Source organism: Triticum urartu, chromosome 2A, assembly GCF_056163025.1.
Source record: "Triticum urartu cultivar PI428250 chromosome 2A, HENAU_Tu73, whole genome shotgun sequence".
Lineage (NCBI taxonomy): Eukaryota > Viridiplantae > Streptophyta > Magnoliopsida > Poales > Poaceae > Triticum > Triticum urartu.
Genome location: NC_141874.1, coordinates 620,636,315 through 620,780,493, shown reverse-complemented (window position 1 = coordinate 620,780,493; position 144,179 = coordinate 620,636,315).

The window sequence follows — 144,179 nt, the reverse complement described above, 5'->3', positions numbered from 1 at the left end:
CCTCGAACTTTGGGGCCGTCGTCCTCATCGGCGGGGACTCCTCGACGAAGGCGGAGATCGTCATCTCCTCCGACGATGAGGAGGACCACCCGCAGCAGCACCAACAACAGTTCGCGTCGGCGGTGGTGGGCCAGGTGTACGCCGCCACCGACGCGGAGTACGAGGAGCAGATGGAGCTGATGCTCCGTCACTCCATGCTCCACCTCAATGGCCCGGCTCCGCCACCGGGGATGCTCCTTCCCATGAAGCCAGAGCCAGCATCCCCTCCGCGCTCTGCAGTGTATGAAGGAAGAGCATCTCCTGCCGCCGCCAATGCGCGTCAAGGAGGATCTGCTCTCTCCACCGCCCCGGCGCGTCAAGGAGGAGCGGCTCTCTCCGCCACCCCGACGCGTCAAGGCCGAGCACCGCTCGCCGCCGCCCGTGCCCAATGCGATCGCGAAAGCACGTGGTCGCCTTCGCCACTACCTCGGTGGCGGCGGTAGCAGCGGCAGCTCTTTGCCGTCCGGAGCGCCCTAAGGGTACAACAGTACGCCGAAAGGGAGCGGGGCCGGCGAGACAGCTGCAACGCGGTGCGCCGGTCGGAGTTTGCTGATTCCGATGTCCTGCCACCACACATCGCGGCGGACCGGAGCTGGCTTGCGCCTGGGCTCTAGACCGCTCTGTGACGACGGCGGAGGCGAGCAAGAGTCGCTCTGCCGCCTCGACGTGAAGATGGCCAAGTATGGCGAGGAGTGGTCTCTCAGCGAGATCGCAGCCTCCTCCATGCCCGCCACCCTCTCCCCCGCCTATGTCATCGGTGGACGTGGCCGCACTGCTCCCGGCGCAGGAGGAAACAGAGAGGATCATCTGAAAGCGTGGGCGGGTGCCAGGAAGTCCCGCCGCGATGTCGTCACCTTCCGCCGCCCGAAGCCCGACGCCAGATCGGGGGACGATGACGGAGGAGGAGTTGCCGGCCAGCCCGGCATGGCCTACGAGGTCACCTCAGGTATAGGATAGTTCAGCGTTTTATTTTAAGGTTTTTAGTTCATCGGACGAAATATCGTCCGGTTTTATGTACAAAATATTCTATTCCAAATGAAATCCGCCGTGCTTATATCAAAATTTGCCCGGTTTGCACAAATTTTGTCCGATTGGTTCGAACTGTTGTCAAAATGTATGCGGCTACGGTTGAATAACGACCTTCCACAATCGTGTCCGAGAACTGGGAGGAAATTTGGGATTTGCCGTTGGAGATGCCCTAACTGCTCTTATACTCTTTTTGGGCGTTTTTGCACTACTTTGCATGTCCACAAGCGTTATCTCCCTTCCAACATGAGCATAAATGTCTTCCGCACAAAAAAAAACATGAGCGTAAGTGTGGCAATTGCATGTCAGACACGCTGCCAGAGCCCGGAGCATTGCATTGCTAGTGCGTGCTCGTAGTCTATGTGGAGTATTATTAACTCATGGTCTCCTCGCCGCCTCGGTGTCCACTGTGGGTAAGCGCACACTTAATCCTGTCAATGAAGCAAAAAGGATGTTGCTACTTATGGAATGTGTTGGGATTTTCTTGAAGAGAAAGAGTAAGACTAGCCACAATGGATAGTAACATACACTAGTACATACACATATCCCTAGACTATGTTACTACCTTCATAGTGGGTAGTAACTTAAGTGTGGTAACATGCAAAGATTCATTTATTAGGTTATAGACTCATATTGCATTGGGACACGTGATGTTACAGTAACTAGCTAAGTTACTACAATTACCTCTTTCTTCATTAACTCATTGCCACATAAGCAAATCTGCTGAGTTGGACTCGATGTTACCGCTGAAGTTACTCCCACTATCGCTAGTCTAAAGTAGTATACTAGCGAAAAGTATTCCCCTCAGTAAAGAACCAAGGTTTATCGAACCAGTAGAAGAATTATCCAAACCACCTTTAACAGTACCTACACACACAAAAGCAAATACTTGCACCCAACGCGAGCAAGAGGGTTGTCAATCCCTTTGTGCTCGTTAATTGCAAGGATCAAACTTGATACTAGGAGATATATAAATTGCAAAGTAAAATAAAAATAAATAAATTGCAGCAAGGTATTTAGGGTTTTAGGAATATGATTTAAATAGATCCGAGGGGCATAATTTTCACTAAAGACATCTTTCACATAACCATAACGATATGGTGGGTGAACAAATTACTGTTGGGCAATTGATACGGTGGGTGGACAAATTACCCGAAGGCCTCCAGAAGAGGTCGCAGAAGAACAGAGACTTGCGGCGCCGGAATAATTGTTTCGGGGTCTCCTCTAGTGGTTTCTGAAATTTATGGAGTTGGAATTAGGTCAATTGGAGTTACAAGGGGCCCACAAGCTCAGGTGGAACCCCCGTGAGAGCTTATGGCCCGCTCGTACATCTTCTGGCCTCCTCCCAAAGTTTCTAGGGTCCCTTCTGGTTCAGAAAAAATCACCGTAAAGTGTCATCGTGTTTGGACTTTGTTTGGTATTGTTTATCTGCAAAACAATAAAATAGGCAAAAACAGAAACTGACACTGAGCACTAGGTTAATAGGTTAGTTTCCAAAAATAATATAAAATTGCATATAAAGCATACAAGATTGATAATATAATAGCATAAAATAATAAAAAAAATTATATATACGTTGAAGACGTATCAGCATCCCCAAGCTTAATTACTGCTCGTCCTCGAGTTGGTAAATGATAAAAATAGGTTTTCTGATGTTGAAGGCTACCTAGCGTGTCTTATCATGTAATGCTTTCATCGTATGAATATTGAGAAATGATGAAGTAATTGATATCAACATAATAATATCCATGAATACTAGAACATAATCGTTACTTTTCAAAATATACGATGCTTAACGAATGTTATCCCTACTCACTGAATTATGTAAGCATGGCATGACTCTATCTTCCTAACACAAGTACAAATCATGAGCACCCAAGTGTTAGACCAAGCAATTGTATCATACTTTTTCTCGCTTCAACATTTTCAACTTCACTCAATATATGAGCGCGAGTCTTGGACTTAGCACTACGGGTGGAATAGAATATGTTGGTAGAGGTATATAAGGGAATACAAAAGTGGGGAAAGTCTCGCATCAACTCGACGGGTCGTTAGGGACTAGAGAAGCCTTTCAATCGATATTGAGGCGAGGAGTAGGGACTGCCATGCAACGGATGCACTAGAGCTATAAGTGTATGAAAGCTCACTCCTGAAACTAAGTGGGTGTGCATCCAACTTGCTTTCTCATGAAGACCTCAGACATTTGGGAGGCCCATCATCGTAATATACAAGCCAAGTTTTATAATGTAAAATTTCCCACTAGTATATGAAAATGACAAATCATGGAGACTCCGAACATGGTGCTACTTTGAAGAACAAGTGTGGTAAGAAGATAGTAGCATTGTCCCTTCTCTCTTTTTCTCTCAATTTTAGAACAACATCATGAACCCCATCCCCACTTTTTGGACGACTCATCAGTTTCCATCATTCTTTAGCAAACTAGGACAATGCTCTAATAATGATGACCATCACACTTCTTTTTACTTACAATTCGATAAACTAAAACAATACTCTATATGAATGCCTCTGGCAGTGTACCAAGATGTGCAACGATCTAGCATAACATGTAATACAATGATGAACGGTGGCTTTGCCAGAAATATCATGTCAGCTCAATACGATCATGCTAAGCAATATGATGATGAACACACATGTCATGTGGATAGTAACCGTGGAAGTTGCATGGCAATATTTCTCGGAATGGCTATGGAAATGCCATGGTAGGTATGTATGGTGGATGTTTTGAGGAAGGATGTAATAAGATTTATGTGTGATACAGCATATCATATCACAGGGTTTGGATGCACCTACAAAGTTCACACCAATTCTTGAGGTGAAAATGGGCAATGCACGGTACCAAAGAGGCTAGCAATATATGGATAGGTGGGAGTGTTGTATTAGTCCATGAAATCACATTAGTCATAAAGAACTCATATACTTATTGTGAAAGTTTTATTAGCCCTCGAAGCAAAGTACTACTCGCATGCCCCTAAGGAGGAGGTTGGTAGGAGTTAACCATCGCGCGCCCCCAATTCGAACAACACAAAGGATTTCAATAAGGAATAAAAATGCTCCAACATCCTCATCATGCCATGACAGACACTTAAATGAGTAATACATACCAAGCTTTAATATTGACATCTTTACTAAATAGTAACCATGAACCAATACCCTTTCATATCACTACATCAATATAATGAAATCCTGATAACCCACAAGTATAGGGGATCGCAAAAGTTTTCGAGGATAGGGTATTCAACCCAAATTTATAGATTCAACACAAGGGGAGACAAAGAATATTTGAAGGTATTAGCAGCTGAGTTGTCAATTCAACCACACCTGGAGATTAATTATCTGCAGCAAAGTGATCAGTAGCAAAGTAGTTTGATAGTTTTGATAGTAATGACAGCAGCAATAGTGACAGTAACAATGATAGCAGTAATTTTGTAGCAAGTGTAACAGTGATGATAGCAGTAGTAACTTAGCAGAAACAATAATGAAAAGTTCGTAGGCATTGGATCGGTGACTTGTTGGATGATATTCATCATGAGACAGTTATAACCTAGGGCGATACGGCACTAGATCCAGTTCGTCGGTATAATGTAGGCATGTATTTCGTAAATAGCCATACATGCTTTATTAAAAGAACTTGCATGACATCTTTTGTCCTACCCTTCCGTGGCAGCGGGGTCCATATTGGAAACTAAGGGATATTAAGGCCTCCTTTTAATAGAGAGCCGGAAGAAAGCATTAACACATAGTGAATACATGAACTCCTCAAACTACAGTCATCACCGGGAGTGGGCCCGGTTGTTGTCACTCCAGGGTTGCCGGATCATAACACGTAGTAGGTGACTATAACTTGCAAGATCGGATATAGAACATGGATATAATGATGAATTCATAAACAGTTCAGATCTGAAATCATGGCACCCGGGCCCAAAAGTGGCAAGCATTAAGCATAGCAAAGTCATAGCAACATCAATCTAAGAACATAGTGGATACTAGGGACCAGACCCTAATAAAACTAACTCGATTACATGATGAATCTCATCCAACTCCTCATCGACTAGCGAGCCTACAAAGGAATTACTCACTCCCGGTGGGGAGCATCATGGAATTGGCGATGGAGAAGCGTTGGTGATGACGAAGAACAAATATCCCCCTCTCCGGAGCCCCAAACGGACTCCAGATCTGCCCTCCCGAGGAAGAACATGGCTTGGCGGCTGCTCCGTCTCGTGGATCGCGATAATTCTTTCTCCCTGATTTTTTTTCTAGAAATATGTGATTTTATAGTATCAGGGGGTCGTCTACGGGGCCACCAGGTGGGTGCAACCCACCTGGGCGCGCTCTGGTGGGTTGTTGTAAGTGCATCTAGTGCCACCCCTAGTTGGTTTTGGAGTATTGATGACAAACCTAGTTGAGGGACTAATGTATTTGTGAGAATTGCAGGATAACACATGTAGAAGTCCCTCATTGATTCGGTTTCACTACCAGAGATGACCCCTAAAAATGTACGAAGACATTGAAGACAATGGTGGTTTATGAAGATATTCATATTGAAGACAATGACATTGAAGACTCCCTATGAAGCTTATGGAACTCGAAGACTTAGATCCTTCGTAGTTTTATTTCATTTATGTTGTGTCATAGGAACCACCGTACTGTTAAGTGGGGTCTAGGAGAACCAGTTAGAATGACTGAAGTGATGCCTAAATCAAAAACCTATGTCTTTGAGTGAAGACAATGAGAGCGAATCTTGTCCAGAGCAGGACAAGTCAGCTTTGCTTGTAGCCCAAGTAAAGTTGCCATGAGAGTTCGAAATCTGACCGTTGAGACACATGTCAGTTCCTTAGTGACCCAGGGTCATTTCGGACAAATCAGGTCGGGTTGCCAAGTGGCTATAAATAGCCCACCCCCACAACCATAAACGGTTGGCTGCTCAGATTTCAGTGCACGGATTTTGTCGTTTGAGAGCAACCCACCTCGAAGCCTTTGAGAGAAAAATCCTAGTGAGGAGAAAAGCCCTAACCACCCAGTGCCAGAGTAAATTGGGCATCACTTAAGTCTTCGTGTCTGAGTGATCTGAAGACTTATTACACTTGAGGACTGTGCATCCTCCAGACGGTTAGGCGTCGCGTTCTGAGCATCCAAGAGAAATTGTGGATTGCCGGTGAACGAAGTCTGTGAAGGTTTGGGAGTCTACCTTGAAGACTTACCAGAGTGATTGGGCGAGGTCTGTGTGACCTTAGCTCAAGGAGAAAACGGTGAGGACTGGGTGTCCTGAGCTGCGTGTTCAGGACTGGGTGTCCGGGACTGTGTGTCCTTTGGTTTAAATACCTAGCCGCTCCAACCAGACGTACAGTTGTCACAGCAACTGGAACTGGTCCAACAAATCATTGTCTTCAACGTGTCACTGGTTTCATCTTCACTTCCTTTGACTTACTGTTATTCATTGTGAAGCCATTGCATGCTTGCTCTATCTTTTGTCTTCACAACATAACTGTATGAGTTGTTCGGCTTCATAACTTCTTCCTACCTGATCCTTATTACACTGAAGCTGTTTGTCACTGTACTTTCACTATATTGAATACTTGACCATGGCTTGCCTCGTGTAATCTAACTTCCGCTGCATAGTAATAGGCATAATCTTCACTGTTTGTCTTCATAACTCCCAAGTTTTGAAGACTTTCATAAAAATCGCCTATTCACCCCCCCTCTAGTCGATATAACGCACTTTCAATTGGTATCAGAGCAAGGTGCTCCCTTGTTCTGTGTGATTCGGTTTAACCACCTGGAGTTTTAGCTATGTCGACTGCAGGGATAATCAAAGTCTCCGCTGCTTGCCCCGTCTTCGATGGAACTGAATATCCCTACTGGAAGAATAAGATGCGCATGCATCTTGAAGCCATTGATGTCGACCTATGGTAAGTCGTCGAGAACGGCGTTCCCAAGGCTGGAGAAGGTGTCACTGCTGCTGATGTCAGGAAATTTGTTCAACTGGACTCTACTGCCAAGAATATCATCTGTGGTCATCTGACCAAAGGACAGTATGGCCGTGTGAGTGCCTTGAAGACATCCAAACTGGTCTGGGACTGGCTCTCCAAAGTTAATGAAGGCATCTCAACCCAGAGAGATCAAAGAATCAGTGTCCTTCGCAATCTCTTCAACCGCTTCAAGCGAAATGACAATGAAAATGTCCAGCACACATTTGACAGACTCACTGACATCACAAACGAGCTTCAAGCCCTCGGCGCCACTGAGATCACCAAACATGAAATCGTCAAGACGCTGCTGAGATCACTTGATAGTTCGTTTGACATCCTGGCCCTGATGATTCAAGAACGTCCTGATTTCAAGACACTCGATCCGTCTGACATACTTGAGAGGCTCAACACACATGAGTTTCAGCTTTCTGAGAAAAGAGATATCTACGGTCCAAACTATGGGCGAACTCGCGCCTTGAAGGCAAAAGCTGTCTCCTCATCTGAAGAAGAATCTGACTGCAGTTCTGATGATCCTGAAGACATTGGAAGAGAACTTGCAATGCTAGTGAAGAAGTTCCAAAAATTCACCAAGAAGAAAGGCTTCAGAAAATCTTCACGATCAAGCTCAAGGAATGATGAAGCTTCTGCTCATGACTACAAGAAGAAAACATGTCACAAGTGCAAGAAAACTGGACACTTCATCTCTGAGTGTCCATAGTGGGACAATGAGAATAGAAGGAAGAAGAAGAGCAAGGAATATGATTCTGACGACAAGAAGAAGAAGAAATACTCAAAGTCTTCTTCCAAGTCTTCATCAAAGTCTTCATCACACAAGAAGAGCTCATCTGGCAAGGCACGTGCGTTTGTTGGAAAGGAGATGGATTCAGAGGAGGAGTCCGCATCTGAGGAGGCAGAGGTGGAGTCTGAGGAGGAGTCTGATTCTGGCATTGCGAGTCTGGCTACAGCATACGTCTCCAAGTCCATCTTCAACACTGAAGACAATGACTGCATCACCGACACCGACGCAAATGACAAGAACGACTCCACTCCTACCTACTGCTTCATGGCACGCGGTGCCAAGGTAAACACACGCACTACTCGCTATGAAACATCTAGTGACGATGACTCTGAATGTGATTCAAAACCTAGCTACAAAACACTTGCTAAAATTGCAACTGAACAACAGAAAGCTATGGAACATATTCAAAAACTGTTAGACAGAAGCGATGATCTGTTGGGTGCTGAAATGACTCGTTCTGAATCCTTAATTGAAGACATAAAAAATCTTCACGTTAAGTATCAGGAACTTGAAGATCGTCTTGAGACTCTCTCAACTACTCATGAAAAGCTTTCCTATGATTATCGTCAAAAGAAGCAAGATCTTGAGAAGTTGAGAGCGGATCATGAAGATCTTCAAAAGGAAAATGAGTCACTTCGAGCCGAACAGATCAGTTCCGCTCAGGAAGGATTTGAACCACCATGCCTTAAATGCATTGAGCGTGATAATGCTACTTCTGTTGCTGAATGTTCCACTGCTACTGCTGGTGCAATATCTTCAACTGTTGAAATGGTAACTAACCCCTCTGCTGAGGATACCACTGCTATTGCTGATGAGAATGCTAGGTTGAAGACATTGCTTGAAACAGGGATGTACAAAAGTCTGAAAGGGCATCAGACACTATGTGATGTCCTTAAGAAGCAGATTCTAAACCGAAACCCTAGGAAAGAGGGTGTTGGGTTCATGAGGAAAATTAATGCAGATGGCTCTTACTGGAAACCTGAGCAGTACCCCAAAACCACATGGGTTGCTGCAAAGGAATCCTCAGCAGATCCATCCAATCTATCTGGCTTCACTTGTGCTAACCCCATTATCATTGATGAATCCTTTGATGCAAACTACAAACTGTTTAAGAGTCAGAATGGTGAAGTATTTGCCAGGTACATTGGTACTAACTGCAAGAATGGACCACCTTTGAAGAAGATCTGGGTTCCGAAAACATGTCTGGAAAATCTTCCTGTGAATGTCTTCTTGACACCTCACTTGAAGAAGACAAACCTCAGACCAAAGGCTTCATATGGTCCATAGGCTTCATACAGACAGAGGACTCACTAGAGTCGCACTAACGCAAATGTTTTGCAGGGAAACCATAATCAGGCATATGAAAATGAGAACGGTTCATCAAACCGCCATGTTCATATGAATAAGAACTATTCTGCCTATTCTTGTGATTACTATTGTCCCCCTGCTAGACTGTTTGCTAGGGCTCCAAAGCCAAAGTTCTCGGATGCTGCACTTAGACTTATTGCTTCTAAGCCACCCTTGAAGATGTGGGTGGTTAAGAAAGCTTAACTCTCTTTTGCAGGGAAAGGTCTCCAGCAGAAAAACAAAATCTTCTGACGCTATTGCTGGGGACCTTAAAAATCTTGTAGGGCGCAAGATAAAATGCCCGAATGGCATCATTATGTACTTTGCTCCTGAATCGCATGCTACTCTCCCTATTAGTCCTAATATGGATCTAAGTTTTCATAACCCACTGGTTCGTCAAATGTTTATGCTTCACAATTCTCTTCGTGAAGCCTATCCCCCTAACTGCACTGTAGGGTACGACACCAGCGACTTCAAAGTCTTCAGAATGGATTATTGACAGTGGGTGTACAAATCACATGACTGGCAGAAGAAGCCTTCTTATGGACTCAACTTTACGACCATCCGACAAAAGCCACATCACATTTGCTGACACTGGTAAAAGTAAGGTATTGGGTCTAGGTAGAGTTGCAATCTCAAAGGATCAACACATGGATAAAGTCATGCTTGTTGAATCCCTTGGCTTCAACTTAATGTCTGTCTCAATGCTTTGCGATTTGAATATGATTGTAATGTTTGGAAAATATCGTTGCCTGGTGCTAATGGAATCTGACAAATCTCTAGTGTTTGAAGGGTATCGGAAAGGTGATTTGTACGTGGTAGATTTCTCAGCAGGACCACAACTTGCAGTATGTCTTCTTGCAAAAGCTTCAGAATGCTGGCTTTGGCATCGAAGGCTTGGGCATGCTGGCATGAGGAACCTCCACACCCTTGCGAAGAAAAAGCACGTCATAGGCATCGAGGGCGTCAAGTTCAAGAAAGATCATTTATGCGGTGCCTGTGAAGCAGGGAAGATGACAAGGGCAAAACATCCTTCGAAGACAATCATGACTACTACACAACCCTTCGAACTGCTCCACATGGATCTTTTCGGTCCCACTCACTACTCAACCTTTTCAACTACTGCTTGCCTCTATGGCTTCGTAATCGTTGATGATTATTCTAGATATACTTGGGTGCACATAATCCTTTTCAAGACTGAAGTGCAGGATGTCTTCAGACGCTTCGCAAATCGAGCTATGAACAATTTTGGCGCCAAGATAAAGCACATCAGAAGTGACAATGGCACTGAATTCAAGAACACTGGCCTTGATACATATCTGGATACCTTGGGCATCACACATGAATTCTCAGCTCCATACACGCCACAGCAGAATGGCGTCGTCGAACGCAAGAACGGAACACTCATTGAGATGGACAGAACAATGCTAGATGAATACAAGACTCCAAGAAAATTCTGGACTGAAGCCATTGATACTGCATGCCATACAATCAATCGTGTTTATCTTCACAAGCTTCTGAACAAGACATCTTATGAACTCCTAACTGGCAAGAAGCCAAATGTCAGTTACTTCAGAGTATTTGGTGCAAGATGCTGGATCAAGGACCCACACCACACCTCAAAGTTTGCACCAAAAGCACATGAGGGATTCATGCTTGGATATGGAAAGGATTCACACTCATACAAAGTCTTCAATCTCTTCCACTACAAAGTGGTCGAAACAGTGGATGTACGGTTTGATGAAACAAATGGTTCACAAAGAGAGCAACTGCCAAATATGCTAGATGAAGTCCCAGCTAGTGAATCAATCAAGCTTATGGGATCTGGAGAGATTATGCCTTCTGAAGCTCATCCTGAAGAAGAACTCATCATCTCAGCACCTGATCAACATGAAGACAATGCTCAACATGAAGACATTCCTCCAAACAACAACGCAGATCAGCAAGAGCAAAGTCTTCGCCCTATACATCCTCGTGTTGCAAATGAAGTACAGATTGACAGAATACTTGACAACATCAATGCACCTGGTCCACTCACTCGTTCAAGGGCAACTCAGCTAGCAAACTTCTGTGGGCATTTTGCATTCGTCTCAATATCAGAACCCAAGAAAGTTGAAGAAGCCTTCATGGAACCTGAATGGATTCAAGCTATGCAAGAAGAGCTTCAACTGTTTGAGCTGAATAATGTATGGGAACTGGTTAAGCGTCCTGATCCACGGAAGCACAACATAATAGGCACCAAATGGATATACCGCAACAAGCAAGATGAGCATGGTCAAGTTGTCAGAAACAAAGCTCGTCTCGTTGCTCAAGGATATACTCAAGTGGAGGGCATTGACTTTGATGAAACATTTGCTCCTGTGGCTAGGCTTGAAGCCATACGCATACTGCTGGCCTATGCAAATCATCATAACATACTTCTATATCAAATGGATGTGAAAAGTGCCTTTCTCAATGGCAAGATTGAAGAAGAAGTGTATGTTGCACAACCACCTGGCTTTGAAAATCCAAAACATCCTGATATGGTATACAAGCTCAACAAGGCACTGTATGGCCTCAAACAAGCCCCTGGGGCCTGGTATGATACACTCAAGTACTTTCTGAAGAGCAAAGGCTTCATACCTGGTTCCCTGGATCCCACTCTTTTCACAAAAACATACGATGGCGAACTGTTTGTGTGCCAAATATATGTGGATGACATTATCTTCGGCTGCACCAATCAGAAGTATAGTGAAGAGTTTGGCTATATGATGCAAGAGCAATATCAGATGTCCATGATGGGGGAGCTGAAGTTCTTCCTCGGTCTTCAAATACGGCAACAACGCAACGGCATTTTCATATCTCAAGAGAAATATCTTAAAGAGTGCCTGAAGAAGTTCGGTATGCAAGACTGCAAAGGCTTCACAACACCAATGCCAGCCAAACATCATCTAGGTCCTGACGACAATGGTAAAGAGTTTGATCAAAAGGTATACCGCTCCATGATTGGGTCTTTGCTTTATTTATGTGCATCTAGGCCAGATATCATGCTTAGTGTTTGCATGTGTGCTCGATTTCAAGCGACACCAAAGGAGTCGCATCACTTAGCTGTGAAGCGAATTCTTCGATATTTGGCTCACACCCCAACTCTAGGATTATGGTATCCAAAGGGCTCAGAGTTTGATTTGGTTGGATTTTCGGATGCTGATTATGCTGGTGACAAAGTTGATCGCAAGTCTACATCAGGCACATGTCATCTTCTGGGACGATCACTTGTATGTTGGTCTTCAAAGAAGCAGAACTGTGTATCTCTCTCCACTGCTGAATCTGAATACATTGCTGCTGGATCTTGCTGCGCTCAGCTTCTGTGGATGAAGCAAACACTCAAGGATTATGGCATTCATCTGAAGCAAGTGCCACTTTACTGCGACAACGAAAGCGCCATCAAGATTGCCAACAACCCAGTTCAGCACTCGAAGACAAAGCACATCGAAATTCGTCATCACTTTCTCAGAGATCATGTTGTGAAGGAAGACATTGATATCATACACGTCAACACTGAAGAGCAATTGGCAGATATCTTCACCAAGACCTTGGATGAGAAGAGGTTTTGCAAGTTACGGTGTGAGCTAAATATCTTGGAATCCTCAAATGTCCTGTGATCAGGCACACATCCTAACACTTATGCATATTGATGATTTAGATGTGCAACACACGAAGTAACGTATATCTTCAATCAATGAAGACATACATTCTAAGTGTGAATACATTAATGTGGAATTTGACTTTGGAGCGCCACGATAATTGTGCGCCGTGTCTGGGTCTAATACTTCCTATACGGTGGGTAACGCCACCACCAAACGTTCTATTTTGAAGTGTTTCACTCATGGCGTTACCTCGCAATGTCTTCACATTTGGTTTGGCTTCAATCTCAATATGTCTTCATGATTATCTTCACTGCGTTAATTATATATATATATATATATATATATATATATGTACTGGTGTTCTGTCCTCTACAGCATTCACTTATAGCTATGTCTTCTTGTTTGAATCTTTTGAACTAAGTGAATGTGATCGGACCCTAACCTCTCCATGCTTTCTACCTCAAACTCTATCTCTCCAAGTCGTATGCATTCTATTGAAACTGTCAAATGTCTTCTCTGCATCCTTGTCAGCAGAAGACACAGAGACAAACTTTAAAACCATTTTCAATGCTCATTCATCCACAAGAAATCCGGAGAAGTAGGAACGACATCCGACAATCAAGGCGTGCGTGGGATGTGGAACTGCCCCCAAAATACCGCATGATGGCCACGTGCTGTTCAGATGTGAATCGCCAGGGGCACCTGAGTAATAGCGCAGTGCCGCCTCTATCCCTATAAATACACGATTCACTGCGGTCATTATCTCTTCTTCCACCCTCGCACGAACCCTAGCGCCACCGCTAGCACTCGACGACGCCGGCGACGAAGCGCTTCACTGCCGCAACCTCTCCGACGCCGTTTTCACGCCGACAGCGGACATCGCTCTCTCCGCCGTCGCCGTAGGTGTCTTCCGTCGCCAAGTTAGGGCACGGAGGATCGAACTGCTCGGCATCAACTTCCTTCTGTCTAGCAGTTCCAGTGTGGTAAATAAAACTTCTTTTTACAGCCTCTTTTGATCTCTTGGTTCTATCACTTTCAACCATAAGAAGTTTCTCTTCACACCAGTTAGATCTCTCGCTGCATCTCATAACATGCCTAGTATATTCACTTGTGCTTCATAAAGTAGTTAGATTCCTCACTTGTACTGATCTATGGGTTCGTACAAATCTGGAACCAACTTCTTATCTATAAGTGAATGTCTTCGCACAATGAGGTCAATGTCTTCTAAACTGATTTATCTTCAAAATCTTCTGAGAATGCATATGACCTCTTCCCCTTCCCTCGCACCTTAATGCTGTCACAGGTACATGTCCGTGGGAGAATCCTTTGGTTCTCATAGTCTGCATTCATTTGCAGAGTACTTGCAGCATCACATCAACTCTCCTGAAGCCAGTTCTTGTTGGTCAAGCAAAAGGAAGCCTTTGAAGACGTTGAACATCTTGAAGCCTTCCAAGTTAAGATTCATGGCTTCAGAAACAGCAGCAAGGAAGGGAGGCAGACAGAGACGTGGTGAAACGTCCAAAGATCTGCCTGATGAATTGGCAGAGATGTACAAAACTGATCCTGAAAAAAGCTATGGTCAGTGCAAGACACGAATCCAATGGATTCGAAGATATTGGGCAGAGCAATGGTTTCAATACCGCTTCGTCACTCAGGAGTATGCCGAAAAATGCGCCATCAAGAGACCGTGGGGAGACGTATTATACAAAAATCTCGTACCCAGGTCCAGAGACGAAGCCATTGCTCAAGGCTTCTATCCATGCATGGTGAGAGGACCACAGCCAGCTGAAGCACATCCGTCATCACTTCTCTGGTGTCGCGATGACAATCTGTTCAAGCGCAACTTACAATTTGCTCAGAACTCTGCAAAGCAAAACAAGAAGAAGCTGGGATTAGACTTCAACCCTGGTCCCTCTGAACCAAGGGCAGATGGCACACGCGACGTCGATCCCAATATCATCGGGCCGTATGCCAATCTTGCAGGCCTCATCACCCGCATCCTAGTCCAAGGGACTGCCGTGAATGACCCTCCAGCAGATACTGAGTCTGATGACGCCCCTGCTGCGCCGAAGCCAAAGCAGAAGAAGCCAAAAGCTTCAAAGCCAAAAGCGAAGCCATTGGCAACTGCACCTCCTGAAGCCAGTGTGCAGTCTGAAGACTTATCACGAGTCTCCAAGCCCCAAGAAGCCAAGAAGCCTCAGCCACACACAGGCAAAGAGCTCACAGCTGCTGCCATTCTGCGCTGCGAAACCATTGATCTATCAAGCGATGAAGATCTTGGAGATGACGCTCTTGAGCAGCTCATCAAGAGCAAGGAGGAGGCTGAAATCTTCAACAATCTGCCTCTGTTTGATGTCGCCATCATCCACAACTTCATCGATGAATGGTTTGCCTCACCGGACATCAGCTTCAACGATCTGCAGCTGCCCATAGGCCTCAGTGTTGCCTTTCAAGGCGCAATTGCTTCAGAACTTGCAATAGCCCAGCGCATTGTTGAACTGAAGCAGAAAATTGATTTTGAAAAGGCTCAGTTCAAGAAGCACGTGGCCAAGCTCAGCGTGCAGGAAGTGAAAAACTTTAAGATCATGTTGCACGAGATGAAACAGAACTTTCTGAAGACGCGTGCCGAAGCTCAAGGCTCGCGAGAGCGCATGAAGACTCTGGCTGATCGCTGCGTGCAGGCCTACAATGAGGCCGAGAAGTGCAAGGCACTTGGGCGTCCCGGCATTGACCCCAGGGTGGCCGCAAAGAAGAAAAAGAAGCCTACTGTGCCTGAACCAGAGGCGCCAAGGTCAGAAACTGCTCCGATTGTCTTCCCCACTGCAACGACTGGCTCGAAGCCAAAGAGTCGATCAACCGCCTCAGAGCTCAAGAAGACACGGACTGCAGAGGCTGAAGCTAGGAAGAGGAAGCACTCTGAAGCCTCTCCTTCTGACCCCACCATCAAGAAACGCAAGACCAAGAAATCTCGGGCTGCTCCCACAGAGCCCTTGATAGTTGAACCCCTCTCCGTCCGCTATCCTGACGCAGATCGTCAGTTAACAGTGCATGAGCCTGCTTTCATAGAGGCTCCGCACGCTGAAGACATTCCAGCAGCCGACCCCAATGCTGCTGAAGACATTGGTCTTCAAGACAATGTCCAAGGTGATGCAGCCCTTCCTCAGCTTGAGACAAGCGAACTGATCAGCATTGGTCGTCCATTGACGCCAATCACACAAGATGCATCGTGGGCAGATCGCCCACAGGAGGAAGATAATGAGCCCCAGCCCACTGCAACTCCACCGGCGTCGCCTACATTCCGTAGGCTTCGCAAAGGGCCAAGGGCTCAGGCTGCTGACGACATTCCGGCTGCATCAGCCGAAGAGCATGCAGAAATACCACAAGCTCCAACTCCCCAGCACCAACAAGAAGCAGTTCTCCAGGAGAACGTGCCTGAGTTCGTCCCTCCCACTACACGTGTGGAGGCTGCAAATGTTGAGGCTGCCACAAACAACGCCGAAGCAAATGTGGAGCCCTCCCCAACAACAGCTTCAAAAGACACTGAAGCTACTGCTCCTGAACCTTCTGTGCCTGAGTCTGCTGCCGGTCCCCAATTCAACTATCATGTTGCGCACAGGCCCCAGGTCCAGAAGCCGATCCCACGACTGCCAAGGTTCCCAGGTCCTGCATCAGCTCCTGGCTCCTTCAACATCAACAGCTTCATGGCAGACAACATGTTTTTCAACAGCTCCAAGAACCCTTATTCAAGGGAACGGATTGTATCAGATAGGTTCTGGAGCTATCAACAGCGCAACTATTATTCATGCATCCTATACAACCAAGGCCGCATCTTTCCTCACAAGCGCCTTGAGGTTGAAGCTGTTGCTGGCCTGCCTAGCCTGGAAGACGCACTGGATTGCTTCAAGCAAGTGGGTCTGCTGCCGTTTATCACCAATGAAGAGCACTGGAATGAAGAGCTTCTGCTCCAGTTCTATGCTACCCTGCATATCAAAGGCTACAACAGAGATCCGAAGACTTGGGTCCTGGAGTGGATGACCGGCAATGTCCATCATGAAGCCAATGCTTTCGATATCATTGAGCTTACCGGCCTTCCCACTCCTGGCGAATTCTTCGAAGAAGGCTGCCAACCCCATGCTGAAGCAGTTGAGAGCATATTTCAGTGTCCTGAACCCAATATGAGTCAGATGCTCTCAATGATGAAGCCATTGCCTCAAGATGCACCCTATCCAACTGAGTTCTTCGTTGAAGACCTAGAGTACCTGCCCAAGACCATATATCATATTATCCGGCGGACTCTCTGGCCCATTAAGGGACACTCTCCACATGCCAAGATTGAGGGTGCAATGAAGACTCTCATATTTTATATCATGCATGGCAAATGCTTCAATGCACAGGATCTTTTTATACGACAACTTGCTGCGTCAGGCTCGGACTTATTTGGTCTAAAAATCTATGCCCCTTGGGTGATGAGGCTGATCAAACTGCACTCTACAATTTCGTATCAGCCCTCAGCCCGAAACCATCGCATCTTCCTGCCAGATGTGGATATCTCTGCTGAAGCAATATACCCTGAGCCTGCCAAGCAACCAATAAGTCTTCAGAATGCCGAACACCAGAGCTTCACGCAGAATGTTGAAGGTGTTGAAGCCATGTCCAGGGTCTATCCAATGGCTGGCACTACACGTGCACCAGCATCAACTGAAGCCACAGATAGCACAAACGCTCCAAGACCCAAGAAGCGTGCTCGTGTCCTCACTGACCGAGAGCTTCTTGTGGCCCTTCACCAAAAGCAAGATAGGCATCACGACTGGCTGAAACGTCAGATGAAGAGCCTCTTGGTGGATGTCAATCGTCTTCGAAACCTGGCCACCAAGAATGCCTTCGTTACACATGAGACTTGCCGTCGTACGTGGAAAGGGCTCTCAATGATCTGCACTGAAGCTGAACTTGAAGAGGATGGCTTCACAGAGCGCTTCAAATTTGACACCACACCTCCTAGGAGGGCTGTGATGCGCAACACACCATCACTTGAAGACTCTGAGTATTCCTCATCTGCTGCCACCGTCACTGAGAGGATCATTGATGAAGATGATGATGCTACTTCACCACCACCTGCCTCAGCACCTCAAAGCTCAGCACCGCCAAACAACTCCACCGACCCTGCTGCGCCTGGGAACGCGTAGAAAACTCTATGTCTTCAAACCTTTTTGTTCATTCCTGACAAAAGGGGGAGAAGCATATGATGTTTATAGTCTTCAAGCGGGTCAACATGGGCGGGTGCCTTGTTTTGTTATACTTTGCTTCGTGTTTACAACTCTTGTTTTTGCTTCATTTGGTTCTTTTGAGTTGTAAACACTAAAACTTGATGGTCGTCTGCTACTTGTTTACCACTCTATTTGCGACGATAAATTCCGCACTCATCTCATTCTGCAGACGTCCATTTTCCATTATGCATGCCATTATCTTCATATACTTTCACATGCATAGTGGATTGTCATCATAAGCTGAAGCTGATCTCCACAAGTACAACCTGCCATGTGCATTTGCATTCCAAAAGCAAATTAACTTATATGCACATCTTCAGGGGGAGCTCTTGCAACTTATGAAGACAATTCCTTTACAAATTTCACAAATTATATTCCTCGTTGAAAACTTCAACTAGTTTGTCATCAATCACCAAAAAGGGGGAGATTGTAAGTGCATCTAGTGCCACCCCTAGTTGGTTTTGGAGTATTGACGACAAACCTAGTTGAGGGACTAATGTATTTGTGAGAATTGCAGGATAACACATGTAGAAGTCCCTCATTGATTCGGTTTCACTACCAGAGATGACCCCTAAAAATGTACGAAGACATTGAAGACAATGGTGGTTTATGAAGATATTCATATTGAAGACAATGACATTGAAGACTCCCTATGAAGCTTATGGAACTCGAAGACTTAGATCCTTCGTAGTTTTATTTCATTTATGTTGTGTCATAGGAACCACCGTACTGTTAAGTGGGGTCCAGGAGAACCAGTCAGAATGACTGAAGTGATGCCTAAATCAAAAACCTATGTCTTCGAGTGAAGACAATGAGAGCGAATCTTGTCCAGAGCAGGACAAGTCAGCTTTGCTTGTAGCCCAAGTAAAGTTGCCATGAGAGTTCGAAATCTGACCGTTGAGACACGTGTTAGTTCCTTAGTGACCCAGGGTCATTTCAGACAAATCAGGTCGGGTTGCCAAGTGGCTATAAATAGCCCACCCCCACAACCATAAACGGTTGGCTGCTCAGATTTCAGTGCACGGCTTTTGTCGTTTGAGAGCAACCCACCTCGAAGCCTTTGAGAGAAAAATCCTAGTGAGGAGAAAAGCCCTAACCACCCAGTGCCAGAGTAAATTGGGCATCACTTAAGTCTTCGTGTCTGAGTGATCTGAAGACTTATTACACTTGAGGACTGTGCATCCTCCAGACGGTTAGGCGTCGCGTTCTGAGCATCCAAGAGAAATTGTGGATTGCCGGTGAACGAAGTCTGTGAAGGTTTGGGAGTCTACCTTGAAGACTTACCAGAGTGATTGGGCGAGGTCTGTGTGACCTTAGCTCAAGGAGAAAACGGTGAGGACTGGGTGTCCTGAGCTGCGTGTTCAGGACTGGGTGTCCGGGACTGTGTGTCCTTTGGTTTAAATACCTAGCCGCTCCAACCAGACGTACAGTTGTCACAGCAACTGGAACTGGTCCAACAAATCATTGTCTTCAACGTGTCACTGGTTTCATCTTCACTTCCTTTGACTTACTGTTATTCATTGTGAAGCCATTGCATGCTTGCTCTATCTTTTGTCTTCACAACGTAACTGTATGAGTTGTTCGGCTTCATAACTTCTTCCTACCTGATCCTTATTACACTGAAGCTGTTTGTCACTGTACTTTCACTATATTGAATACTTGACCATGGCTTGCCTTGTGTAATCTAACTTCCGCTGCATAGTAATAGGCATAATCTTCACTGTTTGTCTTCATAACTCCCAAGTTTTGAAGACTTTCATAAAAATCGCCTATTCACCCCCCTCTAGTCGATATAACACACTTTCAGTTGTGCCCACCCAGGGGCCCTCTCTGGTGGGTTTTGACTCCAGAAATTCTTATTATTGATATAAAAAATCCTCGCAAAGTTTTGTTCCATTCCGAGAACTTTTATTTCTGCACAAAAACAACACCATGGTAGTTCTGCTGAAAACAGCGTCAGTCTGGGTTAGTTTCATTCAAATCATGCAAATTAGAGTCCAAAACAAGAGGAAAAGCATGAGAAAAAGTAGATACGTTGGAGACGTTCAACTCCCCCAAGCTTAAACCTTTGCTTGTCCTCAAGCAATTCAGTTGATAAACTGAAAGTGAGAAAGAAAAACTTTTAGGAACTCTTTTGCTCTTGTTTGCATAAATAAGCTTATACAACACCCAGGTTTTAAGCCAACATTATAACTAACCATGTCAACAATAATATTTAAAGATTATAATGGTTCATATCAATGACATAATTAGCTAGCGAGCAATAATAAGATATCTTAAACGGTAACACGTTGTCAAAACAACCATGATATAATATGACAATAGTGGTATCTCGCTAGCCCTTTCTGAGACCACAAAACATAAATGTAGAGCACCTCCAAAGTTCAAGCAGCGACTAAACATTGTAATTCATGGTAGAAAAGATCCAGTCATGATGCACCCAACATTAGCTACACACAATGCATAAATCATGACAGCTGTGCTCTACTCAGTTTCTGGCGCTTGTTTTTCAGAAGGTGATGACACAACATAAAAGTAAATAGATAGTCCCTTCGCAGAGGGAAGTAGTGATTTGCAGAGGTGCCAGAGCTCAGTTTTTTAAAAAAGAGATAAATGATATTTTGAGACATGCACCCTTCTTATTCACTTCATGACCATTAGTTATCAACATCTTCCATGCTAAGCACGCTAGTGGCGGTTCCCAAGCGGTAAAAGTAAAGGTTTTGACTCCATTGGGAGTTTTTTTAATTATTCCAGAGATGAACTCTTTTTCATGTTTGCAGTTTGGGACTGGGCATCCCTATTACCGCCCATTTTATCGTGCGATGGCGAATGAATAAACACTCGACCTGAGAATAACCCACTTAGCATGGAAGATATCGACCACCTCCTGTCGTTCCATGAACGATCCAGGCACACAAAACAGATAATTTTTTAGAAGTTTTTAGAGGTGGCACATGCAAATTTACTTAGGATGGCAGGGTAATACCGTATATAGATAGGTATGGTGGACTCATTTGGAATAACTTTGGGTTCAAGGTTTTTGATGTACAAGCAGAATCCCCACTTAGTACAGGCGAAGGCTAGCAATTTAGATTGAGAAGCGGCCAGCTAGAGAGCAACAACGATCATAACCATGCATTATGTGTAAGTAACATTGGACACTAGCATGAGTAGGATATGAACACCATGAACATAAACATTATAGAGGCTATGTTGGTTTTGATTCAACTACATGCATGAACATGTACCAAGTCAAGCCACTTGAACATTCAGAGGAGGATACCATATCATCATACTACATCACAATCATTTTAACGCTATGTTGATATTCAAGCTAAATCATTATTAACGCCCAGCTACTTATGCATGGCATGAGAAACTATAATCTCTAATTGTCATTGCAAACATGTTTAATCATAACGGGCTGAATCATGGACGCTAGGTTAAACATATTTACATAGACAAGACAAGTCGAGTTCATACCAGTTTCTCTTTGCCACAGCTAGTTCATCGAATGTCGTCATTATTGTCTTTCACTTGCACGATCGAATGATATGAAAATAATAATAGTGCAAGAGTGCCATGGACCAAGCTAGAATCTGCAAACATTTTGTTCAACAGGAGAAGACAAGGTAAAATGGGCTCTTTATTAGTTCAGCAATTATTCATATGAGAGCCACTCAACATTTTCATTGTGGTCTTCTCGTCGGTACAACTCGAATAAAAAGGAAAAGAAATTCAGAGAAACACACTGAAATATTTTTGGAGTTTTTGGTTTTCTTAAGCAAGCAAATAAGGGAAAAGCAAAAATGAGAGAAACTATTTACACGGGAAAGCTCCCAACAAGCAAAGGAAGAACAAGGAAATCTTTTTGGATTTTCTTTTTAGTACTACTACTAAGCATGCATAGAAAGTAAACTAACTACAACTAGTTTTTTTGGTTTTTCTAAAGTTTTTCAAACACACAAGAAGAAAGCAAGAAAATAAATCTAAGCATGGATGATACAATGAAAAAGTGTGAACACCGACAAATGGAATAAATAGACATGAATGTAAAGTCGGTGGAAACACGTACTCCCCCAAGCTTAGGCTTTTGGCCTAACTTGGTAGTGAATCAGTAGCCTGGAGGGTAGTGGGGATCCTGAGGAGCGGGCATCCACTCATCCCACTGCGGAGGTGCCTGGTGTGCTGCCTCAGCAGCAGCCTGAGCGTTCCGGCAGACGATGATGTGTGTAGGCATAATCCTATATCCGCCCCTGGCAACAAAATCAAACAAGGCAGGAGCAAGCAATGGAATAACATCACGAGTCCTCACACTAAAAACCAGGTTATCCAGAAGGGGATTCGATATCAGTAAAATGGTGGTGATCCATGGCTGCATGGTCTAGGTAAACTGTGGTAAGAGGGAAATCATGAGGGCGTATCTCAGCCTCGAAGTGAGCCGCCAAAACAAGTAGCATAAATCCCACCATGTATTTTTCCCTAAGATTTATTAAGATGGAGGCGACGAGCCATAATAGCTCCCAAGCTATAAGTGTTGTCGCCCTCTAATGCACGACGTAAAACAGCAAGGTCTGGTGAACTAAGTGCACCCACCTTCTCCCTAGCAAGCAAGGATTTGGCAATAAAAAGTGCAAAGTAACGAACAACGGGAAAACGTAAGCCAGCGGCAGTGATGGCTGACACTCCTCTCTCATCACCCACCATCAAAGTGCGATAAAAGCCCTCAAACTCGGCCGGCCTAGGCTCAGCCAAGCTCCCATCAGACGGGATCATGCATATGTCACAAAACTCAGTAAGTGGTATCTGATGGTTTTCAGCATATAAATCAAAGCTCACTTTAGGAGGATTATTTCTAGGCAAGAAAGTAAAGCTCTGAACAAAGATGTTTGTGAGGATGTGGTGCTGGTCACACTCATCTGCGATAAAGTCAGTAAGGCCGGCATTAGCAATATATTGCGTGAACTCCTCAAGAATTCCAGCCTCTTGCAGGAATGGGGTGTGCGGCCATTCGCATGCCCGTACCTCCGCCAACCTCCGAGGGTGAAGATCAGTGCCAGAAGACTACCCAATAACACCCTTGGAGTTCTTCTTAGAGCCAAACTTCCTGAAGATATTCATGTCCGCGTACAATTTTCTCTACCACCTTAGGCAATGGTGGTGTATTGAGCCCATGTATTTCTTCAATAGGAGGTAAATTTTTAATATCCTCAGCTTTAATACATTTTTCCTTCTTTCTTTGCCTCTTGCATATCTTCGGGACTGAGATATAATATACCCCTATTCTTTGGAGTGGGTTTAGGCGGTAGTTCAGGAATAGTCCAGTCATCATAATTTTTCAATATGTTATTCAATAATTCTTTAGCTTGTCCAACAGTTCATTCCCTGAAAACACAACCAGCATAACTATCTAGGAAGTCCCTAGAAGCATCAGTTAGTCCATTGTAGAAGATATCAAGTATTTCATTTTTCTTAAGAGGATGATCAAGCAAAGCATTAAGTAACTGGCAAAGCCTCCCCCAAGCTTGTGGAAGACTCTCTTCTTTAGTTTGCATAAAGTTAAATATTTCCTGTAAGGCAGCTTGTTTCATATGAGCAGGAAAATATTTTCCAGAGAAGTAATAATTCATATCCTGAGGACTACGCACACAACTAGGAGCAAGAGTATTGTACCAAGCTTTAGCATCACCCTTTAATGAGAAAGGAAATAATTTGAGAATAAAGTAATAGCGAGTTTTCTCATCATGAGTAAAAAGGGTGGCTATATCATTCAACTTAGTAAGGTGTGCCCCAACAGTTTCAGTTTCATAACCATGGAAAGGATCAGATTTAACCAAAGTAATTAACTCTGGGTCGATAGAGAATTCATAATACTTATCATCAATAAAAATAGGTGAAGTAGCAAACTTAGGATCACACTTCATTCTAGCATTTAGAGATTTTTCTTTATACTTGTGTAATAATTTCTCTAGACCACCTCTATCTTTCCAAGCAAGAATATATCTAGTTGCTTCTTCACTCATAACATAACCTTCTGGTACCTTAGGCAATTCATATCTAGGAAGGCTAGTTCTAGCAGGTGTTTCAGGAGATTCAGTTTCAAGCTCATCATCAGATTCAACAACATCTGTTGTATAACTCTAACAATTTGTTTATCAAGAAATTCACCAAGTGGCACATCATCATTATCAAGCAAGGTACTAGCATCATCATAAGAATCATTCATAGTAGAAGTAGCATCATCAATAACTTGCGACATATCAAAACTAATAGCATGTGGTGGTGTTGCAAGTTTATTCATAACAAAAGGTGAATCTAAAGAAGAACTGGATGGCAGTTCCTTACCTCCCCTCATCCTTATAATAATCCCAATTGACTCAAAAAATATAGCTATGCTCCCGGCAACGGCGCCAAAAAAAGGTCTTGATAACCCACAAGTATAGGGGATTGCAACCATTTTCGAGGGTAGAGTATTCAACCCAAATTTATAGATTCGGCACAAGGGGATCCAAACAATATTTGAAGGTATTAGCAGCTGAGTTGTCAATTCAACCACACCTAGAGATTAATTATCTGCAGCAAAGTGATCAGTAGCAAAGTAGTTTGATAGTTTTGATAGTAATGACAACAACAATAGTGACAGTAACAGTGATAGCAGTAATTTTGTAGCAAGTGTAACAATGATGATAGCAGCAGTAACTTAGCAGAAACAATAATGAAAAGTTCGTAGGCATTGGATCAGAGACTTGTTGGATGATATTCATCATGAGATAGTTATAACATAGGGCGATATGGCACTAGCTCTAGTTCATCGGTATAATGTAGGCATGTATTCCGTAAATAGTCATACGTGCTTTATTAAAAGAACTTGCATGACATCTTTTGTCCTACCCTCCCGTGGCAGCGGGGTCCATATTGGAAACTAAGGGATATTAAGGCCTCCTTTTAATAGAGAGCCGGAAGAAAGCATTAACAAATAGTGAATACATGAACTCCTCAAACTACGGTCATCACGGGGAGTGGGCCCGGTTGTTGTCACTCCGGGGTTGCCGGATCATAACACGTAGTAGGTGACTATAACGTGCAATGTCGGATCTAGAACATGGATATAATGATGAATTCATAAACACTTCAGATCTGAAATCATGGCACCCGGGCCCAAAGTGGCAAGCATTAAGCATAGCAAAGTCATAGCAACATCAATCTAAGAACATAGTTGATACTAGGGATCAAGCCCTAACAAAACTAACTCGATTACGTGATGAATCTCATCCAACTCCTCACCGACCAGCGAGCCTATGAAGGAATTACTCACTCCCGGTGGGGAGCATCATGGAATTGGCGATGGAGAAGGGTTGGTGATGACGAAGAACAAAGACCCCCCTCTCCGGAGCCCCAAACGGACTCCAGATCTGCCCTCCCGAGGAAGAACAGGGCTTGGCAGTGGCTCCCTCTCGTGGATCACGATAATTCTTTCTTCCTGATATTTTTTTTCTGGAAATATGTGATTTTATAGTATGAGGGGGTCGTCTGCGGGGCCACCAGGTGGGTACAACCCACCTGGGCGCGCCAGGAGAGGGGGGCGTGCCCTGGTGGGTTATGCCCACCCAGGGCCCCCTCCCTGGTGGGTCTTGGCTTCAGAAATTCTTATTATTGATATAAAAAATCCTCGCAAAGTTTCGTTCCATTCTGAGAACTTTTATTTTTGCACAAAAACAACAGCATGGTAGTTCTGCTGAAAACAGTCAGTCCGGGGTTAGTTTCATTCAAATCATGCAAATTAGAGTCCAAAACAAGAGGAAAAGTGTGAGAAAAAGCAGATATGTTGGAGACGTATCAAATCCCATGTTTCATATGGAGTGATGTACATGAAAGTTTTTATTATATCAATCTTGTTTACCTATCATTCTTGAACTAGTCTCATAACTAGTGCACCACTTCCTATTAATAGACTCTCAAAAAGGTTTAAGTGAAGCATGAGAGTGCAAGTCATTTCTATAAAATATGACCACCATCGTGCTCTAAGATATAAGTGAAGCACATGAGCAACTGCATAGCTCAAAATATATAACCAAAGCACATAGAGCGTTCTACCAAATCATGATGAATGTGTGTCTCTCTCAAAAGGTGTGTCCAGCAAACAATGATTGTGGCAAACTAACAAACAAAATAAAACTATAGCACAAGACGCTCCAAGTAAATCCATATCATGTGATGAATAAAAAATATAGCTCTGAGTAATATACCGATGAATTGTGGACGAAAGAGGGGATGTCATCTGATATGTCTCCAACGTATCTACAATTTATGAAGTATTCGTGCCATGTTTACAAAAAATTTATATGGTTTTGGTATGATTTGCATGGAACTAACCCGGACTGATGATGTTTTCAGCAGAACTACCGTGGTATTGTTTTTTTGTGCAGAAATAAAAGTTCTCCAAATGAGCTAAAACTTTTTGACAATTTTTTTTGGAAAAAGAGAGACCCCCGAAGCTTTGTGGAAGGACCAGAAGGTGAAGGAGTAGGGCACAAGACACCATGGTGCGCCAGGGGGCCCAGGCGCATCCCGGTGGGTTGTGCCTACCTCGGTGGCCTCCCGCGCCGCCTCTTCGCCCTATAAATGGCCAAATATTCCAAAAACCCTTGAGGTAACCCTAGATCAGAAGTTCAGCCACTGCAAGCCTCTGTAGCCATGAAAAATCAATCTAAACCCCGTTCCGGCACCTTGCCGGAGGGGGAAATCATCACCGATGGCCATCTTCATCATCCCGGCATGAGGAGGGAGTAGTCCACCCCCGGGGCTGAGGGTTTGTACCAGTAGCTATGTGTTTAATATCTCTCTCTCTCTCGTGTTCTTGAGATGGCACGATCTTGATGTATCACATGCTTTGTTAATATAGTTGGATCATATGGTGTTTTCCCCTCTCAATCTTGTTGTGATGAATTGAGTTTCCCTTTGAGATTTCGTTGTATCGGATTGAATACTTTTATGGATTTGAGAGCACTTGATATATGTCTCGCATATGAATACTCGTGGTGACATTGGTGTATTGTATTGAGTCACTTGGTATTGTATTGAGGTGACATTGGGGTAATCTATGCATAGGGGTTGATACACATTCTCGTCTTTTGTTTCTCCGGTAGAAATCTTGGGGCACTCTTTGAGGTTCTTTGTGTTGGAGTGAGTATTATGAATCTGAATTTTCTTTGGTGATATTTGATACGTCCATTTTGCATCATGTTTTCCTATTGTTATTTATATTTTTTATCCATAATAATGCTTTTTGGAGTAATTCTAATGCCTCTTTCTCTCATAATATGCAAGGTATACACAAAGAGGGAGAATTTTCATAGTTGGAAATCTGAACCTGGAAAGCTACGTCAGGCCACCTATTCTCCACAATTTCAAACAAGCTGAAACTTCACGGAGATCTTTTATCAAATATGTGATGAATATTGGAGCAAATAAGTACTAGAGGGGGCCACCAGGTGGGCACAACCCACCTGGGTGCGACAGGGAGCCCAGGCGCGCCCTGGTGGGTTGTGCTCACCCAGGACCACCTCTGGTGCCCATCTTCTGGTATATAAGTCATTTTGACCTAGAAAATTAGGGAGAGTACTTTTGGGATGGAGCGCCACCATCTTGAGGCAGAACTTGGGCAGGAGCACTTTTGCCCTCCAGCGGAGCGATTCCGTCGGGGGAACTTCCCTCCCGGAGGGGGAAATCATCATCATCATCACCAACAACTCTCCCATCTTGGGGAGGGCAATCTCCATCAACATCTTCAACAACACCATCTCATCTCAAACCCTAGTTCATCTCTTGTGTTCAATCTTGTTACCAGAACTATAGATTGGAGCTTGTGGGTGACTAGTAGTGTTGATTAGATCTTGTAGTTGATTACTATATGGTTTATTTGGTGGAAGATTATATGTTCAAATCCAATATGCTATTTAATACCCCTCTAATCTTGAGCATGATTATCATTTGTGAGTAGTTACTTTTGTTCTTGAGGTCACGGGATAAATCATGTTGCAAGTAATCATGTGAACTTGATATGTGTTCGATATTTTGATAGTATGTATGTTCTGATTCCCTTAGTGGTGTCATGTGAACTTCGACTACATGACACTTCACCATATTTGGGCCTAAGGGAATGCATTATGGAGTAGCAATTAGATGATGGGTTGCGAGAGTGATAGAAGCTTAAACCCCAGTTTATGCGCTATTCCGTAAGGGACTGATTGGATCCAAAAGTTTAATGCTATGGTTAGAATTTATTATTAATACTTTTCTCGTAGTTGCGGATGCTTGTGGGAGGGTTAATCATAAGTAGAAGGTTTGTTCAAGTAAGAACAACACCTAAGCACCGGTCCACCCACATATCAAATTATCAAAGTAGCAAACACAAATTAAACCAACATGATGAAAGTGACTAGATGAAAATCCCGTGTACCCTCAAGAACGCTTTGCTTATCATAAGAGACCGTTTTGGCCTATCCTTTGCCTCAAAAGGATTGGGCTATCTTGCTGCACTTTTGTTACTACTATCGTCACTTGCCCGTTATAAATTATCTTGCTATTCAAAGTACTCAGTTACTTACAATTTCAGCACTTGCAGACATTACCTTATTGAAAACTACGTGTCAGTTCCTTTTGCTCCTCGTTGGGTTCAACACTCTTATGGAAAAGAGCTACAATTGACCCCCTATACTTGTGGGTCATCAAGGCTATTTTTTGGCGCTGTTTCCGGGGAGTGAAGCGCCTTTGGTATGTGGAATTTGGTAAGGAAACATTTATATAGTGTGCTGAAATTTATTGTCAGTTGTTACTATGGAAAACAATCCTCTGAGGGGTTTGTTCAGGGTATCTTCACCTCGGCCGGAACCACAATTAGCTACCCGTCAACCTACTGCACCTACTGAAAATATTGAATTTTAAATTCCTTCGGGTATGATAGAACAATTGCTAACTAATCCTTATGCAGGAGATGGAACCAAACATCCTGATATGCACTTGATATATGTAGAACAAATTTGTGGATTGTTCAAGCTTGCAGGTTTACCCGGGGATGAAGTTATGAAAAAGGTTTTCCCTTTATCTTTGAAGGGAAAAAGCATTGGCATGGTATAGGCTATGCGATGATGTTGGATCTTGGAATTGGAATCGTTTGAAATTGGAGTTCCACCAAAAAAATTATCCTATGCATCTACTTCATCGTGATCGTAATTATATATATAATTTTTGGCCTCGTGGAGGAGAAACTATCGCTCTAGCTTGGGGGAGGCTTAAGTTAATGTTATATTCATGCCCCAATCATGAGCTCTCAAAAGAAATTATTATCCAGAACTTTTATGCTCGGCTTTCTCGTAATGATCAAACCATGCTCGATACTTCTTGTGCTGGTTCTTTTATGAAGAAGACTATTGAATTCCGGTGGGATCTCTTGGAAAGAATTAAATTCAACTCTGAATATTGGGAACTCAACGAAGGTAAAGAGTCAGGTATTAAGCTTAAGTATGATTGTGTCAAATCTTTTATGAATACCGATGATTTTCAAAAGTTTAGCACTAAATATGGACTTGACTCTGAGATAGTAGCTTCCTTGTGTGAATCATTTGCTACTCATGTTGATCTCCCTAAAGAGAAGTGGTTTAAATATCACCCACCTATTAAAGAAGAAATTAAAGCACCAGTACCAATTAAATAAGAAACCATAGTTTATAATGTTGATCCAGTTGTTCCTTCTGCTTATATTGAGAAACTACCTTTCCCTGTTAGGATAAAGGAACATGCTAAGTTTCAACTGTGGTCAACGAGAGTTACATTAGAACACCTAAATATGATGAACAAATTAAAGTGGAACCTAGTATTGCTATGGTTAAAGATCTCTTGTAAGAAAATGTAGATGGGCATGTTATTTACTTCTGTGAAGAAGCTGCTAGAATTGCCAAACCTGATAAAAAGGATAAACAAAGACCTATTATTGGCATGCCCGTTGTCTCAGTTAAAATAGGAGATCACTGTTATCATGGTTTATGTGACATAGGTGCTAGTGCGAGTGCTATTCCTTATTCCTTATATCAAGAAATTATAAACGACATAGCACCCGCAGAGATAGAAGACATAGATGTTACTATTAAACTTGCTAATAGAGACACTATTTCACCAATTGGGATTGTTAGAGATGTTAAAGTCTTGTGTGGGAAAATAAAATACCCTACTGATTTTCTTGTTCTTGGTTCCCCACAAGATGACTTTTGTCCCATTATCTTTGGTAGACCTTTCTTGAACATCGTTAATGCTACAATAGACTGTGAGAAATAAACTGTCGGTGTTAGTTTTGGTGATAAGTCTCATGAGTTTAATTTTCCAAGTTCAGTAGAAAACTTGATGAAAAATAATTGCCTAGTAAAGATGAATTAATTGGTCTTGCTTGTATTGTTGTGGCTCCTACTGATCCACTAGAACAATATTTGCTAGACCATGAAAATGATTTACATATGCATGAAAGAAATGAAATAGATAAGATTTCTTTGATCAACGTCCTCTGCTTAAACACAACTTGCCTATTGAAACTCTAGGAGGTCCTCCTCCACCTAAATATGATCATGTGTTTGAATTAAAACAATTGCCAGACACTTTGAAATATGCTTATCTTGATGAATAGAAGATATATCCTATTATTATTAGTGCTAACCTTTCAAAACATGAAGAAGAAAGATTATTGAAAGTTCTAAGGAAGCACCGAGCTGATATTGGATATACTCTTGATGATTTAAAGGGCATTAGTCCCACTGTATGTTAGCACAAAATTAATATGAAACCTGATGCTAAACCCGTTGTTGATCACCAACGTTGGTTAAATCCGAAGATGAAAGAAGTGGTAAGAACGGAAATATTAAAACTTCTGGAAGTAGGTATAATCTATCCTATAGCTGATAGTAGATGGGTAAGTCCTGTTCATTGTGTCCCTAAGAAAGGAGGTATAACTGTTGTTCCTAATGATAAGAATGAACTTATTCCACAAAGAATTGTTACAGGCTAGAGAATGGTAATTGATTTTAGAAAATTAAACAAAGCAACTAGAAAAGATCATTACCCTCTGCCTTTTATTGATCAAATGCTTGAAAGATTATCTAAGCACACACATTTTTTCTTCCTTGATGGATATTCTAGTTTTTCACAAATACCTGTTTCTCAACATGATCAAGAAAAGGCCACTTTTACTTGTCCCTTTGGAACCTATGCTTATGGATGTATGCCTTTCGGTTTATGTAATGCACCTGCTACCTTTCAAACATGTATGACTGATGTATTCTCTGACTTCTGTGAAAAGATTGTTGAGGTTTTCATGGACGACTTCTCTGTTTATGGGAAGTCTTTTGATGATTGTTTAAGCAATCTTGATCGAGTTTTACAGAGATGTGAACAAACAAATCTTGTCTTGAATTGGGAGAAGTGCCACTTTATGGTTAATGACAGCATTGTCTTGGGTCATAAAATTTCTGAAAGAGGTATTGAAGTGGACAAAGCCAAGGTTGATGCAATTGAGAAAATGCCATGTCCTAAAGATATAAAAGGTATTCGTAGTTTCTTAGGTCATGCTGGTTTCTATAGGAGATTTATCGAAGACTTTTCTAAAATTTCTAGGCCTCTTACGAATCTATTGCAAAAGGATATTCCTTTTGTTTTTGATGATGATTGTTTAGAAGCCTTTGAAACACTCAAGAAAGCCTTAATTTCCGCACCTATATTTCAACCACCTGATTGGAACTTGCCTTTTGAAATCATGTGTGATGCTAGTGATGTTGTCGGTGTTGTTCTAGGACAAAGTTGATAAGAAATTGAATGTTATTCATTATGCTAGTAAAACTCTAGACAGTGCTCAACGAAACTATGCTACTATTGAAAAAGAATTCTTAGCAGTGGTGTTTGCTTGTGACAAATTTAGACCTTATATTGTTGATTCCAAAGTAACTGTTCACACTAACCATGCTGCTATTCAATATCTTATGGAAAAGAAAGATGCTAAACCTAGACTTATTCGATGGGTTCTCTTGCTACAAGAATTTGATTTACATATCATTGGTAGAAAAGGAGCTGAGAACCCCGTAGCTGATAATCTGTCTAGGCTTGAAAATGTGCCTGATGACCCACTACCTATTGATGATAGTTTTCCTAATGAGCAGTTAGCTGCAATAAATGTTGCTCATAGTACTCCTTGGTATGCTGACTATGCTAATTACATTGTTGCTAAATATTTACCACCTAGCTTTACATACCAACAAAATAAAAAATTCTTCTATGATTTAAGACATTACTTTTGGGATGACCCACATCTTTATAAAGAAGGAGTAGATGGTATTATTAGACGTTGTGTACCTGAGCATGAACAGGGACAAATCCTACAGAAATTTCACTCCGAAGCTTATGGAGGGCATCATGCTGGAGATAGAACTGCTCACAAGGTATTGCAATCTGGATTTTATTGGCTTACTCTCTTCCAGGACGCCCGTAAGTTTCTCTTATCCTATGATGAATGCCAAAGAATAGGTAATATCGGTAAGCGTCAAGAAATGCCTATGAATTATTCACTTGCTGTTGAACCATTTGATGTTTGGGGATTTGATTACATTGGACCTTTTCCTTCCTCTAATGGGTATACACATATTTTGGTTGTTGTCGATTATGTTACTAAATGGGTAGAAGCTATTCCAACTAGTAGTGCTGATCACAACACCTTTATTAAAATGCTGAAGGAAGTTATTTTCCAAGGTTTGGAGTCCCTAGATATTTAATGAGTGATGGTGGTTCACACTTTATTCATGGTGCTTTCCGTAAAATGCTTGCCAAGTATGATGTTAACCATAGAATTGCATCACCTTATCATCCTCGGTCTAGTGGTCAAGTTGAAATTAGCAATAGAGAAATAAAGTTAATTTTGCAAAAGACTGTCAATAGGTCCCGAAAGAATTGGTCTAAGAAATTAGATGATGCACTTTGGGCTTATAGAACGGCATATAAAAATCCTATGGGTATGTCTCCTTATAAAATGGTTTATGGAAAAGCTTTTCATTTGCCTCTTGAGTTAGAACATAAAGCATATTGGGCAATCAAAGAACTCAATTATGATTTAAAAATTGCTGGGGAAAAGAGATTATTTGATATTAGCTTTTTAGATGAATGGATAACCCAAGCTTATGAAATGCTAAGTTGTTTAAAGAAAAAGTTAAAAGATGGCACAATAAAAGAATCCAAAAACGTGAGTTTAAAGTCACAGAATTTGCTCTTTTGTACAACTCTCGTTTCAGATTCTTTGCAGGAAAACTCCTCTCAAAATGGAAGGACCCTATGTTATCGAGGAGGTTTATCGGTCTGGAGCCATCAAAATAAATAATGCCAAAGGTACTAACCCGAAGGTTGTTAACGGGCAACGAATAAAACATTATATCTCAGGTGCGCCCATTAATGTTGAAAGTAATATTATCCAAACTTTGACACCGGAAGAACACATAAAAGAGTCCTTCCGGAACACTCCAGAATCGTGAAAATACAGAGGTACGTGATACGGTAAGTAAACGGACTCCGAAAAATCCAAAAAATATTTTTTTTTCAATTTTGGAATATTTAGAAAAATAGGAAAATAAGAAACTTCCACAAAGCGTACCCTGGCGGGCACAAGACACTAGGGCGCGCCAGGCAAGCCTGGCGCGCCCAGGTGGGTTGTGCCCACCTGGGACACCTTCCGGACTCCGTTTTTCCTGTAGTTTGCTTGTTCCCCAAGATAAAAAATCTTTATATACTTGTCGGTGTCAAAACCGGCGGATCTCGGGTAGGGGGTCCCGAACTATGCATCTAAGGCGGATGGTAACAGGAGGCAGGGGACACGATGTTTACCCAGGTTCGCGCCCTCTTGATGGAGGTAATACCCTACGTCGTGCTTGATTGTTCTTGATGATATGAGTATTAAAGAGTTGATCTACCATGAGAGCGTAGAGGCTAAACCCTAGAAGCTAGCCTATGGTATGATTGTATGTTGTCCTATGGACTAAACCCTCCGGTTTATATAGACACCGGAGGGGGCTAGGGTTACACAGAGTCGGTTACAAGGGAGGAGATCTACATATCCGTATTGCCGAGCTTGCCTTCTACGCCAAGGAAAGTCCCATCCGGACACGGGACGAATTCTTCAATCTTGCATCTTCATAGTCCAACAGTCCGGCCAAAGGATATAGTCCGGCTGTCCGGAGACCCCCTAATCCAGGACTCCCTCAGTATTCCCTGAACCAGGCTTCAATGACGATGAGTCCGGCGCGCAGTATTGTCTTCGGCATTGCAAGGCGGGTTCCTCCTCCGAATACGCCATAGAAGATTCTGAACACAAGGATAGTGTCCGGCTCTGCAAAACAAGTTCCACATACCACCGTAGAGAGTATAATATTTCCACAAATCCAATCTGCTGACACGTTTGACAGCATGACATCATGTCATGGCCCGGTCATTATTCGAACCATTTTTCTCAACCAGCACCGCATATATCGCGGGCGGTTTCCTTGACACGTCTTGTCAAAGTAGAGATCATGCCCCCCTTATTACGGGATTCTCATCAATACGGACGTGGGTAACCCAAGCGCGCCATCAATTATGGCGCCTGGGAAATAAGCGATTTTACCAGGCAAGTGGGGAGGCGCATCGCCTCTTCCGCCCTTATAAAGGGACAATGATTCACCCCTTTTACACATGCCTTCTACCTCCTTGCTTATCCATTCCCACGCACTCGAGCTCTAGCGCCCAAGTACGCGTTCTTCTTCTCAAACCACTCCAAGCATGTCCGGAGCAGGAGGCAAGTGGATGGTCTCCTCCGTCACAAAGGAGCACATCGCAAAGTTACGGGTAGCCGGATATCTGGCCGCGGATATCGCGCATCGGCTGCCAGATGCGGGGCAGATCATCCCTACGCCCGAACCAGTTTTTCTTACCCATTTCATCCGCAGACTGGGATTTCCCCTCCACCCGTTTGTCTGCGAGCTCATGTTCTACTACGGGCCGGATTTTCATGATCTGGCCCCCAACTTCATCCTCAACATCTCGGCATTTATCGTCGTGTGCGAGGCCTTCCTCCGCATTAGGCCCCACTTCGGCCTATGGCTGAAAACCTTCAATGTTAAACCAAAGGTGGTGGTCGGCCAGCAAGCAGAGTGCGGAGGCGCCATGGTGGGCAAAATGCCTAACATCACCTAGCTCGAGGGCACCTATGTGGATACCATAAAGGGGTGGCAATCGGGGTGGTTCTACATCACCGAGCCGCGCGACACCAACTGGGTGGCGGCCCCCAAATTTCGATCCGGAATCCCCACGCGGCTCACCTCCTGGAAAGAGAAGGGCCTGTCCTGGGGTTCTTCGGTAGAGCTGAACGGACTCCAGACCTACATCAGGAACATGATGAGCAAGAAAATCAAGCTCGTCAATGTGGTCCAGGACATGCTCTTCTGCCGGATCCTCCCGTGCCAACGACGGGCATTCAATTTGTGGGAGTTCGACCCGGCCAAGCACCAGACGCTGCGAGAGCTCTACGACACGACGCACGAGGACATCTGGAGGGTGCTGTTCAAGGACGCTGAGGTACCTTCTTCCCTCACCAAGGACCGCGGACTCAGCGCAAAGCGCCGTGCCAATCCGGTAAGTTTTTAAATCTCACAGGGTATTTATTTGCCCCAGTTAAATCATGTGCGGGATCTAAGCTTCCATGTCATTAACAGGACTGGATAAAGACAGCGGAGCAGCTCGATTGCCCAGCCCCCCTGCCTGAAGATCCTGCAGATGCTCTCCTGACGGAGATGCTGGCTCCGACACCTTACGAGGTGCCGGTGAAGAAGACCAAGAAGAAGGCCACGGGGACCCGAAAGGGTCTCCGACGCAAGGTTGTATCGGACTCATTGTCCGATGACTCCGACATGTACTTCTCCCATGAAAACGAGGAGGAGGAGGAAAGTTCTCCCCCCAGCCGGGGGAGACAAGAAAAGGAAGGCCGACCCAACCGGGGAGGCTGAAGGGTCCAAGAAGGGAAGGACCCTCCATCCGGACTGCTCCACGACGGCCGCCCACAGCGACGACGAGTGGTTCCCCAGGGACAAGCCCCTGGTGAAGTCGTAAGTATCCGGATACCATAGTAATTCATGGTATGTTTTATTGCACTGCTTCTCCTTACGCTGAATATGATTATGCAGCCCGTCCCGAGCCCGTATCGACGTGTCTTCATCGTACGGTTCTTTGGACTCGTCGGATATGAACAACGATTCACTTCCGACCGCCTCCACCCCTTGCCCTACGGACAATGTCGGGGTGTTGTCTCAAAAGGCACCGAGCCAAGGGGAGGTTGTCCTGGGGGCATCTCGAGGCGACCTTCCGGACCCTGGGTGCAAAGGGAGAAATATTCCCACGGGCTCCAAGTTCGGCCCCCCAGCCGAACGCTGCCCTGGAACCTTCGATGGTTCCGGACTCTAGCAGGCGACCCCCCGTTAAGAGGGGCAAGCCGCCCGTGCTGGTGGCCTCTGTCCATCCAGAGGCACCAGACAACTTGCTGGAAGCGCTTCGCGGTGCTTTCATCGACAAAGAGCACCGCACTATCATGAGTGCGGATCGAGAAAGTTTAGTCCGCCAAAAACGGACTGACCGAAGCTTGTGCCAGCCTCCTAACAGGCTTTGAGGTAAGCAATGAAAATATAGGAAAAATATTACCGCATAGACAGTAGCCCCTGATGCTCTGTTTGGCGTTCGCGAAGAAAGGCCGAATAGAGGATCAAATGATAACTCAAGAGTCTAATCAGAATATGTCTATGTGTACGTGCAGGCTTCACTGCTGGCCGCTGCCGCACGAACTGCGAAAGTCTCTGCACTAAAGCAGGACCTGGAGCGGTCCGAGGACGAGCTTGGCCTTACCAAGAGGCAGCTCGAGGAGAGCAAAGGTAAGCAATACCTTGTCTATTTATTAAAAAGAAGTTCAGGTGTAAAGTAATAGGATCATCATGAATTTGCCAGGGGCCATGACCGAAGTGGCGACCCTGAAGAAGGCGCCGTCTAAGGCCAAAGACAAAGCGGCCAAGGAGCGCATTGAGCGGGAAAAGCAAGAAGCCCGAGTAGGCGAGGTGCAGCAAGAGCTCGAGGCTCTCGCCAAAAAACATGAGTCCTTGGAGCTTGAATCTAATACACGAGAGTCCGAGCTTGCTAAGGCACTTGAAAGCGCCCGGAGCGCCAAGGCTGAAGCCCACAAGGCCCTCCTGGAGATTTATGTGGTGAAGAAGATAGCACCGGGTAAGGCATTCATTATGCAAAGCAAGCATGTGAAGGAAACTTTCCTTTTACTTACCCAAGTTCTGAGCTCTCCAGGAGCGTTCGCAGATCTTCCGTGCAGTGTACTGGATGCCGCGGAGTTTTACCGAGCTGAGGAGGGGAGCTCGACGAAAAAGTTGTTTTGGTCTCAGTATACTGGGACCGAACACCCAATGCCCTTGAGCGACCAGCTGAAGCAATTGGTCGAGCTTCACAAGGCGGCCGAACAGGCCATGAAGGGCCTTATAGTCTGGATGTGGCCTGGTGAGCCCCTGCCCGGCAGCTACTTCGGTCTGGTGAGGCGGCTTGTGGATGCCTACCCACGGCTTGAAGTCATAAAGCGGTCCGTCTGTATCGAGGGTGCGCGCAGGGCTTTTGCCCGGGCGAAGGTGCACTGAGCGAAGCTGGACGCAGTGAAGCTGGTGAGGGAGGGGCCGCCGGAGGGCAAGGAGCATCGCTACCCCGAAATGTATTATGAGAGTGTCCTGAAGGGTTCCCGCCTTGTGGCAGATGAATGTGCCAGGGATGTAATTTTTGAATGAACATGCTCATGTGATCCTGTAAAGTGAAACGAGTTCATTTGCACTATGCAACACTTTATTAATTTAAAATATTACCTTCTGTGCGGCCGTTTATAAAATCTGAGAGTTGGCCAGTCGTTGGCTTCTGCCCCCATGTACGTAGTACTAGGGTGTTTAGGATAAACCTGAGCACTCTTTACCCCAATTTTGGGTCCTTCAAGGGAGGTGTTCAGCGCAACGAACCAGGCAATCGGACTATAAGGCTTTATCACTCTCACTTAGCCATAGAAGTCTACAATTTTAAATTTTGGCGAAGCCCCTAGTATTCGGAGGGCCGAATTTGGGGCGCTATACACGCCTAAGTCGGGCAAGGCCGACTCCTCGCCCGAAGCGGAAAAAGTCTTTAAGGACTTGAGACCTCTCGAACAGCGACCAGCTCTCGCCTTATCATGAGAGTCAGTTTTCGGCTTTCTCTACTGAGGTGCTCGTCTGGAAGAACCGGGAAACAATCGCAGTAGTTCTCCCACCACTACCTTAGCCGATATAGCGGAACGTAAGGTACCAAAGCATGGGAGCCGGGAAAACCCAACTATTGACCCAAGACATGATTCGGAGCTGATGCATATAAGGCTATAAGTTTGGGGTGTCGCACTGTCGAAAGTGTTCGAACTTCTCACGCCGTATTATGGGGTAAGCGAAAGCCCCTGGCGTACTAGTCGTACCCGAATGTACGGGTGCGGATTGTCGTAAATGAACATATAAGAAAAAGGGGATGAATAATGCAATAGTAGACTAATGCTATGCATTGTTATTTAAATAGTACGTCGAAGCATACTGATACAAGTAGTGTAATGAGCAGAAAGTAGGACTATTTGACATGTCCTATCCAAGGGCAAGCTGCGTATGGATAGTAGAAAGCGGGTATATTGATTATTATTAGAGACCACCTGAGGGTTCCCGTGTACATCTTAGCTTCTTGCCTCCTTGGTTGTTACTTCCCGTAATGTGTCCGACAATCGTACTGCCAGAAAGGGCTTCCAGAGAGTTAGGTCCTGAAAGAGAAAAATGATGAAGGTATACAACCCCTAGGGCGGTTAAGCCGCATTGCGGGACGTGCCCTGATCGCGCCCCCACCAACCTCCATGGTATTTTCAGTGCGTAATTATGTACGCGTGGTACGGATTTCGTCGCTTGACTGGGACTGGGACGGGGGCCGAATTGCTAGGCGATCTCTGAACATGCCAGGCGATCCTGTTGCAGTTTACTCCGGACTCGCTTGAAGGTGTCCGAGGGCTGTATCGCCGAATTAGTGGTTTGCCTTAAAAGGCTGCTTTGTGCTTCTGCTGCGAGGGCCACAGTGTGCTCTTCCGTGCGGAGCGAGCATTCTGTGTTTCCATTCACTGTTATGACCCCCCTAGGTCCTGGCATCTTGAGCTTGAGGTATGCGTAATGCGGTACCACATTGAATTTTGCAAATGCGGTTCACCTGAGCAGTGCATGATAGCCACTACGAAACGAGATGATATTAAAGATTAACTCCTCGCTTCGGAAGTTGTCCGGTGATCCAAAGACCACTCCCAGTGTGATTGAGCCCATGCAATGGGCCTCTACACCTGGGATGACGCCCTTAAAGGTGGTTTTGGTGGGTTTGATCCTCGAGGGATCTATACCCATTTTTCGCACTCTATCCTGATAGAGCAGGTTCAGGCTGCCGCCACCGTCCATAAGGACTCGAGTGAGGTGAAATCCGCCGTTGATGGGGTCTAGGACCAGTGCGGCGGATCCGCCATGATGAATACTAGTGGGGTGGTCCCTGCGATCAAAGGTGATCGGGCAAGCGGACCATGGGTTGAACTTTGGGGCGACGGGCTCCATCGCATAGACGTCCCTTAATGCACGCTTCCGCTCCCTCTTGGGAATGTGGGTTGCGTATATCATGTTCACCGTCTTCACTTGTGGGGGGAACCTCTTCTGTCCTCCCGTGTTCGGCGGCCGGGGCTCTTCCTCATCATCACTATGCAGCCCCTTGTCCTTGTTTTCGGCATTTAACTTGCCGGCCTGCTTGAACACCCAGCATTCTCTATTGGTGTGATTGGCTGGCTTGTCGGGGGTGCCGTGGATTTGACACGAGCGATCCAGTATGCGATCCAAACTGGACGGAGCCGGAGTACTTCTTTTGAATGGCTTTTTCCGCTGACCGGTTCTAGAGCCTCTGAATCCGGCATTGACTGATGTATCATCAGTGTTATCGCTGTTGTTGCGGCGCTTTGGTCTGTTACGACGTGGTCTGCCGTTGGCATCTTTGGTATCCGAAGTGTCCGAATTCCGTGATGTGTTGTTGCTGCGAGCCAGCCAGCTATCCTCGCGCGCGCAAAAGCGGGTCATGAGTGTCGTGAGGGCTGCCATAGACTTCGGCTTCTCCTAGCCGAGGTGCCGGGCAAGCCACTCGTCACAGATGTTATGCTTGAATGCCGCTAAGGCCTCTACATCCGGACAGTTGACAATTTGGTTTTTCTTAGTTAGGAACCGTGTCCAGAATTGCCTGGCCGATTCCCCTGGCTGCTGAGTTACTCAAGTCGTCAGCATCCGGTGGTCGCACATAAGTGCCCTGGAAGTTGTCAAGGAATGCGTCTTCCAAATCTTCCCAACTGCCGACGGAGTCTGCTGGCAAGCTATTCAGCCAATGCCGAGCTGGTCCTTTGGGTTTTAGTGGGAGGTACTTGATGGCATGTAGATCATCACCGCAAGCCATGTGGATGTGAAGGAGGAAATCCTCAATCCATACAGCGGGATCTGTTGTACCATCATACGATTCGATATTTACGGGTTTAAAACCCTCTGGGAATTCATGATCCATAACTTCATCAGTGAAGCATAGGGGGTGTGCGGCGCCTCTGTGCCGGGCTATATCACGACGCAGTTCATATGAGTCTTGTCTGCTGTATTCGGCCCAGCCGGATTTACCTTTAGTGTATCCGGCACGACGGTCATCGTCCCGCGTTGGCGCGCGCCCCCATGACCTGTATATTGACCTTGCATATTTTGCCCTGCTGTCCAATACGTCTCGCAGGTCCCGTGTGTTGCCCCGGGCCTTGGTATTTTTGATTGAGTGGCGGCGGGGTGCAGGCTGAACTTTGGGCTGAAACGCCTCTCTGGCTCGGCCACGCGGTGGCCGGTTAGCCGCATCGTACACTGGTGATGGAGGTTTCAATGCCTCCTCGAGGTGAGGTAGCAACCTGCGTTTTGGGTAACTCTTGGAGGGGCACTCGAGTTCGAATTCCTCGGCCGCAAGGACTTCGGTCCATCCGTCTGCTAGCAAGTCTTGATCAGCTTGAAGCCGTTGTTGTTTTTTCTTCAGGCTATTTGCTGTGGCCATAAGCCGGCGCTTGAAGTGCTCCTGCTCGACGGGATCCTCGGGCACGATAAATTCTTCGTTGCCGAGGCTCGCCTTGTCTTCGGAGAGAGGCATGTAATTGTCCTCCTCCGGTTCTCCATCTGCTGCCTACTCCGGAGGGCTAGCTTGTTCATCCTCCGGCTCTACATCGTGCTGGAGGGGATTGTGGTTGTCTTCGGCCCTATCCAGAGTGTTATTGTCTCTTGTGCCGGTATCACTACTTTTGCTGTGGCGGGACTTAGAGTGGCGCCGCTGACGTCGGCGCTTGGGTTGCTTCTTGGAGGGGTCATCCTCCGCTGACTCGTCGCCATTGCCTTCTTTGGGGGTGTCCACCCTGTATATATCATATGATGAGGTGGCGGTCCAGCGCCCTGTGGGCGGTGGTTCCTGTTCGTCTCCTGCCTCGTCGTCCATACCGTCGATATCTTCGGAGTCGAAGTCGAGCATGTCAGTTAAATCGTCGATAGTGCCTACTAAATGGGTGGTGGGTGGGCAGCGAATTTCTTCGTCGTCCGCATCCCATTCTAGCCGGACATAGTTTGGCCAAGGTTCTCCTGACAAGGAGAGATACCTTAATGAATTTAGCACATCGCCGAAAGGCGAGTGCTGAAAGATATCCATGGAGGTGAACTCCATGATCGGCGCCCAGTCGGATTCGATAGGCACGGATGCAGGCGATTCAGAGTCCGTGGCCGGAGACGAATCCAGTGGTTCGGCCACACGGCTCTCGTAAGGGGTAAAGTCAGTATCCGGCTCCATTGCCACTGAGAGTGCGGCCTCCATGGCGGGGCCTATCCCTCCGTCCTCGGATGGCGCAATTTGCTCCGGATTGAAGGCCGGGTAGTTGCAGATGCGATCTCCCGAACACTGTCCGACGGCAGAGTTACGTCATGCTCATCGTGATTGTGCGGCGCATCTGACATGGGCTCAAATCCATCGAAGATCAAGTCTCCGCGGATGTTGGCAGTGTAGTTTAGGTTTCCGAACCTGACCTGATGGCCAGGGGCGTAGCTCTCGATCTGCTCCAGATGGCCAAGCGAATTGGCCCACAGTGCGAAGCCGCCGAATACGAAGGTCTGTCCGGGGAGGAAAACCTCACCCTGGACAACATTGTTACTGATGATCGAAGGGGCCATCAAGCCTTATGGTGACGGCACAGTGGAACTCTCAATGAAAGCACCAATGTCGGTGTCAAAACCGGCGGATCACAGGTAGGGGGTCCCGAACTGTGCGTCTAAGGCGGATGGTAACAGGAGGCAGGGGACACGATGTTTACCCAGGTTCGGGCCCTCTTGATGGAGGTAATACCCTACATCATGCTTGATTGTTCTTGATGATATGAGTATTAAAGAGTTGATCTACCACGAGATCGTAGAGGCTAAACCCTAGAAGCTAGCCTATGGTATGATTGTATGTTGTCCTATGGACTAAACCCTCCGGTTTATATAGACACCGGAGGGGGCTAGGGTTACACAGAGTCGGTTACAAGGGAGGAGATCTACATATCCGTATTGCCGAGCTTGCCTTCTACACCAAGGAAAGTCCCATCCGGACACGGGACGAAGTCTTCAATCTTGTATCTTCATAGTCCAAAAGTCCGGCCAAAGGATATAGTCCGGCTGTCCCGAGACCCCCTAATCTAGGACTCCCTCAATACTCCCTGAACCTGTTAATCACCGTATCATAGAGAAATCTTTTGTTTTCTTTTCTTGCTATTTCCTATCAGATTCAGCCAGGCTAGCCTCATGTCTTCTTCACTCTCCAACAATGGAGAAGAAGACGCATGGGCGGTTCAAGAGGATCTAAGAAGAGAGGAAGCTAAAGAGGTGGCTATAGAGGAAGAGGAGGAAAATACTTTTGGGGTTCACTCTCCGGCTTCCGAGAGAGGCACCTTGGCCGGCATCTCCACTCACCTGAATCCTCATCAAGCTATGAAGTCACCAAATAATCAAGAGAGCCTTGAAGTGCAAGAAGAAACCCCACCAAGGATGCCTTTACACAGGTTACATCGTAACAATTTTCACAATTTGATTCATAACTATGGGTTCGAGAATACTCCTCGTAGGCACATACCGTCCAATTGGGACATATCTCGCCCAAGAGAAAACAGTGCCGGAATAAACCCTTGGGGCTTAGAAAATAAACACATAATGGCTGAAGTGAAGAAAAACGGCGGGCTAATTCATCAAGCCCTTCGGGAGATCCAAGGCTTGAAGGATCTACTCATGGTTATACTGGAAACTACCACTTCACCACCATCATCTTCTTCACCACCAAAAGAGAATTGAGTATCGAGTATGGGCACTCCCCTTGGCTTCCGCCAAGCTTGGGGGAGGTGCCCCGGTATCATATCATCTCATTATCTTTTTCCTTTACTTATTTTAGTTCGATCTTTTGCTTTAGATGAATAAAAGTTTAGTTCAATCCTTTCTTTGAGAGTTTGCTTAGTGATCTATCCTTGTAATCGTGTGCGAGATATATAATAAAGTTTAGTTTAAGTTTTGCCTTCTTTACTTTCATGTTGCAAATTAAAAGAAAATAAATAAGGAAGAAAAAGAAAGAAATTATGAAAAAGATCATATACTAATATTATGGTAGGTGATGACACCACATAAGGAAAAGTATAAGTAGAAAAATTTATTAACATAGCGTTAGTCAATGATGTAACTCATGAAAGAATTAACAAGGGAAGAGAAGATTCACATATAAATATACTATCCTAGAAATCTTTTGTGATTGTGAGCCCTCATCAAAATATTATATGCCAAAATTGTTGACATTGGACAAGGAAGACAGCTTAATGGTTTATGTTTGTTTATATTCACATAGAAGTCATATTGTCATGGATCCTTTAACATGTGGTGCTTGCCCCTATCTTTGCTAGCCAAAAATTCCGCACTAATTAAGTAGAGATACTACTTGTGCATCCAAAAACCCCTAAACCCAAATCTTATTTTCAAGTGTCCACCATACCTACCTAGGGATTGAGAAAGATCCCTCAATTAAGTTGTCATCGGTGCAAAAAGGCAATAAAAATTTCTTCTAGAAGTGTGAGATCATTTAGTGTAAGAGAAAATTGAGCGTTGTACGAACTTGTGATGGTGAAGAATAAAAGCGACAGACTACATAATAAAGGTTGCTATCACAAGGGGCAATACAACGTGACGTTCTTTTGCACTAAGGGGTTGAGCATACAAACAAATAAGTGCATGGCAACCTCTGCTTCCCTCTGCGAAGGGCCTATATTTTACTTTTATGTATTTACTTTTATGCAAAGAGTCAAAGTTTTCCTTCTATTCCTTTTTATTTTTCTCCTGCGCTGCAGGTTGCAGAGACTAGTTCTCGCGGTGGGCGATGATCTCTTTCATCAGTTTCATGTACTTAATACGCTGCTTGGCAGCATCCATGGATTCCTCCACCAGCCTGTTGCGCTCGATGCGGAGCATGGCATTCTCGTCCATAAGTTTCTTGATGATGACGCCTGTCCTCTACAACATGGCAGCGATCTTCTCCTCCTGCTTCGCCCTTAGCAGGTCGCACTCGCCCCGGAGCTTCGCATTGCCCTCCCCCAGTTGCCAGATGACGCTGGTAGCCTCGTCCTGCATCCTCGCCCAGCCGGAGATCTGATCCATCTGGCTATGGACTATCGCATGCATGCGCCTGTAAGAGTCCTCGCCTGCCTGCGAGAAATTTTCCCAGGCCGCCGTGGCGCGGAGGGACCTCCCTGCTGCTTCAGCGGCGCGGCGGGACATCTCTGCTGCTTCCGCGGCGTGGCCGGACCAGTCTGCTACATCGACGGCGCGGCGGGACCTCCGTGCTGCTTCGGTGGCGCGACGGGACCTCTGTGCTGCTACTGTTGCGCGGCTGGACATGTTGGCTGCTTTCACGACAAGGCGGGACATCTCTCGTGCTTCCTCTTCCATGCTCACCTCTCCCTGGTGGAAATCTCTCGACCCAGAACTCGCGCTGGCTATGGCTTGATTGACTTGATTGTTTTTTGTGGATGAGGAGTTGAGGAGGAATGTGCAGTCATCTTAGCATAGTAGTATTTATAACCGAGTAGGAGTACTACTAATACGCTCCTAAGTGGGAAACCGTTTAGGTTGTGATCGGTGTGAATAGGTTTGCAATTAAATATAGCATGGTAGTAGTAGTAATTTGGAATGTGACGAGACGCGCTCAAAATTTATTGACGGTTCTAGTTTCAAAGTGCGGCACTATTCCCGGATGGCGTAACATCGGCACGTTTTCTCGGCCATGGTGTAGCATATGCCATGGTACTAGTTCTTTTTCTACTGCTATGTACGTGCAAAAACTGGCACCGTCGGATACATATCTTACGCTTGGCGTTCGACAGGAATAGCCTCGTGGCGAGCTATAGACTAGTCTTTTTTTCAGACGCATTACACCTATCTCTCGGGACTTCTCGCACGTACCATCACTGCTCCCTAGGTCGATGCCACCCACATACAGTTGTACTCTCTCACACACGCACGCACTAGGTCGATGCCACCTACAACGTCGAATTGTAGTGTTCTCAACCATCCGATTGGCTCTATCATAGGTTTCACGTTGCTCCTTGGCCTTGAGATTGAGATGTTTTAAACGCGGAGGCTAAGATGGAGGCACGAGGTTTTGGTTAATGTGTGGGCCGCACACGGCACCGACACGACACGAGCTTCGTCTGCCTGGTGCGCATGCAGTCGGGTGAGTTGTCGAAGTATAGACACAACTAGGCCCTCGTTGGTATCCGCGCCTCGACTTTGGCTGGTCATAGTGGAGAGTAACATAGACCAGTTACTAGTCTATGTTACTAGTACCTTCATAGTGGGTAGTGTCATATAGTACATGCATAATTTGGCGACGAGCGCTCTCTATATGTACCACCTTTTTTATTTAATTACATCTTGTTAGTTTTGCTCCATGGCGCTATCCATCGATACTACTACTGTACAAATGTATACATTTTTTAAAAGGCTAGAGGGCGGGGCAGTCTAGCTTGGTCCTTTTCACGAGAGGCGAGGGCCTTTGTGATTTGACAGCTCATTACTGCTGGAAGGCGGGGCCTTGTGATTTGACTGCTCGTATAAATGTGCTGACGACCTGAGGAGGAGCAAAGAACCATGCGGTATACTCAAGTTTTCCACTAAAGTACGACGGAGGAGCATGAAACACGGTGGCCCAGTGCCATATCCTCTACTCTCTACTCTTATTATATATTACTAGCAAGAGGCATTGTTCTATTGGTGATAAAGAATGATCTAATTTTCTAGTCATCTCATTTTTAGCATTGTTCTATTCATTCCTCGCAGAGAAGGTGACACGTGCGACCAAACACCCGAAGCAAAATAAGAAACACAGGAGCAAAAGAGGAAGGAGGATTATCACCCCCAAAAAAGAAGGAAGACGCACACATAAAATACGAAGGAGACCAATGGAAGTACTACTAGCAAGCCATGATTTAACTACTCGCATGCACACTGTGTAGTAGTAATGTCTTTCTTCCGCCCTCACGTCCACTCAATTTGCATGCGCTGTATTAATTGACCATCAATGAAGTGAAGGACTTTACCCGCATCAAATTATCATATGGGGTGGATCTTGGTAAAAAATTGCGTCCGCCCGTGTACCCGCGTGTGCATGCGAGGGAATGAGTGAGTGCGTGGCGTGCGTGCACATCTTTGCTTCGTGCATGTACCGCCAGTGCGGCTCAGGGAGGACGAGTACATTCTTATGGAACCAACAACACGTCACTATGATCAATCCACACAAGGATGTCGCGACAACGCCTCCACATGTGCCACGTGGCTTCATGAACTGTAAGAGAGACACTGTGTAGCATGCCATTGTGTTTTGCACATACTCGAACTACTAGTAAGGTACACGTGCATTGCACGCGTCAGATTTTGCAACCAAATTACGAATAAATACCACACTGTAGCATGTAAGCTCTGAGTCATATATGCCTGATGTAGACCTTCATTTAATTCTTATAGTTCATCTCATTCAAAATAAATTAGTTTTTATAAAAAACCTAGGGCCTCTTTGATTCATAGGATTTCCAAAACGCGGGAATAGGAAGAACATGGGATTAGAGTGGAATGTCGTCTTGAATCCTACATGATGGTACGAGTGTTTGATTGTGCATAGAAAAAACACAGAATTCTTTCAAAGAGGTTTGAGTGGATGGGATGTTTCCTATGAAATCTAGTGCAAATGAATCATATGGAAAAATTCCTATGGTTTGCAATCCTACGAATCAAACAACAAAGATAGGAAAAATTCCTAAGGATTAGAATCCTCCAAAATTCCTTCAAGAATCCTTTGAACCAAAGAAGCCCTTAATCTATTTTATGATTCATGGAATTGTGCGTTGTAAAGCATAAAGTAAAATAAATGGCAATTCAACTAGAAAAAAAGTTTGGGCAGTTATGATACGGAAGATTCTAGAACTAAGGAGAACCACTGTTGTTTTGAGATTTGTGCATTATGCTTAAGTTCAACCATGGAGTCTGCTAGATTGTACATGTGGCAAAATCCGATGGGGGGCTAGAACATGGTGCGAGGGGCCGAGTGGAGGGATACTATGAAGGAATGCACAACGTGCACTGTTGCGCGCAGTGGCGGGGCCATGAAAAATGTCCCATGAGCTAGGGGGCCAAGCATTGCTAATCCTTTACAAGGAGGGCCAATTCATCAACTTAAACCATTTTTACCAGCAATTGTCTAATGATCACATTCATATTAGCCTCGATATATAGTGATGTTAGGGGGGCAGGGCCCTTGCTACCCCTGTCTTCGCCATTGTGCGCGCGTCTGAGAGATGAAGCGGAATGCATGGATGATGAGAGGGGGCGTTCGATATATAATTAATGTGGGTGTATTAGCTATATATGTAATCCTATATAGAGAGGTATAGATTGATCGATGTGGACGTGGGAAAGAGGGTGAGACCTCACTACATATATAGATTGATCGGTTTATGTGGAAAACTATGAAAGACCTAGCTATACACACACACATAGAGGAACATCGATCGTTGCACATGCATGTGAGAGATAAAGAATGCCCGATATGATGGAGAGGGGGATGTGTGTGTGTGTGTGCCTTCATGGGAGACTGACCTGAAGAAAAAGATTGCATGTGTGCGATGGATAATGCCGACTGGTAGTGTGTGTGTGCATGCATGCACAAGAGAAAGTTAGTGGTACAATTATAAAGAGAAGACCAATGTGTGGGTGTAAATGACTAGGTGAGGTCATAACCAATGTAAAGTTGAATTCAAATATTTGAATAAGAGATCATGATGTTTGAAACCCATGCATGCATGAATATAACGGAGATCTGCGCGGTGTGGTTTGGAAACGAGCATGTTGCAATGTATACACATTGAACAAGGACATATTGGTTTGAATTTGAGATACCGATGGCAGACATCGTTTGGCCACATTGCATCCATGCATGGACACACTATTCTAATTGGAGATGATGGGTGGCTTTCACATCACATATCTATATCTTTACCCCTATATGTATATTATATTTTATATTTTTTATATAGTGTGCGGATAACTTTAACTTTGAAAGATGGTCATTGGATGAGGCCAATTCGATGGTGTAGAGCTGGCAAATTTGAGCACTACTGGCCGTTGGATATCATCTAGATTCCACCAGATTTTTCCACATGTACAATCTAGAAGACTTTATGGTTGAACTTAAGCATAATGCACAAACCTCAGAACACAAGCACTTCTTCTTTGTTCTAGAATCTTCTGTATCAGAATTTCCCAAATGTTTTTCTACATGATTTGTTTTTTTACTTTATGCCTTACAACGCACAATTCCATGAATCTTAAAATAGATTAGCTTTATTATAAAAACTAGATGATTTTGAATGAAATGAACTATAATAATTAAATGAACATCTACATCATGCATATATGACTCAAAGCTTACATGCTAGAATGTGGTATTTATTCATAATTTGGTTGCCAAATCTGATGCGTGCAATGCACGTGTACCTTACTAGTCTAAGTGGTGTCTCTGTGTGTGTTGTGCGTGTTAAACACATTGTACGTAGTATATTATACTAGTCTAAATTGTCATTTTTTGTACACGTTAAGCTTGTTCTCCCGAAATTTCAAGTCGCGCCTTGTTATGCCGAAATTTCAAGCTAGCGTCTCTGTGTATCGTGCTGCGAAACTCCCGCCTCTTCAACCTGCGCCTTGTTAGCCCGAAATATTTAAGATATATCTTTGTCTCATTGTGCTCCGACAACTCCCTCCATCTCAACCCACGCCTTGCTATTCCAAAGTTACAACGCACGCGAAACTCCCACCTCCTGTGAAATCCTGACACGCGAAATGCCCGTGATACCCCTGAACTGAAAGAACCGCCTCAAATCGGTGGGGCTACTTTCATAACTTACCCCACATTTCGGACAAGTGCATCCCTAAGCCATGGTTCCCCACTCCCATCCCATCTGCTCACGCATTCGTACACCGAGGCCGGTAAAACCCGCAAAGCCCCACACCCTCCCCCGTCTCCCACCCAGCCGGAGCCTCTTCCCCGACGACGTCGTCCACAACAACACCTCGACGTCCCTCATCCACCGTACTAGATGAGGATCCGTCGTCGATCTGGTCGTCCCGCCGGTTCAGCCACCCCGTCCTCCACCTCCAAGGAGCTGCCCCGACCTTCCCCTCGTCTTTCGCGCCACCTCCATTCCCACATCACCGTCTTCATCTGCACCACCGAAAGAGCATCATCATCACCATTTCCTCGGATGAAGCTGCAGCCTAATCGGCGCCACCAAAGAGGTTGTACATTAATCGCCACATTTTATTCTTGATTGGATCTCATGGTGCTGCCGGCGCTCGGTCCCAAGCCGACACGGCGTGGCTCCATCCACGGCAGCGTCGCCGGCCACTTCCTCCACGGCGTCGCTCCCTCGGCGGCGACGTCCACATCAGTAGGAGCTGTTGCTGCTTTAGCTCTTGCTTGCGCTGCTGATCTGCTCTTGCTCTCGGTCCCCTGCCTGGTCTGCTCTTGCTCTTGCTCGCGCTGCTGCTCTCGCTCTTGCTCTTTCTTGCGATGCTGCTCCGATTTAGCTACACTTCAGTCGACTGAATTGACTTTTGGGTCAGTCGATTTTCAGGGGGTGGGGGGGGGGGGGCTCACCGGAGTTAAGGAAGAACCAGCCGTAGTAAGGAGGGGGGCTCGCCGGAGAGGCTCCCCACTATCTATCTTAGGGTTCAGGGTGGGGGCGGTGGTCGCCGGCGGTGGTGGGGCGGTGGCGTGGGAATCACCGGAGAAAAAGCTCGGCACGGGGGGGCCTACAGGGATGGCCGGGGCGGTGGCGGACCGGCGGTGGGGAGTGTTTTCGGGGCGGGCGGGGCAGCGCACCGCCGGCCGCGAGCGGCGGGGGACGGCTGTTTAGCCAGTGGTGGCTGGTGGCTCAGGGGGGTGGAGGTTGAAGATGAACTGCAGACCCTTGATTTTATATCCAACGGCTGCAAAATTGACTGACCATAGATGAAAAAGTCAGTCGACTGACTTGTAGCCTCACCTCTAGTGCGTTCAGTTTCGACAGTAAAATTCAGTTTCGACAGCAAAATTCAGTTTTGACAGCAAAATTCAGTTTCGACAGTTAAGTTCAGTTTTGACAGTTAAATTCAGTTTCGACAGTTAAGTTCAGTTTCGACAGTTAAATTCAGTTTCGACAGTTAAGTTCAGAGATGAGCGACTGATGTATACATCTAGCACTTTGTGGTTATGTATTTTACGTCATCTATTGGAGATGCTATTAGAATTCCACTGAGGTTAACGTTGTCTCTCTTGTCCTGCTTTAGCCTCGGCGTCGTACAACTCACCGGAGCTGCTCCAACGACGAAACCCTCCATCACAGCGGAGCAGTACCTCGGTCTCCATCTCCAGACGCCTAAGATCTTCTACCGCTCCTCCGGCAGCCAAGTGATACGTCTCCAACGTATCTATAATTTTTGATTGCTCCATGCTACTTTATCTACTATTTTGGACTATATTGGGCATTATTTTCCACTTTTATATTATTTTTGGGACTAACCTATTAACCGGAGGCCCAGCCCAGAATTGCTGTTTTTTGCCTATTTCAGTATTTCGAGGAAACAAAATATCAAACGGAGTCCAAACGGAATGAAACCTTCGGGAACGTGATCTTCTCACTGAACGTAATCCAAGAGACTTGGACCCTACTCCAAGAAGTTTCCGGGAAGGTCACGAGGGTGGAGGGCGCGCCCCCCTGGGCGCGCCCCCCTGCCTCGTGGGCCCCTCGGAGCTCCACCGACGTGCTCCTTCCTCCTATATATACCTACGTACCCCCATTAGACCAGAGGAGGAGCCAAAAACCTAATTCCATCGCTGCAACTTCCGGTATCCACGAGATCCCATCTTGGGGCCTATTTCGGAGCTCCGCTGGAGAGGGCATCCATCACGGAGGGCTTCTACATCAACACCATAGCCCTTCCGATGAAGTGTGAGTAGTTTACTTCAGACCTTCGGGTCCATAGCTAGTAGCTAGATGGCTTCTTCTCTCTTTTTGGATCTCAATACAATGTTCTCCCCCTCTCTCGTGGAGATCTATTCGATGTAATCTTCTTTTTGCGATGTGTTTGTTGAGACCGATGAATTGTGGGTTTATGATCCAACTTATCTATGAATAATATTTGAATCTTCTCTGAATTCTTTTATGTATGATTGAGTTATCTTTGCAAGTCTCTTCGAATTATCCGTTTGGTTTGGCCAACTAGATTGGTAGTTCTTGCAATGGGAGAAGTGCTTAGCTTTGGGTTCAATCTTGCGGTGTCCTTACTCAGTGACAGAAAGAGTTGCAAGGCACGTATTGTATTGTTGCCATCGAGGATAACAAGATGGGGTATTTATCATATTGCATGAATTTATTCCTCTACATCATGTCATCTTGCTTAAGGCGTTACTCTGTTTTTAACTTAATACTCTAGATGCATGCTGGATAGCGGTCGATGAGTGGAGTAATAGTAGTAGATGCAGGCAGGAGTCGGTCTACTTGTCACGGACGTGATGCCTATATACATGATCATACCTAGATAACCTCATAACTATGCTCAATTCTATCAATTGCTCAACAGTAATTTGTTCACCCACCGTAGAATATCTATGCTCTTGAGAGAAGCCACTAGTGAAACCTATGGCCCCCGGGTCTATTCTCATCATATCAATCTCCATTACTTTATTTTACTTGTTTTGCTTTTACTTTTTACTTTGCATCTTTATACCAAAAATACCAAAAATATTATCTCTATCAGATCTCACTCTCGTAAGTGACCGTGAAGGGATTGACAACCCCTAAGCATTGGTTGCGAGTTGCTACTGTTTTTGTGCAGGTACGAGGGACTTGTGCGTGACCTCCTACTGGATTGATACCTTGGTTCTCAAAAACTAAGGGAAATACTTACGCTACTGTGCTGCATCACCCCCTCCTCTTCGGGGAAAACCAACGCTAGCTCGAGACGTAGCAAGAAGGATTTCTGGCGCCGTTGCCGGGGAGGCCTACGCCAAGTCAAGTCAAGATTTACTCTCCCGTCAACGAGCCATTTCTGGCGCCGTTGCTGGGGAGGCCTACGCCAAGTCAAGTCAAGATTTACTCTCCCGTCAACGAGCCATTTCTGGCGCCGTTGCTGGGGAAGCCTACGCAAAAGTCAACATACCAAGTACCCATCACAATCTCTATCTCTCGCATTACATTATTTGCCATTTGCCTCTCGTTTTCCTCTCCCCCACTTCACCCTTGCCATTTTATTCGCCCTCTCTTTCCCTTTGCCTTTTGTTTGCTCATGTGTTAGTTTGCTTGCTTGTCGTGATGGCCCAAGATGCTACCAAATTGTGTGACTTCACCAATACCAATAACAATGATTTCCTTAGCACTCCGATTGCTCCTCTTGCCAATACTGAATCTTGTGAAATCAATACTGCTTTGTTGAATCTTGTTATGAAAGATCAATTCGCCGGCCTTCCTAGTGAAGATGCCGCTACTCATCTAAATGGCTTTGTTGATTTATGTGATATGTAAAAGAAAAAGGATGTCGATAATGATGTCATTAAATTGAAGCTATTTCCTTTTTCGCTTAGAGATCGTGCCAAAGCGTGGTTTTTATCTTTGCCTAAAAATAGTATTGATTCTTGGAACAAGTGCAAAGATGCTTTTATCTCTAAGTATTTTCCTCCCGCTAAGATTATCTCTCTTAGAAACGATATTATGAATTTTAAGCAACTTGATCATGAACATGTTGCACAAGCTTGGGAGAGAATGAAATTAATGCTATGTAATTGTCCTACTCATGGTTTGAACTTATGGATGATTATACAAATTTTTTATGCTGGATTGAATTTTGCTTCTAGAAATCTTTTAGATTCGGCCGCGGGAGGCACTTTTATGGAAATCACTTTAGGAGATGCTACTAAACTCCTAGATAATATTATGGTCAATTATTCTCAATGGCATATTGAAAGATATACTAATAAAAAAGTGCATGCTATAGAAGAAATCAATGTTTTGAGTGAAAAGATGGATGAACTTAGGAATTTATTTGTTAACAGTGTTTCTTCTGATCCCAATAATATGCCTTTATCTACTTTGCTTGAGAATAATAATGAATCTATGGATGTGAATTTTGTTGGTAGGAATAGTTTTGGTAACAACGCGTATAGAGGGAATTTTAATTCTAGGCCTTATCCTAGTAATCCTTCTAATAATTATGGAAATTCCTACAACAACTCTTATGGAAATTTTAATAAGACGCCCTCTGAATTTGAGAGTAGTGTTAAAGAATTTATGAATTCGCAAAAGAATTTCAATGCTTTGCTTGAAGAGAAATTGCTTAAAGTTGATGATTGGGCTAGGAATGTCGATAGAATTTCTCTTGAGGTTGATTCTTTAAAGCTTAGATCTATTCCTCCTAAGCATGATATCAATGAGTCTGTCAAAGCCATGAAAATTTCCATTGATGAGTGCAAAGAAAGAACCGCTAGGATGCGTGCTTACAAAGATGCCTTTATTAAAGCGTGTTCTTCTAAATCCTATGAAAATCAAGATGAAGATCTGAAAGTTATTGATGTGTCCCCTATTAAATCGTTGTTTGGCAATGTGAATCTTGATGAATCTGATTATGATCTTCCCTTACCTAGAAGGCGTTCTAAGAATTCTGAGTTTTTAGATCCTGATGATGAAATTGATAAAAAAAGGGATTGAAAGAAATAAAAATCTAGATATTGCTAAACCCACTATTTTGGATCTCAAGGAATTTAACTATGAAAATTGCTCTTTAATTGATTGTATTTCCTTGTTGCAATCCGTGTTAAATTCTCCTCATGCTTATAGTCGAAATAAGGCCTTTACCGAACACATTGTTGACGCCTTAATGCAATCTTATGAAGAAAAGCTTGAGTTGAAAGTTTCTATCCCTAGAAAACTCCATGATGAGTGGGAACCTACAATTAAGATTAAAATTAAAAATTACGAGTTTTATGCTTTGTGTGATTTGGGTGCTAGTGTCTCTACTATCCCCAAAGCTTTGTGTGATTTGCTAGATTTCCGTGACTTTGATGATTGCTCTCTAAACTTGCATCTTGCGGATTCCACTATTAAAAAGCCTATGGGAAGAATTAATGATGTTCTTATTGTTGCAAATAGGAATTATGTGCCCATAGATTTTATCGTTCTTGATATAGATTGCAATCCTTCATGTCCTATTATTCTTGGTAGACCTTTCCTTAGAACGATTGGTGTAATTATTGATATGAAGGAAGGGAATATTAAATTTCAATTTCCCTTAAAGAAGGGCATAGAACACTTTCCTAGAAAGAAAATAAAATTACCATATGAATCTATCATGAGAGCCACTTATGGATTGCCTACTAAAGATGGCAATACCTAGATCTATCCTTACTTTTATGCCTAGCTAGGGGCGTGAAACGATAGCGCTTGTTGGGAGGCAACCCAATTTTACTTTGTATTTTTTGTTTTTGGTTCTGTTTAGGAATAAATAATCCATATAGATTCTGTTTAGATGTGGTTTTATCTTTTAATTAGTGTTTGTGCCAAGTTAAACATATTAGATCTTCTTGGAAGATAGTTATTTGATCTTGCTGTAATTTCCAGAATCTTTGCGCTCAGTGCCCGAATTGTCAAAAATCACCAGAACGTGATAAAATAGTGATTCCAATTGCTTCTGATCAATAAACAAATTTCCCAGGTCGTCTAATTTTGGTAGAAGTTTTTGGGTTCCAGAAGTTTGCGTTAGTAACAGATTACTACAGACTGTTCTGTTTTTGACAGATTCTGTTTTGCGTGTGTTGTTTGCTTATTTTGATGAATCTATGGCCAGTAAAATAGTTTATAAACCATAGAGAAGTTGGAATACAGTAGGTTTAACACCAATACAAATAAATAACAAGTTCACTACAGTACCTTAAAGTAGTCTTTTGTTTTCTTTCTCTAACGGAGCTCACGAGATTTCTATTGAGTTTTGTGTTGTGAAGTTTTCAAGTTTTGGGTGAATTCTTTTGATGGATTATGGAACAAGGAGTGGCAAGAGCCTAAGCTTGGGGATGCCCATGGCACCCCCAAGATAATCCAAGGACACCAAAAATTCAAAGCTTGGGGATGCCCCGGAAGGCATCCCCTCTTTCGTCCACTTCCATCGGTAATTTACTTGGAGCTATATTTTTATTCACCACATGATATGTGTTTTGCTTGGAGCGTCTTGTATTATTTGTGTCTTTGCTTGTTAGTCTACCACAATCATCCTTGCTGTACACACCTTTTGAGAGAGCCATGTATGAATTGAAATTTGTTAGAATACTCTATGTGCTTCACTTATATCTTTTGAGCTTGATAGTTTACTCTATGTGCTTCACTTATATCTTTTTGAGTGTGATAATTTTTGCTCTAGTGCTTCACTTAGATCTTTTAGAGAACGGTGGTGGATTGTTTTAAAGAAACTTGATCTCTCATGCTTCACTTAGATTATTTTGAGAGTCGTTAATAGCATGGTAATTTGCTTAATGTTAATATACTTGGTATTCAAGATATGTGAAACTTTCTTTTTAGTGGGTTGAATACTAAGATAAGTTTGATGCTTGATAATTGTTTTGAGATATGGAGGTGATAATATCATAGTCGTGCTAGTTTAGTAGTTGTGAATTTGAGAAATACTTGTGTTGAAGTTAGTAAGTCCCGTAGCATGCACGTATGGTTAAAGTTGTGTAACAAATTTGAAGCATGAAGTGTACCTGGCTTGTGCATCCTTATGAGTGGCGGTCGGGGACGAGCGATGGTCTTTTCCTACCAATCTATCCCCCTAGGAGCATGCGCGTAGTACTTGATTTTTGATGACTTCTAAATTTTTGCAATAAGTATATGAGTTCTTTTGACTAATGTTGAGTCCATGGATTATACGCACTTTTACCTTTCCGCCATTTGCTAGCCTCTTCGGTACCATGCATTGCCCTTTCTCACATTGAGAGTTGGTGCAAACTTCGCCGGTGCATCCAAACCCCGTGATATGACACGCTCTTTCACACATAAACCTCCCTATATCTTCCTCAAAACAGCCACCATTCCTACCTATCATGGCATTTCCATAGCCATTCCGAGATATATTGCCATGCAACTTCCATCATCATCATCATCATCATCATTAGCATCATCATGACATGCTTTACTTTTGTCATATTGCCATTGCATGATCTTGTAGTTGACATCGTATTTGTGGCAAAGCCACCATGCATTATTTTTCATACATGTCTCTCTTGATTCATTGCACCATCCCGGTACACCGCCGGAGGCATTCATATAGAGTCATATCTTGTTCTAGTATCGAGTTGTAATCATTATGTTGTAATCAATAGAAGTGTGATGATCATCATTATTAGAGCATTGCCCAATCAAAAAAAAGAGAAAGGCCAAAAAGAAAGGAAAAAAAAGGCCAAAAAAAAGAGAAAATAAAAAGGGCAATGCTACTATCTCTTTTTCCACACTTGTGCTTCAAAGTAGCACCTTGTTCTTCATGTAGTGAGTCTCATATATTGTGCTTCAAAGTAGCACCATGATTTCATATAGTGAGTCTGATAAGTTGTCTTGTTCATACTAGTGGGAATTTTTCATTATAGAACTTGGCTTGTATATTCCAACGATGGGCTTCCTCAAAATGCCCTAGGTCTTCATGAGCAAGCAAGTTGGATGCACACCCACTAGTTTTCTTTTGTTGAGCATTCTTAGCTCTAGTGCATCCGTTGCATGGCAATCCCTACTCATTGCATTAACATCAATTGATGGGAATCTCCATAGCTCATTGATTAGCCTCGTTGATGTGAGACTTTCTCCTTTTTTGTCTTCTCCACACAATCCCCATCATCATATTCTATACTACCCATAGTGCTATGTCCATGGCTCGTGCTCATGTATTGCGTGAAGGTTGAAAAAGTTAGAGATTATTTGAGTATGAACCAATTGCTTGGCTTGTCATCGGGGGTATAGAAGTTGGGAACATCTTTGTGTGACGAAAATGAAGCATATCCTAACTATATGATTTTGTAGGGATGAACTTCCTTTGGCCATGTTATTTTGAGATGACATAATTGTTTGATTAGTATGCTTGAAGTATTATCTTTTTATGTCAATATGAACTTTTGTCTTGAACCTTTCGGATCTGAACATTCATACCATGATTAAGAAGATTTACATTGAAATTATGCCAAAGTATCACTCCGCATCAAAAATTCTCTTTTTATCATTTACCTACTCGAGGATGAGCAGGAATTAAGCTTGGGGATGCCTGATACGTCTCCAACGTATCTATAATTTTTGATTGCTCCATGCTACTTTATCTACTGTTTTGGACTATATTGGGCTTTATTTTCCACTTTTATATTATTTTTGGGACTAACCTATTAACCGGAGGCCCAGCCCAGAATTGCTATTTTTTTGCCTATTTTAGTATTTCGAGGAAATAGAATATCAAACGGAGTCCAAACGGAATGAAACCTTCGGGAACGTGATCTTCTCACCGAACGTAATCTAGGAGACTTGAACCCTACTCCAAGAAGTTTCCGGGAAGGTCACGAGGGTGGAGGGCGCGCCCCCCTGGGCGCGCCCCCCTGCCTCGTGGGCCCCTCGGAGCTCCACCGACGTGCTCCTTCCTCCTATATATACCTACGTACCCCCATTAGACCATAGGAGGAGCCAAAAACCTAATTCCATCGCTGCAACTTCCGGTATCCACGAGATCCCATCTTGGGGCCTATTTCGGAGCTCCGCCGGAGAGGGCATCCATCACGGAGGGCTTCTACATCAACACCATAGCCCTTCCGATGAAGTGTGAGTAGTTTACTTCAGACCTTCGGGTCCATAGCTAGTAGCTAGATGGCTTCTTCTCTCTTTTTGGATCTCAATACAATGTTCTCCCCCTCTCTCGTGGAGATCTATTCGATGTAATCTTCTTTTTGCGATGTGTTTGTTGAGACCGATGAATTGTGGGTTTATGATCCAACTTATCTATGAATAATATTTGAATCTTCTCTGAATTCTTTTATGTATGATTGAGTTATCTTTGCAAGTCTCTTCGAATTATCCGTTTGGTTTGGCCAACTAGATTGGTAGTTCTTGCAATGGGAGAAGTGCTTAGCTTTGGGTTCAATCTTGCGGTGTCCTTACTCAGTGACAGAAAGAGTTGCAAGGCATGTATTGTATTGTTGCCATCGAGGATAACAAGATGGGGTATTTATCATATTGCATGAATTTATTCCTCTACATCATGTCATCTTGTTTAAGGCGTTACTCTATTTTTAACTTAATACTCTAGATGCATGCTGGATAGCGGTCGATGAGTGGAGTAATAGTAGTAGATGCAGGCAGGAGTCGGTCTACTTGTCACGGACGTGATGCCTATATACATGATCATACCTAGATAACCTCATAACTATGCTCAATTCTATCAATTGCTCAACAGTAATTTGTTCACCCACTGTAGAATATCTATGCTCTTGAGAGAAGCCACTAGTGAAACCTATGGCCCCCGGGTCTATTCTCATCATATCAATCTCCATTACTTTATTTTACTTGTTTTGCTTTTACTTTTTACTTTGCATCTTTATACCAAAAATACCAAAAATATTATCTCTATCAGATCTCACTCTCGTAAGTGACCGTGAAGGGATTGACAACCCCTAAGCGTTGGTTGCGAGTTGCTACCGTTTTTGTGCAGGTACGAGGGACTTGTGCGTGACCTCCTACTGGATTGATACCTTGGTTCTCAAAAACTAAGGGAAATACTTACGCTACTGTGCTGCATCACCCCCTCCTCTTCGGGGAAAACCAACGCTAGCTCGAGACGTAGCACCAAGTCAGCCGGAGCATCCTCACCGGCCAACCCAATCACGCTAAGATCGACATGGCTTCGCCAAAGAGGTTGTACACTTCTTGTGGTTTGACTTAATCTCACCATGCTTCTTTGCATCCTGTGATCTTCCAATTCTTGTGAACCAAACACCCAGATTGGCAGAAATCCTGTGTTTTCAAATTCTCTGTTTTGCACGTGCATTCCTATCCTATTCCTGTCTATTTCCTATCCCTGCATTGTTAGAATCCTCAAATTCAAACAAGCCCTTACACAATTACTTCTGTTATAGATATGTGTCAAAGAAAACCTTGTGTGGTTTGTCTTGCTCCTGCGGTGCTGTGTTCCACCCCAGCTTAGCTGCTCCAACAACGAAGGGTTCACCACAGTAGGGATCCGCTCTCCAGACTGTCTTTCGCCGCCTAAGATCTTCTTCCCCACCGCTGGCAGCCACGGCAACTGCATTACCATCATCAACTGAGCAGATGACCTTGAGGACTACACGGGTCCGCAAGAGAGGTCGCACTCTTCCGTGTCTGCTTACGTTATGCATCGCTTAATATGATGACATGCTACTTTATCGTCGTGTTCACCTATTAGACTCCGACTCAGGTCCAAACTTATGCTAAAACTTGAGTTTTTAAATGGTTGTGGGGTACATATTGGGGCAGCAATCAGTACTATCTGTCTACTATCTGGTTAATCTCGGGTGTCTACTATGAGTTTCATGTTGGGTGCAAACAAACATTAAAGGAGCCATTATATGTATTTTTTAACTAAAGCTATTATCTGCCTGCTATCATTTGTTTTGGGTCTATCCATAGTTTGCTACCATCACTCTGGATTTATGCATGCACTCCTTACATAATCTCACTATGTTTTATTCCTATGCATGTCAGTTATTGTACACAATGGAACTGAACATGTAGAGCAAAAGAGACGAGCCTTGCGTGGCAATAAAATTTCATGCAGACGTTGCCCCATGGTGGGTGCAAAGGCAGCCCCCCTCCACCCATTTCGGATCGTTATCAAGAGGAAGATAACTGTTCTGAGGGGGACTCAGAAGCATAAGACCACTCCTATTTACCCCATGAGGTCTTCGCTCTAACTTGGCATGCTGATATTGGTAATATCATGCATATGGTGCCTTGCATTGCTTACTGTATACATTAAAGATGTCATCTTCTTAGGTTAGACATGCTTTATGTCAATGCCATCTGTTTAGTTTCTTTATCGTATATGTGAATCATCCAATGCCATCTTGTTTAGCAGGCATCATATATGTGAATTTTGCAATGCCACCCTGGTTAGCCAGTCATCTTATATGTGAATTATATCATGACATCATTTTTTATTACGTGTTAAATTTGTCAACAATTTTAGTACATTCAATTACTCTTCCTGTGCATCAGCCATTCGGCACGGTCATGGAAAAATCTGGAGTGGAAAAAAGGTCTTCAGAGCAGATAATGCTATCTGACGAAGCGCATGTCTTGCTGGTTACAGATAGCTCCTTAGAGGAGGATTCAGAGACAGATGACCAGTCCTATTTCCCCCACGAGGTGCATGCTCTAACTTGGCAGGGTTATGATGCTCATATCGTGCGTATGGTATCTTACATTGCTATGTCATTTGCTTAGTTTAGACATGCTTTGTGTGAATGCCACATGTTTAGTGTCTAATTACCATATATGTGAATTATGCAATGCCATCTTGTTGCAAGACATTATATATGTGAATTATGCAATGCTATCTTGTTGCAAGGCATTATATATGTGAATTATGCAATGCCATGCTGTTTAGCCAACCGTCATATATGTGAATTATATCATGCCGTCCTTTTTTTGTATTTCTCATTGCTTTTGTCGACAATGTTTGTATATTCAACTGCTCTTCCTGTGCATCAGCCATTTGAATTGGTGATGGAGAAATCTGGAGTGAAAACAAGGTCTTCAGAGCAGACAATGCTACCTGGTGAAGCAGATATCTTGCTGGTTACAGATAGCTCTTACGAGGAGGATTCAGAGGCAGATGACCAGTCCTATTATCCCCCTGAGGTGTATGCTCAAACTTGGCATGGTTATATTACTCATATCATGCATATGTTGTATTGCAAATGCTTAGTTTTTACATCATATACACGATATTGAATGCCATCTCCTTAGTTGACACATCATATATGCGATTGCCCTCTGCTCACTTCCTTAGTATATAAATCATATATTTTAATTATATCATGCCATGATGTTTACATAGACAACATATATCTGAATTATGGCATGGCAACCCATTTTCTAAAGACATAATATAGTTATATCATCTCATCCTGTTCACATAGTCATCATATTTTGAATTATGCCATTCTATCCGTGAATTATATCATGCCATCATGTTTCCATCGATGGCATGTTTGTGATTTATGGCATGCCAACCACTTTAATAGACACATCGTATAGTTATATCATGTCATCCTGATTACATAGTCATCATATTTTGAAGTATGTCATTCAATCCTGTTTAGTTAGCCATCATACATGTGAAATTGTGTCATGCTATCCTGTTTAATTAGCCATCATATATGTGAAATTATGTCCTGCTATTCTGTTTGGTTAGACAACATAAATGTGAATTATTTCATGCCCTGTTTTCTTCCCTACTATCCATTGCACCTGTCTATCTTACAATGTCTGTACATTCAATTACTTTTCTTGTTTATCAGCCATTTCAATTGGAGGGGGTAATGGCAGTATCTGTGGGAGTAAAAACACAGTCTTCAGAAAAGATCGTGCTACCTATCGATGGAGATAGAACCACAGTTGTACTTGCCCAAGAACCAGCCCCACAACACATAACCCAGACTCACGCAGATTGTACCCCTACCCAGTTGGACAGAGAACTAGCTACACCCCTTCTAACCCCAACCCCAGCAGATAGTAACCCAGTTCCCGTTGACACAACACCGTCTCCACCACAGAGCACCCAAACACGAGCAATTAGTAAGGCAACTGCGGTGCCCAAAGCACGAGGACCACCACTCCGAACCCCAAGTCAATGCTTAAAGCAGAAGAAGAATTGTTCTCAGGTTAGGTTCCGTAGCTATGGTTCATACTACTTTACTCTTGCATCACTGTATTTACTCATACCAACTAATTTCAAATTTGAAGGATGCAATTGAAACTCCAATGGCGCAACAGGTATGTTTTAAACCTATTTCTTTAACGTGTTTGCTGTTGTAACTTGCTCTATGTTGATTTCAGTTTCAATTGAATAAACAGTTATACTCTCATGCCATGCACCTTACAAGTGTTGTTATTGCTATGTAGTTTCCCACACTTATATTCTGTCTAAGCTACTTTGTCTTAAATAGATATGATTCGAACTGTATCTATCTTGATTTGGCAACATAAACTAGAATGATATATACCATATAGTGACCATACTACATATATATATGTTTGTTTGATGCTGTTATCCTGTCCACCTTACTACTGAACTGGTTTACCAAAATGAGTTTCATAAACTACATTGTAAACCTGTGATGTGTTTGTTTGCTTCTCTTTTAGAATGCAGATAAAATATTGGAGAAGAGTACCCCATTATGCAATGGTACAGGAAGTAATGCAGATAAGGTTCAAGATAGTGAGACATCCCTGTTGGTCTCCAAGAAAGCTGATAAAAACTATATTGAAGACACTGAGACAACCCCAAAGTCCTGTCTTGATGTAGTGTTCGAGTTACTGGCTACTACTGCTGGCACCAGCTCTTCGAACTCGCTGCCTGAATCAGTTCGGCTTCTTGATTCTCAACTTCAAACTGAAAGACATCGATCAGATGTTATGCGACAGGAAGCCGAAGGACTGAGGAAGTCCTTGCAGAATTCAGATGCATACTTTCTGGTGCAACAGCAAGTGCTGGAGGATTTAAGCGCCAAACAAGAGAAAGTTAATAAGCTTGCTAAGCACCTTGCTAGCATTATGCGTACCCAGGATATTGTTTCTTGAGCTCTTCTGAAGTGGTTTCAGTTCTGGACTTGTTTTGCTGCGGCGTTTATATGCTGCTTTGTTCCCTATATTTGCACTGGTGGCGAACTTTGATGCCCAGTGGATGTAATATGTGTAATAGTCGTGATAGCCTAGCGTAAGTTGCTTGCCTATTTATTTCCTTATTGTCTTGTTTATTTGTTTTCTTGTAGTCAGTGCAGTTCTTCTTCCGCGGTTTGCTAGTGGCCACAATAGCCTATTTTTTAAAACTAGGCCACATTAACCATGGGCTACATATTTAATGTAGTTAACATGGGCCTCCTATGGGCCGTAGAAACAATGGGCCTTCTAAGGGCCGTAGAAACAATGGGCCTTCTATGGGGCATAGAAACAATGGGCCTTATACAGGCCGTAGACACAATGGGCCTTCTACGGGCCGTATCATCAATGGGCCTTCTACGGGCCGTATGATCGGTTGGCCAAACATGGGCCAATAAAAGACCACATTATGGCCGTAAATGGGCTAGAGTTGAAATCGTCCGTTCATGGGCCGACCATAATGGGTCATCGCTAATCGGCCGTATTTGATGATGCTATGAAAACGGCCCAATGTATTAACGGGCCGACTGTAACCACATACTGAATTTGGCCCACAAGCAGAAAATGACAGTAACGGGCCGAAAGTAAACGAATGCTGGAAATGAGCCCAAGAATGAATGGGCCGTGAGAAGGCCGAAAGATAACATGGGCTGGAAACGGCCCAACGGAATAATGAGCCATTAATGGGTATAAAGTGATACACTGTTCATGACGGGCCAGTTTTACCATGGGCCATTAATGGGCCGAAGGTTACTAAGGGCCTCATATGGGCCGAAAGACGTCATGGGCCATACATGGGCCGGAAGTTAAAACAGACTGGAATTATATTGGACGGCCCAGATGACGCTACTGGGCCTAATTAGGAGAGGCCATGAATGGGCCCTGGGTTAGCGTGCTGTAAATGGGCTATATGCGAACAGGTCGTTAATAGGCTTGCCGTGGGCCAGCCCGCCACCTTTTGACCAAGTCAAACGGGCCGGCCTTTTCACAGGAATGGGCCTCTGTTGGGCCGTGCCACGTGTCGACGTATCATGGGCGCTTTGGGTCCAATGAGTGGATGACATCTGTCCCAACGGTGAGCCGACACGTGTTCCCTCCAGCCAATGATGATTTTACGCGTGGAAATTCCCATTGCCCCATGGCTGTTAATGGGTTATCGGATCCAAAACCGGACCCGATAGCTTAACGGTGTTCCGTTACGGTGGATGCCACGTGTCGGTCACCCTTGACGAAAGCACTTCTGTGACGCGCGATTTATCGTCATGGAAGTGGACACTTCCGTGATGATAATTTTGGTAATGTCATGGAACACTTCTACGATAGCACAGGTATGACTATCATGATTCTGTCATAAATTTGTCATGGATGTACATGCATGACAGAAAACGTGACCTACTATGACAAACACTTATCATCACGGAAGTGTATTTTTTTTGTAGTGCGACCTGTTGGACATGGGCCAGATTGTTGGGCCATGAAGATACAAGACTAAAGATTCTCTCACCCGATGGGAATCTCCTTGGCGTGGATGACAAGCTTGGCATTCGGATATGAAGATTCCTTTCTCTGTAACCGACTTTGTACAACCCTAGTCCCCTCCGGTGTCTATATAAACTGGAGGGTTTAGTCCGTAGAGGCAATCATAATCATATAGGCTAGACTTCTAGGGTTTGAGCCATTACGATCTCGTGGTAGATCAACTCTTGCAACCCCCATACTCATCAATATTAATCAAGCAGGACGTAGGGTTTTACCTCCATCGAGAGGGCCCGAACTTGGGTAAAACTTTGTGTCCCTTGTCTCCTGTTACCATCAACCTCAGACGCACAGTTCGGGACCCCCTAACCGAGATCCGCCAGTTTTGACACCGACATTGGTGCTTTCATTGAGAGTTCCACTATGTCGCCATCAGAAGGTTCAATGGCTTCATCCATCATATGCAACGATGCTACCCTAGGGGAGGTTTTCCTCCCCGGCCAGATCTTCGTATTTGGTGGTTTCGCACTGCGGGCCAACTCGCTTGGCCAACTGGAGCAAATCGACAGCTACGCCCTAGGTCACTAGATTAGTTTTGGAAACCTGGACTATGTCGCTGATATCCGAGGAGACTTGATCTTCCAAGGATTCATGACCCCAACCTCCGCTCTGGCCGAGCCAGAGCGCCTCACCAATACCGAAGACAGGACTTCTAGACCCGCCGGACTATCTGTGGCCACTAGGCCCAGTACGAGAGAGCCGGAGGAAGCAGTGCCACCGGCATCCATCACCAAGCCGGACTCTTCCTCAGACGACGGCTTCGAACTCTCGAAGTCACCATCGTGTGAGCTCGGCCAAGGAATTCCCTTCCTGCCATACTCCACGAATTTTCTTCTCCCTCAACAAACCCCGCCTTTAAGCGAGACTCTGGACTTGATGCGATCCCTCGTGATTACGGAGGAGCCACGTCCGAACTACACCCAGCCCGGACTAGGGGCTGCGAGTGGGGAATTTTACGTCCCACCCACCACCCACTTCATCGCCATAGTAGAGGACTTAACTGACATGCTCGATTACAGCTCCGAAGACATCGACGGTATGGACGACGATGCCGGAGAGGAGCAAGCCGACAACTCGCCGTTTACCGGACGCTGGACGGCCACCTCTTCATATGACGTGTACATGCTGGATGCACCCAAGGAAGGTGGCAGAGATAAAGAGAAAAATACAGCAGAGAATAAACCTCCCGAGATACAACAAAAGCGCCGACGACGCTGCTCTAAATCACGCTGCAGCAAAGACAGCAATACCGGCATGAGAGACAACAACACTCTGGACGATGCCGAAGACCAAGAAAACCCCATCGAACAAAACTCCGATCAAGACGGTCGGGAGGATGGGCGAGTTAGCCCTGATGAACAGGCTGCAAACGAAGACTCGGAGGACAGTAATTATCTTTCACCCTCCGAGGATGAGGTGAGCCTTGGTGAGGAAGATTTTATCGTGCCTAAGGAACCTCTCGAGCAGGAACGCTTTAAGCAACGGCTAATAGCCACTGCAAGGAGCCTGGAAAAGAAGCAGCGGCAGCTTCAAGCTGATCAAGATCTGCTCAACGATAGATGGACTGATGTCCTGGCAGCGGAAGAATACGACCTCGAGCGCCCAACCAAAAGTTACCCGAAGCGTAAACTGCTACCTCAGTTTGATGACGAAGCACTTGAGCCCGTACCAGCAGTGCGTAATGCGGCTGATCGACCACCACATGGCCCGGACAAAACGACAGCTCAAGCCGAACATCGGCCCATCCTACCTTGCCGTAAAGGCAGAGACAAAGCTGCTCAGGGATACACGTATGACCCACGGTAGGACCTGAAGAATAAAGCAGGTCCAGCTAGATCGATCTACGAATTGCGGGGGCGTTCCCCGACGCGCGACGACAGCTATCAAGCCGAACATGGAAAGCACAATCACGTCCGAGCCGAAAATCGCAGATGGACTCCATCCAAACTACGTCATGATCTGGCCCGATATAGAGGCGCCGCACACCCCCTCTGCTTCACTAATGAAGTAATGGAACATGAATTCCCAGAAGGGTTCAAACCCATGAATATCGAATCATATGATGGAACCACAGATCCCGCGGTATAGATTGAAGACTTTATTCTCCATATTCATATGGCCCGCGGCGATGATCTTCATGCCATCGGATACCTCCCCCTAAAACTCAAGGGGCCAGCCTGACACTGGCCGAACAGCCTGCCTGAAAACTCCATTGGCACCTGCGAGGACTTGGAAGAAGCCTTCCTTGACAACTTCCAAGGTACATATGTTCGATCTCCGGATGCTGACGACTTAATTCACATAATTCAACAGCCCGAAGAGTCAGCCAGTAAATTCTACACTAGGTTGTTAACCAAAAAGAACCAGATCGTCGACTGTCTAGATGTTGAAGCCCTAGCAGCCTTTAAACATAGCATCCGGGAAGAATGGCTCGCCCGACACCTCGGCCAAGAAAAGCCGAAGTCCATGGCAGCCCTCAGGGCGCTTATGACCTGCTTTTGCGCGGGCGAAGATAGCCGGCTAGCCCGTAGCAATAACAATGCAAGCGAACCTGACACTTCGGAAGCCAGAAATAGCAACGGCAAGCCCCGATGCAACAGACACACGCGCCAAAGCAACAGTGACAATACCGATGACAAGGCGGTGAACGCCGGATTCAGTGGCTCCAAGTCCGGTCAGCGGAAGAAGCCATATAAAAGAAATAATCATGGCCCTTCCAGCCTGGACCGCATACTCGATTGTCCATGTCAGATCCATGGCACCCCTGATAAACCAGCCAATCATACTCACCGAAGTTGTTGGGTCTTCAAACAGGCCGGCAAGTTAAATGCCGAAAACAAGGAGAAGGGGTCGCAAAGTGAGAATGATGACGAGGAGCCCCGTCCACCGAACACGGGGGACAGAAGAAGTTTCCCCCTCAAATCAAAATGGTGAACATGATATACGCTACCCATATCCCCAAGAGGGAGCGCAAGCGCGCTCTCAGGGACGTCTGTGCGATAGAGCCAGTCGCCCCAAAATTCAACCCATGGTCGTCGTGCACGATCACCTTTGATCGCAGGGACCATCCGACCAGTATCCGTCATGGCGGTTCAGCCGCATTGGTCCTCGACCCAATAATTGATGGATTCCACCTCACACGAGTCCTCATGGACGGTGGCAGCAACCTCAACCTGCTTTATCAGGACACAATGCGCAAAATGGGCATCGATCCATCAAGGATCAAGCCCACCAGAACTACCTTTAAAGGAGTTATACCAGGTGTAGAGGCCCACTGCTCGGGCTCAATCACATTGGAGGTCATCTTTGGATCTCCGGACAACTTCCGAAGTGAGGAGCTAATCATCGATATCGTCCCCTTCTGCAGTGGCTATCACGCACTGCTCGGACGAACCGCGTTTGCCCGATCCAATGCGGTGCCGCACTATGCTTATCTCAAGCTCAAGAAGCCTGGACCATGCGGTGTCAGAACAGTCAATGGAAACATGGAGCGCTCCCTCCGTACCGAGGAGCACACCGCTGCCCTGGCAGCAGAGGTACAGAGCGGCCTTCATAAGCAGAACCTTAATTCGGCGGCCATGCTCCCGGACACTGTCAAACGAGTTCGGAAAACTCTGCGGCAGGATAGTCCATCTCGTCAGGAGCTCTATTAGAAATTCGACCTCCATATCAGTCCCGACCAAGTGGCGGCATACGTACCGTGCGTACATAACTACGCACTAAAAATACCATGGGCAGAGATGGAGGCATAACCAGACCGTGGTCCACAATATGGCTCGACCTTCCTTGGACACACATACTTTTACTTTTCTTTTTATCCTTTTCAGGTTTCTTTTCCGCAGGCCCCTCTCGACGGTATCATAATCGGTCCTTTCGAAGGACGGATATACCAAGGTGGCAAGTAGCACAGACGTGTGGGGGAATCTCTAGATGTTCTTTTCAACGATCATTCTACCTGCTTTTAGGACACGTACGCAGCTCCTCCTTGGTCTTGGCATGTTAAATAGCCACCATTGCTTATCACACTATTTGTACAAAATACGCTTTGACGTATTAATCAAACTATAATGGAAACAGTTTGCAGCCCAACTTTTGCGGCACTAGCTTACTACTTCATTTTTTCTTGATAATCTCATCAATTGCACTCGTACACTTTGGTACGCCTTCAAATGCCAGAGGCTTCATTGCACCCCATATTATGGCAATAAAGTCTGAACACTTTTTATAATATAGTTTGGCACCCCGAATTTTAGCATTATATGCATTGGCTCCGAATCATGTCTTTGGTCAATAGTTGGGTTGCCCGGCTCCTGTGCTTACTACCTTACGTTCCGCTCTATCAGCTAGGGTAGTAAAGGGAGAACTACTATGATTGTGTCCTGGTTTATCCGGATGAGCACCTTACTAGAGAAAGCCGAAAACTGACTGTCATGATGCGGCGTGAGCCGGTCAGCTGTTTGGAGGTTAGAAATCTTTTGCAATTTTTTACTCGATCAGGTGTTTACATCACCCTAGTTCGGACTCACGAATACTAGGGGTTGTGCCTAAAATTCTATTGTCAAACTCCTATGGCCAAGTGAGGGTGATAAAGCCACATAGTCCGATTGCCAGGTTCGTTGCACTGAACACCTCCTTCAAGGACCAAACTTTTGGATAAAGAGTGTTTTAGATTCATCCCGAACACCCCCGTACTACCTACGTGGGGGCTGAAACCGATGACTGGACAACTCTTAGACTTGATAAAACGGCCGCACAGGAGGTAAAATTTTAAATAATAAACAACAAAGCATTATATTACATATCAGCCTTGTTTTCATCATACAGGAAGGGACAATATGATTGATTTCATTCAAAGATAATGTCTTTTGAACACTGCTACATCTTGAGCTTGCGTTGGTTTTCCCCGAAGAGGAAGGGATGATGCAGCAGAGTAGCGTAAGTATTTCCCTCAGTTTTTGAGAATCAAGGTATCAATCCAGTAGGAGCCCACGCTCAAGTCCCTCGTACCTGCACAAAGCGATGGCTACTCGCAACCAACACGATTAGGGGTTGTCAAGCCCTTCACGGTCACTTACGAGAGTGAGATCTGATAGATAGAATATTTTTGGTATTTTTGATATAAGGATGCAAAGTAAAAAGTAAAAGCAAAGTAAATAGCAAAACAATATAAAAGTGATGGAGATTGATATGATGAGAATAGACCCGGGGGCCATAGGTTTCACTAGTGGCTTCTCTCAAGAGCATAAGTATTCTACGGTGGGTGAACAAATTACTGTTGAGAAATTGATAGAATTGTGCATAATTATGAGAATATCTAGGAATGATCATGTATATAGGCATCACCTCCGTGACAAGTGGACCGAAACGATTCTGCATCTACTACTATTACTCCACTCATCGACCGCTATCCAGCATGCATCTAGAGTATTAAGTTAAAAACAGTGTAACGCCTTAAGCAAGATGACATGATGTAGAGAGATAAATTCATGCAATACGAAATAAACCCCATCTTGTTATCCTCGATGGCAACGATACAATACATGCCTTGCTGCCCCTTCTGTCACTGGGTAAGGACACCGCAAGATCGAACCCAAAGCTAAGCACTTCTCCCATGGCAAGAACTACCAATCTAGTTGGCCAAACCAAACGGATAATTCGAAGAGACTTGCAAAGATAACCAATCATGCATAAAAGAATTCAGGGAAGATTCAAATATTATTCATAGATAGACTTGATCATAAACCCACAATTCATCAGTCTCAACAAACACACCGCAAAAACAAAATTACATCGAATAGATCTCCACAAGAGAGGGGGAGAACTTTGTATTGAGATTCAAAGAGAGAGAAGAAGCCATCTAGCTACTAACTATGGACCCGAAGGTCTGAGGTAAACTACTCACACTTCATCGGAGGGGCTAGGATGATGTAGAAGCCCTCCATGATGACGGCCCTCTTCCGGCGGAGCTCCGGAACAGGCCCCAAGATGGGATCTCGTGGATACAGAAAGTTGCGGCGGTGGAATCAGGGTTTTGGCTCCTGTTCTGATCGTTTGGGGGTACGTGTGTATATATAGGAGGAAGGAGTACGTCAGTGGAGCACCGAGGGGCCCACGAGGCAGGGGGTGCGCCTGAGGGGGAGGCGCCCCCACCCTCGTGACCACCTCTTTGATCCCTTGCAGTAGGGTCCAAGTCTCCTGGATCACGTTCGGTGAGAAAATCACGTTTCCGAAGATTTTATTCCGTTTGGACTCCGTTTGATATTCTGTTTATCCGAAACACTGAAATAGGCAAAAAACAACAATTCTGGGCTGGGCCTCCGGTTAATAGGTTAGTCCCAAAAATAATATAAAAGTGGAAAATAAAGCCCAATATAGTCCAAAACAGTAGATAATATAGCATGGAGCAATGAAAAATTATAGATAACGTTGGAGATGTATCAGGCATCCCCAAGCTTAATTCCTGCTCGTCCTCGAGTCGGTAAATGATAAAAAAAGAATTTTTGATGCGGAGTGCTACTTGGCATAATTTCAATGCAAATCTTCTTAATTGTGGTATGAATATTCACATTAGAAAGATTCAAGACAAAGGTTTATATTGACATAGAAAATAATAATACTTCAAGCATACTAACAAAGCAATTATGTCTTCTCAAAATAACATGGCCAAAGAAAGTTATCCCTACAAAATCATATAGTCTGGCTATGCTCCATCTTCCCCACATGAAGTATTTAAATCATGCACAACCCCGATGACAAGCCAAGCAATTGTTTCATACTCTAACTTTTTCAAAACCTTTTCAATCTTCACGCAATACATGAGCGTGAGCCATGGATAGAGCCCTATAGGTGGAATAGAATGGTGGTTGTGGAGAAGACAAAAAGGAGAAGATAGTCTCACATCAACTAGGCGTATCAACGGGCTATGGAGATGCCCATCAATAGATATCAATGTGAGTGAGTAGGGATTGCCATGCAACGGATGCACTAGAGCTATAAATGTATGGAAGCTCAACAAAAGAAACTAGTGGGTGTGCATCCAACTTGCTTGCTCACGAAGACCTAGGGCAATTTGAGGAAGCCCACCATTGGAATATACAAGCCAAGTTCTATAACGTAAAATTCCCACTAGTACATGAAAGTGACAACATATGAGACTCTCCATATGAAGAACATGGTGCTACTTTGAAGCACAAGTGTGGGAAAAAGGATAGTAGCATTGCCCCTTTTTGTGGGGGGCCTTCTTTTTTTGGAAAATTCTCTATTGAATGATGATCATCACACTTCTATTTATTTACAACTCAATGATTACAACTCAATACTAAAACAAAGTATGACTCTATATGAATGCCTCCGGCGGTGTACCGGGATATGCAATGAATCAAGAGTGACAAGTATGAAAGAATTATGAAGGGTGGCTTTGCCACAAATACTATGTCAACTACATGATCATGCTAAGCAATATGACAATGATGGATGTGTCATGATGAACTAGATGGTGGAAAGTTGCATGCCAATATATCTTGGAATGGCTATGGAAATTCCATAATAGGTAGGTATGGTGGCTGTTTTGAGGAAGGTATATGGTAGGTGTATGATACTAGCGAAAGGTGCGCGGTATTAGAGAGGCTAGCAAGGGTGGAAGGGTGAGAGTGCGTATAATCCATGGACTCAACATTAGTCATAAAGAACTCATATACTTATTGCAAAAATTTAGTAGTTATCAAAGCAAAGTATTACGCGCATGCTCCTATGGGGATAGATTGGTAGGAAAAGACCATCGCTCGTCCCTGACCGCCACTCATAAGGAAGACAATCAATAAATAAATCATGCTCCGACTTCATCACATAACGGTTCACCATACGTGCATGCTACGGGAATCACAAACTTCAACACAAGTATTCTTTAAATTCACAACTACTCAACTAGCATGACTTTAATATTATCACCTCCATATCTCAAAACAATTATCATGCTTCAATCTTTTCTTAGTATTCAACACACTCAAAAGAAAGTTTCACAAATCTTGAATACCAAGCATATTATTATTAGGCAAATTACCATGATATTAAGAGACTCTCAAATTAATTTAAGTGAAGCATGAGAGATCAATAGTTTCTTTAAAACGAATCCACCACCGTGCTCTAAAAGTTCTAAGTGAAGCACATAGAGCAAAATTATAACGCTCAAAAGATATAAGTGAAGCACATAGAGCAAAATTATCTAGCTCAAAGGATATAAGTGAAGCACAAAGAGCAAAATTATCTAGCTCAAAAGATATAAGTGAAGCACATAGAGCAAAATTATCTAGCTCAAAGGATATAAGTGAAGCACATAGAGCAAAATTATCTAGCTCAAAGGATATAAGTGAAGCACATAGAGTATTCTATCAAATTTTAATTCATGTATGGCTCTCTCAAAAGGTGTGTACAACAAGGATTATTGTGGCATACTAACAAACAAACACAAAAATAATACAAGATGCTCCAAGCAAAACACATATCATGTTGGTGAATAAAAATATAGCTCCAAGTAAATTACCAATGGAAGTGGACGAAAAGAGGGGATGCCTTCCGGGGCATCCCCAAGCTTTGACTTTTTGGTGTCCTTGGATTATCTTGGGGGTGCCATGGGCATCCCCAAGATTAGGCTCTTGCCACTCCTTGTTCCATGATCCATCAAAAGAATTCACCCAAAACTTGAAAACTTCACAACACAAAACTCAAGATAGAAAACTCGTGAGCTCCGTTAGCGAAAGAAAACAAAATACCACTTCAAGGTACTGTAATGAACTCATTATTTATTTATATTTGTGTTAAACCTACTTTATTCCAACTTATCTATGGATTATAAACTATTTTACTAGCCATAGATTCATCAAAATAAGCAAACAACACACGAAAAACAGAATCTGTCAAAAACAGAATAGTCTGTAGTAATCTGTAGCTAGCGCAAAATCTGGAACCCCAAAAATTCTAAAATAAATTTCTGGACGTGAGGAATTTATCTATTAATCATCTGCAAAAATAGTTAAGTAAATAGCACTCTTCAAATAAAAATTACAGCAGTTCTCATGAGGGCTAAAGTTTCTGTTTTTTACAGCAAGTTCAACAAGACTTTCCCCAAGTCTTCCCAACGGTTCTACTTGGCACAAACACTAATTAAACACAAAAACACAACCAAAACAGAGGCTAAATAATTTATTTATTACTAAACAGGAGCAAAAAGCAAGGAATAAAAATAAAATTGGGTTGCCTCCCAACAAGCGCTATCGTTTAACGCCCCTAGCTAGGCATAACGAGCAAGAATAGATCTAGGTATTGCCATCTTTGGTAGGCAATCCATAAGTGGCTCTCATGATAGTTTCATATGGTAATTTTATTTTCTTTCTTGGAAAGTGTTCCATGCCCTTTTTTTAATGGAAATTGAAATCTAATATTCCTTTCCTTTATATCAATAATCGCACCAACCGTTCTAAGGAAAGGTCTACCAAGAATAATAGGGAAAGAAGGATTGCAATCTATATCAAGAACAATGAAATCTACGGGCACATAATTCCTATTTTCAACAATAAGAACATCATTAATTCTTCCCATGTGTTTCTTAATAGTGGAATCCGCAAGATGCAAGTTTAGAGAGCAATCATCAAAATTACGGAAATCTAGTAAATCACACAAAGTCTTGGGAATAGTAGAGACACTAGCACCCAAATCACACAAAGCATAAAACAATCTTTAATTTTAATTTTAATAGTTGGTTCCCACTCACCATGTGTTTCAACTCAAGTTTTTCTTCATAAGATTGCATCAAGGCATCAACAATATGTTCGGTGAAGGCTTTATTTCGACTATAAGCATGTGGAGAATTTAGCATGGATTGCAACAAGGAAATACAATCAGTCAAAGAGAAATTTTCATAATTAAATTCCTTGGAATCCAATATAGTGGGTTTAGCAACATCTAGATTTTTATTTCTTTCAATCCCACTTTCATCAATTTCATCATTAAGATCTAAACACTCCGAATTATTAGAACGCCTTCTAGGTAAAGGAAGATCATATTAAGTTTCATCAAGATTCATATTGCAAAATAAAGATTTAATAGGAGACACATCAATAAATTTCAGATCTTCATCTTGATTTTCATAGGAATTAGAAGAACACGCTTTAATAAAGGCATCTTTGGAAGCACGTATCCTAGCGGTTCTTTCTTTACACTCATCAATTGAAATACTCATGGCTTTTAGAGACTCATTAATATCATGCTTAGGTGGAATAGATCTAAGTTTCAAAGCATCAACATCAAGAGCAATTCTATCAACGTTCCTAGCCAAATCATCAATCTTAAGCAATTTTTCTTCAATCATAGCATTAAAATTCTTTTGCAAAGAAATGAATTCTTTAATATTAGATTCAAAATCAGAGGACATCTTATTATAATTTCCATAAGAGTTGTTGTAGGAATTCCCATAATTATTAGAAGGATTACTAGGATATGGCCTAGGATTAAAATTCCCTCTATAAGCGTTGTTACCAAAATTATTCCTACCAACAAAATTAACATTCATAGATTCATTGTTATTCTCAATCAAAGTAGACAAAGGCATATCATTAGGATCAGAAGAAACACTCTTAGTAGCAAATAATTTCATAAGTTCATCCATATTTCCACTCAACACATTAATTTCTTCTATCGCATGCATTTTTTTATTAGAAGTTCTTTCAGTATGCCATTGAGTTTAATTAACCATAATATTATCTAGGAGTTTAGTAGCATCTCCTAAAGTGATTTCCATAAAAGTGCCTCCCGCGGCCGAATCTAAATGATTTCTAGAAGCAAAATTCAATCCGGCATAAAAAAACTGTATAATCATCCACAAATTCAAACCATGAGTAGGGTAATTACGTATCATTAATTTCATTCTCTCCCAAGCTTGTGCAACATGTTCATGATCAAGTTGTTTAAAGTTCATTATATCGTTTCTAAGAGAGATGATCTTAGCGGGAGGAAAATACTTATAGATAAAAGCATCTTTGCATTTGTTCCATGAATCAATACTATTCTTAGGCAAAGACAAAAACCAAGCTTTAGCACGATCTCTAAGCGAAAAAGGAAATAGCTTCAATTTAACGACATCATTATTGACATCTTTTTTCTTTTGCATATCACATAAATCAACGAAGCTATTCAGATGAGTAGCGGCATCTTCACTAGGAAGGCCGGCGAATTGATCTTTCATAACAAGATTCAACAAAGCAGTATTGATTTCACAAGATTCAGTATTGGCAAGAGGAGCAATCGGAGTGCTAAGGAAATCATTGTTATTGGTATTGGGCTTGAGCTTGCATTGGTTTGCCCCGAAGAGGAAGGGATGATGCAGCGGAGTAGCATAAGTATTTCCCTCAGTTTTTGAGAACCAAGGTATCAATCCAGTAGGAGCCCACGCTCAAGTCCCTCGTACCTGCACAAAGCGATAGCTACTCGCAACCAACGCGATTAGGGGTTGTCAAGCCCTTCACAGTCACTTACGAGAGTGAGATCTGATAGATAGAATATTTTTGGTATTTTTGATATAAGGATGCAAAGTAAAAAGTAAAAGCAAAGTAAATAGCAAAACAATATAAAAGTGATGGAGATTGATATGATGAGAATAGACCCGGGGGCCATAGGTTTCACTAGTGGCTTCTCTCAAGAGCATAAGTATTCTACGGTGGGTGAACAAATTACTGTTGAGCAATTGATAGAATTGTGCATAATTATGAGAATATCTAGGCATGATCATGTATATAGGCATCACGTCCGTGACAAGTAGACCGAAATGATTCTACATCTACTACTATTACTCCACTCATCGACCGCTATCCAGCATGCATCTAGAGTATTAAGTTAAAAACAGAGTAACGCCTTAAGCAAGATGACATGATGTGGAGAGATAAATTCATGCAATATGAAAGAAACCCCATCTTGTTATCCTCGATGGCGACGATACAATACGTGCCTTGCTGCCCCTTATGTCACTGGGTAAGGACACCACAAGATCGAACCCAAAGCTAAGCACTTCTCCCATGGCAAGAACTACCAACCTAGTTGGCCAAACCAAACGGATAATTCGAAGAGACTTGCAAAGATAACCAATCATGCATAAAAGAATTCAGAGAAGATTCAAATATTATTCATAGATAGACTTGATCATAAACCCACAATTCATCGGTCTCAACAAACACACCGCAAAAAGAAAATTACATCGAATAGATCTCCACAAGAGAGGGGGAGAACTTTGTATTGAGATTCAAAGAGAGAGAAGAAGCCATCTAGCTACTAACTATGGACCCGAAGGTCTGAGGTAAACTACTCACACTTCATCGGAGGGGCTAGGATGATGTAGAAGCCCTCCGTGATGACGGCCCTCTTCCGGCGGAGCTCCGGAACAGGCCCCAAGATGGGATCTCGTGGATACAGAAAGTTGTGGCGGTGGAATCAGGGTTTTGGCTCCTGTTCTGATCGTTTGGGGGTACGTGTGTATATATAGGAGGAAGGAGTACGTCAGTGGAGCACCGAGGGGCCCACGAGGCAGGGGGCGCGCCTGAGGGGGAGGCGCCCCCACCCTCGTGACCACCTCTTTGATCCCTTGCAGTAGGGTCCAAGTCTCCTAGATCACGTTCGGTGAGAAAATCACGTTTCCGAAGATTTTATTACGTTTGGACTCCGTTTGATATTCTGTTTATTCGAAACACTGAAATTGGCAAAAAAAACAACAATTCTGGGCTGGGCCTCCGGTTAATAGGTTAGTCCCAAACATAATATAAAAGTGGAAAATAATGCCCAATATAGTCCAAAATAGTAGATAATATAGCATGGAGCAATCAAAAATTATAGATACGTTGGAGACGTATCAAACACTGCCCTTCTACAATACGGGATCCCTTCAGGACATCTTTAAAATACCACTCGGACATGCGGTGCTCCTTGCCCACAGGCGGTCCTTCGGTCGCGAGGTTGACGGCATCCATCTTCGCCCATTGCATCTTGACACGGGCGAAGGCCATCCGCGCACCTTCTATGTAGACCGATCGCTTGATGGCATCAAGCCGAGGGCAGGCATCGACCAGCCGCTTCACGAGCCCGAAGTAGCTGTTGGGTATGGCTTCGGCAGGCCATAGCCGGATTATCAAATCCTTCATGGCTAGTTCGGCCACCCTATGCAGCTCGACCAGCTGTTTAAGCTGATCGCTAAAGGGCACCGGATGTTCTGGCACAAGGTATTGCGACCAGAACAGCTTCTTCGTTGAGCTCCCTTCTTCAGCTCGGAAGAATTCCGCAGCGTCAGAAACACTGCGAGGGAGATCCGCAAACGCCCCTGGAGAACTCCAAATCCGGGTAAGTAAGGGATACCTCTTCTTCACATACTTGCTTTGCATAATAAAAGCCTTACCCGCCGCGATTTTATTGGCCTCTTGGATTTCCTGGAGGGCACCTTGGGCTTCGGTCGGGCCTCTTGTGCGCTTTGGTGGGCCTTAGCGAGTTTGGACTCTTGGTCCGTATTCTGACGCTCCAAGGACTCGCATTTCTTCACGGCGTCCTGGAGCTCCTGCTGGACCTCACCAACCCTAGCCTCATGCCTTTCGTGGGTGGCTTGTTCCTTTGCCGCTCTCTCCTCTGCCTCGGCCAGCGCCTTCTTGAGGGCCTCCACTTCGGTTGCCGCCCCTAATAAATATCATGGCATTGTGGTAAGCACAAAAATATTCACCTTTTTCGGACACACACAAGGTCATTTCATACCTTGAGTGTCCTCCAGCTGCTTTTTCGCACGACCGAGCTCTTCCTCGATCCGATGCAGCCTCTACTTCAGTCCAGAGACTTCAGCAGCATGAGAAGTCACAGCTAGCAGCGACGCCTGCTTATTCACAAAAACATATACGATTAGTCTCCTGCGAAAGACTATTTGATCCTCTGTTCGGCTCTTCTTTCCGAACACCGGATAGAGTCTCAAGGGCTACTGTCTATACTGTAACTTTATTTTCACATAAATGTAGTGCTTACCTCAAAGCCTGTTAGAAGGCTTGCGCATGCTTCGTTCAGTCCGCTTTTCACGGACTGAATCTTCTCAATCACTGCACCCATGAGGGCACGGTGTTCCTCGACAATGGAAGCACTTCGCAACACTTCCAATAGAGTATCCGGTGCCTCTGCTTGGAGAGAGGTCACCGGAGGAATAGGCATACCTCCTTCTTTCGAGTGAGGCTGCTTGCCGGATTCCGGAGCCGTATAGGTCTCTGGGGCCGTATTCGGCCGGGGGCCAAATTCGATATGGCCCCCATCACCAGGCTCCATGGGGATTCTCTCTCCCATGTGTCCGGTGGCCGGGATTTCACCCTCTGGCGCCGCCCTGACGTCCTCCTACGTCTCTCCCTGGCCTAGGGTCCTTGGGGACAGTACCTTGGTGTCATCCATGGCCCTGGGAGAGGAGGCCACTGGAAGAGACCCGCTGTCCATCACCTTAGGGTCCAGCGAATTCCCCAAAGATGAGGCTCGCTCGAGGTCGGAACGAGCCGGACTGCAAATGCACGATTCAACATGTCAAAACTATGAAGTAAGGAGGCTGATATATGAATGCGTCGAGGTCTCTGAATACTTACGATTCGGCCAGGGGCTTATCTCGGGGGCGCCGTTCTGGGCTGCTATCGATGTCTCATGCAGAGTTATCCGCGATGGAGATTTTCTCCTTTTTGGACGCCTCTGCTTCCAGAGTTGTGGAAGCCGCCCTCTTCTTCCTTTCCCCCTCAAGGGGATAGTTGCTTTCCTCCTCCTCCTCCTCCTCGTCATCTTCGGTGACGGAGGAGTGAGTTTCAACATCTTCGAACGTCATGTCCGAAGTACCCTTGTATCGGAGTCCACCTCTGGTCCCCTTGGCCTTCTTCTCCGGCACCTGGTAGGGTGCCGGAACCAGCATCTTCGTCAGAAGAGGGATGGTTGGTTCCTCGAGCAGCGGAGCCAGACACTAAATCCACTCCGCCTTCTTTGTCCAGCCCTAAAAAAATATATAGGACGACTTAGGCCCCTTCTCTGAAAAAGCAAGTAAAGGATACACCTTGAAATGCGAAAGTCTTACCAGACTGGTGGGATGGGCCAGGTTGTGCCCATGGTCCTCGGTCATCTTCGGCCACGTCTCGTTGGCCTTGAAGAGCACCTTCCAGCTATCTTCGTGCGTAGTTCTGAAGAACCGCTGCAGGGTCTGGTGCTCGCCCGGATCGACTCCCATAGATGGCAAGCCCGGCTCTGGCATGGAAGGATCTGGCAAACTAGCATCACCTGAATCACGTTGACAAGTTTGACGTTCTTGTCCACCATGCACTGGATGCGCGTCTGCAGCGTTGTCAGTTCGTCTGACGAAAACCAATTTAGGCCCTTCTCTAGCCAGGAGGTGAGCCACATTGGGGCTCCGGACTTGAATACTGGAGCCGCGGCCCAGGTGACGTCACGGGGCTCTGTGATATAGAACCACAGTTGTTGCCACCCTTTGACGGTCTCCACGAAGGAGCCTTCGGGCCATGTGACGTTGGGCATCTTGCTCACCATGGCGCCTCTGCACTCCGTGTGTTGGCCACACACCACCTTCGGCTTCACATTGAAGATCGTTAGCCACGATCCGAAATGGGGTGGGATGCGAAGGAAAGCCTAGCACACGACAATAAATGCCGAGATGTTGAGGATGGAATTTGGGGCTAGATCATGGAAATCTAGCCCATAACAGAACATAAGCCTGTGAACGAATGGGTGGAGTGGAAATCCCAGCCCATGGATGAAGTGGGAGATGAAAACTACCCTCTCGTGCGGCTCTGGGGTAGGGACGATCTGTCCCTCGGTCGGAAGTCAATGGGCGACTTCCTTGGCCAAATATCCGGCCTCCCAGAGCTGGGGCATGTCCTTCTCCTTGACGGAGGAGACCATCCACTTGCCTTGCGCTCCGGATCTGGACATGACTGGAGTGCTGTTTGAAGGCAAAAAAGATGAGGACTTGGGCGCTGGAGCTCGAGAGTGGGTAGGCAGAGAGAGAGAAGGCGTGGGTGAAAGGGGGTGAGTCCTTATCCCTTTATAAAAGCAACGAATATCAAGTGCCTCCCCACTAGCCTTAAAACTCGCCTATTTCCCAAGGGTCGTGCAAGCGGCACGGTTGCATTACCCACGCTCGTACTGATGAGAATCCCGTAATAAGGGGACACGATCTCTACTTTGACATGACGTGCCGATAAAATCGCATCTCGAAATATGAAACGGCAGGCCGAGAAACGGTTCAAAATGATGACCGGGTGGTGATGTGGTGTCATGCTACAAAAAGTTGTCAGCGGATTGGACTCGTGAAATATTATACTCTCTGCGGTTGTGTGTGGTGTTTGTTTTGTAGAGCCGGACATGTTCTTTGTGTTCGAAAGCTGTTTTGAAGTATTCGGAGGAGGAACCCGCCTTGCAATGCCAAAGACAATCTAAGCGCCGGACACCTCATCATTGAAGCCAGGTTTAGGGGCTACCGAGGGAGTCCTGGACTAAGGGGTCCTCGGGCGTCTGGCCTGTTGGACATGGGCCGGACTGTTGGGCCATGAAGATACAAGATTAAAGATTCTCTCACCCGTGTCCGGATGCGACTCTCCTTGGCGTGGATGGCAAGCTTGGAGGTCGGATATGAAGATTCCTTTCTCTATAACCGACTTTGTACAACCCTAGTCCCCTCCGGTGTCTATATAAACCAGATGGTTTAGTCCGTAGAGGCAATCATAATCATATAGGCTAGACTTCTAGGGTTTTAGCCATTACGATCTCGTGGTAGATCAACTCTTGTAACCCCCATACTCATCAATATTAATCAAGCAGGACGTAGAGTTTTACCTCCATCGAGAGGGTCCGAACCTAGGTAAAACTTCGTGTCCCTTGTCTCTTGTTACCATCAACCTCAGATGCACAGTTCGGGACCCCCTACCCGAGATCCGCTGGTTTTAACACCGTCAGGCCCCCACAATCGCCAAACACCATCCCCAAATCAGCCTCGAACACTCCAAAAAGATGGATCCAGCAAATGTCTCATCCTTGAACGAGCTGCTGGATCACATCGCCGCCCTGGGGGTCACAATAGAATATGTACGGATCGGGCTTAAACCCGATCAGAGGGAAATCAAGTCCCCATCGGTCACCCACCTGGTAGCGATCGTTGAGGAACGAGCTGAGAATGCCTCTCTCCCTAAATTAAGCACCAGCTATGTTCGGATATTCGAGCCGCGCGAGCCGGATACCCATCCTCCGAACACAGGATCAGACATTATGTTCGGAGGTCCTCAGGACCTTACTGATCCTGAACTGGTGACCTCGGAGATTCTTCAAACTCCCGATCCAATAGTGGGTCAGGGTTCGGATTTCAGCCCGCCCACCCACCACAAGCAATTCAGGTCCTCTAGACGTATGTGGCCTAATGTATGTACGACAGCAACCTCGGGAAACAGTCCATCACTTCTGGGCCAGATTCCTCCTTGTTAAAAACAAGATTAAAGATTGTTGCGACGACGATGCGGTTTTAGTTTTATGCCACAACTGTACGGACGAGGGAATCCTCAATGCCCTAAACCGCCGCCACATACTGCACTTCACATATTTGGCACACATAGTACAGAAGTACTGCACAATGGGAAGCGCCTGGAAAGCCCAGACAGCCCGATGGGGACCTCCTGCCTTTAAGCAGCCCACCGGATGGGCAAAAAGGATGCACCCTTACGGGGCACCCAATCATCAGCCTATTGACAAGAAAATCAAGCCCTTCATGGGACAAAGAACTGTCCTCGACGAATTGCTCGACAAGCTCTATCAAATACATACGACGTTGAATACCAAACCAACATATAGCCTTCGGGCATGTTGGGTACTCCGGCAGGTGGCTAAGAGCGGCGAGGCCATCCTCACCAACACCACCCCAGAGAAGCACTCTTCGGAGGATGAGGATCTCAATGTATTTACGGTCTTCGAGACCTTTTCTTCAAATAATTAGCAAAAAAGGGCGCTCCACGACCTAGCCGAAGTTAACCAAGTAGCCGCAATAAATCCTTGGAACGATACGGGAATAACTTTTACCACCGACAAAGAAACAAGGGCCTGATCAGTCCGAGCACCAGCCGCCTTGGTCCTAAACCTAATTGTGGATGGCTTTCGACTCACCAAAGTGCTCATGGATGGTGGCAACGGACTGAACCTCATCTATGAAGACACGCTCAATAAAATGCAAATGGACAAGAGTCGCATCGAGCAAAGCAGTACCACCTTTTGAGGCATTATCCCCAGTCGAGAAGCATGATGCTCGGGGAAAATTAAACTTGATGTAGTATTCGGCACACTGGAGAACTACAGGTCTGAAGAGTTACTCTTCCACGTGGCACCTTTCAATAACGGATACCACGCCCTGTTGGGGCGAGATGCCTTCACATGCTTTAAGACATACCCCATTACGGGTACATGAAGCTCAAAATGCCAGGGCCCAACGGAGTTATCACTATCACTAGTGATCTTGATATAGCACTCCGCGCCGAAAACAAAATTGCATCCTTGGCCCTCGAGGCACTATCCGAGGCCCTCGTGGCCGAGGATCTAACCACTCTACATTCCACAGTGCACACAGACGATGTAATCCTCGACAAGAGGCCCAAGTCCACTTCTTTCAAGCCAGCAGACGAAATAGTCAAATTTCAAGTGCGCCCGACGGATCCTAGCAAGACAGCATCCATTAGAGCACAGCTGGATCCATCGATCGGCGTCACCTTGTGAGCATTCCTGCGTGAAAATTGGGACATCTTTGCCTGGCATCCTTCAGATATGCCATGAATCCCACGCAGACTGGCCGAACATAGCCTCAACATAATAAAGGGGTTCAAACAAGTCAAGAAAACATTGCGGTGATTTTCCGAACCCAAACGACAATCTATGGGGGAGGAGCTAGCCAAACTACTTGAAGCCGGGTTCATCAGAGAGATCAAACACCCAAACTGGCTAGCAAACCTGGTCATGGTGCCGAAGAAGCATAAATCCTGGCGCCTTTGTGTCGATTTCAAGGACCTCAATAAGGCTTGCCCTAAGGACCCCTTCTCGCTGCCCTGTGTTGACCAAATCATTGACACGACCGCATGACGCGACTCACTGTGTTTCCTCGAAGCATACTCCGGATACCATCAAATTAAGATGAAGGAGTCCAACCAGGCCACAACGACATTCATTACCCCTTATGGGCCTTTCTGCTTCAACACTATGCCTTCCGAACTGAAAGACGCTGGCGCCACTTACTAACGCATGATTCAAACATGTCTGGAAAACCAAATTGGCAAGACGGTGGAGGCATACGTAGATTATGTAGTCATCAAGACTAAACATGTCGAATCATTGGTGGACGATCTACGCCTCACATTCGACAACCTCCGAACATACGACATACGGCTCAATCTGGAAGAAATGTGTTTTCGGCGTTCCAACTGGAAAACTACTCAGGTTCATTGTTTCCAATAGAGGAATCGAAGTGAACCCAGCCAAAATTCGAGCCTTGTCACAACTGGCAACGCCAACAGACTTAAAGGTCCAAAAACTACTTGGGTGCGTGGCAGCCTTGAGCCGCTTTATCTCCAGCTTAGGAGAAAAGGCGCTGCCACTTTATCGACTGCTCCGACGCACCGACAACTTTGAATGGACGGAGGCGGCTACAGCCGTATTGGAAGAAGTAAAAACTTTGTTAGCAAGCAACCCAATCCTTGTCACACCAAGTGTTTTTTTGACAGAAAGACTGTAAGGGAACCCCCTAGAGTATAATTGGTGCAACAAACACAAATTGCAAGTACCATGCCTTGAACCTGGGTGGGTGGGAAGGCATCAGCCCCTTCCCACCACTAGGCTATGCCTTAGTCTGCAGTCACACCAAGTGTTGGTGAACCTATGTTGCTCTACATATCTGCGACTCACCAGGTGGTGAACGCGGTACTCATCATCGAACAAGAGGAAGAGGGACACAAATTCCCACTCCAGAAACCAGTGTACTATGTATCGGCGGTCCTTACACCATGCAAATCTCGATACCCATACTATCAAAAGATAGCATATGCGGTCTTCATGGCATCCCGGAAGCTGCGGCACTACTTTCAAGAGTGTTCGATTACGGTGGCGTCCGAAGTACCACTCAATGACATCATAAATAATTGGGACGACACTGGCCGCATAGCCAAATGGGCCATCGAACTCTTACCATTTGAAATAACATACAAGCCATGCCGAGCTATTAAATCTCAGGTGTTGGCCGACTTTGTCGCCGAATGGACGGAAGCCGAACTCCCTAAAGAGTACAACACATACTCCAATTGGGTTATGTACTTTGATGACTCTAAAATGTTAGGCGGATTGGGGGTTGGCGTCACCTTAACATCCCTTATAGGGGACACAGTCCGCTACATATTACAAATCATGTATATGGACTCTAACGCGGCCGAATACGAGGCACTACTCCACGATCTCCGAATGGCTGTTTCTATGGGCATACAACGCCTAGAGGTGCAGGGGGATTCGAACCTTGCAATATCCCAAATAAATGGAGAAGTCGATGCAAAATATCCAAAGACGGCGGCATACCGAAGCGCCATACTCAAAATATCATCTCGGTTTGAGGGGCTCGAGTTCCATCACGTGGCTCAAGACAGTAATCAGGCAGCGGACATCCTTGCTCGAATGGGCGCTAAACGCGACCCCGACCTGCCTAACACCTTTGTGGAAAGGCTCTTGAAGCCATCCGTGGTATGGCAGGATGAGAGCGGAAATACTAGTCCGGTGCCGAGCATACCCTTAGAAGCCAAACACAATTCTGATATCATCGGGGGCTCAGGCACCGAAATGACACCTTCCGCCCATGTAATCATGGCTGTCATTGCTCCATGTACCGAACCCTTCCTGGCCTACCTTAACAGACAGGAGCTCCCTGATGACCAAAACGAGGTCCGTCGCATAGTCTGATGCTCTAAAGCCTACAAAGTTCATGAAGGCAAACTCTACAAGAAAAGTACTACTGGAGTTCTTCAATAATGTATCTCCGAAGAGGACGGACGGCAGCTCATGGCCGAAATACATGCTGGTCTCGATGGCCATCATGCCGCAGCTCGGGCCCTTGTAAGCAAGGCCTTCCGTATAGTTTCCTTCTGGCCAACGGCCCAAGCAGATGCACATGCCCTTGTACAACGCCGTGTAGGATGTCAGCTTTTCGCCAATCAAAGTCATATGCCGCTCACTACCCTAAGAACAATCCCCATTACTTGGCCTTTTGCGGTCTGGGGGCTAGATATGGTCGGACCCCTTAAAGGGGGCAGCCACAAGGAGAAATATTTGCTGGTTATCATGGATAAATTCACTAAGTGGATAGAGGTCAAACCAGTAAAAACGGCTGAAGCAGGGCCGGTGATCGACTTTATATCCGGCATGGTCCACCGTTATGGTGTTCCGCACAGCATCAATACTGATAATTGCTCTAACTTCACAGCCGAGGAGGTGAAAAATTGGTGTGCTAACCTGGGCATTAAGATCGACTACGCCTCCGTATATCACCCTCAAACAAACGGTCAAGTCGAACGGGCTAATGGCCTGATAATGAGCGGCATCAAACCCAGACTAGTGCGATCCCTACGGGAGTCAGATAAACACTGGGTCGAGGAACTTGATTCCGTACTATGGGGACTGCGGACCACGCCCAATCGCATGACCAGATACACACCCTTTTTCATGGTGTACGGCACAGAGGCTGTCTTGCCCTGCGACATTATTCATGACTCACCTCGAGTGCGCATGTATGAAGAGAGAAGCCAAGCTCGATCGGCAGGACGACCTGGACGGCCTTGAGGAGGAGCGCGATATTGCAAAAGCCCGTTCCGCATTCTATCAACAACAGGCTCGGAGATACCAAAGCAGAGAAGTGCGGGCCAAGACTTATAATGTCGGCGAGCTCGTTCTACACCTCCCGGAGAAGAAGAAGGACAAGCTCAAACCAAAATGGGAGGGCCCCTTTATCATAGACGAAGTTCTCATGGGAGGGGCCTATCGCCTTCGTAACGCATTGGATAATCGCCTAGAGCCGAACCCATGGAACGCTGCTCGCCTTCGAAGATTCTACGCGTAAGTTTGGTCATGTTCCTTTTTTCGTTCTCCTCTTCATTTCTTTCTATTTTGTCGTTTTTGTATGATTCCTAAGGTATGTTCAGATAAGCCGAACACTTACGGGGTGCACATCCTAAAATGTATATACCCCAAGACACCTGGGGGCTTCTTTAACAGAAGCGTATTATTATTTAGACCTTGGAGCTCACAATGCATACGTCGTTTGTTAAGATACACTCTTTTTGCCAGTATATTCACCTCTATGACTTAAGTTTTTGCCAAGCTGGGGTGCCTTGCTCCTGTGTTTATGCCGTACGTTCCCGATCTGTTCGGCTGGGGCGTAAAGGGAGCACCTCTGCGATTTTTACAACCGGGTAATCCGGAACTGTACCTTAGATGGGTGAAGGTGAAAGCTAGAGTTCTTAAGAGAATAAGTGGTCAGCAACCAAACGACAGATTGTTACATTCTAGTAACTCTTCAAGCATACAGGACAACTTTTTCCCTATTATGGACCAAAGCCACGGCACGCATAATTACAGCATGCCGACCCGAGGAAAGGAACCCTTAACGGAACTATTCTCCTTGGAAGATGTTTCTTACATATTTAATATAACATACACCCCGAACTAATTTTTTTGTCTGTTCGAGCACAATGACTCGGTTGCCTGGTTTCTGAACATAGTGAATGCTTCTTTTCATTCCAAATAGTATCCGGAAACACTCCACCATTTTGGTTCAGAGGTTAAAGCCGAAAGCCTGTGATGACAAACTTTTCACATGTTCGAATAAAGGTATAGGTCGATCATAACGTACATTAATACATTAAATGAGATACCTATTCCTTATCTATTCGATCTATAAGACTATCTAACCTACAGTCTTCCTGCGAATACTTTGCAGCTATCATCACTTGGTCATACACCAAATTCACTGGAATTTCTTTCCCGTTTGTTCCATGTGGTCCCACTCGGGCCATATGATTTGGATCTAGCTTGGTGAAGAGTGTTTTCACCATGGCCCAGGCTTCTCGTGCGCCTTCACGGCAGGCGGATGTCTTCCATAGCTCAAACCGGCGCCGAGCACCTTTGAACAGGTTTGTCAAGCCCTCCATACTTTCTGGAGGGGTATCAGATGGCCATAATGCCTTCACCATACCCCTCATGGCTTTCCGAGCCTGAGCATGTACCACGGACATCTCCTTCAGCACGTCGCCTTGAAATCTGGATACTTCTTCTTCCGATCGACCAGTTAACAGGCCTACAACAACAGAATCATGACGTTCCGAATTATGGACTAAACATGAGCCCCTAGGGTGGTTTTAAATAAGAAAGGAAGACATACCAAGCATGCCGCCCTTTAGCTTCTCATTTTCTTTCTACACGGCCGATAACTGAGCCCTTAAGCTCGCCACATCTTCGGATTTTTTTGTCGTTTTCCTCCTCGTGTTTTTTCTTCGCGGACGCGCTCATTGCATCCTTTTCCATTTCCGCCAGTTCGGTGGTGACGGCATTTAGCTGCGTCTGATTTCTCTTTAGCTCCTGGGATAGCACAATATTCTTCTCTTCGAGAACCTGCGGGTCATATCGATTCTTAAATCGGTTTGCCTCACCGCTTCAAGTCTCAGGGGCTACTGGCGTATGACTATCAAAATTGCATAAACTTTTACCTATATATCCTTCGAGAACAACTAATTCACTCCGGCAAGTCCGTCTTGAGCGGCTCGGATATATGCATCCATTGAGCTCAGTGTGGTAAACTCTTGCTCGGAAAATGCCGGAGTGTGCATGGCCTCTTTCAATCAAGCACAATGACTGGGTTGTCTGGTTTTCGGACATAGTGAATGCTTCTTTTCATTCCAAATAGTATCCGGAAACACTCCACCATTTTGGTTCAGAGGTTAAAGCCGAAAGCCTGCAATGACAAACATTTCACATGTTTGGATAAAGGTATAGGTCGATCATAACGTACATTAATACTTCGCAACTATCATCACTTGGTCATACACCAAGTCACTGGAATTTCTTTCCCGTCTGGTCCCTGTGGTCCCACTCGGGCCATATGATTTGGATCTAGCTTGGTGAAGCGTGTTTTGACCATGGCCCAGGCTTCTCGTGCGCCTTCACGTCAGGCAGATGTCTTCTATAGCTCAAACTAGCGCCGAGCACCTTTGAACAGGTTTGCCAAGCTGTCCATACTTTCTGGAGGGGTATCAAATGGCCATAATACCTTCACCATACCCCTCATGGCTTTCCGGGCCCGAGCATGTACCACGGACACCTCCTTCAGCATGTCGCCTTGAAATCCGGATACTTCTTCTTCCGGTCCACCAGTTAACAGGCCTACAACAACAGAGTCATGACGTTCCAAATTATGGACTAAACATGAGCCCCTAGGGTGGTTTTAAATAATAAAGGAAGACATACCGAACATGCTGCCCTTCAGCTTCTCATTTTCTTTCTGCGCGGCTGATAACTGAGCCCTTAAGCTCGCCATCTCTTCGGATTGTTTGTCGTTTTCCTCCTCGTGTTTTTTCTTCCCGGACGCGCTCATTGCGGCCTTTTTCATTTCAGCCAGTTCGGTGGTGATGACATTTAGCTGTGTTTGATTTCTCTTTAGCTCCTGGGATAGCACGGTATTCTTCTCTTTGAGAACCTGTGGGTCATATCGATCCTTAAATCGGTTTGCGTCACCGCTTCAAGTCTCAGGGGCTACTGGCGTATGACTATCAAAATTGCATAAACTTTTACCTCTATATCCTTCAAGAACAACTGAGTCACTCCGACAAGTCTGTCTTGAGCGGCTCAGATATATGCATCCATCGAGCTGAGTGTGGTAAACTCTTGCTCGGAAAAGGCCGGAGCGTGCATGGCCTCTTTCAATCTATGGTGATTCATCACGCTCTCCACTTTGGAATTCGTGATAGATACATCATCCGAATCCTCATGGGGCGGCGGAACTGGCATTGCATCGGCTCTCGTCCTAGTTGGCGAGTCCGTCACCGGATTGGCGGGCATTCGGCTAACAGGGCGTTTTCCCACCGTCTGCCACGTTTTTTTCCTAACATCAAGGATAAAAGGAGACTTTAAACAATCCGAATTCGTGCCTAGGCTTGTATTGAGCAAACATACCTCTTGAAAGACTGTAGGTTTCTACAGCACTCACGGTCCTCTTTCGTTTTGAACGACTACCCGGCGTAGGGGGCGCCCTTGAGGAGGTACGGTTCGCCGAGATCAGTATAACGGATAAAGGTGCAAGTGGGGACTTCCTTTTAATAGTCCTATGAATACTTACGATGGAGAAGGGATAGGGGCGGGGGTAGTCGGTGGTGATAGCCAATTCTGAGACGTCAAGGCTCGCTTGATAAAATACCCCATCATCGAACTCTATGTATATATCCGGATCCTCGCGAAAGCCAGGGTCTTCATTGCGATTATGGTCCTCTCGCTGTGGGGAAGGACAATGAACGTCCTCGATCATCTTCCGCCATGACTGTTTTAACAAAGAACAAATTGGATTAGCATGCCGTGACAACAATAAGGCAACACAGATAATCGAAGTCTTACCCATTCATTGGGGTTGTACATGGAATAGCCTTCCCAGCCGTTTAAGCGGAGGAAATCTTCTTTTTCACCCTTATACAGATCGACCAAGATTGTGGCCAGTTCGGTAGGGGTATCCGGACCCTTCCATCTATAACGGGACACGTCATCTTCTCCGTTGTAACACCATAAAGGAGTTACTCTGGATTGGAGAGGTTGGAGGCACCTCTTTATTGCAATAGCCATAACCTCGACTATCGAGAGCTCGGTATGGGCTAGTAACCTGACCTTGCTAACCAACCTTTTTATTTCTGCACTGTCTTCCTCCTTGGGACTTCGCGGACGCCAGTTGAAATGCTTCTTTAAAGGAGCGCTGGAGAATTCAGGAAGGCCACACCGAACTTGGTCCGGCAGTGGGACGTCATCCATGTAGAACCATTCCGAAGATCACTATGGTTATACCTCTTTGGGAGTTCCTATGAGGTATCCGGATCCGGCTATACGCCATACTTCGGCACCGCCCACTTCAAATATGGAGCCTCCTCGATGGTGGGGAACGAGGCAGAAGAACTTCCTCCATAGTTCAAAATAGGCCTCAATGCCTGAGAACAGTTCGCAGAGGGCAACGAAACCTGAGATGTGCAGAATCGAACCTGGGGTAAGGTTGTGCAGTTGGATGCCATAAAATTCCAATAGGCCCCTGAGAAAGGGATGGATTGGATATCCTAGGCCCCATAATAGGAATGGGATGAAGCACACCCTCTCCTCCTTATTGGGGTTGGGGAAATTCTCAGCCATCATATCATTGTCGATCGAGGCCAATCCCGCTCGAACGGAGACTAGATCTGCGAGGCGAAGGTAGCCCTGCGTCTAGAGTCGACTCAGCTGAAGATGAGTCACTAAGCAACTCTGCCAATCACACTATTGAGGGCCATGGGGGTGCGAAGAGGAGCCTGGAGAACTGGCCATATTGGAAGGCTTTGTTCGTAGCTAATCTTGACAGTTTTTCTTTTGCGCGATGTGAGATGGCATTTGGGGATCTAAATCTCCTTATATAGATGTCGTCCGAGCGTGGTGAGGGGTTTATTTGCAAAAAATCACGGACCATTCGTATTCACCTAGCATGCGGAAATCGAAGCAACAACAGGAAGGAATCATAAAGAAAGAACATGAAGGTCAAAGCCAGACTGTCGTTGGTCCGAAGTATAATGAAGAACCCGCCTTGCAAAGCCGAAGACATAAGCCAGATACTACGTCGTCATTGAAGGCAAGTTCGGGGGCTACTAAGGGAGACCTAGATTTAGGGGTCCCCAGGTTTCTGGCCTATTCGAGCATGGGTCGGGCTGATGGGCCGTGAAGATAGAGTGGAAGATTATTCCCCGTGTTCGGATGGGACTCCTGGATGCGTGGAGGGCAAGATTGGAGTCCGGATGTATTGTTTCCTTCCTTTGTAAACCGCCTCTATACCCCTCCAGTGTATATATAAGCCGGAGGGTTTAGTCCATAGGGATTATCTGAATTCATATAGGCTAGATATCTAGGGTTTATCCATTACGATCTCGAGGTAGATCGACTCTTGTAACCCATGTACTCATCAAATACAACCTAGCAGGACATAGGGTTTTACCTCCATTAAGAGGGCCCGAACCTGGGTAAACATCGTGTTCCCTGTGCCCCTCGTTACCTTCAATCCTCAGACACACAATTCGGGACACCCTACCTAAGATTGGCCAATTTTGACACCGACACGTGGCCCCGGAACGACCAAATTTCAATGTGAGCTCTCTGTACCGTACGCCTTTCTTGAAAGCGCAGACTGCCTGGTGCTCTGAGACATTCTCCACCAGATGGTGAAGTGTAGTCCAACGCTGGATATAATCCCTCAAGGTCTCGTTACGCTTTTGAACACAATTTTGCAACTCGGACAGACCAGCGGGCCGCTTGCAAGTGCCTTCGAATGTCTTGATAAACACTTGGGCCAAGTCTTCCCAAGAGTATATGCTGGCTGGAGCTAACTGATTCAACCAGACCATAGCCAAGCCTTCAAGCATCAAGGGGAGGTGCTTCATGGCTACTTCATCATTGCCTCCACCGATCTGCACCGCCACCCAGTAATCTTCCAACCATGTGCCTGGCTTTGACTCGCCAGTAAACTTGCTCACTCCTGCAGCCAACCTGAAGTTGGGAGGAATCTCAGCTGCACGAATTGCTTTGCTGAAACACTTGGGCCCTGAGACGACTGTTCTACTGCCACTCAGATGACCTCTGTCTAGCCCTTCTCTGTTTGCTCGGCCTCTGTCAACCAGGACATGAACGAGGACTGACCTTGCATCGAACCCGGGCTCTCGAGGGTCGACTGGAATCCTCCGCTTGTTGCTGTACGAGTGCATGTCGTCGTACCGCCAGGGCGCATACGAACCACCCCTCGGAGGTGGTGTGGGCACTCCACAGCGGTCATCACGGTGGAATCAAGGATCTAACTGCACATGGCCTCGACTCAGGTACTGGTCCTGGTGATAACCATGATCTTCACGTCATGGGGGTGATCTTGAGTTGTGCGCCGACTGAACCGTGTCTGCTCTGACAGACCTACTGCAATTATAGACCTACTGCCGACTAAACCGTGATATAATTGAATGGGGCTTTCTCAGGATTATTAAAGTAGTGCATAATATCTTTCACATAATAAGCATCGAGGGTTTTAGGAGGTTGCCCATCTCCATGAGTAGCAAGTACACCTAATTTTTCTGGTATTTCGTGTTCCATATCCACAACTAAAGATATAAAACAACATAGAACAGCAAATAAAATCTATTTAGTGATAAAGCAAACAAGCACACACGAGAATATTCAACCCACGCTATTGCTCCTCGGCAACGGCGCCAGAAAAAGGTCTTAATAACCCACAAGTATAGGGGATCAGTTGAGCCTCTTTTGGTAAGTAAGAGTGTCAAACCCAATGAGGAGCTAAAGGTAGAACAAATATTCCCTCAAGTTCTATCGACCACCGATACAACTCTACGCACGCTTAATATTCACTTTACCTAGAACAAGTATGAAACTAGAAGTACCTTGTGGGTGTTGTAGGCTAGGTTTGCAAGATAATAAAGAGCATGCAAATAAAAGCTAGGAGCTGTTTAGATAAAGAAACAACTAAGTGAGTTTTAGTAGTGAACTTTTTGTCACAAGAAAGTTATTTATCCCTAGGCAATCGATAACTAGACCAGTAATCATTATTGCAATTTTATATGAGGGAGAGGCATAAGCTAACATAATTTCTCTTCTTGGATCATATGCACTTATGATTGGAACTCTAGCAAGCATCCGCAACTACTAAAGATCATTAAGGTAAAACCCAACCATAGCATTAAAGTATCAAGTCCTCTTTATTCCCATACGCCATGACCGACTTATCCGTGTCTGTGTTTCTATCACTCACGCAACATAGACAATAAGAAAACAATGAACATATTGCAAACCCTACAGTGGGGATCCCTCACGCTTGCGCGACATGAAGAGCACCATAGGACAGCACCAATAATAAAACATGCTACTCAAACCAATCACGATCATCAATCAACCCATAGGACAAAACGGATCTACTCAAACATCATAGGATAGCCATACATCATTGGAAAAAAATATATAGCATTGAGAACCATGTTTAAGTAGAGATTACAGTGGGGAGAAGGAGTGTTACACCGCTACATAGAGGGGAGAGAGTTGGTGACGACGGCAGCGAAGTTGTTGGTGTAGATTGCGGTCATGATGATGGCCCCGGCGGCATTCTGGCGCCACCGGGAGAGAGGGGAGAGAATCGCCCCCCTCTTCTTATTCTTCTTCCTTGACGTTCCCCCTAGATGGGAGAAGGGTTTCCCCTCTGGTCCTTGGCTTCCATGGTGGCGGAGGGGCGAGAGCCCCTCCGATATTGGATCTCTCTCTTTGTTTTCTTCTGTTTCTACGCTCCCAGATTCTGGCCTTTCACTGTTTCTTAAATTCCTGGAGACCCGTAACTCCGATTGGGCTAAAATTTAACATGATTTTTATCCGGATATTAGCTTTCTTGTACCAGAAGAAGGGCACCAACCGCCTTATGGAGAGGCCACAAGGACCAGGGGCGCACCCTATCGCCTGGGGCGTGATACATCTCCGTCGTATGTACTTTTCTGAACACTTTTGCCCTTGTTTTGGACTCTAACTTGCATGATTTGAATGGAACTAACCCGGACTGATGCTGTTTTTAGCCGAATTGCCTTGGTGTTATTTTTGTGCAGAAATAAAATTTCTCGAAATGACCTGAAAATCAACGGAGATTATTTTTGGAATATATAAAAAATACTGGAAGAAGAATCCATGTCAGGGGGCCCACACCCTATCCACGAGGGTGGGGGCGCGCCTACCCCCCGGGCGCGCCCCTGCATCGTGGGCCCCCTAAGGCTCCACTGACCTCAACTCCAACTCCGTATATTCATGTTTGGGGAGAAAAAAATCAGAGAGAAGGATTCATCGCGTTTTACGATACGGAGCCGCCGCCAAGCCCTAAACTCTCTCGGGAGGGCTGATCTGGAGTCCTTTCGGGGCTCCAGAGAGGGGAATCCGTCGCCACCGTCATCATCAACCTTCCTCCATCACCAATTTCATGATGCTCACCGCCGCATGTGAGTAATTCCATCGTAGCCTTGCTGGACGGTGATGGGTTGGATGAGATTTATCATGTAATCGAGTTAGTTTTGTTAGGGTTTGATCCCTAGTATCCACTATGTTCTGAGATTGATGTTGCTATGACTTTGCTATGCTTAATGCTTGTCACAAGGGCCCGAGTGCCATGATTTCAGATCTGAACCTATTCTGTTTTCATGAATATATGTGAGTTCGTGATCCTATCTTGCAAGTCTATAGTCACTTATTATGTGTTATGATCCGTTAACCCCGAAGTGACAATAATCGGGATACTTATCGGTGATGACCGTAGTTTGAGGAGTTGATGTATTCACTATGTGTTAATGCTTTGGTCCGGTACTCTATTAAAAGGAGACCTTAATATCCCTTAGTTTCCAATAGGACCCTTCTGCCACGAGAGGGTAGGACAAAAGATGTCATGCAAGTCCTTTTCCATAAGCACATATGACTATATTCAGAATACATGCCTACATTACATTGATGAAATGGAGCTAGTTCTGTGTCACCCTATGTTATAACTATTGCATGATCAATCGCATCTGACATAATTCTCCATTACCGATCCATTGCCTATGAGCTTTTCCTGTATTGTTCTTCGCTTATTTACTTTTCCGTTGCTACTATTAAAATCACTATAAAACCCAAAAATATTACTTTTGCTATCATTACCACTACTATCATATTACTTTGCTACTAAATACCTTGCTGCAGATATTAAGTTTCTAGGTGTGGTTGAATTGACAACTCAGCTGCTAATACTTGAGAATATTCTTTGGCTCCCCTTGTGTCGAATCAATAAATTTGGGTTGAATACTCTACCCTCGAAAACTGTTGCGATCCCCTATACTTGTGGGCTATCAGGACTATTTTCTGGCGCCGTTGCCGGGGAGCATAGCTCTATTCTTTGAGTCACTTGGGCTTTTTATCTGTTTATCACTATGAAGAACTTGAAAGATCAAAGAACCAAGATTTTTCCCTCAACTACGAGGGGAAGTAAGGAACTGCCATCTAGCTCTGCACTTGATTCATCTTCTGTTTTGAGTAAACTTGTGACACCTACACATGCAATTGATTCTGATAGGTCGCACGTTATTGATGATGCCACTTCTGCTTTGCATGATACTTATGATGAAACTACTTCTATGGTTGATAATAGTGTGCCACTAGGTGAATTTCTTGATGAACAACTTGCTAGGGCTAGAGAGAATGAAATTATTGAATCTGATAATATTGATGAAAGTGATGATGAAGATTCTCCCCCTAGATATGAATTGCCTTTTCTTCCTGAGGGTTATGTTATGGATGAAGAAACTGCTAGAGACTTCTTAGCTTGCAATGATAGATCTGATCTTTAGAAATTATTAGCTAAGCTTAAAGAAAAGTCTTTGAATGCTAGAATGAAATATGACCCTGCTTTTGCTACTTCACCTATCTTTATTACTGATAGGGATTATGATTTCTCCGTCGATCCTGAGTTAATTACTTTGGTTGAATCTGATCCTTTTATGGCTATGAATCAGAAACAGTTGTTGCACATCTTACTAAATTAAATGATATAGCCACCCTGTTCACCAATGATGAGAAAACTCGCTATTACTTTATCCTTAAGTTGTTTCCGTTCTCATTAAAGGGTGATGCTAAGACATGGTTTAATTCTCTTAATCCTGGTTGTGTGCGTAGTCCCATGACATGATATATTACTCCCTCCGTAAAGAAATATAATAGCGTTTAGATCACTAGTTTAGTGATCCAAACGCTCTTATATTAGTTTACAGAGGGAGTACTTCTCTGCTAAATATTTCCCCGCTCATAAGAAACAAGCTGCTTTAAGGGAAATATATATTTTTGTGCAAGTTGAAGAAGAGAGTCTACCACAAGCTTGGGGAGGCTTCTCCGATTACTTAATGCTTTGCCAGATCACCCTCTTAAGAAAATGAAATACTTGATATCTTTTATAATGGACTAACCGATGCTTCTAGAGACCACCTGGATAGTTGTGTTGGTTGTATTTTCAGGGAAAGAACTATTGATCAAGCTGAATTGCTATTGAATAATATGTTGACTAATGAAAATAAGTGGACACTTCCTGAACCAACTCCTAAGCCAACTCCGAACAAAAGGGGTATTCTATTTCTCAGTCCTGAAGATATGCAAGAGGCAAAGAAATCTATGAAAGAAAAAGGTATTAAAGTTGAAGACGTTAAGAATTTACCACCTATTGAAGAAATACATGGTCTTGATAACCCAACACAGGTAGTAAAGGTAAATTATCTCTATAGATTTGATAAATGTGAAATTCCATTTACTAAGTTTGCTAGCCAATGCTTCGATGAGTTAGATGACTTTATGGTTAAACAACAAAACTTCAATGCTTATGTTGGTAGACAATTGAAACACAATGCTGATATGCTTGAACACTTGAGTGATTATATGGCTAATGTTAAAGGTGAACTTAAACTTATTAGTAAACATGCTTCTATGGTTACCACTCAAGTAGAACAAGTACTTAAGGCTCAGAATGATTTTCTCAATGAATTAAATAATAAGAAAAATGATAATGATGTTAGAGTTATGACTAGAGGTGGTAAAATGACTCAGGAACCTCTGTATCCTGAGGGCCATCCTAAGAGAATTGAGCAAGATTCTCAGAGAACTAATGTTGATGCACCTAGTCCTTCTAAAAGGAAGGAAAAGAAAAATGATAGGACTTTGCATGTTTCTAGTGAACCTGTTGTTGACACACCTGAGAATCCCAATGATATTTCTATTTCTGATGCTGAAACACAATCTGGTAATGAACATGAACCTAGCGATAATGTTAGTGATGATGTTCATGTTGATGCTCAACCTAGCAATGACAATGATGTAGAAATTAAACCTGCTATTGATCTTGATAACCCACAATCAAAGAATCAACGTTATGATAAGAGAGACTTTTTTGCTAGGAAGCACGGTAAAGAAAGAGAACCATGAGTCCAGAAACCCATGCCTTTTCCTCCTAAACCATCCAAGAAAAAGGATGATGAGGATTTTGTGCGCTTTGCTGAAATTATTAGACCTATCTTTTTGCGTATGCGTTTGACTGATATGCTTAAAATGAATCCTTATGCCAAGTACATGAAAGAAATTGTTACTAATAAAATAAAGATACCGGAAGCTGAAATTTCCACCATGCTTGTTAATTACACTTTTAAGGGTGGAATACCAAAGAAACTTGGAGATCTAGGAGTACCAACTATACCATGCTCTATTAAAAAAACTATGTTAAAACTGCTTTATGTGATCTATGAGCCGGTGTTAGTGTTATGCCTCTCTCTTTATATCGTAGACTTGATTTGAATAAGTTGACACCTACTGAAATAGCTTTGAAAATGGCTGATAAATCAACTGCTATACCTGTCGGTATTTGTGAGGATGTGCATGTTGTGGTTACAAACATTACTATTTTAACGGACTTTGTCATTCTTGATATTCCCGAGGACGATAGTATGTCTATTATTCTTGGAAGACCCTTTTTGAATACTGCAGGGGCTGTTATTGATTGCAAAAAAGGCAATGTCACTTTCCATGTTAATGGTAATGAGCATACGGTACACTTTCCGAGGAAACAACCTCAAGTCCACAATATCAATTCTATTGGAAAAATTCAACAATCACTATTGGAGGTTTTGAATTTCCTCTTCCTACCGTCAAGAAGAAATATGATATTCTTATTGTTGGGGACATGCATATCCCCGTTGAGGTAACCTAGTGTTATTCAAAGTTTCTCTGGTTTCATGTTATTCGAAATGAGTTTGTTAACAAGACCTGATCAACCTTGTTAGTAGATTCCTTTTGATGAGCATGAGATGGATGAAGTTAGAAAGCACAACCTTCTGTACCCTCCTTTTACTTTCTGTTATTTATATTAAATAAAGCAAAAAATAGTATTTTCCGTCTGTTTTCTAAATTATCCCTGTAATAAAAAAATCTCAAAAATAAAAGTTCTTCAAATGCCCTGAAAATTAAATATGATTTTTTTTAGAATATTTGAGAATATCTGGCACTGAGAACACAGCAGGGGGAGCAGCCACGTGCCCACAAGGGTGGAGGGCGGGCCCACCCCCTGGGCGCGCCCCCTGCCTCATGGACCCCACGTGGGTCCCCTCCACTTATTCCAGCCACCACACACTCCTTCTTCCTCCCAAAAAAATCACTAGCCAGCTCAAACCTGAGTTCTTGCTCATCTTGCTGCCATTTTCGATCTCCTTGCTCAAAGCTCCATTCACAAAACTCCTTTGGGGGTTGTTCTTTGGTATGTAACTCCTCCAATGGTCCAATTGTTTTTGTTCTAGTGCTTTATTCATTGCAAATTTTTTCTGCTTAGGTGACCCTGTTCTTGAGCTTGCATATCAAATTTATGTGGTCAAAAGTAGTTTTAATGCATGATATGGCCTCTAGGCACTTGTAGGAGTAGTTGCTATCAATTTTGTTGAGTTTGGTTCACTTTTATTTTAAGTTACTAAAAATTACAGAAATTTTCAGAAAAATATGAAGAGATTTTTGAGGGGCTCATGGAGCCGAAGCTCGAAGGATAAGCAAAGTGAAGAGAACAAGAAGCCCAAGTATAATATCCCTCGTACTGCGAAGGTTCGGCCATGTGAATGGCCTTGTGATGAGTTCTTGAAAGAGGTCGGGATTCATGAAGATTTTGATCATTTGGCTGAGAATGCAGGCCCCACTGCCTTCCTCCACGACCAGCGTGAACAGTATCTCTTACTCACCAATATCTTTGTGCAAAATTTTCATTTCGATGCTAGCAGATCACCACCTTTGGTGGAATTTTATTTATATGATGTGCATAAGGAGATGTCACTTTATGATTTTTGCCGGGTTAGTTTGATACCCTTTGAGGGCAGCATAGAGGAACCACATCGTAATGATGTGGAGGGATTTATTGATATGATTGTTGTAGGGGAAACGAGAAAAGTTTCCGGTGCGAGAATCACTAGCATACATTTTCCTGGTCTACGTTACTTCGCAATATTTGCTAGTAGATGCTTAATTGGTCGCGGGAACTGTGGGAACCTTAGTGCTGCTGATATTGCTATTTTGCGCCATGCCTTGTTTAATGATACCACTTTCATCTTAGGCCCTATTGTTGCTAGACGGTTAAATCTGAACTGTACAAAGGGGCCTGTCCTCGGAGGCATCTTTGCCTTGCGCCTTGCTGCACACATTAACATACCTATCAGGCATTATGAGAAAGAGGAAAAGTTGCTGCCTCCTATGCTCTAGGTTATAAGAGTATGGTAGCACATGAGTTTATTGTTAAGGATAGAAATAAGACACTCAAATATAAATTGATATTTAACAAAAAATATTGTGAGTTTATTACCTTGCATGCGCCCTCTTTGTTTAACATATTTTCAGGCATATACCTTGTTCCGCCAAAGGACATTCTTGCCTACCAGAACCAGATGACATCTGCAGAGCCGGAACCACCATCTGACGCCCACCGTCAGTCCGTTTACCAGTGGAATCCGGAGGAGATCGCCAGCCAGTGGCAATCTGAGGACCCTTCTCAGTACGACCCCAACTACAGTTTTGATCCATGGGCATAGACCAACTTAGGCCAAAAGCCTAAGCTTGGGGGAGTACGTATTTCTCACCGACATTACATTCATGTTCACACACTCATGCCAGTTGTCGATGCTCATACTTTTTCATTGTATCATCCATGCTAGTTTATTATCATTTTCTCGCTTTCTTCTTGTGTGTTTGAAAAACCTTAAGAAAAAAACAAAAAAATAGTTGTAGCTTTTAGTTAGTTTACTTTCCATGCCTGTAGTAGTAGTAATTAAAAGGAAAACCCAAAAAGATTTCTCGTTCTTCTTTTGCTTGTTGGGAGCTTTCCCGTGTAAATAGTTTGTTTTATTTCTTCCCTTTGGGGGTCGAGAGGAGAAGACCATAATGAAAATGTTGAGTGGCTCTTATATGCATTATTGTTGATCTAACAAAGAGCCCATATTACCTTGTCTTCTCCCATGAATTGAATGCTTGCAGATTCCAGCTTAGTCCAATGCACATGCACTATTATTATTATCCACACTATTCGGTCGTGCAAGTGAAAGGCAATAATGATGATTATATGATGAACTGATTGAGATGAGAAAAGCTGGTATGAACTCGACCTCTCTTGTTTTTGCAAATATGATTAGTCCATCGTTCCTGATTCAGCCTATTATGAATGAAACATGTTTGCAATGACAATTAGAGATTATAGTTGCTTATGCCATGCTTAATTAGCTAGGAGTTTATAATGGTTTACCTTGCGTGCCACATGCTAATAAAATGGTTGTGATGTGGTATGATGGGGTGGTATCCTCCTTTGAACGATTCGAGTGGCTTGACTTGGCACATGTTCACGCATGTGGTTGAAACAAAATGAACATAGCCTCCACGATATTTATGTTCATGGTGCATTATATCCTACTCATGCTTCCATTCGGTGTTGATTAATTTTAATGCATGTTCATGACTGTTGTCGCTCTCTAGCTGGTCGCTTCCCAGTCTTTTCTAGACTTCACTTGTACTAAGCGAGAATACTGCTTGTGCATCCAATTCCATAAACCCCAAAGTTATTCCATATGAGTCCACCATACCTACCTATATACGGTATCTACCTGCCATTCCAAGTAAATTTGTATGTGCCAAACTCTAAACCTTCAAATAAACATTCTGTTTTGTATGCTCGAATAGCTCATGTATCAACTAGGGTTGTCTGTATCTTCCATGCTAGGCGGGTTATTCTCAAGAGGAGTGGACTCAGCTCCTCATTCACGAGAAAATGGATGGTCACCGGGATGCTCAGTCCCATGCTCAAATCAAATCAAAATAATTACAAACAAAACTCCCCCAGGATTGTTGTTAGTTGGAGGCACCCGTTGTTTCGGGCAAGCCATGGATTGATGCTTGTTGGTGCTGGGGGAGTATAAACTTTACCATTCTACTTGGGAACCGCCTATAATGTGTGTAGCATGGAAGATATCGAGATCTCTCAGTTGTTATGTTGACAATGAAAGTATACCGCTCAAAATATTATTCATATCTATTTCAAAACCAAGCTCTATCACCTCTACAAATCCCTGCTTCCCTCTGCGAAGGGCCTATCTATTTACTTTTATGTTGAGTCATCATCCTCTTATTAAAAAGCACCAGTTAGAGAGCACCATTGTCATTTGCATCCATTACTGTTAGTTTACATTGAGTATGACTTGACTGGATCTCTTTTACCATGAATTACAATGTCTATTCAGTCCTTGATCTTTAAAGGTGCTCTGCATTTATGTTTTGCGGTCTCAGAAAGGGCTAGCCAGATACTATCTTGTTATATCATATCATGATTGTTTTGAGAAAGTGTTGTCATCCGAGATTTATTATTATTGCTCGCTAGTTGATTATGCCATTGATATGAGTAAACATGAGACCTAAATGTTATTGTGAATATGGTTAGTTCATAATCTTTCCTGAAAACTTGAATGTTGGCTTTACATATTTGCAACAACAAGAGCAAACAGAGTTTGTAAAAGTTTTTCTTTATCACTTTCAGTTTATCAACTGAATTGCTTGAGGACAAGCAAAGGTTTAAGCTTGGGGGAGTTGATACGTGTCCGTCGTATCTACTTTTCCAAACACTTTTGCCCTTGATTTGGACTCTAACTTGCATGATTTGAATGGAACTAACCCGGACTGACGCTGTTTTCAGCAGAATTGCCATGGTGTTATTTTTGTGCAGAAATAAAAGTTCTCGGAATGACCTGAAAATCAACGGAGATTATTTTTGGAATATATAAAAAATACTAGAAGAAGAATCCGCGTCAGGGGGCCCACACACTGTCCACGAGGGTGGGGGGCGCCTACCCCTTGGGCACGCCCCCTGCCTCGTGGGCCCCCTGACGCTCCATCGACCTCAACTCCAACTCCATATATTCATGTTTGGGGAGAAAAAGATCAGAGAGAAGGATTCATTGTGTTTTACGATACGGAGCCGCCCGAAACCCTAAACTCTCTCGGGAGGGCTGATCTGGTGTCCGTTCGGGGCTCCGGTGAGGGGAATCCGTCGCCATCATCACCATCAACCTTCCTCCATCACCAATTTCATGATGCTCACCGCCGTGTGTGAGTAATTCCATCGTACACTTGCTGGACGGTGATGGGTTGGATGAGATTTATCATGTAATTGAGTTAGTTTTGTTAGGGTTTGATTCCAAGTATCCACTATGTTCTGATATTGATGTTGCTATGACTTTGCAATGCTTAATGCTTGTCATTAGGGCCCGAGTGCCATCATTTCAGATCTGAACCTATCATGTTTTCATGAATATATGTGAGTTCGTGATCCTATCTTGCAAGTCTATAGTCACCTATTATGTGTTATGATCCGTTTACCCCGAAGTGACAATAATCGGGATACTTACCGGTGTTGACCGTAGTTTGAGGAGTTGATGTATTCACTATGTGTTAATGCTTTGGTCCGATACTCTATTAAAAGGAGGCCTTAATATCCCTTAGTTTCCAATAGGACCCCGCTGCCACGGGAGGGTAGGACAAAAGATGTCATGCAAGTTCTTTTCCATAAGCACGTATGACTATATTCAGAATACATGCCTACATTACATTGATGAACTAGAGCTAGTTCTGTGTCACCCTATGTTATAACTGTTGCATGATCAATCGCATCCGACATAATTCTCCTTTACCGATCCATTGCCTACGAGCTTTTCCTGTATTGTTTTTCGCTTATTTATTTTTCCGTTGCTACTGTTACAATCACTATAAAACCCAAAAATATTACTTTTACTATCATTACCACTACTATCATATTACTTTGCTACTAAATACCTTGCCGCATATATTAAGTTTCCAGGTGTGGTTGAATTGACAACTCAGCTGCTAATACTTGAGAATATTCTTTGGCTCCTCTTGTGTCGAATCAATAAATTTGGGTTGAATACTCTACCCTAAAAAACTGTTGCGATCCCCTATACTTGTGGGTTATCACGGCGCGCCCTCCGTCCTTGTGGGCCCCTCGGGCATCGTCTCGCGTTGATTCTTTTTCCCAAAAATCACATAAATTCCAAAAAAAATTCTGTAAGTTTTTATCCCGTTTGGACTCCATTTGATATGGATTTTCTGCAAAACAGAAAACATGCAAGAAACAGGAACTGGCACTGGGCACTGGATCAATATGTTAGTCCCAAAAAATAGTATAAAAAGTTGCCAAAATTATGTAAAAGTTGTAGAATATTGGCATGGATCAATGAAAAATTATATATGCGACGGAGACGTATCAGCATCCCCAAGCTTAATTCCTGCTCGTCCTCGAGTAGGTAAATGGTAAAAATAATAATTTTGATGTGGAATGCTACCTAGCATAATCTTGATCATATAATCTAATCATGGCATGAGTATTAATCATTGCAATATCGTTTTTGCTCACTCTTGTTACTAGTTACCTTGTTGTTTCTATATTTTTAGATTACAAAAACTTATGTCTACTATCCATATTGCACTCGTATCACCATCTCTTCGCCGAACTAGTGCACCTATACAATTTACCATTGTATTGTGTGTGTTGGGGACATAAGAGACTCTTTGTTATTTGGTTGCAGGGTTGTTTGAGAGAGACCATCTTCATCCTACGCCTCCCACGGATTGATAAACCTTAGGTCATTCAGTTGAGGGAAATTTTCTACTATCCTACAAAACTCTGCGCTTGGAGGCCCAACATGAGTCTACAAGAAGAAGGTTGCGTAGTAGACATCAAGTGGCGAAGTGGGCAACTGAACTTCGCCATGGGAAGGAGATAGCCAAACTACTTGAAGCCGAGTTCATCAAAGAGATCAAACACCCGGACTGGCAAGCAAACCAGGTCATGGTGCTGAAGAAGCATAAATCCTGGCGCCTTTGTGTCGATTTCAAGGACCTCAATAAGGCTTGCCCTAAGGACCCCTTCTCGCTGCCCTGCATTGACCAAATCATTGACGCGACCGCAGGACACAAATCATTGTGTTTCCTTGAAGCATACTCCGGATACCATCAAATTAAGATGAAGGAGTCAGACCAGGCCACAACAGCATTCATTACCCCGTATGGGCCTTTCTGCTTCAACACTATGCCTTTCAGACTCAAAGATGCTGGCGCCACTTACTAACACATGATTCAAACATGTCTGGAAAAGCAAACTGGCAAGATAGTGGAGGCATACGTAGATGATGTAGTCATCAAGACTAAACATGTCGAATCATTGGTGGACGATCTATGCCTCACATTCGACAACCTCCGAACATACGACATACGGCTCAGTCTGGAAAAATGTGTTTTCGGCGTTCTAGCTGAAAACTACTTGGGTTCATTGTTTCCAATAGATGAACCGAAGCGAACCCAGCCAAAATTCGAGCCTTGTCACAACTGGCAACGCCAATATACTTAAAGCGGGTCCAAAAACTAGTTGGGTGCATGGCAGCCTTGAACCGCTTTATCTCTAGATTAGGAGAAAAGGTGCTGCCACTTTATCGACTGCTCCGACGCACCGACAACTTTGAATGGACGGACGTGGCTACAGCCGGATTGGAAGAAATAAAAACTTTGATTGCATGCAACCCAATCCTTGCTGCACGAAGTGTTGGCGCACCTATGTTGCTCTACATATCTGTGACTCACCAGGTGGTAAATGTGGTACTCATCGTTGAACAAGAGGAAGAGGGACACAAATTCCCACTCCAGAAACTAAAGTACTATGTATTGGCAGTCCTTACACCATGCAAATCTCGATACCCACACTATCAAAAGGTAGCGTATGCGGTCTTCATGGCATCCCGGAAGTTGCGGCACTACTTTCAAGAGTGTTCGATTATGGTAGCGTCCGAAGTACCACTCAATGACATCACAAATAATCAGGATGCCACCGGCCACATAGCCAAATGGGCCATCGAACTCTTACTATTTGAAATAACATACAAGCCACGCCGAGCTATTAAATCTCAGGTGCTGGCCGACTTTGTCGTCGAATGGACGGAAGCTGAACTCCCTAAAGAGTACAACACATACTCCAATTGGGTTATGTACTTCGACGACTCAAAAATGTTAGCCGGATTGGGGGCTGGCGTCATCTTAACATCCCCTACAAGGGACATAGTCCGCTACGTATTACAAATCATGTATACGGACTCCAACACGGCGGAATACGAGGCACTACTCCACGGTCTCCGAATAGCTATTTCTATGGGCATACAACGCCTAGAGGTGCGCGGGGTTCGAACCTTGCAATATCCCAAATAAATGGAGAATTCGATGCAAAAGCTCCAAAGATTGTGGTATACCTAAACGCCGTACTCAAAATATCATCTCGGTTTGAGGGGCTCGAGTTCCATCACGTGGCTCGAGACAGTAATCAGGCAGCGGACATCCTTGCTCGAATGGGCGCTAAACGCGACCCCGTCCCGCCTGACACCTTTGTGGAAAGGTTCTTCAAGCCATCCATGGTATGGTAGGACGAGAGCGGAAATACTAGCCCGGTGTCGAGCATACTCCCAGAAGCCGAACACAATTCTGATATCATCGGGGGCTCGGGCACCGAAATGACACCTTCCACCCATGTAATCATGGCTGTCATTGCTCCATGGACCGAACCTTCCTGGCCTAACTTAACAGACAGGAGCTCCCTGATGACCAAAACGAGGCCCGTCACATAGTCCAACACTCTAAAGCCTACAAAGTTCACGAAGGCGAACTCTACAAGAAAAGTACTACTGGAGTTCTTCAACGATGTATCTCCGAAGAGGAGGGATGACAGCTCTTTACCGAAATACATGTTGGTCTCAGTGGCCATCACGCCGCAACTTGGGCCCTTGTAAGCAAGGCCTTCTGTATAGGTTCCTTCTGGCCAACAGCTGGAGCAGATGCACAGGCCCTTGTACATCCCTGTGTAGGATGTCAGCTTTTCGCCAATCAAAGTCATATGCCACCCACTGCCCTAAGAGCAATCCCCATTACTTGGCATTTTGTGGTCTGGGGGCTAGATATGGTCGGACCCCTTAAAGGGGGCAGCCACAAGAAGAAATATTTGCTGGTTATCATGGATAGAGGCCAAACCAGTAAAAATGGCTGAAGCAGGGCCGGTGGTCGACTTTATATACGGCATGGTACACCGTTATGGTGTTCCGAACAACATCAGTACTGACAATAGCTCTAACTTCATAGCCGAGGAGGTGAAAAATTGATGTGCTAACCTGGGAATTAAGCTTGATTACGCCTCTGTATATCACCCTCAAACAAACGGTCAAGTCGAACGGGCTAATGGCCTGATAATGAGCGGCATCAAACCCAGACTAGTGCGATCCCTACGGGAGTCAGGTAAACAGTGGGTCGAGGAACTTGATTCCGTACAGTGGGGGCTGCGGACCACACCCAATCGCATGACCGGATACACACCCTCTTTCATGGTGTACGGTGCAGAGGTTGTCTTGCCCTGTGATATTATTCATGACTCACCTCGAGTGTGCATGTATGAAGAGAGAAGCCGAGCTCGATCGGCAGGACGACCTGGACAGCCTGGAGGAGAAGCATGATATTGCAAAAGCCCATTCCGCATTCTATCAGCAACAGGCTCGGAGATACCAAAGCAGAGAAGTGCGGGCCAAGAGTTATAATGTCGGCGAGCTCGTTCTACGCCTCCGGGAGAAGAAGAAGGACAAGCTCAAACCAAAATGGTAGGGCCCTTTTATCATAGATGAAGTTCTCATGAGAGGGGCCTATCACCTTCGTAACGCATCGGATAATCGCCTAGAGCCGAACCCATGGAACGCTGCTCGCCTCTGAAGATTCTACGCATAAGTTCGGTCATGTTCCTTTTTTCCGTTCTCCTCTTCATTTCTTTCTATTTTCTTGTTTTTGTACGATTCCTAGGGTATGTTCAGATAAGACGAACACTTACGGGGTGGATATCCTAAAATGTATATACCCCACGACACCTGGGGGCTTCTTTAACAGAAGCGTATTATTATTCAAAGCTAGGAGCTCACAATGCATACGTCGTTTGTTAAGATTCACTCTTTTTGCCACTATATGCACCTCTATGACTTAAATTTTTGCCAAGATGGGCTACCTTGCTCCTATGTTTATGCCCTATGTTCCCGATCTGTTCGGCTGGGGTGTAAAGGGAGCACCTTTGCCATTGTTACAACCGGGTAATCTGGACCTGTACCTCAGACGGGTGAAGCCGAAAGCTAGCGTTCTTAAGAGAATAAGTGGTCAACAACCAAACGACAGATTGTTACATTCTGGTAACTCTTCAAGCATACAGGACAACTTTTTCCGTATTGCGGACCAAAGCCACGGCATGCATAATTACAGCATGCCGACCCAAGGAAAGGAACCCTTAACGGAACTATTCTCCTTGGAAGATGTTTCTTACATATGTAATATAACATACATCCCGAACTAAAAATTTTGTCTGTTCGAGCACAATGACTCGGTTGCCTGGTTTCCAGACATAGTGAATGCTTCTTTTCATTCCAAATAGTATCCGGAAACACTCCACCATTTTGGTTCAGAGGTTAAAGCCGAAAGCCTGTGATGACAAACTTTTCACATGTTCGAATAAAGGTATAGGTCGATCATAACGTACATTAATACATTAAATGAGATACCTATTCCTTATCTATTCCATCTATAAGACTGTCTAACCTACAGTCTTCCTGCGAATACTTCGCAGCTATCATCACTTGGTCATACACCAAATTCACTGGAATTTCTTTCCCGTCTGTTCCGTGTGGTCCCACTCGGGCCATATGATTTGGATCTAGCTTGGTGAAGAGTGTTTTCACCATGGCCCAAGCTTCTCGTGCGCCTTCACGGCAGGCGGATGTCTTCCATAGCTCAAACCGGCGTCGGGCACCTTTGAACAGGTTTGGCAAGCCCTCCATACTTTCTGGAGGGGTATCAGATGGCCATAATGCCTTCACCATACCCCTCATGGCTTTCTGGGCCTGAGCATGTACCACGGACATCTCCTTCAGCACGTCGCCTTGAAATCTAGATACTTCTTCTTCCGATCGACCAGTTAACAGGCCTACAACAACAGAATCATGATGTTCCGAATTATGGACTAAACATGAGCCCCTAGGGTGGTTTTAAATAAGAAAGGAAGACATACCGAGCATGCCGCCCTTCAGCTTCTCATTTTCTTTCTGCGCGACTGATAACTGAGCCCTTAAGCTCGCCACATCTTCGAATTTTTTGTTGTTTTCCTCCTCGTGTTTTTTCTTCTCGGACGCGCTCATTGCGTTGTTTTCCATTTCTGCCAGTTCGGTGGTGACAACATTTAGCTGAGTCTGATTTCTCTTTAGCTCCTAGGATATCACAGTATTCTTCTCTTCGAGAACCTGTGGGTCATATCGATCCTTAAATCAGTTTGCCTCACCACTTCAAGTCTCAGGGGCTACTGGCGTATGACAATCAAAATTGCATAAACTTTTACCTGTATATCCTTCGAGAACAACTAAGTCACTCCGACAAGTCCGTCTTGAGCGGCTCGGATATATGCATCCATCGAGCTCAGTGTGGTAAACTCTTGCTCGGAAAATGTCAGAGCATGCATGGCCTCTTTCAATCGACGGTGATTCATCATGCTCTCCACATTGGAATTCGTGACAGATACATCATCCGAATCGTCATGGGGTGGTGGAACTGGCATTGCATCGGCTCTCATCCTAGTTGGCGAGTCCGGCAGCGGATTGGCGGGCATTCGGCTAACAGGGCATTTTCCCATCGTCTGCCGCGTGTTTTTCCTGACATCAAGGATAAAAGGAGACTTTAAACAATCCAGATTCGTGCCTAGGCATGTATTGAGGAGACATACCTCTTGAAAGACTGTGAGGTTTCTACAGCACTCCCGTCCCTCTTTCGTTTTGAACAACTACCCTACGTAGGGGCCGTCCTTGAGGAGATACGGTTCGCCGAGCGCCGATCCTATTAAAGTACGGATCAGTATAATGGATAAAGGTGCAAGTAGGGACTTCCTTTTAAGAGTCCTCTGAATACTTATGATGGAGAAGGGATAGGGGCGGGGGTAGTCGGCGGTGATAGCCACTTCCGAGCCGTCAAGGCTCGCTTGATAAAATACCCCATCATCAAACTCTATGTATATATCTGAATCCTCATGAAAGCCAGGGTCTTCATCGCGATTATGGTCCTCTGGCTATGGGGCAGGACAGTGAACGTCCTCGATCATCTTTCGCCGTGACTATTTTAACAAAGAACAAATTGGATTAGCATGTCGTGACAACAATAAGGCAACACAGATAATCGAAGCCTTACCCATTCAATGGGGTTGTACATGGAATAGCCTTCCCAGCTGTTTAAGCAGAGGAAATCTTCTTTTTCACCCTTATACAGATCGGCCAAGATTGTGGCTAGTTCGGCAGGGGTATCTGATACGTCTCCAACATCTCTATAATTTTTGATTGCTCCATGCTATATTATCTACTGTTTTGGACATTATTGGGCTTTATTATCCACTTTTATATTATTTTTGGGACTAACCTATTAACCGGAGAAGCTCAGAATTGCTGTTTTTTTTGCCTATTTCAAGGTTTTGAAGAAAAGGAATATCAAACGGAGTCCAAACGGAATGAAACCTTCGGGAACGTGATTTTCTCAACGAACAAGACCCAGGAGACTTGGACCCTACGTCTAGCAACCAACAGGGAGGCCACGAGCTAGGGGTGCGCCTACCCCCCAGGCGCGCCCTCCACCCTCGTGGGCCCCTTGTTGCTCCACCGATGTACTTCTTCCTCCTATATATACCTATGTACCTCCAAATGATCAGATACGAAGCCAAAACCCTAATTCCACCGCCGCAAATTTTTGTATCCACGAGATCCCATCTCGGGGCCTGTTCCGGAGCTCCGCCGGAGGGGGCATCCATCACGGAGGGCTTCTACACCAACACCATAGCCTCTTCGATTAAGTGTGAGTAGTTTACCTCAGACCTTCGGGTCCATAGTTATTAGCTAGATGGCTTCTTCTCTCTTTTTGGATCTCAATACAATGTTCTCCCCCTCTCTTGTGGAGATCTATTCGATGTAATCTTCTTTTTGCGGTGTGTTTGTTGAGACCGATGAATTGTGGGTTTATGATCAAGATTATCTATGAACAATATTTGAATCTTCTCTAAATTCTTTTATGTATGATTGGTTATCTTTGCAAGTCTCTTTGAATTATCAGTTTGGTTTGGCCTACTAGATTGATCTTTCTTGCAATGGGAGAAGTGCTTAGCTTTGGGTTCAATCTTGCGGTGTCCTTTCCCAGTAACAATAGGGGAAGCAAGGCACGTATTGTATTGTTGCCATCGAGGATAACAAGATGGGATTTTTTATCATATTGCATGAATCTATCCCTCTACATCATGTCATCTTGCTTAAGGCGTTACTCTGTTTTCATGAACTTAATACTCTAGATGCATGCTGGATAGCGGTCGATGAGTGGAGTAATAGTAGTAGATGCCGGCAGGAGTCGGTCTACTTGTCTCGGACGTGATGCCTATATACATGATCATACCTAGACATTATCATAACTATGATCAATTCTGTCAATTGCTCAACAGTAATTCGTTCACCCACCGTAAAATACTTATGCTCTTGAGAGAAGCCACTAGTGAAACCTATGGCCCCCGGGTCTATCTTCATCATATTAATATTCCAATACTTAGTTATTTCCTTTGCTTTTATTTTACTTTGCATCTTTATCACAAAAATACCAAGAATATTATCTTATCATATCTATCAGATCTCACTCTCGTAAGTGACCGTGAAGGGATTGACAACCCCTTATCACGTTGGTTGCGAGGAGTTATTTGTTTTGTGCAGGTACGAGGGACTTGTGCGTAGCCTCCTACTGGATTGATACCTTGGTTCTCAAAAACTGAGGGAAATACTTATGCTACTTTGCTGCATCTCCTTTCCTCTTCAAGGAAATCCAACACAGTGCTCAAGAGGTATCAAGAAGAATTTCTGGTGCCGTTGCCGGGGAGTCTACGCAAAAGTCAACATACCAAGTACCCATCACATAACCTTATCTCCCACATTACATTATTTGCCATTTGCCTCTCGTTTTCCTCTCCCCCACTTCACCCTTGCCTTTTATTCGCCCTCTCTCTCTCTCTCTATCCTCCCTCTCTTTCTCTATTTGCCTCTTTTGCTTTTTTGCTTGTGTTACCATGTGCCTTCCATTTGCTTGCATCTTTGCTTGCTAATAATCTATTGATATGGATCCACTTAAAGTGTTCTACTTGGATCATCTTCGATCCTTATGCGCTCGTGCTGAAACCCTAACTAGCCTAGTTGATGGGAAATCTTTAGATGAGCATGCTCATTTTTTGCGTCATCGTTTGTCTGAAAAAGGGAAGCTCTTATGGTATCATATAAATATTTTGCTATGCTATGCTTGGAATCTTTGTGAAATTTGTGATTTTACTTGTTGCTCTAAGAACCCTAAAAAACACCTTCCCTACCTATGTGAGTTCAATGATAATGAAATCTTATCTTCTTATGCAAAGGGTGTTTATAGTTACTATGATATCGAACAAATTGAAGAATTTGTCGTTTTTAAGGGTGCTCATGAAGTTGCTTCTTTGATTGAAAAGTATGATTTTACTCTCAATAAATCTGAAAATTCTGTCATACTTAAATATTGCAATGAAAACTTTGCTCATAATGTCCATGTCCAAGAATTTATTGAAAGAATGACCGTTGCTTTGGAAGAAAATAATGATATACATGAATCTATAGATAATGATGATTCCGATGGTTTGGTTGAAATATCCCTTGATGAACATGATGTTTGCTATTCTTGTGGCCATTATGCCAATATTTATGAAGATGAATTTGCTATAGTTCCTTATGTTAAACATGAGATCGTTGCTATTGCACCCATACTTGATAGTTCCTTCAATGAAAAGCATGATTGCAATGATGTTATTATAAATTCTCTTAATGTCAATTGTGTTAATGATATGCAAAACCCTAAGCTTGGGGATGCTAGTATTGCTATGACTACTATTTGTTGCAATGATCATGATTGGGGCAATTCTTCTTTTGATCTTGAAAATTTAGTTAAGCCCCATGATGAATATGATATTGACAATAGTGTTTTCAATATTATTGATAAAAGTGGGTTTGGGGAGGTCATGACTTTAGTTAATGTTAATCCCACTATTTTGGAAGAGTGTCAACTTTGCATGCATGTGGATCGTGTTGAAAATATTTTATGTGATAGCTACTTTATTGAATTTTCTTATGATACTACATGTAATTATTATGAGAGAGGAAAATATGGTTGTAGAAATTTTCATGTTACAAAATTACCTCTCGTTATGTTGAGATTGCTATTGTTTCTTTCCACTTCCTTGCATATGCTAGTTTTTTCTTGCCTTGATAATGTGTTTGCCTATAAAATGCCTATGCATAGGAAGTATGTTAGACTTAGATGTGTTTTTCACATGTTTTATGATGCTCTCTTTGTGCTTCAATTCTTGTCTTTCATGTGAGCATCATTAAAATTATCAATGCCTAGCTTTAAGGATCTAAAGAAAAGTGCTTGTTGGGAGGCAACCCAATTTTATTTTTATTCCTTGATTTTTGCTACTGTTTAGTAATAAATAATTTATCTAGCCTCTGTTTTGGATGTGTTTTTTTTGTGTTAAAGTAGTGTTTGTGCCAAGTAGAACCGTTGGGAAGACTTGGGGAAAGTCTTGATATCTTGCTGTAAAAAACAGAAACTTTAGCGCTCACGAGAACTGCTGCCATTTTTATTTGGAAAGTGATATTTATTTAATTCTTTTTGCATATGATTAATAGATAAATGCATCACTTCCAGAAGTTTATTTTAGAATTTTTGGGGTTCCAGATCTTGCTCTAGCTACATATTACTACAGACTGTTCTGTTTTTGACACATACTGTTTTTCGTGTGTTGTTTGCTTATTTTGATGAATCTATGGCTAGTAAAATAGTTTATAAACCATAGAGAAGTTGGAATACAGTAGTTTTAACACCAATATAAATAAATAATGAGTTCATTATAGTACCTTTAAGTGGTCTTTTGTTTTCTTTCGCTAACGGAGCTCACGAGATTTTCTACTTTAAGTTTTGTGTTGTGAAGTTTTCAAGTTTTGGGTAAAGATTTGATGGATTATGGAAAAAGGAGTGGCAAGAGCCTAAGCTTGGGGATGCCCATGGCACCCCCAAGATAATCTAAGGACACCTAAAAGCCAAAGCTTGGGGATGCCCCGGAAGGCATCCCATCTTTCGTCTACTTCTATCGGTAACTTTACTTGGAGCTATATTTTTATTCACCACATGATATGTGTTTTGCTTGGAGCGTCTTGTATGATTTGAGTCTTTGATTTTTAGTTTACCACAATCATCCTTGCTGTACACACCTGTTGAGAGAGCCATACATGATTTGGAATTTGTTAGAATACTCTATGTGCTTCGCTTATATCATTTGAGTTATATAGTTTTGCTCTAGTACCTCACTTATATTTTTTTAGAGCACGGTGGTGGATTCGTTTTATAGAAACTATTGATCTCTCATGCTTCACTTAGATTATTTTGAGAGTCTTAAATAGCATGGTAATTTGCTTAAATAATCCTAACATGCTTGGTATTCAAAGAATAGTAAAAACTTTCTTATGAGTGTGTTGAATACTATGAGAAGTTTGATACTTGGTATATAAATAACATGCTTGGTATATAAATAATCCATCGAAGATCAAGTCCCCGCAGATGTCAGCCGTGTAGTTTAAACTTCCAAATCTGACCTGATGGCCAGGGGCATAGCTTTCGATCTGCTCCAGATGGCCAAGTGAATTGGCCCGTAGTGCGAAGCCGCCGAAGACGAAGATCTGTCCGGGAGGAAGGTCTCACCCTGGACTGCATCGCCATTGATGATCGTAGGAGCCATCAAGCCTGACGGCGACGACACAGAGGAACTCTCAATGAAAGCACCAATGTCGGTGTCAAAACCGGCGGATCTCGGGTAGGGGGTCCCGAACTGTGCGTCTAGGCCGGATGGTAACAGGAGGCAAGGGACATGAAGTTTTACCCAGGTTCGGGCCCTCTCGATGGAGGTAAAACCCTACGTCCTACTTGATTAATATTGATGATATGGGTAGTACAAGAGTAGATCTACCACGAGATCGGAGAGGCTAAACCCTAGAAGCTAGCCTATGGTATTATTGTTGTTGTGTATGTTGTCCTACGGACTAAAACCCCCCGGTTTATATAGACACCGGAGAGGGTTAGGGTTACACAAAGTCGGTTACAATGGTAGGTGATCTGCATATCCGTATCACCAAGCTTGCCTTCCACGCCAAGGAAAGTCCCTTCCCGACATGGGACGAAGTCTTCAATCTTGTATCTTCATAGTCCAGGAGTCCGGCTGAAGGTATAGTCCGGCCATCCGGACACCCCCTAATCCAGGACTCCCTCAGTAGCCCCTGAACCAGGCTTCAATGACGATGAGTCCGGCGCGCAGATTGTCTTCGGCATTGCAAGGCGGGTTCCTCCTCCAAGTACTTCATAGAAGATTTTGAACACAAAGATAGTGTCTGGCTCTGCAAAATAAGTTTCCACATATTGCCATAGAGAGAATAAAATTTACACAAATCTAATCTGCTGACGTATTCCATAGTGTGACACACCACGGCCAGTCCGAGTCGTTTCATTATCCCACCTCAGCGCGTCATGCGAGGCGGTTTCCTTGGCACGTCTTGTTAAAGCAGAGATCGTGTCCCCTTATTCCGGGATTCTCATCAATACGGGCGTGGGTAACCCAACCGCGCCATTGATTACGACGCTTGGAGATAAGCGAGTTTTACCAGGCTGGTGGGGACACGTAGTTGCGTCCACCCATATAAGGGGATAAGGATCCACCTTTTCACCTACGCCTTCTTCCTCCCTTGCTTATCCATTCTCGCGCACTCGAGCTCCAGCACCCAAGTCCGCACTCCCCACCTCAACCTTCTCCAGCCATGTCCGGACCGGGAGGCAAGTGGATGGTCTCCTCCGTCACGGAGGGACACATCAAAAAACTGAGGAAGGCCGGATACTTGTCTAACGACATTGCGTACTGGCTTCCCGAAAAGGGGCAACTCATCCCCACCCCTAGGCCCTATGAGAGGGTGGTGTTCCTCCCCCATTTCCTCCGCGGACTGGGCTTCCCTCTTCACCCATTTGTCCGGGGGCTCATGTTCTACTATGGCCTGGATTTCCACGATCTGGCCCTGAACTTTGTCCTCAACATCTCGGTGTTTATCATCGTGTGCGAGGCTTTCCTCCGCATCCGCCCCCATTTCATCCTATGGCTCAAGACTTTCAATGTCAAGCCGAAGGTGGTGCGCGGCAACCAGGCGGAGTGCGGAGGCGCCATGGTGGGCAAGATGGCCAACGTCTTATGGCTCGAGGGCTCCTTTGTGGAGACCCTGAAGGGGTGGCAATCAGGGTGGTTTTACATCACCAAGCCGCGCGACCCCGAATGGGTCGCAGCCCCCGAGTTTCGATTCGGACCCCCTACGCGGCTCACCTCCTGGAAGGAGACGGGCCTGTCGTGGGGTAAAAAATGAGAGCTGACCGGACTCCAAACATGCGTTCAAACCTTGGTGGACAAGAAGCTCAAACTTGTCAACGTAGTCCAGGTTATGCTCATCCGCCTGATCCTCCCGTGTCAACAACGGGCTTTCAACCTATGGGAGTTCGACCCGGCGCGGCACCAAACTCTGAGCAGGCTCTTCGACACGACGTACGAAGATGCCTGGAAGGTGCTTTTCAAGGGCGCCGAGGCCCCCGCATCCGCTACCGAGGATCGCGGATTCAGTATGCAGCGTCACGCTCATGCGGTAAGCTGTTTTTTACTTTTACAGGGTATCAGTTTTTCATAGTTTGACTCCATGCGGAATCTAAGCTCCCTTACCTTTGACAGGATTGGCAGGTGACGTCCGGACAGATCAACTGTCCGGCTCCTTTGCCCGAAGGCCCAGCGGACGCTCGCTTGGCGAAGCTGCTGGTTCCGGCACCCTATGTGGTGCCGGAGAAGAAGGCCGCGAAAAAGGCCACGGGGACTCGAAAGAGTGCCTGGCGCCAGGAGGTGTCGGATCCATCATCCGACAGTTCCGAGGTGCATTCCTCCCGTGAAGACGAGGAGGAAGAAGAAGAGACCTCTCCCCCTCCAGCAGGAGGAGAGAAGAAAAGGAAGGCCGCCCTCTCTGGGGAGTCCGGAGGGTCCAAAAAGGGGAAAACCCTTCCTCCGGACTACTCCACCGATGCTGACGACGACGGAGAGGAGTGGCCGCCCAGGGCCAAGCCCCTGGCATCGTAAGTATCCGAATACCAGAGTAATTCATAGCATTCGTTTATTGCACAGCTTTCCCTTATGTCGAATATGTTTATGCAGCCCACCCAAAGACCGGCTCGACGCATCGTCGAGCGGCTCACTGGACTCATCGGATGTGAACTCGCTTCCGACGGCTTCCTCCCCCCGCCCTACGGACGACACCGAAGTGTTGTCCCAACAGGTTCCAAGCCTGGAGGAGGTGGTCCTGGAGGCGCCGCAAGGCGACCTCCCGGACTCCAGGAGTAAAGGGGATGAAACCCCCCAGGGCTCCAAGTCCGGCTCTATGCCGGACACTGCTCCGGAACCTTCAAAGGTTCCAGAGTCCGGTGGGGTACCTCCTTCCAAGAGGAGCAAGCCCACCGTGCCGGTGACCCCCGTCCAACCGGAGGCGCCGGACAATCTGTTGGAGACGCTCCAAGGCGCCTCCATCGACGAGGAGCACCGCACCATTATGAGTGCGGTGGTCCAGAAGGTTCAGTCTGCCAAGAGCGTACTGACTGAAGCTTGTACTAGCCTTTTAACAGGCTTTGAGGTAAGTAAAGAATGTGTAAATAATATTACCGCATAGACAGTAGCCCCTGATGCTCCGTTTGGCGTTCGGGAAGAAAAGCCGAATAGAGGATCAAATAAAATTCGCAGGAGTCTAACAAAAAGGAGTCAATATGGGTATGCAGGCTTCTCTGCTTGCGTCCGCCGCACTGACTGCGGAAGTGGACACGCTAAAGCAGAACCTGGAGCGGTCCGAGCAAGAGCTCGGGCGTGCCAAGAAGCAACTCGACGACAATGAAGGTAAGAAATACCTTGTTTAAATATATATAAAAAGGTGCAATTGCAAAAAATGATAGGATTATCGTGGCTATTGTAGGGGCCACGTCTGAGGTGGCGACCCTTCAGCAAGCGCTGGTCGAGGCCGAGAAGAGGGTGGCCACGGAGCGCACCGAGCGGGAGAAGTATGAGGCCGAGGTTGGCAAGGTATGGCAAGAGCTCCAGGCTCTCATGGAAAAACATGAGAGTTTGGAGCTTGACTCCAAGACGCGAGCGTCCGAGCTCGCGGTGGCTATTGAAAATGCCAAGTCTCCCAATGCCGAATCCCAGAAGACCCTCCAGGAGTTGGATGAGGTGAACAAGATAGCGGCGGGTAAGGCATTCTTTATGCAAAGCAAACACATAAATGTGAGTTACTTGTTACTTACCCGAATCCGGAGCTCTCCAGGAGCGTTCGCAGATCTTCCCCGGAGTGTGTCCGATGCCGCCGCATTCTATCGAGCCGAGGAGGGCAGCTCGACAGAGAAGGTGTTCTGGTCTCAGTATGCTGAGGCCGGACACCCCGTGCCCCTGAGCGACCAGCTGAAGCAACTGGTCGAGCTCCACAAGGCGGCTGAACAGGCCATGAAGGGCCTCATAGTTCGGCTGTGGCCTGGAGAGGCTCTGCCTGGGAGCTATTTCGGGCTGGTGCGGCGGCTGGTGGAGGCCTGTCCAAGGCTCGAAGTCATCAAGCGCTCCGTCTGCATTGAAGGTGCCCATAGGGCCCTTGCCCGTGCTAAGGTGCACTGGGGCAAGCTGGATGCTGAGAAGCTTGTGAAGGATGGGCCACCGCCGGGGAAAGTGCATCGCAAGCCCGAGAATTATTATAAGGATGTTCTGAAGGGTGCCTGCCTTGTGGCGGATGAATGTTCTAGGGATGTAATTTTTGAGTGAAACTTGCTCGTTTTGTCCTGTGCGCTGAAAACTTGTTCATATGCGCTAAGCAATGCTGTTGGAATTTAAAATAGTACATTTTGTGCGGCTGTTTATCAATTCTGAGAGATGGCAAGTCGTCGGCTTCTGCCCCCGTGCCGCTAGTGCTGGGGTGTTCGGGGATAAACCTGAGCACTCTTTTTCCCATGTTTGGGTCCTTCGAGGGAGGCGCTCAGCCCAACGAACAAGGCAATCGGACTATAAATGCGTGAACACTCTCACTTAGCCATAGAATTCTATAATTTTAAATTTCGGCGAAGCCCCTGGTATTCGGAAGACCGAGTTCGGGGCGCTATCCACGCCTTGGCCAGACAGAGCCGGCTCCTCGCTCTAAGCGGCATAAGTCGTTAGGGACTCAAAAAACCTCTCGAACAGCGACCAGCTCTCGCTTCATCATGACAGTCAGTTTTAGCTTTCTCCACTGAGGTGCTCGACCCAGCTCAACTGGGACACAATCGCAGTGCTTCTCCTAGTGCTACCTTAGCCGATATAGCGGAACGTAAGGCACCAAAACATAGGAGCCGGGCAAATCCAACTATTGACCCGAGACATGATTCGGAGCCGATGCATATAATGCTATAAGTTCGGGGTGCCACACTTGTTAAAGTGTTCGGACTTCTCACACCATATTGAGGGGTACTAAAGCCCCTGGCGTATTTAGGCCATACCAAAGTGTACGGGTGCAATATGTTGTTAAGGAACATATATATATATATATATATAAAGAGTAATGCAAAAATAGACAAAAGCTATGCACTGTTTATTAAAGAGGGCTGCGATCAAAGCAGAACGATACAAATAATGCGATAAGCAAAAGGTTGGACTATGTAACATGTCCATCCCAGGGCAAGCTACGGAATAGTATGCGAAACAGGTATACTGCTCGTGATAGAGACCACCTGGGAGTTCCGTAATGCGGCGCGGCTTGTCTGCTTCCCTAGTTCTTGCATCGTTTGTGCGGCAATTGAACTGCCGAATAGGCCTTCCGAAGTGTGGAGTCCTGAAAGTAAGAGAAAATTAAAAAATCGGCAGCCCCTGGTGCGGTTTAAGCCATGTTTCGGGCGTGCCGTGATGGTGCCCCTTCCCCTGTACCCATGGTATTTCTAGAGCGTAGTTATGTATGCGAAGTACATGTGTCGCGTTTTTGCGAGGGCTGGGGTTGGGGCCGCATTATTACGCCTGCTCGGATCGTGCCAGGCGGTCTTGTTGTAGGTTACTTCGGGCACGCTTGACGGTGTCCGGTCGTTTAATGGCTGGACTGGAGAACTGCCTGGAGAGGCTGCTTTGTACTTCCGCTGCAAGGGCCGCCGTGTGCTCCTCCGTTTGGAGGGAGCGTTCGGTGTTTCCATTGACCGTAATTACTCCTCGAGGGCCTGGCATCTTGAGTTTAAGGTATGCGTAGTGCGGTACCACATTGAACTTGGCAAATGCAGTCCGCCCGAGCAGTGCATGATAGCCACTGTGGAATGGGACTATGTCGAAGATTAACTCCTCGCTTCGGAAATTATCCGGAGATCCGAAGACCACTTCAAGTGTGACTGAGCCTGTACAGTTGGCCTCTACACCTGGTATTACGCCTTTAAAGGTCGTTTTGGTGGGCCTAATCCTCGAGGGATCTATGCCCATTTTCCGCACTGTATCCTGGTAAAGCAGGTTCAGGCTACTACCACGACCATAAGGACTCTAGTGAGATGAAGTCCGCCAATAATTGGGTCTAGAACCAATGCAGTGAATCCGCCATGACGGATGCTAGTGGGATGGTCCCTTCTATCAAAGGTGATCGGGCAGGAGGACCATGGGTTGAACTTTGGGGCGACTGGCTCTACCGCGTATACATCCCTTAACACGCGCTTCCGCTCCCTTTTGGGGACGTGGGTTGCGTATATCATGTTCACCGTCCGCACTTGTGGGGGAAAACCCTTCTGTCCACTATTGTTCGGCGGCCGGGGCTCCTCATCATCATTGCTATGCAGCCCCTTGTCTTCATTTTCGGCGTTTAACTTGCCTGCCTGCTTGAACACCCAACAATCCCTGTTGGTGTGATTGGCCGGCTTTTCGGGGGTGCCATGTATCTGGCACAAGCGGTCGAGTATTCGGTCCAAACTGGATGGGCCCCTAGGATTCCTTTTGAATGGCTTTTTCCGCTGACCGGATTTAGAGCATCTGAATCCGGCATTAACTGCCGTATCCTCAGCATTATCACTGTTATTGCGGCGCTTCTGTTTGTTACGACGCGACCTGCCACTACTGTCGCTGGTATCTGAGTTACCAGGGTTCTTGGTCATGTTGTTGCTACGAGAAAGCCAGCTCTCTTCTCCCGCGCAAAAGCGGGTCATGAGTGTCGTGAGTGCTGCCATAGACTTCGGCTTTTCCTGTCCAAGGTGCCGGGCAAGCCACTCGTCACGGATATTGTGCTTGAAGGCTGCTAGGGCCTCAGAGTCTGGATAGTTGACTATTTGATTTTTCTTTGTTAGGAACCGTGTCCAGAATTGCCTGGCCGATTCCTCTGGCTACTGAATTACGTGACTTAGGTCATCGGAGTCTGGGAGTCGCACATAAGTGCCCTGGAAATTGTCGAGGAATGCGGCTTCTAGGTCCTCCCAACAACTGATTGATCCTGTTGGCAAGCTGTTAAGCCAATGCCGAGCTGGTCCTTTAAGCTTGAGTGGGAGGTATTTGATGGCGTGGAAATCATCGCCGCGGGCCATGTGGATATGAAGGAGATAATCATCAATCCATACCGCAGGATCTGTTGTGCCATCATATGATTCGATATTTATGGGTTTGAAACCCTCGGGGATTTGATGATCCATTTTTTCGTCTATGAAGCATAGTGGGTGTGCGGCGCCTCTGTACTGGGCTATATCACGACGTAGCTCCAATGAGCTTTGTCTACTGTGTTCAGCCCTGCCGAATTTGTGGCCGGCGTGATGGTTTCCGTCTCGAGTCATGGGGCGCCCACGCGATCCGTAGATCGATCTTGTTTGCCTTGCCTTGTCCTCCAACCTATCTCGCAAGTCCGGCGCATTTTCCCGTGCCTTGGTACGGGGTGCGGCTTGAGTGGAGGGCCGAGAGGCCTCTCTATCGCGGCCGTGAGGTGGCTGATCGGCCGTATCGAGTGAAGGTGATGTAGGTTTAAGTGCTTCCTCCTCTAATCGGGGTAGCAACCTGTGCTTTTGGTAGCTCTTGGAGGGGCGTTCGAGTTTATGCTCTTCGGCCGCAAGGACTTCAGTCCATCTGTCGACTAGCAAATCTTGATCAGCTCTAAGCTGTTGCTGTTTTTTCTTGAGGCTTCTTGCCGTGGCCATAAGCCTGCGTTGAAAACGCTCTTGCTCGACGGGATCCTCTGGCACGACGAATTCGTCGTCGTCGAGGCTTGCCTCGTCTTCGGAGGGAGGCATATAATTATCGTCCTCGACCTCTCTGTCTGTCGCTCTCTCATGAGGGCTGGTTTCTCCATCCTCCTGTGCTAAATCTTGCTGGAGGGGGTTTTCTTCGACACTTTTTGGAGTATTATTATCTCCCGTGCTGGAATCACCGTATTTGTTTTGGCAGGATTTTGAGCGGCGCCACTGATGCCGGCGCTTAGGCTGTTTCTTGGAGGGGTCATCCTCCGCTGTTCCATCGCCATATCCTTCTTTTGGGGTGTCCACCATGTATATGTCATATGACGAGGTGGCTTTCCAGGGCCTGATAGGCGCTGGTTCTTCATCGTCTCCTTCATCGACGTCCATACCGTCGATGTCTTCGGAGTCGAAGCGAGCATGTCGGTTAAGTCATCGACAGTGGCTACAAAGTGGGTGGTGGGTGGGCTTTGAATTTCTTCATCGTCCGAATCCCAACCTTGCTGACCGTAGTCCGGCTAGGGCTCTCCTGATAAAGAGAGAGACTTCAGTGTCTTCAGAATATCTCCGAAAGGCGAGTGCTGAAAGATGTCCGCGGCAGTAAACTCCATAATCGGGCCCAATCGGATTCAATCGGCAGGGGCGCGGAGGGTTCGGAGTCCGGAGAGGAGTCCGGCTCCTTGGAGTCACGAGTCTCGCAGAGTGCGGGGCTGGTGTTCGGCTCGATCCCCGTTGGGATCGCAGCCCCCGAGGCGGCGTCCAACCACCCATCCTCGATCAGTGCAGTTGGCTCCGAATTAAGGGTCGAAGCCGATGCGGGTGCAGCCTCCAGGGCACTGTTCGGCGGCAGAGCTAGATCATGTTCGTCGTGACAATGCGGCACGCTCGGCAGTGGCTCGAATCCTTCGAAGATCAAGTCCCCGCGGATGTCAGCTGTGTAGTTTAAACTTCCAAATCTGACCTGGCGGCCAGGGGCATAGCTTTTGATCTGCTCCAGATGGCCAAGTGAATTGGCCCGCAGTGCGAAGCCGCTGAAGACGAAGATCTGTCCGGGGAGGAAGGTCTCACCCTGGACTGCATCGCCATTGATGATCGTAGGAGCCATCAAGCCTGACGGCGACGACACAGAGGAACTCTCAATGAAAGCACCAATGTCGGTGTCAAAACCGGTGGATCTCGGGTAGGGGGTCCTGAACTGTGCGTCTAGGCCGGATGGTAACAGGAGGCAAGGGACACGAAGTTTTACCCAGGTTCGGGCCCTCTCGATGGAGGTAAAACCCTACGTCCTGCTTGATTAATATTGATGATATGGGTAGTACAAGAGTAGATCTACCACGAGACCGGAGAGGCTAAACCCTAGAAGCTAGCCTACGGTATGATTGTTGTTGTCTATGTTGTCCTACGGACTAAAACCCCCCGGTTTATATAGACACCGGAGAGGGTTAGGGTTACACAAAGTCAGTTACAATGGTAGGAGATCTGCCTATCCGTATCGCCAAGCTTGCCTTCCACGCCAAGGAAAGTCCCTTCCGAACACGGGACGAAGTCTTTAATCTTGTATCTTCATAGTCCAGGAGTCCGGCTGGAGGTATAGTCCGGCCATCCGGACACCCCCTAATCCAGGACTCCCTCAGAAACCTTCGGGAATGTGATTTTCTCAACGAACAAGACCCAGGAGACTTGGACCCTACGTCAAGCAACCAACAGGGAGGCCACGAGGTAGGGGGCGCGCCTACCCCCCCAGGCGCGCCCTCCACCCTCGTGGGCCCCTTGTTGCTCCACCGACGTACTTCTTCCTCCTATATATATATATACCTACATACCCCCAAATGATCATATACGGAGCCAAAACCCAAATGCCACCGCCGCAACTTTCTGTATCCACGGGATCCCATCTTGGGGCCTGTTCCGGAGCTCCGCCAGAGGGGGCATCCATCACGGAGGGCTTCTACATCAACACCATAGCCTCTCTGATGAAGTGTGAGTAGTTTACCTCAGACCTTCGGGTCCATAGTTGTTAACTAGATAGCTTCTTCTCTCTTTTTGGATCTCAATACAATGTTCTCTCCCTCTCTTGTGGAGATCTATTCGATGTAATATTCTTTTTGCGGTGTGTTAGTTGAGATCGATGAATTGTGGGTTTATGATCAAGATTATCTATGAATAATATTTGAATCTTCTCTGAATTCTTTTATGTATGATTGGTTATCTTTGCAAGTCTCTTTGAATTATCAGTCTGGTTTGGCCTACTAGATTGATCTTTCTTGCAATGGGAGAAGTGCTTAGCTTTGGGTTCAACCTTGTAGTGTCCTTTCCCAGTGACAGTAGGGGCAGAAAGGCACGTATTGTATTGTTTCCATCGAGGATTACAAGATGGTTTTTTTATCACATTGCATGAATCTATCCCTCTACATCATGTCATCTTGCTTAAGGTGTTACTCTGTTTTCATTAACTTAATACTCGAGATGCATGCTGGATAGCGGTCGATGAGTGGAGTAATAGTAGTAGATGCAGGCAGGAGTCGATTTACTTGTCTCGGACATGATGCCTATATACATGATCATACCTAGATATTCTCATAACTATGCTCAATTCTGTCAATTGATCAACAGTAATTCATTCACCCACCGTAAAATACTTGTGCTCTTGAGAGAAGCCACTAGTGAAACCTATGGCCCCCGGGTCTATCGTCATCATATTAATCTTCCAATACTTAGTTATTTCCTTTGATTTTTACTTTGCTTTTATTTTACTTTGCATCTTTATCACAAAAATACCAAAAATATTATCTTATCATATTTATCAGATCTCACTCTCGTAAGTGACCGTGAAGGGATTGACAACCCCTTATCGTGTTGGTTCCGAGGAGTTATTTGTTTTGTGCAGGTATGAGGGACTCGTGCGTAGCCTCCTACTGGATTGATACCTTGGTTCTCAAAAACTGAGGGAAATACTTACGCTACTTTGCTGCATCTCCTTTCCTCTTCAAGGAAATCCAACGCAGTGCTCAAGAGGTAGCAGTATCCGGACCCTTCCATCTATAAAGGGACGCGTCATCTTCTCCATTGTAACACCATAAGGGAGTTACTCTGGATTGAAGAGGCTGGACGCACCTCTTCATTTCAATAGCCATAACATCAACTATCGAGAGCTCGGTATGGGCTAGTAACCTGACCTTGCTAACCAACCTTTTTATTTCCGCACTGTCTTCCTCCTTGGGACTTCGGGGACGCTAGTTGTCGGTGTCAAAACCGGCGGATCTCGGGTAGGGGGTCCTGAACTGTGCATCTAGGCCGGATGGTAACAGGAGGCAAGGGACACGAAGTTTTACCCAGGTTCGGGCCCTCTCGATGGAGGTAAAACCCTACGTCCTGCTTGATTAATATTGATGATATGGGTAGTACAAGAGTAGATCTACCACGAGATCGGAGAGGCTAAACCCTAGAAGCTAGCCTATGGTATGATTGTTGTTGTCTATGTTGTCCTACGGACTAAAACCCTCCGGTTTATATAGACACCGGATGGGGTTAGGGTTACATAGAGTCGGTTACAACGGTAGTAGATCTACATATCCGTATCGCCAACCTTGTCTACCATGCCAAGGAAAGTCCCTTCCGGACACGGGACGGAGTCTTCAATCTCGTATCTTCATAGTCCAACAGTCCGGCCAAAGGATATAGTCCGGCTGTCCGGACACCCCCTAATCCAGGACTCCCTCAGTAGCCCACGAACCAGGCTTCAATGACGATGAGTCCGGCGCGCAGATTGTCTTCGGCATTGCAAGGCGGGTTCTCCTCCAAATTCCGTGTACCTGTTTGAATAAAGTCCGGTTTCTTGTAGATGTTGCGCTCCTCGGCTTCTACGCCCAATAATGGCCGCTTCCCCCGTGTCAAACGAATATGAAAAGTCTGAGTGTTTTTACATTCACACCCCTAGCCGCGTAAATGAGCTGCCCTATTTAAGGGGATGAGGATTTAGATCCAATCCACACCTTCTCCCTTCCGCGAGTGTTCATCAGAGCGCATCCGACAAAGGTCCATTCCACCATGGCCAGCCGTCGCAACTCCTCCTCTCGCCCTTCCAGCCCTAAGCCTGGATATTGGGAGAGATGTTCCATCCCGCATAGCGAGCTAGTGACACTCCAGACCAAGGGATTTCTCCCCCCGGCCTATATGGTCCCGGTTCGAGCTGGTCTTGCCGTCTACAACGGCGGAGAGCAAGCAGAGAATGTCCCTAATTCCTCCAAAGGAGTTCGGGTGTGCCTCATCCCTTACTTAATAAGGGGGCTTGGATTTCCAATCCATCCATTTCTCCGAGGGTTGCTGGAGTTCTACGGCCTCTAGCTACATAATCTCACGCCTGCCTCAGTACTGCACATCGCGGGCTTTGTAGCCCTCTGCGAGCTGTTCTTGGGTGTCGAAGCTCATTTCGGACTGTGGAAGGAGGTATTTTGCCTCGTGCCCCGTTCCAAGAAGGGGTCAATGTATCAAGTGGGCGGAGCCGAAGTATGGCGCATCGCCAGGACCGGAAATCTATCCGGAACCCCAAAGAAGGCGTCCGAAGACTGGCCCTCGGAGTGGTTTTATATAGAAGACGTCCCACTGCCGGATCCTGTCTAGATCAGCCTTCCTGAATTCAACAATGCTCCCTTAAAGAAGAACCTAAGCTGGTGCCCACGAAGCCCTCAGAGGGGTGGTGACAGGGACATCATTTACTTGATGGGCCGAATAAGATTGTTAGCCCATTCCGGACTAACCATGATCGGGGTTATGGCCGAATGCATTATGCGGGGGGTGCAGCCACTTCAGTATAGAAGCCACCCCATGTGGGACTTCAACGGGGAGGACGACACCACCCGCTACGGCCATAAGGGGCCGGATTCAGCTGCCGCTCTACTGAAGATCTTGTCCACTTTGTATAAGGCAGAAGAGGAGGAATTTCTCCGCGTCAACCCTCAGGGCGGATTCTCCATGCACAATCCCCCAAGCTGGGTAAGCGGCCGTATTTACTTGTCCATCCGTTTTGTATTCCCATTGTTAAATATTCAGTCTGACGACTTCAACGCAGGAACTATGCCGGGCTATTAAGGAAATAAGTAGCCCTCCTCCACAACCCGAGGACCCAGGACGGTTCCTCGACCCGGCCTCCCAAGAGGATCTGGACATATCTGTGGAGCTGATTGATGGAGTGTTCCATCAATTGAGCGAGGACAACGCCTTGCTGGCCATTACGGCCGATTACCCAGGGCTAATCCTGACCCCCCAGGTACCTGAGATCGAAGTCCCAGTACCCCGAATAGGTATCCGCCCACTCGTGTTCAGTTTCCTAATTGCAACCGAACTTTGCAGGGGAGGTATTTAAGGAAGAAGGCCGAACCTGCAGTGACAAGCCAACAAGGGGCCGTAGGGCCCTGCGGGCAGAAAAGAAGTGCAGTCCGGACCGAGGCGTCAGCGCAAAGGTATGGCGCGCCCCCTTATCCCAGGTGTTACACCTTTGAGGCATATTAACACTCGCGCTCTTTCAGGACAAAGAGACCTCGCCGGACTACATCCGGAGAGGCTGCCAATCGCGCCTCCACCAGCCAGGCTCCAAAGCCTGGTCAGGAGGCGGAGGCGAACGCAAGGCGTGCGCCAGACGCTCCTCCGACGAAGGATGTGGACGGGTTGTCTGCCACCAACTCTGAGGTGGAGAGTGCCATGAACCACAGGCGTCGCCGGACAATTCTTCACGACACTTGTTTCTCCCAAGGGGCTTTAGATGCCTTCAACTCGGGAGATGCATATCTCCGTGCCGCTCAAAATGGTCTAGCCAGAGCCACAGAGCAGTATGTAAAAGACATACGGGTAAGAAAATTCTGGTAATTATATGTATATACCAGTAGCCCGTGAGACTTGAAACAGTTAGAATAACTTATTTAATGATCATTTGTGATGCAGGTTCTTACGGAAAAGAATTCCCTACTGTCCAAGGAACTGGAAGAGTGCAAAGCCCAACTTGAGGCCGCACTAGCCGCGGCAGGGGAGCCCAAGGAGACCCCCTCGGGTAATATATACTTCGAAAGATAAGTATTTTGCGAAGCACGGCTTTGGTGCGAATCTGACAAATGAAATTGCAGATGGCGCCGGATTGAATCCGGAAAGGCAACACCTCCTACGCCAGCTAAAGGCTGGTGAGAGGGTGCTGATAAAGGTGATGGGGGAGAAGAACGATCTCCAAGATGCCAACACCAAGCTGGGCGTCGAGCTGAAAGATGTTCGTGCCCAGCTGTCAGACTCCGTGAAGGAGAATCTGCGGCTTCGGCGCGGCATACTTAGTAAGTGCTTGAACGAACCTTTGAAAGAAAGTTCGGTGAGGAAGTCGACTAACAGAGCAATGTCTGTAGGTGTGCTAACAGGTCGTCCTGCAGAGGAGATGCCCGGTTCTACGGGTGACCTTCTTCCCGAGCTCTCGCAACTGCTCAATCGAGTTCGGCAGGCGATGCATGGCATCGCCCAGGCCCTGTGGCCATCCGTCTCCATGCCCGAAGGTCTTGGAGAGCTTGCGGAGAAGCTAAAGGGAGCACGGCGGCGCTTCTGCTTGTGGAAGATATCAGCCTACCATCAAGGCGCTAGGGAGGCCTGGGCCATGGTGAAGACGCGGTACTCACAAGCTGACCCCAACCATATGGCCGAGGTCGGTCCTATAGGACCCGATGGGAAGGAGATCCCTGTAAGCTTAGTATACGACCAAGTAGAGTGGGCCACAAAGTATTCCCAGCAGGACTATAAATTAGACAGCCTGTTAGATGGTATTGAAGAGGAATACAGTCAGTCAAAATGACTATGTAATTTAATTGACATTTATGATGCCTTCTAGCCGGATTGTAGATCATTTGTCATAGCCGACCCTGTCGCTTCAGCCTCGGGACCTGACGGTCCGAAGAGTGTCCGAATTCTCATGCGGTTATATAGGAACCGAGGAATGCATGGAGACCAGGCATAGGGGTCATTAGTGCGTGAACAGACAAGTGCCCGACTAGTTATGTTATATTACATGGTTAGTAAGAAACATCTTTCAGGGAGAATAGTTCCGTTAGGGGTTTCTTTCCCTGGGAGGCATGCCCTAAAGTGCATGTCCATGCTGCGAAAAGAAACGCAGGAAAAATGTCTGGGGCATATAGATAAATAAAAAAGATCATCTTTAGTTCACCGACCGAATATTCCCTTAAGAACGCTAGCTTTCGGCTTCACCCAGTCTGAGGTACACGTCCGGCTGACTCGGCAGTAACAATCACAGAGGTTCTCCCTTTACCACCTAGCCGAACAATCGGGAACGTAGGGGTAAGCACAGGAGCCAGGCAACCCAGCTTGGCCAAAACTTAAGTCATATCGATGCATATAATGGCGAATAAAAGGTACATGCGTAAGTGTGACACATGTGTTGGGCGTGTTGCCCGTATAAATAAGCTTCTGTTTAAAGAAGCCCCCATGTTTATTGAGCGCGGATAGCACGTCACTTTATGAGCTTTTAAAGGCTATAAGAGATGGAGAGAGAGAGAGAAGAAGAGGAATGTAAGACAAAAAGTATATAAAAAATGGACAGAGCAAGGAGACGAACATAGAGTCCGGCGCTAGGCATAGAATCTTTGGAGACGGGTTGCGTTCCATGGGTTCGGCTCGAGTCGGTTATCCGACGCATTTCGCAGGCGGTACGCTCCACCAGTTAGAACTTGGTCAATTATGAAGGGACCTTCCCACTTGGGCTTGAGTTTGTCCTTTTTCTTGTCCGGCAGGCGTAGAACTAATTCGCCAACATTGTAATTTTTGGCCCGTACTTCTCTGCTTTGGTATTGTCGAGCCTGCTGTTGATAGAATGCGGAACGGGCTTTTGCCACGTCACGCTCCTCCTCCAATGCGTCCAAACTGTCCTGCCGATCGAGCTTGGCTTCTCTTTCTTCGTACATGCGCACACGAGGTGAGTCATGAACTTTGTCGCAAGGCAAAACTGCCTCTGCGCCGTACACCATAAAGAATGGTGTGTATCCGATGGTGCGATTCGGCGTGGTCCACAGCTCCCAGAGTACGGAGTCGAGCTCCTCTACCCAATGCGTGTTGCATTCCGTGAGGAACCGCACTAATCTGGGTTTAATGCCGCTCATGATAAGAACATTTGCACGTTTGACCTGGCCGTTTGTTTGTGGGTGGTAGACGGAAGCATAATCGAGCTTGATGCCCTTGTTTTTGCACCAGAGTTTTACCTCGTCGGCCGTAAAGTTCGTATCGTTATTAGTGATGATGTTGTGGGGGACGCCGTAACGGTGTACAACCCCGGATATGAAGTCTATCACAGGTCCGGATTCGGCCGTCTTAACAGGCTTGGCTTCTATCCATTTGGTGAACTTATCCACCATGACCAGTAGCTTGTGGGTTCCGCCTTTAAGGGGTCCAACCATGTCAAGCCCCAGACCGCGAAGGGCCAAGTGATGGGGATAGTTTGGAGGGCGGTGGGTGGCATATGGCTTTGGTTTGCAAAGAGCTGGAAACCGGTGCATCATTGGACAAAGTCCTGGGCGTCTGCCCGGGCCGTCGGCCAGTAAAAGCCTGTGCGGAAAGCCTTGCTCACAAGGGACCTTGCTGCAGCGTGGTGACCGCCGAGTCCGGCATGAATTTCAGCCAGGAGGTTCCGCCCTTCCTCTTCGGAGATGCACCTTTGAAGGACTCTGGTAGTGCTTTTCTTATAAAGTTCTCCCTCGTGGACTTTGTAGGCTTTGGATCGCCGCACGATGCAGCGTGCCTCGTTTTGGTCCTCGGGGAGTTCCTGCCTAATAAGGTAGGTGAGGAATGGTTCTGTCCACGGGGCGATGACGGCCATTATTACGTGGGCTGAAGGTGTTATTTCATTAGCAGAGCCTCCGATTGTGTCAGAATGTTCGGTGTCGAGCAGTGCGGTTGGGTCCGGGCTGTTATTGTTCAGCTCCCCTTCCCATACTACGGATGGCTTGAACAGCCTTTCCAAGAAGATGTTGGGGGGACTACATCGCGTTTTGCGCCGATGCGTGCCAGGACATCTGCCGCCTGATTATTTTCCCGGGCTATATGGTCAAATTCGAGCCCCTCGAACCGAGCTAACATTTTTAGGACGACATTGCGGTAAGCTGCCATTTTTGGATCCTTGGCATCGAAGTCTCCATTTATTTGGGATATTGCGAGTTTCGAATCCCCGCGCACCTCTAGGCGTTGAATGCCCATGGATACTGCCATCCGGAGACCATGTAAAAGGGCCTCATATTCGGCTGCATTGTTGGTGTTCGTGTACATAATCTAGAGTATGTATTGAACTGTGTCTCCTGTGGGGGATGTCAAAACGATGCCAGCCCCCAGTCCGGCCAACATCTTGGAGCCGTCGAAATGCATGATCCAATTTGAATATGTGCCGTACTCTTTAGGGAGTTCGTCCTCCGTCCATTCTGCGATGAAGTCAGCCAAGACTTGCGACTTGATGGCTCATCGTGGCTTATAAGTTATGTCGAACGGGAGGAGCTCAATGTCCCATTTTGCAATCCGGCCCGTTGCGTCACGGTTGTTTATAATATCGTTAAGTGGTACTTCCGAGGCTACTGTTATTGGACACTCTTGAAAGTAGTGTCGTAGCTTCCGGGATGCCATGAATACCGCGTACGCAATCTTTTGGTAATGCGGGTACCGTGATTTGCAGGGAGTGAGGACAGTGGACACGTAATAAACCGGCTTTTGAAGGGGGAATTTGTGTCCGTCCGCTTCTTGTGCGACGACGAGCACTGCGCTTACAACCTGATGTGTTGCTGCAATGTATAATAGCATTGGTTCGCCAATGTTTGGCGCGGCCAGGACTGGGTTTGTTGCCAGTATGGCTTTTATTTCGTTGAGGCCGGCCGTGGCTGCATCCGTCCATTTGAAGTGTTTGGTGCGCCGAAGGAAGCGGTAAAGGGGTATGGCCTTTTCTCCCAATCGGGAGATAAAGCGGCTTAGAGCCGCCACGCATCCGGTTAATTTTTGTATTTGTTTGAGGTCCTTTGGGATGTCCAGTTGCGACAGAGCTCGGATCTTGGCTGGATTTTCTTCGATTCCTCTACCGAATACAATGAAGCCCAAGAGCTTTCCGGCCAGAACACCGAAAACGCATTTTTCTGGGTTGAGCTTGATGTCGTATGTTCGGAGGTTATCAAATGTGAGCCTCAAGTCGTCTACTAGAGATTCAACATGTCTTGTTTTGACGACCACATCATCTACATATGCCTCCACTGTTTTGCCGATCTGGCTTGCCAAACATGTCTGAATCATGCGCTGATATGTTGCGCCGGCGTTTTTGAGCCCGAAGGGCATCATGTTGAAGCAGAATGGGCCGTATGGTGTGATAAATGCCGTTGCGGCTTGGTCTGGTTCTGCCATCTTGATTTGATGGTAGCCGGAATATGCGTCGAGGAAACACAACGAATCGTGTCCTGTGGTAGCATCGATAATTTGATCGATGCAGGGGAGGGGGAAGGGATCCTTTGGGCAGGCCTGGTTAAGGTCTTAGAAATCAACACACAGGCGCCAGGATTTCTCCTTCTTTGGTACCATCACCAGGTTTGCTAGCCAGTCCGGATGTTTTATATCTCTGATGAATCCGGCCTCCAATAGCTTTGCTAGCTCCTCTCCCATGGCCTGCCTCTTAGGTTCGGAAAAACGCCGAAGAGCCTATTTGACAGGTTTGAATCCTGTTTGGATATTTAAGCTGTGCTCGGCCAGCCTGCGTGGCATTCCTAGCATGTCTGAAGGGTGCCAAGAGAAAATGTCCCAATTCTCTCATAGGAACTCTCACAGTGCGGCATCTACATCAGGGTTTAAATGTGCCCCGATGGAAGCTATTTTATTGGGGTCCGTTGGATGGACTTGGAATTTGACTATTTCGTCTGCTGGTTTAAAGGAGGTGGACTTGGATCTTTTGTCGAGTACCACGTCGTCCCTGTTCACCGTAGAGCGCAGCGCAGTTAGTTCCTCAGCCGCTAGGGCTTCGGATAGTGCCTCGAGGGCCAGTGCGGCTGTCTTGTTTTTGGCGCGGAGTGCTATGTCCGGATCACTAGCGAGAGTGATGATCCCATTGGGCCCGGGCATCTTGAGCTTCATGTACCCGTAATGGGGTATTGCTTGGAAGATTGTAAACGCTTCCCGCCCTAGCAGAGTGTGATAACCGCTGCTGAACGGGGCCACATGGAACGTGACCTCTTCGGACCTGTAATTATCCAGCGTGCCGAACACCACATCTAGTGTGATTTTTCCTGTACAGCGCGCTTCCCGACTGGGGATTATTCCTCTAAAGGTTGTGCTACTTCGCTCGATGCGGTTCCAGTCTATTACCATTTTTTGAAGAGTTTCCTCATAAATGAGGTTCAATCCACTACCGCCGTCCATGAGTACCTTGGTAAGATGAAAACCGTCCACCATTGGACTGAGGACCAATGCGGCTGGTGCTCGGGCTGTTCGGAATTTAGGTTCATCACTGGCGTTAAAGGTAATAGCCGTGTCACTCCATGGGTTTATTGTTGCTACTTGGTAGACTTCGGCAAGGCTGTGGAGTGTCCTTTTTCGCACATTATTTGATGCGAAGGTCTCGAAGATTGTTAATACCGTATTGGTGTCTCTGGGGTGGCCTTCTGTGGCCTCCGGGATTAGGAGATTTTCGCCAATTTTGGCCACCTGCCGGAGTATCCAACATGCTCTAAGGCTATGAGTTGATGTGGCGTCCTCTGTACTGTAAATTTTACAGGGTCCATTAAGCCATCCTTCCGATACGGTTCCATGCCCTATAGAGGGTTTTTTATTTTTGGTTTTTGACCCGGGTGTTTGGCAGTGATGCACCCTCTTATTTCGGACTGGTTTTGCATTCAGGGCCGGATTGTCCCAAAATTTTATTTCGGTTTTCCGGGCGCTTTCCATCGCATAGTACTTTCGTACTATGGACGCCAAGTCAGCGAAGCGTGTAATATCGCGGCGACTTATGGCGTTGAGGATTCCCTTCTTCGTGCAATTATTACAGAAGAATGAAATCGCGTCTTCCTCGCGGCAGTCCTTTATCCTGTTCATAACCAGGAGGAATCTGGCCCAGTAATGATGTACTGTTTCTTTGGGCTCTTGCCTAATTTGGGATAGATCGCTAATGTTCGGGTGGGTGGGTGGAATTAAATCCGAAGCCTCACCCCATCTGAGGCTCAGAGGCCGAGGAATTTCCGAATTCGAAAATTTGGATTTCTGGATGTTGTCCAACGAATCCAGTCCGTCGCCTGACTCTATGTTCAGGTCTTGAGTGATATCCTCCCCTCCACGGGTATCCAGCTTGGAGGGATCAGGAATCCGGACGTAACGAGTCCTTAAGATAGATGAAGGGTCGCCGCACTGTCCCTCTACCACAGCAACGTGATGGGTGACTTGGGGAGAGTTAATCTCTCTCAGATCGGGTTTAGGCTCAATCTGGTCGTAATCCGTAGCGACTCCCAGGGCGGCAAAGCGATCCAAGAGCTCGTTTATGGAGGAGAGCTCCATTGGATCTAACTTCTCGGCGAGTTCCGAGCTGACATGAACATTGTTTTCGATGGCCCGAGAGGTCATCGTCGGCGCAGAAGCCGAACAGGCGGTCATAAGAAAACCACCTAGCCGGAGGGTTTGGCCGATAGCCAAAGCTCCCTTAGCAATGGTGCCGTCTTTAAAGACGAGGCGAGGCATCCTTCCCGATGACGACGACACAGAGGAACTCTCAATGAAAGCACCAATGTCAGTGTCAAAACTGGCGGATCTCGGGTAGGGGGTCCCGAACTGTGCGTCTAGGCCGGATGGTAACAGGAGGCAAGGGACACGAAGTTTTACCTAGGTTTGGGCCCTCTCGATGGAGGTAAAACCCTATGTCCTGCTTGATTAATATTGATGATATGGGTAGTACAAGAGTAGATCTACCACGAGATCGGAGAGGCTAAACCCTAGAAGCTAGACTATGGTATGATTGTTGTTGTCTATGTTGTCCTACGGACTAAAACCCTCCGGTTTATATAGACACGGATGGGGTTAGGGTTACATAGAGTCGGTTACAATGGTAGGAGATCTACATATCCGTATCGCCAACCTTGTCTTCCACGCCAAGGAAAGTCCCTTCCGGACACGGGACGGAGTCTTCAATCTCGTATCTTCATAGTCCAACAGTCCGGCCAAAGGATATAGTCCGGCTGTCCGGACACCCCCTAATCCAGGACTCCCTCACCAGTTGAAACACTTCTTTAAAGGAGCGCTGGAGAATTTAGGAAGGTCGCGCCGAACTGGGTCCGGCAGTGGGACGTCATCCATGTAGAACCATTCCAAAGACCACTGTGGTTATACCTCTTTGGGAGTTCCTGTGAGGTATCCGGATCCAGCTATACGCCATACTTCGGCACCGCCCACTTCAAATATGGAGCCTCCTCGATGGTGGGGAACAAAGAAGAAGAACTTCCTCCATAGTTCAAAATGGGCCTCAATGCGTGAGAACAGTTCGCAGAGGGCAATGAAACCTGAGATGTGCATAATCGAGCCTTGTGCAGTTGGATGCCATAAAATTCCAATAGTCCCCTGAGAAAGGGATGGATTGTAAATCCTAGGCCCCATAACAGGAATGGGACGAAGCACACCCTCTCCTCCTTATTGGGGTTGGGGAAATTCTCAGCCATCACATCATTGCCGATTGAGGCCAATCCCGCTTGAACGGAGACTAGATCTGCGAGGGCAAAGTAGCCCTATGTCTAGAGTCGACTCAGCTGAAGAAGAGGCACAGAGCAACTCTGCCAATCACCCTATTGAGGGTCATGGGGGCGCGAAGAGGAGCCTGGAGCACTGGCCATGTTGGAAGCCTTTGTTCGTAGCTAATCTTGACAATTTTTGTTTTGCACGATGTGAGATGGCATTTGGGGATCTAAATCTCCTTATATAGATGTCGTCCGAGCGTGGTGAGGGGTTTATTTGCAAAAAATCACGGACTGTTCGTATTCACCCGGCACATGGAAATCGAAGCAACAACAGGAAGGAATCATAAATAAAGAACATGGAGGTCAGAGCCAGACTGTCATTGGTCGGAAGTATAATGAAGAACCCGCCTTGCAAAGCCGAAGACATAAGTCGAATACTACATCGTCATTCAAGGCAAGTTTGGGGGCTACTAAGGGAGACCTGGATTCGGGGGTCCCTAGGTGTCTGGCCTATTCGAGCATGGGCCGGGCAGATGGGCCGTGAAGATAGAGTGGAAGATTGTTCCCCGTGTTCGGATGCGTAGAGGGCAAGATTGGCGTCCGGACGTATTGTTTCCTTCCTTTGTAAACCACCTCTGTACCCCTCCGGTGTATATATAAGCCAGAGGGTTTAGTCCGTAGGGATTATCAGAATTCATATAGGCTAGACATCTAGGGTTTATCCATTACAATCTCGAGGTAGATCGAATCTTGTAACCCATGTACTCATCAAATACAACCAAGCAGGACGTAGGGTTTTACCTCCATTAAGTGGGCCCGAACCTGGGTAAACATCATGTTCCCTGTGTCCCTTGTTACCTTCGATCCTCAAACGCATAGTTCGGGACCCCCTACCCGAGATCGACCAGTTTTGACACTAGCACATGGCCCCGGAATGACCAAATTTCAATGTGAGCTCTCTATACCGGACGCCTTCCTTGAAAGCGCAGACTGCTTGGCGCTCTGAGACATTCTCCACCAGATGGTGAAGTGTAGTCCAACGCTGGATATAATCCCTCAAGGTCTCATTAGGCTTTTGAACACAATGTTGCAACTCAGACAAACCAGCGGGCCGCTTGCAAGTGCCTTCGAATGTCTTGATAAACACTCGGGCCATGTCTTGCCAACAGTATATGCTGGCTGGAGCTAACTGATTCAACTAGACCCTAGCCGAGCCTTCAAGCATCAAGGGAGGTGCTTCATGGCTACTTCGTCATTGCCTCCACCGATCTGCACCGCCACCCAATAATCTTCCAACCATGTGTCTAGCTTTGACTCACCGGTAAACTTGCTCACTCCTGCAGCCAACCTGAAGTTGGGAGGAATCTCAGCTGCACGAATGGCTCTACTGAAACACTTGGGCCCTGAGACGAATGCTCTGCTGCCACTTGGATAACCTATGTCCATCCCTTCTCTGTTTTCTCTGCCTCTGTCAACTACGACATGAACAGGACTGACCTTGCATCGAACCCGGGCTCTCGGGGGTCGACTGGAATACTCCGCTCGTCGTTGTACGAGTGCATGTCATCGTACCACCGGGGCACGTCCGAACCACCCCTCAGAGGTGGTGTGGGCACTCGACGGCGGTCATCATGGTGGAATCGAGGATCTAACTGCCCGTGGCCTCGACCCAGGTACTAGTCCCGGTGATAACCACGATCTTCACGCCGTGGGGGTGATCTTGGTCTATGCGCCGACTGAACCGTGTCTGCTCTGACAGACCTACTGCAAGTACAGACCTACTGCCGACTGAACCACGATATAATTGAATGGGGCTTTCTTAGGATTATTAAAGTAGTGCATAATATCGTTCACATAATGAGCATCGAGGCTTTTAGGAGGTTGCCCATCTCCATGAGTGGCAAGTACACCTAATTTTTCTGGTATTTCGTGTTCCATATCCATAACTAAAGATGTAAAACAACTTAGAACAGCACATAAAATGTATTTAGTGATAAAGCAAACAAGCACACACGAGAATATTCACCCCACACTATTGCTCCCCGGCAATGGCGCCAGAAAAAGGTCTTAATAACCCAGAAGTATAGGGGATCAGCTGTAGCCTCTTTCGATAAGTAAGAGCGTCGAACCCAACGAGGAGCTAAAGGTAGAACAAATATTCCCTCAAGTTCTATCGACCACCGATACAACTCTACGCATGCTTAACGTTCGCTTTACCAAGAACAAGTATGAAACTAGAAGTACCTTGTAGGTGTTGTAGGCTAGGTTTGCAAGATAATAAACAACGTTTAAATAAAAGCTAGGAGCTGTTTAGATAAAGACACAACTAAGTTAGTTTTAGTAGAGAGCTTTTTCTCACAAGAAAGTTATTTGTTCCTAGGCAATCGATAACTAGACCAGTAATCATTATTGCAATTTTATATGAGTGAGAGGCATAAGGTAACATACTTTCTCTTCTTGGATCATATGCACTTATGATTGGAACTCTAGCAAGCATCCTCAACTACTAAAGATCATGAAGGTAAACCCCAACCATAGCATTAAAGTATCAAGTCCTCTTTATTCCCATACGCCATGACCGATTTATCCGTGTTTGTGTTTCTATCACTCACGCAACGCAGACAATAAGCAAACAATGAACATATTGCAAACCCTACAGTGGGGATCCCTCACGCTTGCACCAATAATAAAACATGCTACTCAAACCAATCACGATCATCAATCAACCCATAGGACAAAACGGATCTACTCAAACATCATAGGATAGCCATACATCATTGGGCAATAATATATAGCATTGAGAACCATGTTTAAGTAGAGATTACAGCGGGAAGAAGGTGTGTTACACGCTGCATAGAGGGGGAGAGAGTTGGTGATGACTGCAGCGAAGTTGTTGGTGTAGATTGCGGTTACGATGATGGCCCCGGCGGCGTTCTGGCGCCACCGGGAGAGCAATGTCCTTTGGTTTCTTTCCATTGAGCCAAGGGGAACCCCAAAACCGGGCAATGGCACCATTGCCAATTGAGATGATGGTAGAGGCGTAGAATAGGTTGATGTCCACCTTGTCGCATGGGTTCCCCATACCCACCCAAATCTTGGCCCGGTCTTTCCACTCATACTAAAGCCAACGCAAATGCAAGGCCCGAGCAAACTTTTCAAGGTCAAGCACACCAAATCCACCAAGATGCTTTGATCGACACACAGTAGCCCAATTAACCTTGCACTTTGCGCCGATGTTTTTTTCTGTTCCCGCCCAAAGGAAAGTCCTCTCGATTTTGTTGATGCTCTTTATTACGGTTGGCGGGATGATAAGTGGAGTGGCATGGTAGATGACTTGCGAGGTGAGCACCGACTTGACAATGCTACCATGACCCGTAGTGGTGACGTTCTGCCCATCCCAAGGTACTAGCCTTGCGGCAACCTTATCTTCAAGGAATTGAAAATCTGCTCTCTTGAGTTGCTATATGGATAGGGGTAGGCCCAAGTAACGGATGGGAAAGTGAGCTTGGGTCGCCGGCAAGTTATGAATTTATGACTTACCATGTGAATGACCAATTCCTGTCAACTCCCTAAATAGATATAAGTGAAGCAAGAGAGTTTAATTATTTGTACAAAAGATATGCCCACGCTCTAACAAATATAAGTGAAGAAAAAGAGCATTCTACAAATGGTGGTTTTCTATGTGTAGGGAAACAGGCAATCCAAACTTCAAATGATATAAGTGAAGCACATGAAGCATTCTATAAAGCCATACTCAAAATATATAAGTGAAGTGCATAGAGCATTCTATAAATCAACCAAGGACTATCTCATACCAGCATGGTGCATTTATTAAAAGAAAAAAAAGAACACGATGCTCCAAGATTTACGTATATCATGTCACGAATAAAAATATAGCTCCAAGTAAAATTACCGATGATCGTTAGAAGAAAGAGGGGATTCCTTCCGGGGCATCCCCAAGCTTAGCTTCTTGGGAGTCCTTGAATATTACCTTGGGGTGCCTCGGTCATCCCCAAGCTTGGGCTCTTGCCGCTCCTTATTCCTTCATCCAGCGTGATCTTACCCAAAACTTGAAAACTTCAATCACACAAAACTTAACAAAACCTTCATGAGATCCGTTAGTATAATAAAGCAAATTACCACTTTAAGTACTATTGAAAACTCATTCATATTTTATTTTTGCATTGTAGCTACTGTAACATAACTTTTCCATGGCTTATACAACTGATACAATCGATAGTTTCATAAAAACGAGCAAAACAATGCGTCAAAACAGAATATGTCTTAAACAGGACAGTCTATAGTAATCTAAACATCTACCATACTTCTGTAACTCCAAAATTTCTGAAAAATTAGGACAAAATAAAAAATTTGTATAGAAGTACTGTGCAAAAAGTTTCAGAAGCCTTTGACTTTTTAGTTAAAAAAATGAAAATTCACGCTCTACAGCCAAAGTTTCTGTTTTTGCACCGCACAAACCAAACAATCAATCTAATCGTCCTAAAGGCAAATCTTGGCACATTATTTTTATAATACAATGGATTTATACAAGGAGATAATTATTTTTGTTGAAAATTTTCTGTAATCAAGGTTCACAAAGTTTCCATGGGCATGAACAAAGTTCAAGGCTAGCTCCCATTTCAACGATGCTCGTCTTTCTTACTTTCACTTTTCTTTTTGAAAAAGTTTTAGGTTCCCAATTTATTTTTTGTTTTTAAACTTTTTAAAAGCACTCAACAGAAATAAATGACTCTCTGAAACTTCTGGTTTGTCTCCCTGGCAGCTCTTTCTTTAAATCCATTAAGCTGGGCATAAAGTGCTCAAGTAATGGATCCACCCAGATCCCAAGGTATACCAAAGCCAATTTTAATTAACAATGATTTGTGATTTAGTAGTGAGCACAAAGTAACATATATCATGCAACATCGAAGTCTAACTCTCTTCCTATGCATCGTCATGTCATAAAAGAACAATTCATGCACACAAAGTAAAGGCCAATGCATAGTATAAACAGTTTCTTGCAATTTTATTGTATTGGAAACACAGAGAGGCGGAGATGTAGTTCCTCTCTCATAATAATTGCAAGTAGGAGCAGCAAGCACATGCATACTATATTTATCAAAATCATCATGTGCAATAGTAAAACGCAACCCATCAATATAATCCTTAATAAGCGCAAACTTGTCCGATATAGTGTAGTTGCAAGAATGCAAAAAGATAATAGGACTATCATGCATGGGTGCAATAGCAACAATTTCATGTTTAACATAAGGAACTATAGCAAGTTCATCTCCATAATCATAATTCATATTGGCATCATGGCCACAAGCATAGCAAGCATCAATTTCATCAAAAAGAGATATTTCAAACGAACCAAAGGGATCATAGCAATTATCATAGCAATCATCCTTCTGTAAGCACGAAGGGAAATTAAACAATGTATGGGATAAAGAGTTACTCTCATTAGAAGGTGGGCATAGGTGATCAATCTGCTCTTCCTCCTTTTGTTCTTTGCTCTCCTCCTCATCTTTTTCATCTAATGAGCTCATAGTGTCATCAATTTCTTCTTCCATAGTTTCCTGCAAAATATTAGTCTCTTCTCGGACAGCGGAGACCTTCTCAATAAATGCATCAATATTGGCATTGTATTTATAATTCAAATAGCAATATTTAAGTATAGCAAGATTTTTAGATCTATAAACAGCATCATCATAATTTGCATACTCTTCAAACAAACATTTAATTTCACAAGCACCCTTAAAAGCAAAAAATTCTTCTATTTGTTCCACATCATAGTAATCATATATACCATTAGCATAAGAAGCCAAGGTTTTATTATCATTAAATTTACATGAAAAGAGTAGGTGTGGAGCCTTCATCCTAGAGCAACAAGTATAATCATATCTCAAGTATAGATCTCGAGCATACCAATGCAACATATAAATTTGATCCCATAATAGTTTCCCTTTTTGAGTTAAGCGATAACCCTAAAGTATTCACATTGATCCAACGTGTCTCCCATTACATAATTGAATGGGGCTTTCTCAGGATTATTAAAGTAGTGCATAATATCTTTCACATAATGAGCATCGAGGGTTTTAGGAGGTCCCCATCTCCATGAGTAGCAAGTACACCTATTTTTCGTATTTAGTGGTCTATATCCATAACTAAAGATATACAACAACTTAGAACAGGCAAATAAAATCTATTTAGTGATAAAGCAAACAAGCACACACGAGCATATTCACCCCATGCTATTGCTCCCCGGCAACGGCGCCAGAAAAATTCTTGATAACCCAGAAGTATAGGGGATCGGTTGTAACCTCAATAAGTAAGAGTGCCGAACCCAACGATGATCTAAAGGTAGAACAAATATTCCCTCAAGTTCTATCGACCACCGATACAACTCTACGCACGCTTAACATTCGCTTTACCTAGAACAAGTATAAAACTAGAAGTACCTTGTAGGTGTTGTAGGCTAGGTTTGCATGATAATAAAGAGCATGTAAATAAAATCTAGGGGGTGCTTAGATAATACACAACTAAGTTAGTTTTAGTAGAGAGTTTTTTGTCACAAGAAAGTTATTTGTCCCCAGGCAATCGATAACTAGACCGGTAATCATTATTGCAATTTTATATGAGGGAGAGGCATAAGCTAACATACTTTCTCTTCTTGGATCATATGCACTTATGATTGGAACTCTAGCAAGCATCCGCAACTACTAAATATCATTAAGGTAAAACCCAACCATAGCATTAAAGTATCAAGTCCTCTTTATTCCCATACACCATGGCCCACTTATTCGTGTTTGTGTTTCTATCACTCACGCAACGCAGATAGTAAGCAAACCATGAACATATTGTAAACCCTACAGAGGGGATCCCTCTTGCTTGCGAGACACGAAGAGCACCATAGGACAGCACCTATAATAAAACATGCAACTCAAACCAATCACGATCATCAATCAACCCATAGGACAAAACGGATCTACTCAAACATCATCGAATAGCCATACGTAATTGGGAAATAATATATAGCGTTGAGCACCATGTTTAAGTAGAGATTACAGCGGGGAGAAGGAGTGTTACACCGCTGCATAGAGGGGGAGAGAGTTGGTGATCACAGCGGCGAATTTGTTGGTGTAGATTGCGGTCACGATGATGGCCCCGGCGGCATTCTGGCGCCACCGGGAGAGAGGGGGAGAGAGTCCTCCCCTTCTTGTTGTTGTTC